The following is a 144,179-nucleotide window of genomic DNA, read 5'->3' as shown; positions in this document are numbered from 1 at the left end:
ATGAGCATATAATCAGTTGCACTTACAAGAGGGTAATATTAACAGCGCCTTTTGACAACACACAGTCAGCAGTCTTCAATGTCCGGGTAGGTGCTCTCATGTGCAGCACTATATATCTCCATTCATGTGTGCGTAGTCCGTTAGTGATAGTATTTAGATCAATCTCTCCTCCTGCAGTGACAGTACCGTATGTAGACCGTCCCTGTCTACGCGTTTTGTCCGACTTCTGCGGACTTTGTTAAGACACTGGACGTGAATTCCTTCAGATAGCGGGTTTCCTCTCTTAAGAACTCTCTCGGCTCCACCTTCTTACTGTGACTCGTACCAATCAAATTCCAGGTTTCACACACGCCCCCTGTCCATGTGTTTCTGGCGTGGGTGTTGTTATAACTTGGCTTGTAGTCCACAACAAATGGTGTGTATTTTAACTTATGCTAAATTTAAGCGTCTATTAGCGACATCTTCCTAAAAACAAACTTGCAACTATTCATTAACTTTATTGTTAAAACATATCCTCTTGTAAGTGCAACTGATTATATGCTCATAGTAAAGTTTTGAAATCTTTTACCTTGAGTCGTGGTTGCACTCATTTTTTCTTGTGTTTCTAGTATTTCGTAGCCTGAACACTCCTTAGGACTTGATTTATCATGCCTCTATGGCAGCAAGTTCTCTCAAGAACTTGCTCGCCGTGATTTATCAAGCAGCGGTCACCAGACCGCTGCTTCCCTAACATCTATGCCACCTCTATTGTGGCAAAATTCAATCTCCTCGGTCGAGTCCGACCGAGGAGATTGACAGCTCCTGCCCGCGCGTGATTGGCTGTGCGTGGGCAGGGGGTGGGATTGCACGCGAGTGCAAAATTGCGCTTGTGTGCAATGGCGAATACCTGCGGGTAATTTCGCCCCGCCACAGGCGAGCTGAAGCATACAGGGGCGCGTATACGCGCCCCTGTACGCCTCAGCGTTAATAAATCTAGCCCTTAGTGTTCAGTGAATGGAGAAGCTGCACCATTGACCACACAGAGCGGGAGTGTTTTTAACTGCTAGAAGTCAAGATCTTACAAGCATATCTATTAAGCAAATCTATCATACTTCAGGAGTCACAGAAGCTAACTACGGTCAGTGTATGTTTTGGGTTATATCCCCAATATAAACCATAAATAGTAATTACTAGTACTGTATATAATAAGCATTGTCATTATTATTATTATTTTTATATACTCATGATTACCATATCTTGAACATTTCAGAATATCAGTAAATTTGAATTAATGTATGGTTGTATACTACTCTTTTAATTTATTATAATATACTTTTTAACTATACATACATAGCATTTTCTAGTTAGCGCAGCTTGTTTTTGTTTTTGGTAGTAAAAATATCAAATTTACAAGTGAGTGTAGTAAAGAAAAAAATCTATTTTTTTTACCTAGAAATCTATATTACAAATGGAAAAATAAACACAAAAACCTACTTCAAACCCATAGACGCCAAAAACTATATACATCAAAACAGTTGTCACTATTCAAAATGAAAAAAAAAAATACCCAAAAGTCAAATACTTAGAATTGAAAAAAAATGCAGTAATGAAGAAGATTTTGTAATTCAAACAAAAATACTAAAACAAAAATGTATAGAAAAGGGTTACGATGGAGATGAAATAGACAAAATAACAAATACTGTGAAAAACATGAATAAAGAGGGATTGAAACACCAAAAACAAAAAAAGAACAAACACAATTTGGCAGATAATAAACTAATTGTGTCCTTTATTACGAAATACCACCAAAATAATTACATTTTAGAAAAAAATCATACAAAAACATTGGCCTATATTAAAATAGGAAATATATTACCGAAATTTCCAAATATAGTATATTAAAAAGCAAAAAATTTTAAATCTATATTGGCACCCACTGAAATAAAAAAGAAAAAAACATCAGACAAAGACCTGTTAGGAAAAAAATTAGAAGGTTTCTATCCGTGCCACACATGAAAAGCTTGCAACCATGCAAAAAATTAAAAAGTAGTACAATCAACAGTTACGAAGAAAAAATACAAAATATATGACACCATAAGGTGCACAGATAGAAATGTAGTCTATTTACTTGAATGTAAATGTGGGAAACAGTACCTAGGGGAATTGGAGAGACCCGTATGTGACAGGATAAGAGAGCACCTCTGGTCCATAGAAAACTGCGAATCAGATAGAAATAAAGGGGTCGATCCGATATAAAGCGTCGCCCGCAAAAGCCGGCGACGCCAATATTTACGCTGATTTGGTATCCTATATACGGCATAACCTAGAAGTTACGCGCGTATATTTCTGCCGTCGCCCGTAGTTTTTTGGGCCATAGGCAGGTATACCAAACCAGCGCAGTTTGGTATCCAATATGCAGCGTAAGGACTTACGTGGCGAAAATGGAGAAAACTTACTCCATTTTCACCTCGCCACAAAAAGCAGCCGTAAGAAGCCTTACGCTGACTATTGGAGCCCCGTAACTCCTTAAACTGGCTGCTAAAATAAACCTAACACCTAACGCATGCGCAATGTCTATCTCCCTGTCAACCGCGATCTGCTAAAATAAACCTAACACCTAACGCATGCGCAATGTCTATCTCCCTGTCAACCGCGATCCCCCCCCCCCGAAATCCCTAATAAAGTTATTACCCCCTAAACCGCCGCCATCTACATAAACTAACCCCCTACTGTGAGCCTCTAAAACCGCCGCCATCTACCTTATCTATCCCCTAATCTGACCCCTTACACCGCCGCCACCTATATAAAAATTATTAACCCCTAATCTAATCCCCCTATACCACCGCCAGCTATATTAATAGTATCAACCCCTAATGTAAGCCCCTTACACCGCCGCCATCTCTATTAAAATGATTAACCCCTAATTTAATCTACCTACCCCGCCGCCAGCTATATTATCTATATTAACCCTAAGTATATTATAGTTAATATAGTTATTACATTATATATATTAACTATATTAACCCTAATTATATTAGGGTTAATATAGTTACTATAGTATTTATATTAACTATATTAACTCTATCTAACCCTAACACCCCTAACTAAATTTATATTAAATTAATCTAATTCTTTTATAAACTAAAATATTCCTATTTAAATCTAAATACTTACCTATAAAACAAACCCTAAGATAGCTACAATATAATTAATAATTACATTGTAGCTATGTTAGGGTTAATATTTATTTTACAGGTAAATTGTTAATTATTTTAACTAGGTATAATAGATATTAAATAGTTATTAACTATTTAATATCTACCTAGTTAAAATAATTACCCAATTACCTGTAAAATAAATCCTAACCTAAGTTACAAATACACCTACACTATCAATAAATTTAATAAACTACAAACATCTATCTAAAAATACTATTAAATTAACTAAACTAAATTACAAAAAAAAACAAACACTAAATTACAAAAAATAAAAAAAAGATTACAAGATATTTAAGCTAATTACACCTATTCTAAGCCCCCTAATAAAATAATAAACCCCCAAAATAAAAAAAATTCCCTGCCCTATTCTAAATTAAACAAATTTCAAAGCTCTTTACCTTACCAGCCCTTAAAAGGGCCTTTTGTGGGGCATGCCCCAAAGAATTCAGCTCTTTTGCATACAACAAATACAATCCCCCCCCCATTACAACCCACCACCCACATACCCCTATTCTAAAACCACCCAAACCCCCCTTAAAAAAGCCTAACACTACCCCCCTGAAGATCTCCCTACCTTGTCTTCACCACACCGGGCCGAACTCCTGATCCGATCCGGGCGATGTCTTCCTCCAAGCGGCAAAGAAGAATTCTTCCTCCGGCGACGTCTTCCTTCAAGCGGCAGCAAAGTCTTCATTCTTCCGGCGGCATCTTCAATCTTCTTTCTTCGCTCCGCCGCCGCGGAGCATCCATCCTGGCCGACTGCTGTACTTGGAATGAGGTACCTTTAAATGACGTCATCCAAGATGGCGTCCGCCGAATTCCGATTGGCTGATAGGATTCTATCAGCCAATCGGAATTAAGTTAGAAAAATCTGATTGGCTGATTGAATCAGCCAATCAGATTCAAGTTCAATCCGATTGGCTGATCCAATCAGCCAATCAGATTGAGCTCGCATTCTATTGGCTGTTCCGATCAGCCAATAGAATGCGAGCTCAATCTGATTGGCTGTTCGGATTAGCCAATCGGATTGAACTTGAATCTGATTGGCTGATTCAATCAGCCAATCAGATTTTTCTAACTTAATTCCGATTGGCTGATAGAATCCTATCAGCCAATCGGAATTCGGCGGACGCCATCTTGGATGACGTCATTTAAAGGTACCTCATTCCAAGTACAGCAGTCGGCCAGGATGGATGCTCCGCGGCGGCGGAGCGAAGAAAGAAGATTGAAGATGCCGAAGATTGAAGATTGAAGACTTTGTTGCCGCTTGAAGGAAGACGTCGCCGGAGGAAGAATTCTTCTTTGCCGCTTGGAGGAAGACATCGCCCGGATCGGATCAGGAGTTCGGCCCGGTGTGGTGAAGACAAGGTAGGGAGATCTTCAGGGGGGTAGTGTTAGGCTTTTTTAAGGGGGGTTTGGGTGGTTTTAGAATAGGGGTATGTGGGTGGTGGGTTGTAATGGGGGGGGGGATTGTATTTGTTGTATGCAAAAGAGCTGAATTCTTTGGGGCATGCCCCACAAAAGGCCCTTTTAAGGGCTGGTAAGGTAAAGAGCTTTGAAATTTGTTTAATTTAGAATAGGGCAGGGAATTTTTTTTATTTTGGGGGTTTATTATTTTATTAGGGGGCTTAGAATAGGTGTAATTAGCTTAAATATCTTGAAATCTTTTTTTTATTTTTTGTAATTTAGTGTTTGTTTTTTTTTGTAATTTAGTTTAGTTAATTTAATTGTATTTTTAGATAGATGTTTGTAGTTTATTAAATTTATTGATAGTGTAGGTGTATTTGTAACTTAGGTTAGGATTTATTTTACAGGTAATTGGGTAATTATTTTAACTAGGTAGATATTAAATAGTTAATAACTATTTAATATCTATTATACCTAGTTAAAATAATTAACAATTTACCTGTAAAATAAATATTAACCCTAACATAGCTACAATGTAATTATTAATTATATTGTAGCTATCTTAGGGTTTGTTTTATAGGTAAGTATTTAGATTTAAATAGGAATATTTTAGTTTATAAATGAATTAGATTAATTTAATATAAATTTAGTTAGGGGTGTTAGGGTTAGATAGAGTTAATATAGTTAATATAAATACTATAGTAACTATATTAACTATATTAACCCTAATATAATTAGGGTTAATATAGTTAATATATATAATGTAATAACTATATTAACTATAATATACTTAGGGTTAATATAGATAATATAGCTGGCGGCGGGGTAGGTAGATTAAATTAGGGGTTAATCATTTTAATAGAGATGGCGGCGATGTAAGGGGCTTACATTAGGGGTTAATAATTTTAATATAGATGGCGGCGGTGTTAGGGGCTCACTTTAGGGGGTTATAGATATAATATAGCTGGCGGCGGGGTACGGGAGCGGCGGTTTAGGGGTTAATAACTTTATTAGGTTGCGGCGGGGTACGGGAGCGGCGGTTTAGGGGTTAATAGCTTTTTTATTGTTAGGCTAGTGAGGGGGGATAGCGGATAGAGGGTTAGACAGTGCGGTCTATGTTAGGGAGGCGTGTTAGACTTGTCGGGCTATGTTAGGGAGGCGTGTTAGACAGTGCGGGTGTTTTAGACTTTAGTCAGGTTTTATAGGCGCCGGCAGTTTCTAACGTGCCGCAAGTCACTGGCGACGCCAGAAATTTGTACTTGCGCAGATTTCTGGACATCGCTGGTTTGTCAGACTTACGGCACGTTAGCATCTGACGGCGACTTATATGGGATAGCTCGAGTTGCGAGCTGAAACTGCGGGCGACGCCGGTTCCCTCGGTTGCGCCGCAAACTGCAATCTATATCGGATCGCGCCCAAGGTCCTGCCAATCCCCAAACATTTCAAAATGTGTAATAAAGCAAATGTTAACCATCTTTCATGCACAGGACTAGCCAAACTAAAGAAAAATTGGAGAGGCACAAACACAAATAAAGAGCTATTAAAACTAGAGACAAAATGGATATATGAATTTAAAACTCTCACTCCCAGAGGACTAAATCAAGAAATAGAAATAGGTTGCTTTTTAAATGATTAAATATCACAAGCACATTTAATAAATACCAAATAAATACTAAAACTACCAAAAATATAAATAAATAAGAATTATTAATATTAATAATTATAAAAATATTGAAATATTTTTTGGAAAAAATTTCACAAATATTCAAAACACTAATTTAAAAAAACTAGTACACCTATTAAATTAGAGTAAATCTAAAATAATTTCACAAGAGTATTCACAAATTAATTTAGACACACAAAAATAAATACACCTAATATAATTAGTCTATTTTCTTCAGATAGACCATTCACAGATAGAATAAGGATAATAAGAATTATTAAATATTCTAAGTTCAGAAGTAGTCTATAATTGTTTAGAAATTGATATATATATATATATATATATATATATATATATATATATATATATATATATCACCATTGTTTATTTGTGTAAATAAAGCTCTCAATTGTAAACAGAATATCTGCAGCTGTATATGTCTCTCATTAATATGATTATAATGTAACTGACAAATTATAAACATTAAGATTAAACAATCACCAACTAAAAAAACTTTAAATATGTCCCTTTAAGCAATTGTATGAGTGCATATAAAGGCTACAGATACACTGGAAAGCAGAGCTTGAGAAAGGCTTGTAGCCGAAACGCATTGCTCTGTTTGGTTTGGTTTTCACCTCCTAAGGCTTCTGTGGTTTGACCACATTAATTCCAGGCGGCAGACTCACAAAAAGAAAGTGCTACATTTGTATCCTAAAGAGATCAGTAACTTAAAAAGTTACAATTGTGGTTCTCAGATGGAGAATGCAAGAAAGGACCAGGAGGATAAAGATCTCCTATACGGATCAACTGCAATTCATTTTCGGTGTAAGTAAAAAAGTGCACCTTTAGGTGAAAAACTTTGCCATACTCTTACAAGGACCTCTTCTCTTATTGGTGTATATTTATTAATGTGCGAGCGGACATGTTACGAAGTAGCGTATCATGTCCTCTGCACATCGCTGCACACTGATAAATGCAGACAGTATACGCCGTCGGCATTTATCATTGCACCAGCAGTTCTTGTGAACTTCTAGTGCAATGCCGCCCCCTGCAGATTCATGGCAGCTAGCGGCTGCTAGCAGGGGGTGTCAATCAACCCGATCGTATTCGATCAGGTTGATTTCTCTCCGCCGCCTCAGAGCAGGCAAACAAGTTATGGAGCAGCGGTCTTTAGACCGCTACTTCATAACTTCTGTTTCTGGTGAGCCGGAAGGCTTGCTGGAAACAAGGGGCCTCAAGCTCCATACGGAGCATGATAAATATGCCCCATTGTATCGTTGGATCATTGGATCGTTGGATTCAAACTTTCAGCATGGATTCCTTCTAATAAACTTTTTGTTTTTACTTTTTAATTTGAATTTGTTTTACGTTATACTTATATGCATATGTGATGTTTTATTTTTAATTTTGTTTTATTGTTGTAACGTTTTAATTGAGTTTTTTAGTAGTGCGATTCTATAGCACTTATTAAATATATATCCTACTGGATTCTGAAATTACTTTTTAAAGTCTCTATATCGTTTTCATCTGTAGCCTAATACCCCATATATATTCAGCCTTATTTGGCACCACAGAAACTGTTTGCTTTTTTTTGTCTTTTCACACATAAGGTTTCTACTTTTTCTTTGGCTAATTTTGGGTAATTTAGAGGAGGCATACCCCTTCTGTTGGCTTTATATAGGTATCATATTAGCTCTGTAACACACTTTGGAGCTGTCTGCCAGTACCCAGTTTACTTATAAATTTGCCTTTTTTTCCCTAAAAAAAATAAAAAAACACCCCATTTTCTGTAGTGTAGCTGCCCCCCCCTCAATAACCCCCCCCCCCGGATCCCTTTAAAAAAAAAATCCTCTCCCTTTCTCTTTCCCTCTCCCTCCTTCGGCAAATGTTGATGTCCGTGCACGTGTCAGTGTCTCTGCATCGGATGCTTAAAAAAGTTTATTGCAGGATGCCTCAATATTGAGGCATCACTGCAATAACCTGAAACTGTCTGGAAGCAATCATGATCACTTCCAGCGCTTGAAAACCCTGAGGACGTACGGGGTACGTCCTTGGTCATTAAGTGGCAGTTTTTGTAGGACGTACCCTGTACGTCCTTGGTCGTTAAGGGGTCAGTAAAAAAAATGCGTTTGATCCCCTTCTGATTTTGTATGTTTGCCCACTGACAAAGTAATGATCAGTCTATAATTTTAATGGTTTTAAAGTTTATTTTAACAGTGAGAGACAGAATAACAACAAAAAATCCAGAAAAACGCATTTCAAAAAAGTTATTTATTTGCATTTTAATGAGTGAAATAAGTATTTGACCCCTTAGTTAGTTCTTGGTGGCAAAACCCTTGTTGGCAATCACAGAGGTCAGACGTTTCTTGTAGTTGACCACCAGGTTTGCACACATCTAAGGAGGGATTTTGTCCAACACCTCTTTGCAGATCCTCTCCAAGTCATTAAGGTATCAAGGCAACACGAACTTTCAGCTCCCTCCACAGATTTTCTATTGGATTAAGGTCTGGAAACTGGCTAGGCTACTCCAGTACCTTACTATGCTTCTTCTTGAGCCACTCCTTTGGCCGTGTTTTTTGGGTCATTGTCATGTTGGAATACCCATCCACGACCCATTTTCAATGCCCTGGCTGAGGGAAGGAGGTTCCACCCAAGATTTGATGGTACATGGCCCCGTCCATCGTCCCTTTGATGCAGTAAAGTTGTCCTGTCCCCTTAGCAGAAAAAACACCCCCAAAGCATAATGTTTCCACCTCCATGTTTGACGGTGGGGATGGTGTTCTTGATGCCAAAGAGCTTAATTTTGGTCTCATCTGACCACAACAATTTCACCCAATTTCATTCAGATGTTCATTGGCAGTCTTCAGATGGGCCTGTACATGTGCTTTCTTGAGCAGGAGGACCTTGCGGGCGCTTCAGGATTTCAGTTTTTCACGGCGTAGTGTGTTACCAATTGTTTTCTTGGTGATTATGGTCCCATCTGCCTTGAGATCATTGACAAGATCCTACCTTGTAGTTCTGGGCTGATTCCTCACCGTTCTCATGATCATTGAAACTCCACGAGGTCAGATCTTGTATGAAGCCCCAGACCGAGGAAGATTGACAGTTATTTTGTGTTTCTTCAATTTGCGAATAATCGCACCAACTGTTGTCACCTTCTCACCAAGCTGCTTGGTGATGGTCTTGTAGCCCATTCCAGCCTTGTGTAGGTCTACAATCTTGTCCCTGAGATCCTTGGACAGCTCTTTGGTTTTAGCCATGGTGAAGAGTTTGGAACCTGATTGATTGATTGATTGCTTCTGTGGACAGGTGTCTTTTATACAGGTAACAAGCTTAGATTAGGAGCACTCCCTTGAAGAGAGTGCTCCTAATCTTAGCTTGTTACCTGTATAAAAGGTACCTGGTAGCCAGAAATCTTGCTAATTAATAGGGGATCAAATACTTATTTCACTCATTAAAATGCAAATCAATTTACTGGGAGTGCAGAATTATTAGGCAAATTAGTATTTTGACCACATCATCCTCTTTATGCATGTTGTCTTACTTCAAGCTGTATAGGCTCGAAAGCCTACTACCAATTAAGCATATTAGGTGATGTGCATCTCTGTATTGAGAAGGGGTGTGGTCTAATGACATCAACACCCTATATCAGGTGTGCATAATTATTAGGCAACTTCCTTTCCTTTGGCAAAATGGGTCAAAAGAAGGACTTGACAGGCTCAGAAAAGTAAAAAATAGTGAGATATCTTGCAGAGGGATGCAGCACTCTTAAAATTGCAAAGCTTCTGAAGCGTGATCATCGAACAATCAAGCGTTTCATTCAAAATAGTCAACAGGGTCGCAAGAAGCGTGTGGAAAAACCAAGGCGCAAAATAACTGCCCATGAACTGAGAAAAGTCAAGCGTGCAGCTGCCAAGATGCCACTTGCCACCAGTTTGGCCATATTTCAGAGCTGCAACATCACTGGAGTGCCCAAAAGCACAAGGTGTGCAATACTCAGAGACATGGCCAAGGTAAGAAAGGCTGAAAGACGACCACCACTGAACAAGACACACAAGCTGAAACATCAAGACTGGGCCAAGAAATATCTCAAGACTGATTTTTCTAAGGTTTTATGGACTGATGAAATGAGAGTGAGTCTTGATGAGCCAGATGGATGGGCCCGTGGCTGGATTGGTAAAGGGCAGAGAGCTCCAGTCCAACTCAGACGCCAGCAAGGTGGAGGTGGAGTACTGGTTTGGGCTGGTATCATCAAAGATGAGCTTGTGGGGCCTTTTCGGGTTGAGGATGGAGTCAAGCTCAACTCCCAGTCCTACTGCCAGTTTCTGGAAGACACCTTCTTCAAGCAGTGGTATAGGAAGAAGTCTGCATCCTTCAAGAAAAACATGATTTTCATGCAGGACAATGCTCCATCACACGAGTCCAAGTACTCCACAGCGTGGCTGGCAAGAAAGGGTATAAAAGAAGAAAATATAATGACATGGCCTCCTTGTTCACCTGATCTGAACCCCATTGAGAACCTGTGGTCCATCATCAAATGTGAGATTTACAAGGAGGGAAAACAGTACACCTCTCTGAACAGTGTCTGGGAGGCTGTGGTTGCTGTTGCACGCAATGTTGATGGTGAAGAGATCAAAACACTGACAGAATCCATGGATGGCAGGCTTTTGAGTGTCCTTGCAAAGAAAGGTGGCTATATTGGTCACTGATTTGTTTTTGTTATGTTTTTGAATGTCAGAAATGTATATTTGTGAATGTTGATATGTTATATTGGTTTCACTGGTAAAAATAAATAATTGAAATGGGTATATATTTGTTTTTTGTTAAGTTGCCTAATTATGCACAGTAATAGTCACCTGCACACACAGATATCCCCCTAAAATAGCTATAACTAAAAACAAACTAAAAACTACTTCCAAAACTATTCAGCTTTGATATTAATGAGTTTTTTTGGGAACATGGTTGTTGTTCAATAATAAAATTAATCCTCAAAAATACAACTTGCCTAATAATTCTGCACTCCCTGTATAACTTTTTTGAAACGCATTTTTTTCTGGATTTTGTTGTTGTTATTCTGTCTCTCACAGAAAATAAACCTACCATTAAAATTATAGACTGATAATTTCTTTGTCAGTGAGCAAATGTACAAAATCAGCAGGGGATCAAATCATTTTTCCCCTCACTGTATATATTTCTCATTATTAGTGCTTTTAAATCACGTCTTGAGCTACATAGATATAAAATTCTTCAAATTAAATTTTATACTAATTAGTCAAAAAATTATACAATAACAATTTATTCTTATATTTTAGATTATAACACAGGTCATTTTATAGTACAATTAAATCAATACATTTTTACATTTTATGTCCTATCATAAAACTTCCCCATTTATGCATTAAACACATAAATCCTCTTGCATAACTGGTATTAATTTCTATATAATTTATTTATTAGTACATAATATGGTACTAATTATATACTTAAAAAAACATTTATTTTGGTATCTTGTTGATGATTGAAAGAGAGTCATGATTTATTACGTTTAATTTTGTTAAATTGATTAAAGAGACAGTCAACACAAAAATTGTTATTGTTTAAAAAGATAGATATCGCCTTTACTACCCATTCCCCAGCTTTGCACCACCAACATGGTTATATTAACATACTTTATAACATTTAAACCTCTAAATGTATGTCTGTTTTTAAATCCCTAAAGACCGCCCCATGATCACATGCTTTTGTATTTGCTTTTCAAATTAGAGGAAGCAAGTTCATGTGAGCCATATAGATAACATTGTGCTGACGCCGATGTAGTCTAACAGCACAGCACTAATTGGCTTAAATGCAAGTCAATAGATAAAGTCATGTGATTAGGGGGCCGTCAGAAGATGCTTAGAAACAATGTAATCACAGAGGTAAAATTGTATTAATATAAGCATGTTTTTTGTGCAAAACTGGGGAATAGGTAATAAATAGGCTGACCATATTGCCGATATAAAAAGGGACACATATAAAAAATATATATATCAGGGCTGTTTTCAGGGCTGTTTAAAGAAATGGTTTTGTATAAGAACCCTCACATATGTATTTTTCATAAGTGTTCCTTCTTAAAGCGGCAATATGGTCAGCCTAGTAATAAAGGGATTATCTATCTTTTAAAGCAATAAAAAAATTGCTATTGCTATGTTTGCTATGTTTTAAACTGTTGTGTTAACACTTATTAAAAAATTCCATCCCCTGTCTGAATTACGACACTATTGGCTAGATTACAAGGGGAGCGCTAAATTATCACGCGCCCACCAACAGGCAAATTTGCCCGTTTGCGGGTGCATGATAATTAATCAGCCATTACAAGTGGCTGGTTATTGCTGGTTATTGCTACTGCAAGCTCAGATCTCTGGTTAATTTCATAAATTCGCCCCAAAATACTGTGTAGTGTACTTTATTAAAAAATAAATATTGTAGCACCTTTATTTTTTTAATAAAATTACTGCCCTAGGCAGTATTTTGGGGTTAAATATAGTGGGAGAGGGGTGTTAGGGAAAAAAAAAAAAAAAAAACGCACTGAAAAGTGTGTTCCCTGTAAATATATATGTATATGCTTATATACATATATATTTATGTGTTAATATGTGTATATACTAAATCTAAAAGAGAATCCCCATATAATACTAAACAAGGCCTATTTAAATAAGCAGTTAGAAGTTGAAGTGGCAGTACTGATCACTTGATAGCTTTATAGGTACCTTACCTACCATACAGGGACAAGCAACTTTATATTTGACAGTGATTATTCCCCTCTTTTAGATGATTGGTTCTGGGTTTATCCAGCTGCATGGTGTTGTAATTTTGTAGCATCTCAAACTGAAACCCTTATCACCTTCCTCACCATGGAAATATATAATAAGAACCCAAATTCAAACAAGAGTTTCATGTTCACATTCAGTAGCTGTCAAGTAATGTTCACAGCAATAGTGATCAACCGGCAGCAACCAATAGCCTCTCTTTCAGCTAGATTATGAGTTTTGCGTAAGGCTTAAAAAGCAGCGTTAGCCGGTCCTAACGCTGCTTTTTAACGCCCGCAGGTATTACGAGTCTTGCAGGTACAGATGTACTGCTCACTTTTTTGGCCAGACTTGGAAATACCGCAAATCCACTTACGTAAATTGCGTATCCTCTTTTTTCAATGGGACTTGCATAGCACCGGTATTATGAGTCTACCAAAAAGTGAGCGGTAGACCCTCTCCTGTCAAGACTGGTACCGCATTTTAAAGTCAGTATTTAAGAGGTTTACACTACAACGCCGTAGCATAAAACTCTTAACTAAAGTGATAAAAAGTACACTAACACCCATAAACTACCTATTAACCCCTAAACCGAGGCCCTCCCATATCACAAACACTAAAAGAAACATTTTAACCCCTAATCTGCCAAACTGGACATCGCCGCCACTATAATAAATATATTAACCCCTAAACCGCCGCACTCCCGCCTCGCAAACACTAGTTAAATATTATTAACCACTAATCTGCCGTCCCTAACATCGCCGCCACCTACCTACATTTATTAACCCCAAATTTGCCGCCCCCAAACGTCGCTGCCACTATATTAAAGTTATTAACCCCTAAATCTAAGTCTAACCCTAACCCTAACACCCCCTAACTTAAATATAATTAAAAGAAATCTAACTAAAAATTCCTATCATTAACTAAATAATTCCTATTTAATACTAAATACTTACCTATAAAATAAACCCTAAGATAGCTACAATATAACTAATAGTTACATTGTATCTAGCTTAGGATTTATTTTTATTTTACAGGCAAGTTTGTATTTATTTTTACTAGGTAGAATAGTTACTAAATAGTTATTAACTATTTAATAACTACCTAGCTTAAATAAATACAAAAGTACTTGTAAAATAAAACCTAACCTAAGTTACAATAACACCTAACACTACACTATAATTAAATAAATTAAATAAGTTAAATACAATTAAATAAATTACATACAATTACCTAAATTAAATTAAATTAGCTAAAGTACAAAAACAAACAAACACTAAATTACAGAAAATAATAAACAAATTACAGAAATTTAAACTAATTACACCTAATCTAATAGCCCTATTAAAATAAAAAAAGCCCCCCAAAATAAAAAAAACCCCTAGCCTAAACTAAACTACCAATAGCCCTTAAAAGGGTCTTTTGCGGGGCATTGCCCCAAAGTAATCAACTCTTTTACCTGAAAAAAATACAAACAACCGCCCCAACAGTAAAACCCACCACCCACACAACCAACCCCCCAAATAAAAACCTATCTAAAAAAACCTAAGCTCCCCATTGCCCTGAAAAGGGCATTTGGATGGGCATTGCCCTTTAAAGGGCAGTTAGCTCTTTTGCCGCCCAAAGTCCCTACGCTAAAAATAAAACCCACCCAATACACCCTTAAAAAAACCTAACACTAACCCCCTGAAGATCGACTTACCGGGAGAAGTCTTCATCCAAGCCGGGCGAAATGGTCACCTTCTTTCGATTATTATTATTATTATTTAAAAACTAGTTATTTTCCTATATTTTGTGGCCCACATTAAAGTTTTGTCAACTACATTTATGTTTCTCTTGTCTCAGTAGGTGATAAGGTGACAATGCGCTCAAGTTCAAACACCGGCAGAAGTAAACTTTTAACGCTTGCAGGTTAGTGCGTGTATTACAAGTGTACTACGTGCACTAAGTTCAGGACTTCGGATATTGTGACAATAGAAAGCACAAACTGGAAATAAAACAAAATAACACTTATTGCTCATTGGTTCACCTGACAGGAGTTAAACCTACAGCGATAACTAAAGAAAGTTATCAATATTTTACATTCCAGTGTCCTTCACAGAGAAGAAAATGTTCTTTTTATTAAAAAAATAAATAAATATATATATATATATATATATATATATATATATATATATGCATAAATATATGCATAAACATATATACTGTACACATATAAACATAAAAACACATATATACATATGTATACATACACATACTGATATGTATATGTATATATATATTTATATATATATATATATATATATATATATATATATATATATATATATATATATATATATTATAGCTCTTTAGATTCAACTAACTTACTAACCATATGCTTTTTAACCCTTATAACTTTTTTAATTTAAATATTTATATGAATCATTTTTATTAGACAGTGTATATATGAGTGTTACTGATAATTTTAATGTAAATAAAAAAAACCCGCAGAATGCTTATACATTTATATTTACAATCTGCATGACTTGCCCCTTCTCCATGCTAGTTCTCATACCGTGTCTCACAGCATGAGAACGAGGCTCCCATTGGAGCTTATGGAAGTGCACTCTATTGCGGGTCAATTCAAATACGAGTGAATCACAAATATCAAGCTCGCAAAAGCCCAATTTTGCGCTCAACTCGTAATCTGGCCCATTGTGTTTGATGCAACTTTTGTTTTTAGCCCTAACCTCTTACCCGAGGTCTTCAGTCGTACTAACCTGACAAGTGCAAATTTAGTTTGCACTTCTGCGGTCGAGTTTACTTTCAACTTCTAAAACTTGTAATCCAGCCCAATATGTTGTAGATTTATGTATTTTGTTTATGCGCTCCATACAGATGATTTTTTAATTATTTTTTTTTAATATCCTTTTTGAATTTTTGAATTTTTTTATTATTTTTTTTAGGAATATATTCATATTTAAAATAACTTATATGCAGTGCAAAATAAAAACCCCCCCACAAAAAGTTATGTTTTCAATACACTTAAGGAGTGTAGTATTAAAGGGATACTGAACCCAATTTTTTTGTTTCATGAGTCAGATAGAGCATGCAATTTTAATCAACTTTCTAATTTACTTCTATTATCAATTTTTCTTCGTTCTCTTGCTATATTTATTTGAAAAATAAGGCATCTATGCTAAGGAGCCAGCAAATTATTGGTTCAGAACCATGGACAGCACTTGTTTATTGGTGCTGTCCAATCAGCAATGACAACCCAGGTTGTTCGCCAAAAATGGGCCGGCATCTAAACTTACATTATTGCTTTTCAAATAAACATACCAAGAGAATGAAGAAAATTTGATAATAGGAGTAAATTAGAAAGTTGCTTAAAATGGCATGCTCTGGCCTCTGGCAAGACCTCGCTGAATGCGGAGAGCAATACGCTCACCGTATTCAGCATTGCACCAGCAGCTCACAAGAGCTGCTGGTGCAACCCTGCCCCCTGCTGACTCGCGGCCAATCAGCAGGGAGGTGTCAATCAACCCGATCGTATTCGATCGGGTTGAATTGCGGCGATCTCTGTCCGCCTGCTCAGAGCAGGCGGACAGGGTTATGGAGCAGCGGTCTTTAGACTGCTGTTTCATAACTGCTGTTTCTGGCAAGTCTTCAGACTCGCCAGAAACACGGGCCATCAAGCTCCATTCGGAGCTTGATAGATAGGCCCCTATGTCTGAATCACGAAAGAAAAAAATTGGATTCTGTCCCTTTAAAGTTTACTTTTGCCTTATAAATACTAGTGTTGTAGCACAAAAATCAGAAATAAAATAATTTTTCCATTAATACATTCAAATAAATTCCATTTAAGTGTTTTTATTAATAAATGAAATATTAATATGTTGTTTATGTTGTAGCTTAGCTTTACTTTTAGTCTATATTATGTAATGTTCTAAGCAATTATTTACTGTCATTTTTCCCATCTTCAATTTCTTTCTTTCACCTTTTTCTTTCTCTTATGATGGTTATGTTTGTTGTTTTTATTTGATAATCACTACCTTTATTGCAATTGCTTGTAATTATTTGAAACTGGCCAAATGAAATCTTAAATTTGTTATGTAGGCCACTAGACATTTTGTGCACAGAGAAATATCTAGCAATCAGTTAGAAATATATCAAGTGTTGATAAAATATTGCTCTTTGCCTTTATGATTTGAGATATGTATTAAGCAAGACTATTGCCTTTAGCAGATTAATATACATCTCCATGGGCCCACTGTTATTTAATCAACAGTTATCTCTTCATTTCATATTTACATTTTAGGAAGCCTTAAATTGTAAATAAGACCCACATGTGGTTGAAAGATTGCCATATCAGCCATGAGCTATATTAATCGCTTGAAAGTTTTGCTTCCACACAATAAAAACAACAACAACAATTTTTAACATAATTTATGTAAGAATTTATCTGATAAATTCATTTCTTTCATATTGGCAAGAGTCCATGAGCTAGTGACGTATGGGATATACAATCCTACCAGGAGGGACAAAGTTTCCCAAACCTCAAAATGCCTATAAACCTCAAAATGCCTATAAATACACCCCTCACCACACCCACAATTCAGTTTAATGAATAGCCAAGAAGTGGAGTGATAAAGAAAGGAGTAAAAAGCATCAACAAGGAATTGGAATAATTGTGCTTTATACAAAAAAAATCATAACCACCATAAAAAAAAGTCTCACGGACTCTTGCCAATATGAAAGAAATGAATTTATCAGGTAAATTATTACATAAATTATGTTTTCTTTCATGTAATTGGCAAGAGTCCATGAGCTAGTGACGTATGGGATAGCAAATACCCAAGATGTGGAACTCCACGCAAGAGTCACTAGAGAGGGAGGGATAAAAATAAAGACAGCCAATTCTGCTGAAAAAATTAATCCACAACCCAAATCAAAAGTTTTAATCTTTATAATGAAAAAAAAATGAAATTATAAGCAGAAGAATCAAACTGAAACAACTGCCTGAAGAAATTTTCTACCAAAAACTGCTTCTGAAGAAGAAAAAAACATAAAAATGGTAGAATTTAGAAAATGTATGCAAAGAAGACCAAATTGCTGCTTTGGAAATCTGATCAACAGAAGCTTCATTCTTAAAAACCCAGGAAGTGGAAACTGACTTAGTAGAATGAGCCGTAGTCATCTGAGGCGGGGCTTAACCCGACTCTAAATAAGCATGATGAATCAAAAGGCTTTAACCAAAATTGCAAAGAAATGGCAGAAGCCTTCTGACCTTTCCTAGAACCAAAAAAGATAACAAATAGACTATTTGTCTTCCTAAAATCTTTAGTAGCTGAACATAATATTTCAAAGCTCTTACCACATCCAAAGAATGTAAAGATCTCTCTAGAGAAATCTTAGGATTAGGACAAAAGAAGGAACAACAATTTCTCTACTAATGTTGTTGGAATTCACAACTTTAGGTAAAAAGTTAAATGAAGTCCGCAAAACTGCCTTATCCTGATAAAAAATCAGAAAAGGAGACTCAGTGCAATGAGCAGATAATTCAGAAACTCTTCTAGCAGAAGAGATGGCCAAAAGAAACAACACTTTCCATGAAAGAAATCTAATGACCAGAGAATGAATAGGCTCAAACGGAGGAGCCTGTAAAGCCTTCAAAACCAAATTAAGACTCCAGGGAGGAGAGATTGATCTAATGACAGTCTTGATATGAACCAAAGCCTGTACAAAACAATGAATATCAGGGAGTTCAGCCATTTTCTGTGGAATAGGACAGAAAGAGCAGAATTTTGTCCTTTCAAGGAACTTGCAGACAAACCCTTATCTAAACCATCCTGAAGAAACTGAAAAATTCTAGGAATTCTAAAAGAATACCAAGAGAATTTATGAGAAGAGCACCATGAAATGTAAATCTTCCAAACTCGATAATAGATCTTCTAGAAACAGATTTTCGAGCCTGCAACATAGTATTAAACACGGAATGAGAGAAACCTCTATGACTAAGCACTTAGAGTTTAATTTCCATACCTTCAAATGATTTGAGATCCTGATGGAAAAAAACAAACCTTGAAATATAAGGTCTGGCCTTAATGGAAGTGGCCAAGGTTGACAACTGGACATCCGAACAAGATCCACATACCAAAACCTGTGGGTCCATGCTGGAGCCACCAGCAGCACAAACGATTGCTCCATGATGATTTTAAAAATCACTCTTGGAAGAAGAACTAGAGGCAGAAAAATATAGGCAGGTTGAAAACTCCAAGGAAGTGTCAATGTATCCACTGTTTCCGCCTGAGGATCCTTGGACCTGGATAGTTACCTGGGAAGTTTCTTGTTTAGATGAGATGCCATCAGAACTATTTCTGGAAGCCCCTACATCTGAACAATTTGAAAATACACATCTGGGTGAAGAGACCTTTCTCCTGGATGAAAGGTCTGATGACTGAAATAATCCATTTCCCAATTGTCTATACCTGGGATATAGACCGCAGAAATTAGACAGGAGCTGGATTCTGACCAAGCAAGTATCCTAGATACTTCTTTCATAACCTAAGGACTGTGAGTCCTACCCTGATGATTGACATACGCCACAGTTGTGACATTGTCTGCCTGAAAACCAATAAACGGCTCTCTCTTCAATAGAAGCCGAAACTGAAAAGCTCTGAGAATCGCACGGAGTTCCAAAATATTAATTGGTAATCTCGGCTCTTGAGATTTTCAAACTCCTTATGCTGTCAGAGATCCCCAGACAGCTTCCCAACCTAAAAGACTTGCTTGTGATCACGATCCAGGTTGGATGAACCAAAAAGACCTGTAGAACTATACGATAGTGATCTAACCACCAAGTCAGGGATAGTTGAAAATTGAGATTCAAGGATATTAAATCTGATATCCTAGAATAATCCCTGCACCATGAATTCAGCATAAAAAACTGGAGATGTCTCATATGAAAACGAGCAAAGGGAAACGAGACTGATGCTGCAGTCATGAGACCTAAAACTTCCATGCAAATAGCTATTGAAGGAAATAATAGAGACTGAAGGTTCCAACAAGCTGAACCAAATAAAAATTGTCTCTTGTCTGTTAGAGACAAAGACATTGACACAATCTATCTGGAAACCTAAAAAAGGTGACCGTTATCTGAGGAATCAGAATCTTGATAAAATGAACCTCCAACCGTGTCTTTGAAAGAACAACAGAAGTTGAATCATATGAGATTCTGCAGAACGAAAAGACTGAGCAAGTACCAAGATATCGTCCAAAAAAAAGGAAACAATGAGAACCTTTGAAAAGATTCCTAGAGCTGTTGCTAGACCAGCAACAAAATGGTAATGCTTGTCTAAAAAAGAGAATCTCGAAAAATGAAAATAATCTGAATTGAACAGAATATGAAGATATGCATCCTGTAAGTCTATTGTGGGCAAATAATGCCCTTACTGAACAAAGGCAGAATAGACCTTATAATCCCCATTCTGAAAGAAGGTACTCTTATAAAAGATTTTCTTTCTTTGGGACAATGAATAGTTCTGAATTAAAACCCCAGACCCCGTTCCTGAAATGGAACTGGTATGAATACCCCAGTTAACTCCAAGTCTGAAACACACTTCAGGAAAGTCTGAGCCTTTACTGGGATTGCTGGAATATGCGAGAGAGAAAAAGACTTCTCACGTCACAGGCAGATTTACTCTGCATCCTATTCTGTATCCCTGAGAAACTTCTGAATCTAAGGAGTTTGGACCGAATTGAACCAAACAACTTTAGAAAAAAATCTTAATCTGCCCCCTACCAGCTAAGCTGAAATAAGGGCCGCACCTTCATGCAAATTTGGGCGCTGGCTTTGATCTCTTAAATGAATGAATTCATTCAATTTTTGAAGAAAGTTTCCAATAAGAAACATATTACTTGGGGAAGAATTAGGTTTCTGTTCCTTATTAAGAACAAAACATGGTTATAAGCTTAAGTTTTACCCTTAGAACTTAATCTTGAGGCAAAAAAACTCCCTTCCCCACAGTAACAGTTGAAAGTATTGAATCCAACTTAATCAAATAATTTATTACCTTGGAAGGAAAGAAAATAGAAATCTGGATTTAGAAATCAAATCAGCATTCCAAAATTGAAGCCACAAAGTTCTTCTAGCTAAAATAGCTAAAAACATAAATTTAATCTCAATTTTGATAATATAAAAAAAATGGCATATTGAATCAAGTTAGCAATGCTAAACAAATCATAATCCGATACTTGTTGCAGTAAAGATTCCAACCAAAAAAGAGGAAACAGCTGCAACATAAGCCAAAGAAATTGCAGGCCTAGGAAAAGGACCTGAAAATAAATAAATTTTCCTTAGGTAAAATACAAGTTTTTCATCTAAAGGATCTTTAAAATAAATACTATTTTCTATAGAAATAGTAGTACGTTAGCAAGAGTAGAGATAGCCCCAATAACTTTGGAGATCTTTTCCCAAAACTCCAAACTAACTGAAGAATACAATTTTTAAAACCTTTAAAAAAGGAATAAAAGAAGTACTAGGCCTATTCCATTCCCTAGTATTAGGAACTGGAAAAAACCTCTGAAGCAACCACAGGAGGTTAACAAATGTACTCCAATAAAATAAAAAAGTAGATTTGTTAGTGTCAATATCTGAAGAAGGATCTTCTGAATCAGATAAATCCTCATCAGAGAAGCATAATTCAGTATGTTGTCGGTCATTAGAAAATTTATCAACTAAATGAGAAGTATAAAATAGATATGTGCAATTCGTTTTGGATCGATTCGGAAATTCGGAAAATTCGGAAAATTCGGAGATTCGGATCGAACCATATTTCCGAATTAAAATACTGCCAAATTTACCGAATAAATCCAAATTAGTTCGGATTTATTCGGTAATTTCGGATGGCCATGGATTACACTAGTATTGTACAGTATATTAGGTTATATCACTCTGATATGGGTTACACCTAATATACAGTACATAATACTAGTCTAATCCCACCTAACACTTACCGAAATTCCGAATTTCCAAACCGAACCGAATCCAGCCGAATTTCTTCGAATCCGAATTAATCCAAAACGAATCCGAACTGAATCGATTCAAAATTTTCCGAATTCGAATCGATCCGAACCGAAATTCGAAAAATTCCGAATCGATCCGAACCGAATTTTGTCGCCATGCACATATCTAGTATAAAAAAGACCTTTACATTTTATTAGAAGGCGGAATGGCAGAAAAAGCCTTCAGAATAGAATCAGAAAAATATTCTTATAAATTCCCAGGTATTTCTTGTACATTTAGATGTTAAAAGAATAGCAATAGACAATGCATTAATACTGAAGAACATTTTCTTTTCTCTGCATGTAAAAGTTTATCATGATAACTTATTACAAACCACAGCTAAAGATAAAATTCATAACATTAAAATTAACTTAGCTTTGGTAGGACTGATATCAGTCAGCAGGAATCCAACAGTGTTTTCTGATACAGGAACAGTTTTGAGACATCTTTCAAATGTAATAGAAAAAACAACATATAAGCAAAATATCAATTTCCTTATATGACAGTTTCAGGAATGGGAAAGAAATGCAAACAAAATAGGCCTCTGGAAACCAGAAGCAAAAAGAAATGAATTCTTAAATAATGTCAAAAAGTTTGGCGCCAAGTACGATGCCCACAACTGACAAAATATTTTTTGGTGCTAAAAACGTCTGCAACAAACACGAGCGTCATAGATGACGCAACCTTGTGAAAAAATTCAGCGCCAACTAAGGCCTCGCTTCCATTGAGTCATTAAAAATGGAGCCGTAAGCTACCGAAGCGGCCGACAGCTAAAAGTAATTTACGGCTCCATTTTAGTACCAGGTTTCCATTGAAATATTTTGCGGATAGCGTGCAGTCGCTCTTTTCATATAGCTGTAAGTTAACGTTGTGTTAATGCTTCCATCTGATGTCGGATTTCTTGAAAATCAATTAGTTGCTAAGGTAACCCGACCTTACGCTATAGAATTTACGTTTAACGTCCGTGCTCCTTACCGGTGATCACCTCTCAAGAAAAATAAAAATACACTTATCCATATTTTTAATAATCAAATACTATTTTTTAATATAATTATATTTACCACTTCATAAATATAAGTAATATGTATTGCTGCCCTAGGCATAGGTCTAGTTTGCATTCTGTAGATATGTTCTTGCATATATTATTATATTTAAATATATACTGATATTTCTATTAGAATATAAGTTCAACTATTTCTATACATGAGACAACAATAAATATTACTTATAACAATTTATTTCTACATTAAAACACTTGCATTATTTGCAAGTTTTATAATTTCAATAGAAAATAGGTCTCAAAAAGCACAATTTTCCTCTTTTACACCTAGTTGAGCTGGGTGTAATATTTATCACTGTATTGACAGCCTCCGACAGTATATTAACGGTTTGCGCTTTCATTGGAAACCTGGTATAATTTATCGATTAACGGTTTCTATTACTTTCTATGGGACGCAAAGATTTTTTCGGCAGCCGGAGTCCAGCTGCCGATATTGAGGTATAACGCGCCATTGGAAACAGTCGATAAACGATATTGCTTTCGACAGCATATTTAACGGTTTGCGAGTGCACGCAAACTGAATTACGACTCAATGGAAGCGAGCCCTAAGATGCTGGAAATGACTTAATGACGTCAACAAACGTAATTCTCACGCCAAAAAAGTCTTGCGCCAAGAATGACGCAATAAATTATAGCATTTTGTGCTCTCATGAGCCTAATACAGCCAGCAATTTAGAAAAAAGAGTCAATTTTGAAAAAAAAACTTCAGGTAAGAAAACAAGTTTTTTTTTTTTTTTTTTTTTTTTTTTTTTTAAATTCATTTCCCAAATATGAAACTGGCAGTCTGCAAAAAGGAAATATACTGATAAACCTGAATCATGGCAAATATAAGTGGAAACATATATTTAGAACTAAACATAAAGTGCCAAACCATAGCTGTGAGTATCTTAAATAAAAGAAACATACTTACCAAAAGACACTAATCTACATAAAGTAGATAGCCAAACCAGTACTGAAATGAGAATCAGCAGAGGTAATGGTATATAAGAGTATATCGTCGATCTGAAAAGGGAGGTAGGAGATGCTTCTCTACGACCGATAACAGAGAACCTATGAAATAGATCTCCGTTAGGATGACCATTGTATTCAATAGGTAATACTCCCTTCACATCCCTCAGTCATTCACTGCACTCTGAGAGGAACCGGGCTTCAACATGCTGAGAAGTGCATATCAATGTAGAAATCTAGCACAAACTTACTTCACCACCTCCTTAGGAGGCAAAGTTTGTAAATCTGAACTGTGGGTGTGGTGAGGGGTGTATTTATAGGCATTTTGAGGTTTGGGAAACTTTGCCCCTCTTGGTAGGATTGTATATCCCATACGTCACTAGCTCATGGACTCTTGCCAATTACATGAAAGAAAATGGCATTTGAGGAACTTAAACTTGATACAGATTTAGATAGTAAGATATATGGAAACCATTAATGCATTGCTTTAAGCTTAACCCCTTTGCCCAATCCAGCGCATATCTACTGTACATCATGCGGTGCAAGTCCCAGCATACTGCAAAATGTAGATCTATGTTGCACCTGTCTGCAGCCCTTGCAGTCTCGTTTGTCATGTGACAGCCATGAATTGCTGTTTGTGAGCTGCCAGCATCTGCCTTCATATGGTAAGGGATAACTGATCATGCACCCTTACCATATGAAACCAGATTGCCCGATCATTGCAGACAGTGGCACTGTCTGTCTGTGTCACTGTCTGTAAAGATCATCCATTGGTGCCAGTGGGAGGTGTGGGAGGGAAGGAGGCAGGTGGGTGGACAGCCTAGAGCATAAGGGGGGAATGAGGGATGGAGTTCTCTACACTGTGGCAAAAAAAGTATTTTGAAGGGAGAGGGAGGAAGGGTCTCTATGCTACAAAAAAATATATAGGTTGGAGGGGGAGCTGGGTCCCTTCATTACAGAAAACAAATAATCACTTAGAGGGGGAGCTGGGGAGGGGGAGGTGTATCCTTCCACTACAATAGCTGCTGGTAACATAGATGGCAGGAAACAGTGGGAGGGGGAGGGTTAAAGAGCTGTGTGAGGGGGATAAGGGAGGGTGAGGAAGGAACCCTACATTACAAAAAATAAAAATAAGCTACCTAAATATTAAACAATAAACAAAAAAGCCCTAAACTGCATTTTGGTAGTCTGAGGGGGGAGGAAGGAACAGAGCTGTTTGGGAAGGATCAAGGGGTGCGATTGTAAATCTCTACACTACATCAAATATTACCCTTAACAGCTAATTAATTAATCCCATCAGTCGGGAATCCTAGACGTGTGGTGAGCAGCTACAATTAGCGGCCTTTAAATTACTAAAAAACAATGGCAAAGCTATTTATGAACCCTATCCTGCCGCTCCCGGAGGCCGCCGCAACGAAATAAAGTGTTTAACCCCTAAATCGCTGCTCCCGGAGCCCGCCGCAACCAAATAAAGTGTTTAACCCCTAAACCGCCGCTCCCGAAGCCCACCGCCACCTACACTATATTTATTAACCCCTAATCAGCCCCCCCCACACCGCCGCCACCTACATTAAATTTATTAACCCCTAATCTGCCCCCCCTACACCGCCGCCACTATATTAAATGTATTAACCCCTAAAACTAAGTCTAACACTTTTCCTACCTTAATTCCGATTGGCTGATAGAATTCTATTAGCCAATCGGAATTCAAGGGATGCCATCTTGGATGACATCACTTAAAGGGCCCATCATTGTTCAAGAAGACTAAAGAGGATAAAGAGGATGCTCCGCGTCGGATGTCTTGAAGATGGAGCCGCTCCACGCTGGATGGATGAAGATAGAAGATGCCGCCTGGATGAAGACATCTGCCCATCTGGAGGACCTCTTCTGGCCAGCTTCGATGAAGACTTCTGCCCGTCTGGGGGACCACTTCTGCCGGCTTCTTGGAGGACTTTGGCCCAGCTGGGTGAAGACTTCTCAAGGTAGTGTGATCTTAAAGGGGTTAGTGTTAGTTTTTTTAAGGGGGATTGGGTGGGTTTTAGAGTAGGGTTGGGTGTGTGGGTGGTGGGTTTTAATGTTGGGGGGTATTGTACTTTTTTTTACAGGTAATAGAGCTGATTACTTTGGGGCAATGCCCCACAAAAGGCCCTTTTAAGGGCTATTTGTAATTTAGTATAGGGTAGGGCTTTTTTATTATTTTGGGGGGCTTTTTTTATTTTATTAGGGGGATTAGATTAGGTTTAATTAGTTTAAAAAACTTGTAATTATTTTATTATTTTCTGTAATTTAGTGTTTGTTTTTTTTGTTCTTTAGATAATTGTTTTTAATTGTATTTAATTGTATTTAGTTTAGGTAATTTATTTAATTATAGTGTAGTATTAGGTGTAATTGTAACTTAGGTTAGGTTTTATTTTACAGGTATATTTGTATTTATTTTAACTAGGAAGTTATTAAATAGTTAATAACTATTTAATAACTATTGTACCTAGTTAAAATAAATACAAAGTTGCCTGTAAAATAAAAATAAACCTAAGCTAGCTACAATGTAACTATTAGTTATATTGTAGCTAGCTTAGGGTTTATTTTATAGGTAAGTATTTAGTTTTAAATAAGAATAATTGATTTAATTATAGTAATTTTATTTAGATTTATTTAAATTATATTTATGTTAGTGGGTGTTAGGGTTAGACTTAGGTTTAGGGGTTAATAAATTAAATATAGTATCAGCGACATTGGGGGTGGCAGATTAGGGGTTAATAAATGTAGGTAGGTGGCAGCGGTGTAAAGGGGTCTTATTAGGGGTTAATAAATATAAGGTAGGTGACGGCTGTGTAGGGGGCGGCAGATTAGGGGTTAAACACTTTATTAGAGTTGCGGTGGGCTCCGGAAGCAGCGGTTTAGGGGTTAATACATTTATTAGAGTTGCGGCGGTATAGGGGGGGCAGATTAGGGGTTAATACGTATAATGTAAGTGATGGCGGGCTCCGGGAGCGGCAGTTTAGGGGTTAAACACTATATTTAGTTGCAGCGGTGGAGGGGGGGCAGATTTGGGGTGTTTAGGCTCGGGGTACATGTTAGGGTGTTAGGTGTAGACATTTACCATAGGAATCAATGGGATATCGGGCAGAAGCGATTATGAGCTTTCGCTGCTTTCCAACTCCCATTGATTCCTATGGCATCCGCCACCTCCAGGGCAGCGGATTGAAAACCAGGTACGCTGGGCCGGAATAGTGGCGAGCGTACCTGGTAGGAATTTGACAATTTCCAAAAGTAGTCAGATTGTGCCGAACTTGCATTCGGAACATCTGTAGTGATGTAAGCATCGATTTGTGTCGGACTGAGTCCTGCGGATCGTATGTTACATCACTAAATTCTACTTTTGCTGCTCTGTAGGGTTTGATAACTAAGACGAATAAGGCTCGCCACAAATACGCTGTGGAATTCCAGCGTATTTGCGGTTGACAGCTTGATAAATAGAGGCCAAAGGCTTTAAAGTAATTTGAAATAATAAAAAATATTAATGTGGGGATGTCGACCACGAATGTGCAGGGGGTGGCATTGAAAAGCATTTCACCAGAAATGCTTGTGCAATGTTAAATGCAGGGCAGACATGATTCACTATAGCGAATTATGTCCGTCCGGGGTATGATAAATCTACCCCATGGTATATGTTAAGGTGTTGGACTGGGAAGAGCTCCAATTTACACATATACAGTATGTCTAAAAGTGTGTATGTGTGTATGTATATGTTATGAGTAAAGTCACATATCCGGGTAATTCTAGGATTACCCGGGTACAACTGACATTACCCAGCGACTGTGGGTAAAGCGCCTGATGTAAAATCATACATCAAGCTTTACCCGGGTAATCCTAGGATTACCCAAACGCTTCTAGATAAAGCTACCTGCTTAAACGCTTCTGGATAAAGCTAGCTACCTGCTTAAAGTTAATCACAGTGCTCAGCTGATCACAGCGCTCATAACAGCTACAGAACCTAATCTCTAACCACTCATATACGGTGCACTGTTATTCCCTCATCTTCACTATTTTTTTGCCTCTGTCTGGCATAAGATTACCCAATATCGGACTTTAACCCTAACATATACATGTCTATATATGTGTATTTATGTGCATAAAGGTCTACCTCACTTTACAGTGCTTCACTTAACAGAGCTTTGCTGATACAGTGATTTGTGGAGTTTAAGTTCAACCTCCAGGAAAATTGAAACAGTGCTGTACTCATCGTGAGATTGCGAGAAAAGTGACTGGCACCATTTGTTATGTGCAGTTCACTCTGTTTACAGCATTACAGTGCAATCTGTGTCTCAGTGTTATAGTCTGGCAAACTTTACTACAGTTATTGTACCTGTAAAATAGTGACAGTTTTTATTGAATACTATGCTAGTTTTAAACTAAACATAGAGCTATTACACCCTTAATTTATATTACTTCCATCATGTTTTCAAGTTTTTAAACAGACTGGCAAGTGAAAAGAAAGCTAAAATTGCCTTGTTTCACTTTAAGGCTGTTATCACTTTACAGCGGTACTGAGTGAGGTATACCTATACATGTGTATTTATGACTTTATTTATCATTATTCTACAATTTGCAAAAATCTTACTATACAGTATAACAAACCTTGAGTAAAATACTCTATTACTTAAGGCTTATATTTCCTGATTACATATATATGTATATTTATGAATTGGATCAGAGACACTCAATAATAATAATGTATGACAATTTTTAGTTGACTGATATATCAGATATAATTTCAAGACTGGTAGTTCAACAATTAGGAGGAGGAGAATATAACAGCAGTTTATGCTGAAACTCTTACTTGTCGGTATAAAGATATCCGTTGCAGAGAAAAAATCAGCAGAGTGGGCTGAGACACGATCTTCACTGGAAACAGCTGATCAGAACGAAACTGCTATGGGTTGAAATACTTTTCCTTCGGCTGAGCAGATGAGGTGAACGGCTCAGCAGTGCTGAGGCTTTGCATAGATGTCAGCTTCACTGGAAATGAGGCTGTGACGTCACAGGTGCACGGAAACAAACCGCAACAAAGTTTCCAAAACAAAATATAGGAAAATTAAGCAGCTGCACAAAAATACAATTTTCTCAATTGAGGTAGTATCCCATAAAGTTTCCAGGAAATAGAATTCTGATAATAAAGAGACAAAACTCCAGAGGACATGAAGTGAGCTAGGAAATTCAGGGAAAAACACATTTCCAAGCAATTTGGGAAGGAAACCCTGTGTCTATTTAAAGGCACAGAGGATCATAGATAAATCACTGTTCTTAAAGAGGCAGTACATGACACCATGGCCTCTAGTTATCAAGCCGTCAACCGCAAATACGCTGGAATTCCGCAGTGTATTTGTGGCAAGGCTGATTCGCCTAAGTTATCAAGCTCTACACACCGGCAAAAGTAGAATTTTGTGATGTAAGCAACGATCCGCCGGACTCAGTCCGACACAGATTGATGCTTACGTCACTCCAGATGTTCCAAACGCAAGTTCTGCACAATCTGACTGCTTTTGGTAGTTATCAAACTACTACCAGGTACGCTCGCCACTATTACGGGCCAGCATACCTGGATTTCAATCCGCCGCCCTGGAGGCGGCGGATCCCATAGGAATCGATGGGAGTCTGACCATAGCGAAAGCTCATGTTCGCTGCTGCCCAATATCCCATTGATTCCTATGGGAGAAGTCTGCACCTAACACCCTAACATGTACCCCAAGTCTAAACACCCCTAATCTGCCCCCCCCTACACAGCCGCAACTAAATAAAGTTATTACCCCCTAAACCGCCGCTCCCGGAGCCCACCGCAACTATAATAAATATGTTAACCCCTAAATCGCCGCTCCCGGACCCTGCCGCCACCTACATAATACCTATTAACCCCTATCCTGCCCCCCTATACCGCCTCCACCTATAATAACTTTATTAACCCCTATCCTGCCCCCCCTACACCGCTGCCATTATAATAAAATTATTAACCCCTAAACCTAAGTCTAACACTAAACCTAACACCCCCCTAACTTAAATATTAATTAAATAAATCTAAATAATATTACTCTTATTAACTAAATTAATCCTATTTAAAACTAAATACTTACCTATAAAATAAACCCTAATATAGCTACAATATAACTAATAGTTACATTGTAGCTATTTAAGGATTTATATTTATTTTACAGGTAACTTTGTATTTATTTTTGCTAGGTATAATAGTTATTAAATAGTTATTAACTATTTAATAACTACCTAGCTAATAAAAAAATACAAATTTACCTGTAAAATAAATCCTAACCTAAGTTACAATTAAACCTAACACTACACTATCATTAAATTAATTAAATAAATTAGCTACCGATACCTACAATTAAATACAATTAAATAAACTAAACTAAATTACAAAAAAAAAAAACACTAAATTACAGAAAATAAAAAAAATTACAAGAATTTTAAACTAATTACATATAATCTAAGCCCCCTAATAAAATAAAAAAAAACAAAATAATAAAAGTCCCTACCCTATTCTACATTAAAAAGTAATCAGCTCTTTTACCAGCCCTTAAAAGGGCTTTTTGCGGGGCATGCCCCAAAGTAATCAGCTCTTTTGCCTGTAAAAAAAATAACCCCCCCCAACATTAAAACCCACCACTCACATACCCCTACTCTAACCCACCCAAACCCCCCTTAAATAAACCTAACACTAACCCCCTGAAGATCTCCCTACCTTAAGTCGTCTTCACTCAGCCGGGCCGAAGTCTTCATCCGATGGGGCAGAAGAGGACATCCAGACCGGCAGAAGTCTTCATCCTATCCGGGCAGAAGAGGACAACCGGACCGGCAGACATCTTCATCCAAGCGGCATCTTCTATCTTCATCCATCCGACGAGGAGCGGCTCCATCTTCAAGACCTCCGGCGCGGAACATCCTTCTTCACCGACGACTACCCGACGAATGAAGGTTCCTTTAAGTTACGTCATCCAAAATGGCGTCCCTCGAATTCCGATTGGCTGATAGGATTCAATCGAAATTAAGGTAGGAAAAATCTGATTGGCTGATGCTATCAGCCAATCAGTTAAGTTCACTTAAAGGAACCTTCATTCGTCGGGTAGTCATCGGTGAAGAAGGATGTTCCGCGTCGGAGGTCTTGAAGATGGAGCCGCTCCTCGTCAGATGGATGAAGATAGAAGATGCCGCTTGGATGAAGATGTCTGCCGGTCCAGATGTCCTCTTCTGCCCGGATAGGATGAAGACTTCTGCCAGTCTGGATGTCCTCTTCTGCCCCATCGGATGAAGACTTCGGCCCGGCTGGGTGAAGACGACTCAAGGTAGGTAGATCTTCAGGGGGTTAGTGTTAGGTTTATTTAAGGGGGGTTTGGGTGGGTTACAGTATGGGTATGTGAGTGGTGGGTTTTAATGTTGGGGGTTGTACGTTTTTTTTACAGGCAAAAGAGCTGATTACTTTGGGGCATGCCCCGCAAAAAGCCCTTTTAAGGGCTGGTAAAAGAGCTGATTACTTTTTAATGTAGAATAGGATAGGGACTTTTATTATTTTTATTTTATTTTATTAGGGGGCTTAGATTAGGTGTAATTAGTTTAAAATTCTTGTAATATTTTTTATTTTCTGTAATTTAGTGTTTGTTTGTTTTTGTAATTTAGTTTAGTTTATTTAATTGTATTTAATTGTAGGTATTGGTAGCTAATTTATTTAATTAATTTAATGATAGTGTAGTGTTAGGTTTAATTGTAACTTAGGTTAGGATTTATTTTACAGGTAATTTTGTATTTTTTTAGCTAGGTAGTTATTAAATAATACCTATTTAATAACTATTGTACCTAGTTAAAATAAATACAAAGTTACCTGTAAAATAAATATAAATCCTAAAATAGCTACAATGTAATTACATTGTATCTATCTTAGGGTTTATTTTACAGGTAAGTATTTAGTTTTAAATAGGAATAATTTATTTAATGATAGTGTAGTGTTAGGTGTAATTGTAACTTAGGTTAGTTTTTATTTTACAGGTAAATTTGTCTTTATTTTAACTAGGTAGCTATTAAATAGTTAATAACTATTTAATAGCTATTGTACCTAGTTCAAATAAATTTAAATTTGCCTGTAAAATAAAAATAAATCCTAAAATAGCTACAATATAATTATTAGTAATATTGTAGCTATCTTAGGGTTTATTTTATAGGTAAGTATTTAGTTTCAAATAGGATTAATTTAGTTAACCCCTTAATGACAAGTGACGTACCAGGTACGTCCTGCAAAAACTTGCAGTTAGTGACAATGGACGTACCTGGTACGTCACTTGTCTAAGAGAGTGCTGGAAGCGATCGCAATCGCTTCCAGCAGCTCTCAGGGTATTGCAGTGATGCCTCGATATTGAGGCATCCTGCAATACCCTTAGAAAGCATCCGATGCAGAGAGAGCCACTCTGTGGCCCTCTCTGCACCGGTAGCGATGCGGCCGGTTCGTTGGTGGGTGGGAGCGCAACTGGGAGGCGGGTGGGCGGCCCATCGCTACCCGGCATCCGGCTCCTGTAAGTGCAATGTGCACGCCGGGTGCCGGGAGCGTGCGGGGGCGCGCATGCGCGTGCGCGTGCGCGCGCGGGTGCGCGCGCACGCGCGCGATTACCTACCCACACTGACACCAATGAGTGGGAAGAGGGGGGAAAATATATATATATGAGGATCTGGGAGGGGGAGGGGGTTGGGGTATTGTGGGGGGCTGCTACACTACAGAAAAAAATAAATTGGTAATAAAAAATAATAATAAAAACACTTTTTTGGGGGGCAAATTGGGTACTGGCAGACAGCTGCCAGTACCCAAGATGGCGGCAATTAGGTAGGGGAGAGCTTTAGATTGCTGGGGGGGGGATCATGGAGGTTGGGGCTAAGGCAGGAGTCCATCACAGCTAAAACATTTTATTTTTTTTTATTAAAAAAAATAAAAACTCCTTTTATTTAGTACTGGCAGACTTTCTGCCAGTACTTAAGATGGCGGGGACAATTGTGGGGTGGGGGAGGGAAGAGAACTGTTTGGGAGGGATCAGGGGGTGGGATGTGTCAGGTGGGAGGCTGATCTCTACCCTAAAGCTAAAATTAACCCTGCAAGCTCCCTACAAGCTACCTAATTTAACCCCTTAACTGCTGGGCATAATTTACGTGTGGTGCGCAGCAGCATTTAGCGGCCTTCTACTTACCAAAAAGCAACCCCAAAGCCATATAAGTCTGCTATTTCTGAACAAAGGGGATCTCAAAGAAGCATTTACAACCATTTGTGCCTTAATTGCAGAAGCTGTTTGTAAATAATTTCAGTGGGAAACCTAAAGTTTGTGACAAAATTTGTGAAAAAGTGAACTTTTTTTTTTATTTGATGACATTTGGCGGTGAAATGGTGGCATGAAATATACCAAAATGGGCCTAGATCAATACTTTGGGTTGTCTTCTAAAAAAAAATATATACATGTCAAGGGATATTCAGGTATTCCTGACAGATATCAGGGTTCCAATGTAACTAGCGCTAATTTTGAAAAAAAGTTGTTTGGAAATAGCAAAGTGCTACTTGTATTTATGGCCCTATAACTTGCAAAAAAAGTAAAGAACATGTAAACATTGGGTATTTCTAAACTCAGGACAAAATTTAGAAACTATTTAGCATAGGTGTTTTTTGGTGATTGTAGATGTGTAACAGATTTTGGGGGTCAAAGTTAGAAAAAGTGTGTTTTTTTCAATTTTTTCCTCATATTTTATATTTTTTTTATAGGAAATTATAAGATATGATGAAAATAATGGTATCCTTAGAAAGTCCATTTAATGGCGAGAAAAACGGTATATAATATGTATGGGTACAGTAAATGAGTAAGAGGAAAATTACAGCTAAACACAAACACTGCAGAAATGTAAAAATAGCCATTGTCATTAAGGGTAAGAAAATTGAAAAACGGTCCGGTCATTAAGGGGTTAATAAGAGTAATTTTTATTTAGATTTAGGTTAGGGGGGTGTTAGGGTTAGTGTTAGACTTAGGTTTAGGGGTTAATTAGTTTAATATAGATGGCAGCGGTATAGGGGGGGCAGGATAGGGGTTAATAAATTTATTATAGGTGGCAACGGTGTAGGGGGGGCAGATTAGGGGTTAATAAGTTTAATATAGGTGGCGGCGGGGTCCAGGAGCGGCGGTTAAGGGGTTAAACAATTTATTTAGTTGTGGCGGGGTCCGGGATCCGCAGGATAGGGGTTGATAACTTTATTATAGGTGGCGGCGGTATAGGGGGGGCAGGATAGGGGTTAATAGGTATTATGTAGGTGGCGGAGGGGTCCGGGAGCGGCGGTTTAGGGGTTAATACATTTATTATACTTGCGGGGAGCTCCGGGAGTGCCGATATAGGGGGTAGAACAGTATAGTATTGTGTGATTGCTTAGTGACAGCTTATCAATAAAGCTGTAAAAAAGCCGAAGAGCAGCGAGATCTGATGAGTGATAACTATCACAGTCCACTGCTCATCGCCCCGTACTTGGTGTGCGGCTTTTTGACAGATTTTTTGATAACTTTGGCGAACGTATTCAGGTCCGCGGTGGCGATGTGAGGCGAGCTTAGGCGAGAGTATTGGGCCGGCGAATGCAAGAATATTAAGGAGCTTGATAACTAGAGGCCCATATCTGTATATATTTATATTGATATATAGGTATAGTCATATATTTTACAAAAAAAAACATATGCATAGAAATATATTTTTAAAAATAAAAATAATACTTTCGTCTAATTAAAGAACATAGGAATTTAAAGTATTTCTAATGCACCTCCGGCTTTAGTGTCGGGTTAGCACACAAGCAATAACTGAAAGGCTTTTTTTAGTTTACAATCAAAACACAAAAGGATAATGGGGTGGACTCCAAGCTAATTATTCCAAACATATAATACACTGACCAAAAATAATTACCATCCTTCCGTGTCACACTAGGACCATAGCCTCCTCAGCTTGACTTAAAGTGCTTACTGCTGTGCTCCTCAGTATCCGGCTGACCCACCTAAAGTAAAAGGTATCCATACACTTTCCACAACCACTAACAGATTGTGACCTCAATGCTTGTGCTCTACTGGCACCTCCTGCATCGGCATCAGAACTCAGCATACCACCGCATCCAACCGTGTCACACCGTCAACTGCTCCAGCCACAGCATCCTCGTAGGTGATGTTGTCATCAAACAGTAAGGGCTCACCCGCTCCAATAGTAATGTTGGTAATGCGGCAAGAAATGAGGTGAGTATAATAAGGATCAAAGAAGAAAGTATCTTCATAAAATCCAATCTTTATTTCCAAACTTAAAAGGTTACGATTCACAGCAAAACATCAAAATATCAAGGGGAGCGCAGCACAGACAGGCTTACGCTTTTCGACTTGAAGCCTTATTTATAGCGTAATACATACAATCTGACATTCATTTAAAAAAGGTAACGTAACGTTCCTATAGGTTGCAAGAAAGCACATTCCTCCCCTGGACAAGTAGTTAATCATTTGCATACACTGAGGCAGTTAACTCTGGATAATTCAAATACTTAATATCCCAGAACAATAGAAATTACTTACCGCTTATACATTGTATACAAAATAATAACATTTAGTACTTAATAATAATAACAAATCTGAAAAGGAAAATGATATACAAAATCAATACAAAATAAAGTAAAATAAATTCAAAGTCATATTTTTATTTACAATTAATTAAATCCATACGGACAACCGAAAAAAGGGAGAGACCAATGTAATTGGATTTGAATATTAATATATGAAGGGATATATATATACATGTACCCCCCCAAGTCTGCATAAATAGTATGAAGACTTGTGAAAATGTAGCAATATAGAGTAAGGCAGACCAACCTATCCCCAATAATTCAGAATATCATATCTGGAGCTTAACCCAGACGGGACCCGGATCTTCAAAGTGAATATCCAGTATACCTCACGCTTCACCAAAAGTGAATGCAGATAACCCCCTTTCCTTGGTTTGTGGACCTTCTCAATGGCACACCATCTAATAGTGTTTAATTCGCCATTATGTTCCATTACAAAATGTTTAACCAAGGGAGTGGAGGATCTTCTTACACTAATGCATGAAAAGTGTTCCGTAATCCTAGTATTTACATCCCTACTCCTGAGTCCTACATACTGGATCTCACACTGTGTACAACAAATCAAATAAATTACATTCGCTGTCTGTTCTGCGCTCCCCTTGATGTTTTGCTGTGAATCGTAACTTTTAAAGTTTGGAAATAAAGATTGGATTTTATGCGCAAGATACTTTCTTCTTTGATCCTTTCTTTAGTTTACCCCATAGAAGGGACGCAAAAACTATTACCAAGGTCCATATGTAATCTTTGGGCAGCCAGTTGGCCATCCCTGTTTTAAAGTAAATGTTATTTTATGTGCAATATAGATAATTTCAGGTTTTGTTGCTTTAAATGGATGTAAACACAAAATTGTCAATCTGTTTACTAATGCTTAGTAAATAATGAAATGCACTTTAATTATATTTGGTGGCTGCTTTACCATTAACATTTTACCATTTTTCTATGTGATTTCTCCTCTGAGAGACTGTTGTAGTGTTTCCTACATGATCCCTACCATATATTATTTTGTACAGTGATTGTTTGATCTAGCTGGTCAAGGCCAAGGAGATTAGATAAACATACTGAAGAGTGTTGTTTTCAATGGGTGTGTTCCAAATATATTACAACAATGGCTTTAAAATGTTTATTTTGGGTGCACAAAGCTTGCCATGCAGAACTTAAAGTGAAATAAAGGTACAAAAAGAACATTCTCTATTGTTTTAGAGCATTATTTTATTGCACTGTTGCTTAAATATAAAACTACGTTTAACCTCTGCAAAGGGGTCAAGCTTACCTCTCAACCAATCCCGGATATTGTGAGTTTGTCTCAGCTAACCTCTTCAGGACAAAAGTCCATATTGCTATGCACTGCCCTAGCTCATCCAGTGACAATTCATAACCCCCCAACCCTGGCAATAGCACAATTCCCATATGCCTCTTGTGGTTGGCTCCCCAGATGTGTTTAGCTAGGTTGCAGCAGTGCATTGCTACTCTGAAACCGGCTTTAAATAGTTCACTAATTCCTGCAAAGGGTTTAAACACTAACGCCTAGATTTAGAGTTCTGCGTTAGCCGTCCAAACCAGCGTTAAGGGCTCCTAACGCTGGTTTTGGCTGCCCGCTGGAATTTAGAGTCAGTCAGGAAAGGGTCTAACGCTCACTTTCCAGCCGCGACTTTTCCATACCGCAGATCCCCTTATGTCAATTGCGTATCCTATCTTTTCAATGGGATCTTTTTAACGCTGGTATTTAGAGTCTTGGTTGAAGTGAGCGTTAGAACTCTAACGACAAAACTCCAGCCGCAGAAAAAAGTCAGGAGTTAAGTACAATAACACCCATAAACTACCTATGTACCCCTTAGGATTCTATCAGTCAATTGGAATTAAGGTAGGAAATATCTGATTGGCTGATTGAATCAGCCAATCAGATTCAAGTTCAATCCGATTGGCTGATTGGATCAGCCAATCAGATTGAGCTTGCATTCTATTGGCTGATCGGAACAGCCAATAGAATGCGAGCTCAATCTGATTGGCTGATTGGATCAGCCAATCGGATTGAACTTGAATCTGATTTTTAGAATCCTATCAGCCAATCGGAATTCGAGGGACGCCATCTTGGATGACATCACTTAAAGGAACCTTCATTTGTCGGGAGTCGCCGGAAGAAAAGGATGGATCCACGTCGGCTGCTTCAAGATGGTCCCGCTCTGCACCGGATAGATGAAGATAGAAGACGCCGCCTGGATGAACATGTCTACCGGTCCGGATGTCCTCTTCTTGCCGGATAGGATGAAGACTTCGGAGCCTCTTCTGGACGGATCGGTGATACCCAGCGTGGTGAAGATAAGGTAGGGAGATCTTCAGGGGCTTAGTGTTAGGTTTTTTAAGGGGTGTTTGGGTTAGATTAGGGGTATGTGGGTGGTGGGTTGAAATGTTGGGGGGGTATTGTATGTTTTTTTTAAATGCAAAAGAGCTGTTTTCTTTGGGGCATGCCCCGCAAAAGGCCCTTTTAAGGGCTGGTAAGGTAAAAGAGCTGTTAACTTTTTATTTTAGAATAGGGAAGGGCATTTTTTATTTTGGGGGGCTTTGTTATTTTTTTAGGGGGCTTAGAGTAGGTGTAATTAGTTTAAAATTCTTGTAATCTTTTTTTATTTTTGTAATTTAGTGTTTGTTTTTTTTGTAATTTAGTTTAGTTGATTTAATTGTAGATAATTGTAGGTAGTTTAGTTAATTAATTTATTGATAGTGTAGTGTTAGGTTTAATTGTAACTTAGGTTAGGATTTATTTTCCAAATAATTTTGTACTTATTTTAACTAGGTAGCTATTAAATAGTTATTAACTATTTAATAGCTATTGTACCGAGTTAAAATAAATACAAAGTTGCCTGTAAAATAAATATAAATGCTAAAATAGCTACAATATAATTATTCGTTATATTGTAGCTATATTAGGGTTTATTTTACAGGTAAGTATTTAGCTTTAAAAAGGATTAATTTATTTAATAAGATTTATTTTATTTTGTTAGATTTAACTTAAATTTAACTTAGGGGGGTGTTAGTGTTAGGGTTAGACTTAGCTTTAGGGGTTAAAACATTTATTAGAGTAGCAGCGGGGTCCGGTCGGCAGATTAGGGGTTAATACTTGAAGTTAGGTGTCGGTGATGTTAGGGAGGGCAGATTAGGGGTTAATACTATTTATTATAGGGTTTTTGAGTCGGGAGTGAGGCGGTTTAGGGGTTAATACATTTATTATAGTGGCGGCGAGGTCCGGTCGGCAGATTAGGGGTTAATAAGTGTAGTTAGGTAGCGGCGATGTTGGGGGGGGCAGATTAGGGGTTAATAAATATAATATAGGGGTCGGCGATGTTAGGGGCAGCAGATTAGGGGTACATAGCTATAATGTAGGTTGCGGCGGTGTACGGAGCGGCAGATTAGGGGTTAATAATAATATGCAGGGGTCAGCGATAGCGGGGACGGCAGATTAGGGGTTAATAAGTGTAAGGTTAGGGGTGTTTAGACTCGGGGTTCATGTTAGGGTGTTAGGTGCAGACTTAGGAAGTGTTTCCCCATAGGAAACAATGGGGCTGCGTTAGGAGCTGAACGCTGCTTTTTTGCAGGGGTTAGGTTTTTTTTCGGCTCAAACTGCCCCATTGTTTCCTATGGGGATATCGTGCACGAGCACGTTTTTTAAGCTGGCCGCGTCCGTAAGCAACGCTGGTATTTAGAGTTGCAGTGGCGGTTAATTATGCTCTACGCTCCCTTTTTGGAGCCTAACACAGCCCTTCAGAGAACTCTAAATACCAGCATTGTTTAAAAGGTGCGGGGAAAAAAAACACGTGTAGCTAACGCACCCCTTCTAATGCAAAACTCAAAATCTAGGTGTAAGTTAAATGCAAGCAACAGTGCAACAATATAATGCTCTAACAAATTAAAAAAATATTTTTGCACTTTTATGTCTCTTTGGTTGTTAATATAGGATATGCGTATGCATAAAGGACTTGAGCGCTTACTCCACTAGAAGTAAGGTTTTTGCGCGCTTTTTATAAAATAATTTTTTATTAGATAATGTTATTATTAGTGTAACTATACTTTTAAATGTATTTGTGATGTGTTTTGTGCATGGTTTTTGTTTCTTGAAACAGTTAACCAGAGCTCTGAGGTCACAGTACTTATTATAGCATAAATCGTGATTGCGCTCATACGTTTGCGTTTACTTTCAACTTGTAATATGAGTAGCAAATCCAACGTGCTCAAATAGGGGCGAATAACCCTTTTTCGCTCACACAGAACTGTTAGTGTGCCACTTGTAATCTGTCCCAAAATATTTTAATGTCTTTTTTAAGCTTTATACAAGGTTCAGAAGGCTGATTATAAATGATACATGAAGAAAGGTTAACTGCTTGCTTAGATAAATACAAGAGAATGTTATATTCTACATTGTTCCCTGGAACAGACAATCTAAGCCCGATAACATATTACAATAATAGGTATTACTGTTATAAAATAACACCAACAGATTACAATAATAGGTATTATTGTTGTAAAATAACAGTAACAGATTACAATAATAGGTATTGTTTTACAAGAGCTCAAAATTACATACTACTAAATGTCACACTTTTTGTGATTTAACGGCATTGTTCAGTTTTCTATAGAATACTCCACTACATGATTAGTGTTAGATTATTTGTAAAAAATAAATAAATACATACATATTTACGTAAATCAAATAAAAAAAAACTCAAATTCAAGTTTAATTTTTATCAGATTCTCTGTATTGCAAAGCTTTTAAATCAGAAGAATTCATATGAATGGAAAATTGGTGTTGTAAGAGTTAACAGTACAAAACCTAATTCAAATATCTTTGATGACTGATCAATAGAGGCCTAAACCACACTGACATAACCTTGTCATGATTTAGCAAGGGCACTCTGGCTACAAAAATGCACTGACTGAGAAAAATAAGATACCATATCATGTGCTAGTCCCTTCTTAGACAGAGTATATAGCAAGTGTCCGGTAATGGTACCTTGCCCCTGTTCAGCTTTTAAAATCCATCAACAGAAGCTGTTTGGCTCAATTGCCAGCATTGCTTAAGCACCCTTGAGACCCAGATGAAGATAATCAGCATCCACTCATGACATGAAGCAGAGCTGTGTAGAATGCTGTCGGGCACTGGGGTGCCATCTTATACCAATTTAAGCAGCAGCTACAGTGTACACAGATATATATACATTTGCTGTTTTTTTTCTTTCTCAATGGGGGTCCTTTCCAATGCTGTTGTCACTAGAGTACCTGCCTCTCAAAATTGAATTCCACATCAAACCTTGTTATAAAGAGAAAATGACTTTAATTTGTATTAAAAAGGTTTTTCTTTTCTTTGAAGAGGGGGCTCTCCTCCTCTTAAAGAGAGAAAAGGCAGATTTCAGATGACTGATCATATACAGAAAGAATGGCAAGCCCAAAGCATCACAGCTTTCACAAACTACCATTTTGTTCTGTCATGTGACAGCATTATGTTTAATAGTATTTCATTATATATACAATACCCAGTGGAGTGTGCAGCTGCATAGGACTGTTCTCTTAAGATTTAGGTAATGAGAATGATGAGCCGTTTCACAGTAGGGAGTGGAATGCACTAGAAAAATCTTATTTAAAAATTGATATGGTCACATATTTTCAGATCTACAAACCCTATTCTTTGTGACTTATATGTATAATAAATATGCTTACTATTTGTGTTATATAGTCTTGAGCAGCTAAAATGCCAGTACTTGTTGCCATAGGGTGTACATTTTGAAAGCTATGCAGGCACAAATATAAGGGGTAAATATTATTTTTCTATACCACAAAAATTTACATTTTATTTTTTTTGCACAGTGCCTTTTTTAGGTAAACTTAAAAGTTTCATGATTTAGATGAACAATATATATACAATAAAAAAACATTCTATTATCAAATTTACTTTTTTTCTATTAATTAATTAATTAATTAACCTTCCGATTTACTTCCAATCTTCCATTATGAAATTGCATGCAGTCTTTATATAGGCACACTTTCTGAGACCTCAGCTCCTACTGAGCATGTGCAAGAGTTCACAGTGTATATGTTTCTGAGTCTGTGATTGTCTGATGGCTGTCACATGATGCAGTGGCCTGGAAATTAAAGTAAATTTGAAAAAAAAATCTATTGCTCATTTAAAACTCAGACTAAGGACCCGAGGATCTCTGCTCAGGCAGTATGACGAGGTCCCTGAAGGAATTTTAGAAATGCAAAATTTGCATTGAGATATATTTATCTAACTATGCAGCAATCTGTAAAGGAGAGACTCATACATTACAATATAAGATCTAAAAAAATCCCAAAGCCTTTGCATGATTGTTCTCCTTGCCTGAAAATTTTTGATCATTGGGCCCCAAGTGTTATTGCATTGTCTTTTTCTTATGCACTTGTTCTGTAACCCCTTAAGGACCAACAACGTACAGGGTACGTCCTATAAAAAAATGTCCTTAACAACCAAGGACGTACCCTGTACGTCATTGGTGTTTCCAAGCGGTAGAAGCGATCCTGATTGCTTCCAGTCGCTTTCATGTTATTTCAGTGATGCCTCGATATTGAGGCATCCTGCAATAACATTTGCTAGCCATCCGATGCAGAGAGAGCTACTCTGTGGCCTTCTCTGCATCGGCCATCGATGCCACGATTGTTGGTGGGTGGGAGCCGATGTAGGTGGGCAGCCATCAATGGTAGGATCTGAGTCAGAGGGGGGCGGGATCGCGTGCTTGTGCATGGGGGCGGGAGCGGTTGGGAACGCTACACTATGAAACAATTAATTTCTAGCATATGGTGGGGGAAAGGACTGGGGAGGGTGAGAATTTTTGGCTAAGGCATCTGGAAGGGTGTGGAGGTGGATATTGAGGGGGGGCAGCTACACTACAAAATAATTTATTTTAAAAATACCATATTTTATTGCAAACTGGGTATTCGCAGACAGCTGCCAGTACCCAAGATGGCTCGTAATAAGGTAGAGGGGGAGGGTTAGAGAGCTGTTTGTGGGGGTGATCCTACACAGCAGAATAAGTTAAACTTTTATTTTAGTACTGGCAGACTTTCTGCCAGTACGTAAGATGCTGGGGATAATTGTATGGTGGGGGAGGGAAGAGAGCTGTTTGGGAGGGATCAGGGGTGGTATGTGTCAGGTGGGAGGCTGATCTCTACACTTAAGCCTGCAAGCTCCCTACAAGCTCCCTACAAGCTACCTAATTAACCCCTGGGCATAATACACGTGTGGTGTGCAGCGACAGTTAGCGCCTTCTAATTACCAAAAAGCAAAAAGTTTGTGAAAAAACTTGTGAAAAAGTGACCGATTTTTTTTTTTTTTTATCGCATTTGGCGGTGAAATGGTTGCATGAAATATACCAAAATGGACCTAGATCAATGCTTCGGGTTGTCTACTACACTAAAGCTAAACTTAACCATACACGCTCCCTAATTAACCCCTTCACTGCTGGGCATAATACACGTGTGGTGTGCAGCGGCATTTAGCGGCCTTCTAATTACCAAAAAGCAACGCCAAAGCTATATATGTCTGCTATTTCTGAACAAAGGGGATCCCAGAGAAGCATTTACAACCATTTGTGCCATAATTGCACAAGCTGTTTGTAAATAATATCAGTGAGAAAACAAAAGTTTGTGAAAAAACTTGTGAAAAAGTGACTGATTTTTTTTTTTATCGCATTTGGCGGTGAAATGGTGGCATGAAATATACCAAAATGGGCCTAGATCAATACTTTAGGTTGGGGTTTTCTTCTAAATATATATATATATATATATATATATATATATATATATATATATATATATATACATGTCAAGGGATAGTCAGGGATTCCTGACAGATATCAGTGTCCCAATGTAACTATCGCTAATTTTGAAAAAAGTGGTTTGGAAATAGCAAAGTGCTACTTGTATTTATTGCCCTAAAACTTGCAAGAAAATCAAAGAAGATGTAAACATTGGGTATTTCTAAACTCAGGACAAAATTTTGAAACTATTTGGCATAAGTGCTTTTTGGTGGTTGTAGAGGTGTAACAGATTTTGGGGGTCAAAGTTAGAAAAAGTGTGTTTTTTTCCATTTTTCCTCATATTTTATAAAGAAATGTTATAGTAAATTATAAGATATGATGAAAATAATGGTATCTTTAGAAAGTCCATTTAATGGCTAGAAAAACGGTATATAATATGTGTGGGTACAGTAAATGAGTAAAAGGTAAATTACAGCTAAACACAAACACAGAAATGTAAAAATAGCCCTGGTCCCAAACGGTCAAAAAATGGAAAAGTGCTGTGGTCTTTAAGGGGTTAATCCTTTAATCTTGGTCCTTTAGTAGTGCAATATTGCTGGTTTTGATGTGATTTAATTTATTTCCTTTAATAATCTAACACCATGTTTACATGAATATAAAACCCTGCATCAAAAGAAGCCTAAGATGATTTGGTTAATGAACTTAACTATGCTTATTACTTTTTTTGAAGAATCTCTAGATGCTAAAATACTTTTTTTTAAATGATTTATTTCTGTTGTAAGTTATCTGAGCTTCTGTCAGTCAGTTATATATTGTGCTAATGTGTTAATAGTTGGTCTGTTTTAAATGGATAGTCTAGTGAAAATTAAAATTTCATGATTTAGATAGAGCATGCAATTTAAAGCAACTTTCTAATTTACTCCTATTAGCAATTTTTCTTCATTCTCCTGGTATCTTTATTTGAAAAAGGAAGAATTTTAGCTTAATTTAAAAAGGACGAATGTAAGCTTAAGAGCCGGCCTATTTTTGATTCAGCACCTGGGTAACGCTTGCTGATTGGTGTCTAAATGTAAGCTCTACCCAGGTGCTGAAAAAAGATAGCAAGAGAATGAAGAAAAATTGATAACAGTAGTAAATTAGAAAGTTGCTTAAAATGGCATGCTCTATCTAAATCATGAAAGTTTAATTGAGACTAAATAATCCCTTTAAGAACATGTAATCTTTGTGGCCATAGAGTCATTTTGATATTTCAGACTGTCAGCAATGGTTCAACATTAAAACACTAGTTCCCCCAAACAACAACAGAATAGGCTCCTTAGAAAAAGGCACAAAGAGAAAGCAGGTGAAGGAAAAGTGTGCATAGATAATATTATTGGTGGCTGCTGTACTCTGTGGCATCAGATCCCTAGAGGTACCTTGAGTCGTGACACAGTTAGTAGCAGGAAACGTCCTCCCTTTCATACAATAACACACCATGAAGCCTATCTATCAAGCTCCGAATGGAGCTAAAGGCCGCTGCTCCATAACCCTGTTCGCCTGCTCTGATGAGGCGGACAGGAATCGCCGGAATTCAACCCGATCGAGTTCAATCGGGTTGATTGACACCTCCCTGCTGGCGGCCCATTGGCCGCGAGTCAGCAGGGGGCGGCGTTGCACCAGCAGCTCTTGTGAGCTGCTGGTGCAATGCTGAATACGGAGAGCGTATTGCTCTCCGCATTCAGCAAGGTCTTGCGGACCTGATCCACACTGTCGGATCAGGTCCGCAAGACCTTTAATAAATTGGCCTCCATGGGTTCAGTGATTACCCTTCTTCTTGTAGTACAACATTAGTGAACCATTTTGGGATGTTATTCTTTCCTTTTTAAAAGATAGCATTTTCTTGTTATTGTCTTGTTTTGAAAGTGAAAACCAGAATTCAAAGAATTAAGTATTTTTATTTACATTTAATTGGACAGAACCATATAATTATATAATCTAGATATGACATTTTTACTTTCTGTTTCCTATCATATTATGACTCTATGTAACCCCTGTACTAAGTCATTTTTTTTTTCTTATTCATATTGGGAGAGACATAAACAGGAACTTTAATGCATAATATAGACCAATCAATAATTTGCTAAAATTTATATCCATATCTGAATGAATTAGGTATTTGGAAGTTCTCTCTTGGATATCATTGTATAATTCAGTGATGATCAACCTCCTAACATATCAGAGCTGCATATCAATATTAGCCTTATGGGCCACATATAAATATATTGCTATTAAACAAACAAATAATAGACACAGGGCTAGATTTTGGGAGGACAAGGCTTGCTATCATGAACTTGTCCAGCCAGCCTTGTGGCGAGCCGCTGCTTCTGCAATGTAACCCCCTGCTCAGGTTTGATCAATCATGAGTGAGCAGGGGCTGTCACCATCCCAATTGGATCGAGATGATTGATATCCGCCACACTTTAAGTGGCAGGGAGGTTAAGTAGCAGTGGTCTGAAAGCTAAAGCTACTTTAGCTGGTCTCCTAAGCTGCATTTGCAGCTTAATAAATTGAGTCCCATGTCTACTATTCTTCCTTCCAAAGTACACATTTTTATTTCCCACCCTTTTCCTGGTGCCACAAAAAAAAAAAAAAAACACTTATGGCACATACTGTTACTTCTGTTTTTTTACCCAGGGACCACAAAAACTAGAACAGAGGACTGAATATAGCCCTCAGGCCACCAGATATCCACATATTCCCTGAGTTATCTTATATAGCATTTAGGGAAGGGTGTATTATTTTAATCAGTTTTAAGAACCTTAGGGGGGCACCAAGCTTCTCATTGGTAAATTTATTACACATTATGGGCAAGATTACAAGTTTTGCGGTATGGTGTGGTACGGCTATACCGCTGAAAAATTAGCAATTGCACGTGGAATGGCAGGTCTCCCGTATTACAAGTCAAGGCGGTATAGCTATAACGCAAGTGTTTTAGCCTGAATGGCAACAATACAATACATTCCACACTCAAAACATGACGTTTTAGTGCAGGATTTTCCATATCGCTGTATTACAGGTTGTACTTCCAGCTAAAATGCTTGCGTTATAGCCTATACCGCCGTGATCCATTCAGTGATCTGAGACCAGTAGTTATGGATTTTGCGAAACAAAAATGTTTCACAAAACTCATAACTAAAATGTTACAAAGTACACCAACGCCCATAAACTACCTATTAACCCCTAAACCGCCACCCTCCCGCATCGCAAATACTCTATTAAACTTAATAACCCCTAATCCACTGCCCACCCACATAGCCAACATTAAATAAACCTATTAGCACCTAAACCCCCGGCCCCCCACATTGCTACTACTATAATAAACCTATTAACCCCTAAACTGCAGCCCCCCACATCGCTACTACTATAATAAACCTATGAACCCCTATACCGCCGCCCCCCCCCACATCGCAACTACAAAACTAACCCCTAAACCACCGGCCCCCTACATCGCAACACACTAAATTAAACTATTAACCCCTAAACCTAACACCCCCCTCATTTTAAATTAAATTTACAATATAACTATCTTTAAATAAATTAAAACTAACCTGTGAAATAAAAAAACCTAGGTTTAAACTATAAAGTAACCTTACATTACTATTTTAAAAGAATAAAATTGATGAAAAATAAAAAAGACTAAATTACAAATTAAAATCAGCCAATAGGATGAGAGCTACTGAAATCCTATTGGCTATTCAAGTCAGCCAATAGGATTTCAGTAGATCTCATCCTATTGTTTTAGGATTTTTTTAATTTGTAATTTAGGTTTTCTTATTTTTCGTTAATTTTATTGTTTTAAAATAATAATGTTAGGTTACTTTATAGTTTAAACTTAGGCTTTTTTTATTTCACAGGTGCGATGTGGGGGGCTGGCTATTTAGGGTTTAATAGGTTTATTTTAGTAGTTGCGATGTGGGGGGCCAGCTGTTTAGGGGTTAATAGGTTTGTTTTATTAGGAGAGATGTGGGGACTGGTGGTTTAGGGGTTAATAGATTTATTTAGTGTCTGCGATTTCGGTCGGCGGTGGATTAGGGGTGTTTAGACTAATGGGCCCATTTATCAAGCTCCGACCGGAGCTTGTGGGCCCGTGTTTCTGGCGAGTCTTCAGACTGGCCAGAAACAGCAGTTATGAAGCAGAGGTGCTGCTCCATAACCCTGTCTGCCTGCTCTGAGCAGGCGGACAGGAATCGCCGGAATTCAACCTGATTGAGTACGATCGGGTTGATTGACACCTCCCTGCTGGCGGCCCATTGGCCGCGAGTCAGCAGGGGGTGGCGTTGCTGCTGGTGCAATGCTGAATACGGAGAGTGTATTGCTCTCCGCATTCAACGAGGTCTTGCAGACCTGATCCGCACGGTCCGCAAGACCTTTGATAAATAGGCCCCTAGGGGTTTATGTTAGGGTGTTAGGTTTTAATATAGTTTTCTTTTTCCCATAGACATCAATGGGGTTGCTTTACAGTGATCGCCATTCCGCGATCTCGGGTGTTCGCTTTTTCTAAAACTTTTTCTCCATTGATGTCCAAGGGGGAAAGTGTGCACGAGCACGTAAAGTCCGGCCTTGGGTTTCGTGCGGTATGTAGCTTAACGCACCATACCGCACAACAAAAGAAGGTTTTGGCTTAACTTGTAATGACAGCGCTATGGAAAGTGCAATAACGCTATTTTTTTTGCGTTATTTACGCACCCCGTATAGCGCAAAACTTGTAATCTTGGTTAGCTTCCACTAAAAAACAAAACAAAAAACAAAACAAAGCATGGACATAATATCAAAACTCTCTAGGAAAACTATTGGCGGTGCACCTGTTTAAATGTATTTCAATGAATGGGAAAAAAATAATTTTACTTCTGTTTTATACTTTTCTTTACAGGTAAAAATATCTAAATGTTTTTTGTTTTGCTTATAATTCTTTTTTATGCATTCAAGATAATGTACTCCATATCCCATCCAAGCAGTTGTCTGCAAGACAGAAAGTGCGCTCACCTTAGTAGTATTTGACCATAACAACAACGTAATGAAGGGAAATCATACTTTGAAAAGTATTGTCGTACATAAGTGGACTTCTTATTTTCCTCTTACCAAGGTGTGACTCCAGTTAACTATTTTGCACGCAACCTAATACAGCCTGGAATATCAAAGTAGAGTCTATGGGGCTGATTTATCAATGTCTGGAGGACATGATACACTGTCGGCATTTATCATTGCACAAGCAGTTCTGGTGAACTGCTTGTGCAATGCCACTAGCAGGGGTTGTCAATCAACCGGAGCAGCGATCTTAAGACTGCTGCTTCCCAACTCCTGTTTCCGGCGAGCCTGAAGGCTCGCACGGAAACAGGGGTATTTGGCCCCATTCGGGCCATGATAAATCGGCCCCTATATGTGATATGTCTATATTTAATTTGTCACTCCATCTGTCTATATAATATGGTTCAACCCGCTGTAATAATGAGCAAGTAAAAGGGTATGTCTCAGGGAGTGTTTACTCTGACATAGAGTTTCAAATAGCGTTAATGGCCTAAACATGTTTTTATTTTGAGGGCGCAATACAGTGTACGTATAGCATTGGTAGTATAAAAACCAATTGAGGAAAAATAATAAGCCATTTTCTACTAGCTCTTCTCTGTTTCTCAATTTATGTTCATCTCCTAAGTGGTATACCATTAACACTCTATTAGTCGTTGGTAGCAAGTGTGTTGGAATGCCTGAAACTGGGGTAATCTCTTTATTATGCATTAGCGATGTTAGAGGTGAAAATTGGAAGTAAATATTTGTGTTCTCTACTATTATTCTACTATTATTCTCTTCCAAATTATGTAGGTTTCTTGTGTGATTTTAGCATGGGTGTCCAGCAAGGAATCCATTCCCCAAATGGAGTGAGTCTGCTATGTCATGTTCTAGTTTTACCCAACGTTTAGAGTCGTAATTCTTAAACCAATCTATTATTCGTTGCATGTGCACCGCCTGTCTATATTTAATTAGATAGGGACACAGAGACCTCCATTGTTTAGTGACTGGCACATAATCTTTTTATTGATCCAGGCATGGTGTTTATTCCAAATAAAGTCAAAGATATTAATTTGTAGGGATAGTAGGTAAGAGTTCGGTAATGGGATTGGCAATGTTTGCAGTATGTAAAGGATTCTCGGTAGGATAGTCATTTTACATGCATTTATCCTCCCTAACCAAGAGAGTGGTTTGCTTCTCCAGGATGATAGGATTGCTATTGTAGAGGACTGTAAGGGCTTTATAATTGGCGGTAAACATTTCTTAAATCTTGGGAAAAGGAAGATGCCTAAGTATTTTAATGAGTGGTTTTGCCATTTGAAGGGGCAGATTTTCTTAATGTACTGTTCTTCAATTTCAGGTATGGAAAGGTTCAACTCTGTCTTGTGTTTATTAACTAGGAAGTTGGATGCCCTTCCAAACTCCTCTAGTTCTTGTAATAATGGGGGAATAGATTGTGCAGGAGTAGATAAATATAGGAGGACGTTGTCCACATAGACCGAAATCTTATGGTGCGAATCTTTGATCTTAATTCCCGTTATGGATGGGTGTGGACGTATCTTAAGGGCTAGTATTTCTACTGTACAAGAAAATAAGAGTGGTGATAAAAAGGCAGCCTTGTCTGGACCCATTTGTTATGTTGAATGTAGTGGACAGGGAGCCAATTACTCTGACTCTTGTTGTTGGGAATACATACATGACAAATATTTTAGAAATAAATTTAGTCCCCAGTCCCATTCTATCTAATACTATCTTAAAAAATTGCAAGTGGACGCGGTCTAAAGCTTTCTCCATGTCCACTGAAATGATTGCCAAGGGGATGTGACGTCAGGTGACAAAGTCTATTGAACAGCACGCACTTTGTTCAACAGCGAGATTGGTCTGTAGTTCTCTACTTCGGTTGTATCGTTGCCTTATTTAGAAATTTAGGAATTACAGAGATATACGCTAATAGAGATTGATGTCTAACTTTTTTTTAGTAAAAAACTAATGTCAGAGCTCATATATATATATATATATATATATATATATATATATATATATATATATATATATATATATATATATATATATATATATATATACAGGGAGTGCAGAATTATTAGGCAAATGAGTATTTTGACCACATCATCCTCTTTATGCATGTTGTCTTACTCCAAGCTGTATAGGCTCGAAAGCCTACTACCAATTAAGCATATTAGGTGATGTGCATCTCTGTAATGAGAAGGGGTGTGGTCTAATGACATCAACACCCTATATCAGGTGTGCATAATTATTAGGCAACTTCCTTTCCTTTTGCAAAAAGAAGGACTTTACAGGCTCAGAAAAGTCAAAAATAGTGAGATATCTTGCAGAGGGATGCAGCACTCTTAAAATTGCAAAGCTTCTGAAGCGTGATTATCGAACAATCAAGCGTTTCATTCAAAATAGTCAACAGGGTCGCAAGAAGCGTGTGGAAAAACCAAGGCGCAAAATAACTGCCCATGAACTGAGAAAAGTCAAGCGTGCAGCTGCCAAGATGCCACTTGCCACCAGTTTGGCCATATTTCAGAGCTGCAACATCACTGGAGTGCCCAAAAGCACAAGGTGTGCAATACTCAGAGACATGGCCAAGGTAAGAAAGGCTGAAAGACGACCACCACTGAACAAGACACACAAGCTGAAACGTCAAGACTGGGCCAAGAAATATCTCAAGACTGATTTTTCTAAGGTTTTATGGACTGATGAAATGAGAGTGAGTCTTGATGGGCCAGATGGATGGGCCCGTGGCTGGATTGGTAAAGGGCAGAGAGCTCCAGTCCGACTCAGACGCCAGCAAGGTGGAGGTGGAGTACTGGTTTGGGCTGGTATCATCAAAGATGAGCTTGTGGGGCCTTTTCGGGTTGAGGATGGAGTCAAGCTCAACTCCCAGTCCTACTGCCAGTTTCTGGAAGACACCTTCTTCAAGCAGTGGTACAGGAAGAAGTCTGCATCCTTCAAGAAAAACATGATTTTCATGCAGGACAATGCTCCATCACACGCGTCCAAGTACTCCACAGCGTGGCTGGCAAGAAAGGGTATAAAAGAAGAAAATCTAATGACATGGCCTCCTTGTTCACCTGATCTGAACCCCATTGAGAACCTGTGGTCCATCATCAAATGTGAGATTTACAAGGAGGGAAAACAGTACACCTCTCTGAACAGTGTCTGGGTGGCTGTGGTTGCTGCTGCACGCAATGTTGATGGTGAACAGATCAAAACACTGACAGAATCCATGGATGGCAGGCTTTTGAGTGTCCTTGCAAAGAAAGGTGGCTATATTGGTCACTGATTTGTTTTTGTTTTGTTTTTGAATGTCAGAAATGTATATTTGTGAATGTTGAGATGTTATATTGGTTTCACTGGTAAAAATAAATAATTGAAATGGGTATATATTTGTTTTTTGTTAAGTTGCCTAATAATTATGCACAGTAATAGTCATCTGCACACACAGATATCCCCCTAAAATAGCTATAACTAAAAACAAACTAAAAACTACTTCCAAAACTATTCAGCTTTGATATTAATGAGTTTTTTGGGTTCATTGAGAACATGGTTGTTGTTCAATAATAAAATTAATCCTCAAAAATACAACTTGCCTAATAATTCTGCACTCCCTGTATATATATATATATATATATATATATATATATATATATATATATATATATATATATATATATATATATATAATTATTATTTTTTTTTAGCTAATAAAACATTGCTTGTATTAATGTAATTGTAAGATCTGGGTGACTGGACAAGGAGACATAATTTTTTGACGTTCCATTTAAGACTTTTTTTATTTGGTGTTTTTTTTTATTTGGTGTTTTTTTTAAATATTTTTACAGCTGAGTTTGGATAGGGATAAGAGCATGCATACATTATTTATTTATTTTATTTTATTTTTTTCAAATTTTTATTTAAATAAAGTTGTCATCTGATATAATAAGTCAGGAAACATACATAGAAAGGGACTTGCAGGTCCCAGAACATAAATACTTAATAGTTACAGTTTTAAGTGAGGTGTTTAACATATTTTATTCACATTCATGACAATATCCATGAAATCTGGTATATAGGAAGAGTGGATGAAAAGGAATGGGGGAGGGATGGGACAGGGCGGGAGGGGGGGGGGGAAGAGGACGGGAGTATGATATTTTTGAGAGGTTTAAGTTCAGCCTGTAGTCATGACATTAGGAGTCCATGTAATATGAAATCTTGTTCCCCAATCTGCCCAAAGGTGTTCAAAGAGGTCTGATTTGTTTAGTGAGTAGAAGATGCTTTTTTAAGTAATGGATTATGTACAGAGCGCCTACCTAGATGGAGGCTATGGTTTAAAGGATATTAAGAATTGTTGTATAGAACACAATTTAATAAAACAAAACATCAATGTCATAAAAATCAATCTGTCAGGATAAGCATGGATCCATGCACCTTAACACAACATTTATTTATTTATAAAATATTTTACCAGGAAGGATACATTGAGTTTTCTCTCATTTTCAAGTATGTCCTGGGTCCACAAAACATTGTATTGATACAATAGGGTACAATAAAATACAAAACAATATTAATACATAATATATGCATAATTTAACATAGAAAAGGTAGGAAATATATAATCAACCATGACAGGTGCATTCTGTTTTGAGATATGCTAAGAGGGATCTCTTAAAGAATTTTAGGCTTGGGGAAGGTTTTAAAGTGTGCGGGAGGTCGTTCCATAATTGTGGTGCACTGTAGGAAAAGGAGGATCAAGCTGCTTTCTTTTTGTATGGAGGCAGACTAAATATGGGAGGTGGGAAGAGCCAGAGAGAGCAGTCTGCTCAGGTTGGGTGGGAGCTTTCCAGAAAAGCTCTTAAACACAAGGCTGGAAATATTGAGGGTGCGTCTGGATTCCAGCGACAGACAGTTTAGTACTTTTAGCATGTCACAATGATGAGTCCTGTAGTTACATTGTAGCACAAAGTGGCAGAATGAGTTATACAGTGTATTAAGTTTATTTAGGTGAGTTTGCGGTGCAGGTGCATATACTACATCCCCATAATCCATGATTGGCATCAGCATTTGCTGTACAATCTTTTCCTTTACTGTAGGGCTGAGGCAGGATTTGATTCTGTACAATTTTCTACCTCTGTGAACTGGTCTTGGAGCACTGCCTCAAGCTGTGGCAGATCGGATTTTTTTGCATAGATTACCGTGTTGTCTGCGTACATGTGTACAGTTGAGGATTTGCAGACATTTTGCAGATCTTTTATAAATAATGTGAATTGTAGGGGGCCCGAGAATGGAACCTTGGGGAACACCACATGTGACTGGGAGAGGGAGGGAGTCGCTGTCAGAAATGGAGACATACTGTGATTGATCTGATACATATGATCAAAACCAGGTTAGCAGACGGTCACCAATACCTAAGTTTTTTAGTTTGAACAGTATTATGTCGTGGTCTACTGTGTCAAAGGCCTTTGCAAAATCAAGGAAAATAGCTCCAGTTAGGTCTCCTTGTTCCATGCCAGTTTGGATGTCGTTGCAAACTTTTAGGAGGGCAGTTGTAGTGGAGTGATTCCGGCTAAAACCTGATTGAACAGGGGTCAGATAGTTAGTTTGTTGGTAATACTCACATAGTTGCGTATGGACGCATTTTTCTAAGATTTTTGACTATACTGGGACCAATGATATTGGGCGATAGTTAGTAACCAAGGTTAACTCACCACTTTTATGGATAGGCACTACTCTTGCAGTCTTCCAAAGTTTGGGTATGTATCCAGACACCAATGATTCGTTAGTTAGGGTTGTGACAGATTTAGCAATTGCCAGCACTCTAAGCTTCAACAGCATTGTTGGGATTTGATAAGGTCCAGACTGGTTTTTCATTTTTAGATTATTAAGGTGTTTCTTAATGACATTGATGGGTAAGGGTCTAAAATTGATCTTCTCTATATTGGGTCTTTGTAGATATAGCGGGGCCTGATCCTCATTTGTAGTTCCAGGATGCGTGTCATTTATTAGTTTGTCAATCAGGGTGGTGGAGCATCTGACAAAATAATTGTAAAAAGCATTTGCTACTTCTAAGGGAAGTTGCAGAGTTTGGTTTTCCACTTTGACAGTGGAGGGTTGGGAATGGATTGGGGGAGTGTGTACGTTATTTATTTACTTTCCAAAACTTTCGAGGGTTTGATATGTTATTGTTCAGATTTTCACAGAAATATTGGGCCTTGGCCAATTTTGTTTGTTTAGTGCATATATTTCACCATTGTCTATATACACAGTGATCGTTCATAGAGCCAGTATGCTTGAACTTAGACCACAATGAATCCCGAAACTGGTACATTTGAATGAGATCAGCTATGATCCAATTCATATGCGCTCCTTTTACTCTCACCTTACGCAGCGGGGCATGCAAATTACAAACTTGTAGGAGTTCGGACTAAAAGATTTCAACTGGCTTAATCTGGAATTAGGTTTAATCTGTGCCAGGGGAGGTTCTTGATGTAATTTAGAAATGATTGAAAAATAAATTTTTTTTGAAGGACCTGGTGATTTTAACCTTGGGAGGGGATTTAGTAGCTTTTATTTTGCGCACACAGTACACTAAGCAGTGGTCACTGAAACTGTTAGGGAGAACACCTGCCTCCTGAATTCGGTCAGGAGAAGTGGAAAGAATCCAATCGGGCAGGGTGTGGTTATGGCTTTTAATGTTTATGCGAGTTGGGGAGGAGATTAATTGCGTTAGCTACAAAGTCTTAAACAGTGAGCAAGAACTATTGATTTTAGGATTCATCCAATCAATATTAAAATCTGCAAAGACCAAAATTTCACTTTTTGGGTTTTGAGCTATGGTTTCACTAAGGAGATGGGCTATGTCAGAAAGGGAATGCACAGGGGAGCTAGGTGGGCAGTAGAGTTCTGCAACAATGATTGATTTACTGCACAGGATCTCAATTGTGCCAGAAAGGAAATCAAAGGTGGCAGGAGAGCTAAATTGTTGTAAGGGGGAGAACTTTATGAAATTTTCAACATAAATTACAATGCTGTCTCCTCTTTTTGCTCTATCATTTCTATGGCATGAATACCCATGTATTGCAATGGTAGAGTAAGGTATTTTTGCGGTTAGCCCTGATTCAGAGATCACAATGATTTTGGGGTTGTAATGTGAACACAATGCTGCAGTGCATCAATTTTTGGTAGTAAGCTGAGGATAGGACTGTTTTTATAACTCTCCACCAGCACTCAGCAGATAAGTTACGGCAACAGAGCAGGCCATGGTGTATAATAATTTGTTTTCCAGTTTGAGGTGTGTGCTTATGGTGGTAGTGATGTGAACAAAATTGGAGTGAGAAAAGGGTTATCACGAATAACAGTATGGTCATATTTGGATTCATGTTAGTGGTATGAGGTGTGTAGATGAAAATAAAACACAGATAGTAAAAATTAAAAAAGAAATAAAAAGTATATAATATTGATGTGTGATATATAGCTACTTGTAGGGAGAGAGGGTATGTATTCTATAAGGTTAAGTGAATGGAAGGAAGTGCTGATTAGTGTTTACAGCCGTCATTTCAGGAGAATGAAAGTTGTGGGGGAGACTGTCTATAAATTATACAATAATAGATACAATTCCTTAAAATTCTTAAAAACAATATAATTACAATATAATAGCAATCTAGCTGGTTCAATTCTATTGCGAATACAAACAGTGGCAATGTTAACAAGTCTTGATAAAGGCCTAGAGGAAAGGCCGAAATGCATTGACTGACTTCTAACTGGTAAGCTTGATTCTTATATACTCAAAGTTGGAAAACAATCTACACTATTATAATTATTTTTCACAGAAGGAAGAAACAGACCAATTCTCACCACTAAGAAGGGATACTCTCATCACCAGGATTTATAATCTTGCTCACATAAAGGCATAGCACTTATCTGGTGTTTGAACAATGTTTTCAAAATATTTCAAAATTTATTTCAATTTATTTTGATATTATTATTATTATTTTGATATTTATTTCTCAAATTTTTGCTCAATATTTTAATTTTTAATTTTTACTATTAATTTTTGTTTGTATTTTTTGCAGATTAGGCCACATGCACCACTTGTGAGCTGAAGATATTGTCTATTTTTGTCCTTGTTTGTTTTAAATGCACTATTTTTTCACTATTTTATCACCCTTTTTCATAATTTTATTGTACCAACTCTTAATTCATCCCCTCATTCCGGATATCATCTTATTGCATAACATATTACTGCATATCATCTTACTGCATATCATCTTATTACAATTAATCAACCTAAGTGTCATCTGACGTCCCTCCCAATATTGTGATATCACTTAAATTCTGCATGTACAATTTTGGAACATCAGGCAAGTTGTAACTTTAAAATTAGAAGTGAACTTCCCCATCTCACTGGACATTAAGAGCTCCCCCCCTTTGTGGGACTATCTAGGATATAATTTTAAGAATCATAGATCATTAGGCTAGGATACATGGTTATATATCCTTGTTAACATTGACACTGTTTGTATTCGCAATAGGATTGAACCAGCTAGATTGTTATTATATTGTTATTATATTGTTTTTAAGAATTTTAAGACATTGTATCTATTATGTTGTGTTAAGGTGCATGGATCCATGCTTTTCCTAACAGATTGATTTTTATGACATTGATTTTTTGTTTTCTTAAATTGTGTTCTAAACAACAATTCTTAATATTCTTTAAACCATAGCCTCCATCTAGGCAGGCGCTCTGTACATAATCCATTAGGTTTCCCAACATTTTAAAGAAGATGCTTTTTTCCATTGTGTAGACATATGCCATAGAGTTGAGAATTATAGGCCAGTTTGGAGGGGATAGGTTTTTCCAAGATTTGTCAATGGCCGCTTTAACCGTGATAAAAAGAGAGATGCACAGGGGCGTATTTAGGTTTTGTGCTGCCCTAGGCACTCAAAACTCTGCTGCCCCCCCACCCCCACCCCACCCCAGGTTTAAGGCCTTTTTTTAGACATAATATTTTTGGGGCAGGGTGTAAAAAATTAAAAAAAAAAAAAATGTCTTTTTAAGTAGATGTTCACCAGGGCTTGCATTCACTCTGGTCACACACACACACGCGGTGGATCCAGGAAGAATACCACATTCCCTCTCAGTCCAGGCCAGGCTGCGCAAGTGAGCTCCGCCTCTGTCACCACGTCATGCGCACCCACATACAATCCCATAGGATAGCAATAGCCGGGCCAGCCATTTAAGTAATTTGTAATTGGTTGATTTAGCCACCCAGCCCTGAGTTCAGTAGAGTGGCCCTAGGGACTCAAAATTATGCTGCCCCTTAAAAATCTGCTGCCCTAGGCACCGGCCTCGTTGGCCTATGCCTTAATACGCCCCTGGAGATGCATAAATAGGAGTGGTGTTTAGGGAGAGTATGAGTCCCAATATGGAGAAGGCCAATAGCAGGGAATCTAGGTAGGGGTTTACCCATTCTGGTAAATGTTTGGAAACATGTATTCCATAAGGGTCTAAGTTTGGGACATTCCCAACAGATATGCATTGAGTTCCCGATATGCCCACAGTTATGCCAACACATAGGGGAGGTAGTACCGTACATTATGGCAAGTTGTGTAGGAATGTAGTATCATGTGTGTAAGCAATTTATAATAGGTCCCAAACAATGTGACACAATGTATGGCTTTTTTTGTCAGGATTAAAGTGTGCTGCCAAGTTTGCAAGGGGACAGTTATATTTAGATAAGTTTCCTACTTTTGAAGACGATATGGTTTATCTTCTTGGTTTGTGTTCCCTATAAGAGAGTAGTGTAGGGATAGCAACCTGTGTAGCCTATTATTCTGGCTCCAAATGGTTTCCCATAGTGTGCGAAGGCAAGATAGTTCGGGCTTAAAGCTTTTCAGTCTAGTGTATTCAAAAATCATGTATTGCTGTATTGGGGTGCTATCCCCTATTTTGTGTAATGTGCGAAAAAGGGATTGTGGGGGGTGGCCAAAGGTCTGAGACAGTTTGTACCCCCAATTGTGTCCACCTATGGACGTGAGTCTCTGAGAGACCTGTGAGTAGTCCTGCAAGGGAGGTGATCGGTAAGGGGTGTGGGGCTATGTGAGGGTAATGTCTAATTTTATCCCACATTGCGAGGCATTCCTGAATTATAGGGTTAGTGATATCTAGAGTTCTTCTGCAATGGGGGGGTCCAGACTAGATCTGGTAAGTGGATATGGTGGGGGAGAGACGCTTGCTCAATAACCTTCCATTTACTAAGTGATTTCACTGCTCCACATTGTGACACATGTGTTAGCATGGCTCCCTCATAGTAACGGACAATGGAGGGTGAAGCTATGCCACCCCGGTGTACAGAATACTGCAAGATTTTGTGTGCCACCCTAGGTGGTTTATGTTGCTAAATATATTTGGTAAACTCACTCTGGAATTGATGTAATAAGTGTCTAGGGATTCTAACTGGGAGGCATCTAAAGAGGTAGGTTATTTTAGGTAAAAAGGACATTTTAAGGGCCTTTAGTCGTCCTATCCAGGATATGTCAGTGTAATTCCTTTTAAGGTTTGTAACTCAGATAAAAGAGGGAGATAGTTATCCTTAATTATCTGGCCTATGTTATTCGAGAGCTTAACTCCAAGATGTGTAACATAATTATCAACCCAGGTAGCCTGGTGTTGAGTTTGAAGAAGCTGGACTTGGCTTTGGGAGATACCCCATGTGAAAAGTTCAGTTTTGGATAAGTTTAATTTGTAAAAGGACAGTTTCCAAAGGATTCTAAAATGTAAGTAAGTTTAGGGATTGAGGTCGCTGGGTCTGACGAGAAAACCGTCACATCATCTGCAAAAAGAGTTATTTTGTGTGTTGTGCCATGTAGCGTAATTCCATCTAAATGTTTGTCAGACCTAATTTTTTCTGCAAGAGGTTTAATTGCTATGGCAAACAGGAGGGGCGAGAGGGGGCAGCCCTGTCTAGTGCCATTAGAAATTAAAAAAGGTGGAGAATGGTATCCTAATCCTTTAACTGTTGCAGTAGGGGTAGAGTATAAAGCTTGGATAGCTGTCAGGGTCTCCTCAGGAAATCTAAAGACCTTAAGGACCTCCCATAAATAATTCCAACGGACACTTTCTGAGTCCAGTGATATGACCGAGAAAAGTCTGTTTAATCTAGGGGATTCAGTGAGGATATTGAGCAAGCATCTAGTGTTGTCAGGTCCTTTGTGATTGGGTATGAAGCCTACTTGATCTAGATTAATAAGATGAGGGAGCAATTTAGAAATGTGAGTTGGAGTACATTTTGACATCTAAATAGATAAGGGATATGGGCCTATAACTAGAGCAAAGGGACGGGTCTTTTAAGGGTTTTGGGATAGTGACAATTGTGGCCTCAATAAATTCTCTGGTGAAGTTTCCTTCCTCCTTAGCTAGATTGAAGAATCTGAGGAGTAAAGGGGAGAGTTCATTTATAAAAGTCTTATAAAAGATTGCTGGGTATCCATCTGGGCCTGGAGTCTTGAAAGCTTTTAGATTTTTGATAACTTGTTTGACATCTCTGAGTGTGAAAGGAGCAGTAAGGGAGTCATGATGTTCATCTAGGAGGGTGGGTAGTTTTAGGGTCTTTAGAAAAGCATGGATACCCGATTGGGGGGTTGCTGTATGACCTTCAGTCCTTTCTATGTTGTATAATTCTGAATAATAATTCACAAAACATGGACCTATTTGTGAGGTTAAGAATTTGATTACCGTGATGGATTTGGTGTATGCGGGTAGTACTTGTCCTATGTCTTAGTTTGTTTGCTAGAAGGGTATTGGCTTTATTGCTCTTGTAATAAATTGGAATAGTTAGCAAGATTAATTGAGTACGTCGCAATTTGAGCTGGTATATATGTTTTTTGAGGTTCATAATTTGGTCTGTGATGGATGTTGAAGGGGTGGAGCGGTTAGCGGTTTCTAGCATTTGTAGTTTAAGATGGGACTGAGCAAGGACTAGACCAGCTTGTTTTTTGAGATAGGCCTGTCTCCTAATAAGGTGACCTCTAATTGTGGCTTTAGCTGCTGCCTATAGGGTGTCATCATGGACTAGCTTATTGTCATTAGTCTGGGTGAAGAATGTAATGTCTTTTCGAAGTTCCTCATGAAAGGGAACATCGGAGAGGATATGGTGGGGGAGATACCAAGAACATTTTGTATGGAGGTTATCTGTTGAATGAAGGTCTGTAATTACAAAGTCATGATCAGACCAGGGGCATAAGGACATTTTTGTTTGCTTGATTAGGTCTAGGGTATCTGCTGAGCAGAAGAAGTAATCTAGCATGGAGTACATTTTATATGGGTGGGAAAAGTGTGTATAGTCATTATCCCTAGGGTGCAAGGACCTCAAGATGTCGTAGTAGTAAAATTGGGATATGATACTTCTAAATTTGACGGCAAGTTGTTCGGAGTGGAAGTTATGTTTATTTAATTTTCTGGTTTTCCTATCTAATTTGGAGTCCCAAACCATTTTAAAGTCACTCACAAGGATAACACTCCCAATTTTACTGCAGCCAGTGTTCACTGCAGGCACATGGGTTGGTGAGTATAAGGGAGGTAGATAGATACTAAGGTATAGTTAACATGGTTTAGTTTGCAGACCAATATCAGGAATCTAGCTTGGGGATCCTTAATGACCTGGATTTGCTCATAGGCAATTATCTTATGTATTAATATGGCTGTACCTCTGGCTTTTTTGGAAAATGGGGCATATGCTAATGTTGTATAGTCCTTAGAGACTATCTGATGGGGGCTGTCAGATGTCCAATGTGTTTTTTGCAAGAAGACCACATTGGGATTGTGGAATTTACATGATCTCAATAAGCTATGTTTATGTGGCGAGTTTAAACGTCTTACATTATGACGGCAGTTTACTACCTGTTACTCCCCCTATCGGGGGAGGTCTATATGGCCTGCATTTTTGGAACAGGGAGATGGAAGAAGATGATTGGTCTGTCCTCCTACTTCAAATTTCACCGAAATACAAGTGGCTGTCTCAAATCAGTCCGGCCACGAGATAGATAGATTTGATAGATAGATATACATAGATTGATAGAAAGATAGAATCGATAGAAGATAAATAGATCGATTTGATAGATATATAATTACCCTGACAAAGTATAATAATAAAACATGCGGTTTGGGACCCATGGTAACTAGGTTGTGTTAAGTAGGACTATTCTTAGCACTTTAATCCCTGTAACTACCCCTATCGGGGAAAGTCTATATGGCCTGCATGATTACCCTGACAAATTATAACAACAAGACATGCGGTCTGGGACCCATGGTAACTAGGTTGTGTTTATATTAGTACTATTCTTAGCACTTTAATCCATGTTACTCCCCCTATCTGTATAGGTCTATATGGCCTGCATGATTACCCTGAGAAAGTATAACAACAAGACATGTGGTCTGGGACTCATGGTAACTAGGTTGTGTTAAGTAGTACTATTCTTAGCACTTTAATACCTGTTACTCCCCCTATCGGAGGAGGTCTATATGGCCTGCATGATTACCCTGACAAAGTATAACAACAAAACATGTGGTCTGGGACTCATGGTAACTAGGTTGTGTTAAGTAGTACTATTCTTAGCACTTTAATACCAGTTACTCCCACTATCGGGGGAGGTCTATATGGCCTGCATGATTACCCTGACAAAGTATAACAACAAAACATGCGGTCTGGGACCCATGGTAACTAGGTTGTGTAAAGTAGTACTGTTCTTAGCACTTTAATCCCTTTTACTCCCCCTATTGGGGGAGGTCTATATGGCCTGCATGATTACACTTACAAAGTATAACAACAAAACATGTAGTCTGGGACCCATGGTAACTAGGTTGTGTTAAGTAGTACTATTCTTAGCACTTTAATACCTGTTACTCCCCCTATCTGGGGAGGTCTATATGGCCTGCATGATTACCCTGACAAAGTATCACAACAAGACATGCGGTCTGGGACCCATGGTAACTAGGTTGTGTTAAGTAGTACTGTTCTTAGCAGTTTAATACCTGTTACTCCCCATATTGGGGGAGGTCTATATGGCCTGCATGATTACCCTGACAAAGTATAATAATAAAACATGCAGTCTGGGACCAATCATAATTAGGTTGTGATTAGTATTACTATTCTTAGCACTTTAATCCCTTTAACTCCCCCTATCGGGGGAGGTCTATATGGCCTGCATGATTACCCTGACAAAATATAACAACAAGACATGCGGTCTGGTACCCATGGTAACTAGGTTGTGCTAAGTAGTACTATTCTTAGCACTTTAATACCTGTTACTCCACCTATCTGGGGAGGTCTATATGGCCTGCCCGATTACCCTGACAAAATATAACAACAAGACATGCGATCAGGGACCCATGGTAACTAGGTTGTGTTAAGTAATACTATTCTTAGCACTTTAATCCATGTTACTCCCCCTATCTGTATAGGTCTATATGGCCTGCATGATTACCCTGAGAAAGTATAACAACAAGACATGCGGTCTGGGAGCCATGGTAATTAGATTGTGTTTAGTAGTACTATTCTTAGCACTTTAATCCCTTTTACTCCCCCTATCGGGGGAGGTCTATATGGCCTGCATGATTACCCTGACAAAGTATAACAACAAAACATGTGGTCTGGGACTCATGGTAACTAGGTTGTGTTAAGTAGTACTATTCTTAGCACTTTAATACCTGTTACTCCCCCTATCGGGGGAGGTCTATATGGCCTGCATGATTACCCTGACAAAGTATAACAACAAAACATGCGGTCTGGGACCCATGGTAACTAGGTTGTGGTAAGTAGTACTGTTCTTAGCACTTTAATCCCTTTTACTCCCCCTATCGGGGGAGGTCTATATGGCCTGCATGATTACCCTTACAAAGTATAACAACAAAACATGTAGTCTGGGACCCATGGTAACTAGGTTGTGTTAAGTAGTACTATTCCTAGCACTTTAATACCTGTTACTCCCCCTATCTGGGGAGGTCTATATGGCCTGCATGAGTACCCTGACAAAGTATCACTACAAGACATGCGGTCTAGGACCCATGGTAACTAGGTTGTGTTAAGTAGTACTGTTCTTAGCAGTTTAATATCTGTTACTCCCCATATCGGGGGAAGTCTATATGGCCTGCATGATTACCCTGACAAAGTATAATAATAAAACATGCGGTCTGGGACCAATCATAATTAGGTTGTGTTTAGTAGTACTATTCTTAGCACTTTAATCCCTTTTACTCCCCCTATCGGGGGAGGTCTATATGTCCTGCATGATTACCCTGACAAAATATAACAACAAGACATGTGGTCTGGTACCCATGGTAACTAGGTTGTGTTAAGTAGTAATATTCTTAGCACTTTAATACATGTTACTCCACCTATCTGGAGTCTGGTTTTAAGCCATAAAGGGCCTTAATCACCTAACATTCCAAATTTTTTTTTGAATAACGTGCTTTAAAACATCAGGTATGATGTTGTATCGATCAGGTAGTGTAAGGGTTACGCCGGCTTCACAGTGACAGACCAAACTCCCCGTGTAACGCACCGCAAACAACTGCAAACAGTCCATTTGCACAACCACGAGTTAGATAGATTTGATAGTTAGATACATACATTACATAGATCAATAGATGCAATATACATATGATTGATACAAATTACATAGATCAATAGATGCAATATACATTTGATGATAGATACAAATTGCATAGATCAATCGATGCAATATACATTTGATAGATACGAATTACATAGATCAAAAGATGCAATATACATTTGATAGATACGAATTACATAGATCAATAGATGCAATTTATATTTGATAGATACGATTGATAGATAGATTTGATAGATAAATAGATAGATTTGATAGATATATGATTTCTCTGACAGAGTATAACAATAAGACATGCGGTCTGGGACCCGTGGTGTGTTAAGTAGTATTATTCTTAGCAGTTTACTACCTGTTACTCCCCCTATCGGGAAAGGTCTATATGGCCTGCATTTTTGGCACAGGGAGATGGAAGAAGATGATTGGTCTGTCCTCCTACTTCAAATTTCGCCGAAACACAAGTGGCTGTCTCAAATTAGTCCGGCCACAAGATAGATTGATTTGATAGATAGATAAACATAGATTGATAGAAAGATAGAATCGATAGAAGATAAATAGATCGATTTGATAGATATATAATTACCCTGACAAAGTATAATAATAAAACATGCGGTTTGGGACCCATGGTAACTAGGTTGTGTTAAGTAGTACTATTCTTATCACTTTAATGCCTGTAACTCCCCCTATCGGGGGAGGTCTATATGGCCTGCATGATTAACCTGACAAATTATAACAACAAGACATGCGGTCTGGGACCCATGGTAACTAGGTTGTGTTTATATTAGTACTATTCTTAGCACTTTAATCCATGTTACTCCCCCTATCTGTATAGGTCTATATGGCCTGCATGATTACCCTGAGAAAGTATAACAACAAGACATGCGGTCTGGGAGCCATGGTAATTAGGTTGTGTTTAGTAGTACTATTCTTAGCACTTTAATACCTGTTACTCCCACTATCGGGGGAGGTCTATATGGCCTGCATGGTTACCCTTACAAAGTATAACAACAAAACATGTAGTCTGGGACCCATGGTAACTAGGTTGTGTTAAGTAGTACTATTCTTGGCACTTTAATACCTGTTACTCCCCCTATCTGGGGAGGTCTATATGGCCTGCATGATTACCCTGACAAAGTATCACAACAAGACATGCGTCTGGGACCCATGGTAACTAGGTAGTGTTTATATTAGTACTATTCTTAGCACTTTAATCCCTTTTACTCCCCCTATCGGGGGAGGTCTTTATGGCCTGCATGATTACCCTGACAAAATGTAACAAGACATGCGGTCTGGTACCCATGGTAACTAGGTTGTGTTAAGTAGTACTATTCTTAGCACTTTAATACCTGTTACTCCACCTATCTGGGGAGGTCTATATGGCCTGCCAGATTACCCTGACAAAATATAACAATAAGACATGGGGGCTGGGACCCATGGTAAGGTTATGTTAAGTAGTACTATTCTTAGCACTTTAATCCCTGTAACTCCCCCTATCGGGGGAGGTCTATATGGCCTGCCTGATTACCCTGACAAAATATAACAATAAGACATGCGTCTGTGACCCATGGTAAGGTTGTGTTAAGTAGTACTATTCTTAGCACTTTAATACCTGTTACTCCCCCTATCTGGGGAGGTCTATATGGCCTGCATGAGTACCCTGACAAAGTATCACTACAAGACATGCGGTCTGGGACCCATGGTAACTAGGTTGTGTTAAGTAGTACTGTTCTTAGCAGTTTAATACCTGTTACTCCCCATATCGGGGGAGGTCTATATGGCCTGCATGATTACCCTGACAAAGTATAATAATAAAACATGCGGTCTGGGACCAATCATAATTAGGTTGTGTTTAGTAGTACTATTCTTAGCACTTTAATCCATTTTAATCCCCCTATCGGGGGAGGTCTATATGTCCTGCATGATTACCCTGACAAAATATAACAACAAGACATGCGGTCTGGTACCCATGGTAACTAGGTTGTGTTAAGTAGTAATATTCTTAGCACTTTAATACATGTTACTCCACCTATCTGGAGTCTGGTTTTAAGCCATAAAGGGCCTTAATCACCTAACATTCCAAAAATTTTTTTGAATGACGTGCTTTAAAACATCAGGTATGATGTTGTATCGATCAGGTAGTGTAAGGGTTACGCCCGCTTCACAGTGACAGACCAAACTCCCTGTGTAACGCATCGCAAACAACTGCAAACATTCCATTTGCACAACCACGAGTTAGATAGATTTGATAGTTAGATACATACATTACATAGATCAATAGATGCAATATACATATGATAGATACAAATTACATAGATCAATAGATGCAATATACATTTGATGATAGATACAAATTACATAGATCAATCGATGCAATATACATTTGATAGATACGAATTACATAGATCAAAAGATGCAATATACATTTGATAGATACGAATTACATAGATCAATAGATGCAATTTATATTTGATAGATACGATTGATAGATAGATTTGATAGATAAATAGATAGATTTGATAGATATATGATTTCCCTGACAGAGTATAACAATAAGACATGCGGTCTGGGACCCGTGGCGTGTTAAGTAGTATTATTCTTAGCAGTTTACTACCTGTTACTCCCCCTATCGGGGGAGGTCTATATGGCCTGCATTTTTGGCACAGGGAGATGGAAGAAGATGATTGGTCTGTCCTCCTACTTCAAATTTCTCCGAAACACAAGTGGCTGTCTCAAATCAGTCCTGCCACGAGATAGATTGATTTGATAGATAGATATACATAGATTGATAGAAAGATAGAATCGATAGAAGATAAATAGATTGATTTGATAGATATATAATTACCCTGACAAAGTATAATAATAAAACATGCGGTTTGGGACCCATGGTAACTAGGTTGTGTTAAGTAGTACTATTCTTATCACTTTAATGCCTGTAACTCCCCCTATCGGGGGAGGTCTATATGGCCTGCATGATTAACCTGACAAAGTATCACAACAAGACATGCGGTCTGGGACCCATGGTAACTAGGTTGTGTTAAGTAGTACTGTTCTTAGCAGTTTAATACCTGTTACTCCCCATATCGGGGGAGGTCTATATGGCCTGCATGATTACCCTGACAAAGTATAATAATAAAACATGCGGTCTGGGACCAATCATAATTAGGTTGTGATTAGTATTACTATTCTTAGCACTTTAATCCCTTTTACTCCCCCTATCGGGGGAGGTCTATATGGCCTGCATGATTACCCTGACAAAATATAACAACAAGACATGCGGTCTGGTACCCATGGTAACTAGGTTGTGTTAAGTAGTACTATTCTTAGCACTTTAATACCTGTTACTCCACCTATCTGGGGAGGTCTATATGGCCTGCCCGATTACCCTGAGAAAATATAACAAGACATGCGGTCAGATACCCATGGTAACTAGGTTGTGTTAAGTAATACCATTCTTAGCACTTTAATCCCTTTTACTCCCCTATCGGGAGAGGTCTATATGGCCTGCCTGATTACCCTGACAAAATATAACAATAAGACATGGGGGCTGGGACCCATGGTAAGGTTATGTTAAGTAGTACTATTCTTAGCACTTTAATCCCTGTAACTCCCCCTATCGGGGGAGGTCTATATGGCCTGCCTGATTACCCTGACAAAATATAACAATAAGACATGCGGTCTGTTACCCATGGTAAGGTTGTGTTAAGTAGTACTATTCTTAGCAGTTTAATCCATTTTACTCCCCCTATCGGGGGAGGTCTATATGGCCTGCCTGATTACCCTGACAAAATATAACAATAAGACATGCGGTCTGTGACCCATGGTAAGGTTGTGTTAAGTAGTACTATTCTTAGCACTTTAATACCTGTTACTCCCCCTATCTGGGGAGGTCTATATGGCCTGCATGAGTACCCTGACAAAGTATCACTACAAGACATGCGGTCTGGGACCCATGGTAACTAGGTTGTGTTAAGTAGTACTGTTCTTAGCAGTTTAATACCTGTTACTCCCCATATCGGGGGAGGTCTATATGGCCTGCATGATTACCCTGACAAAGTATAATAATAAAACATGCGGTCTGGGACCAATCATAATTAGGTTGTGTTTAGTAGTACTATTCTTAGCACTTTAATCCATTTTAATCCCCCTATCGGGGGAGATCTATATGTCCTGCATGATTACCCTGACAAAATATAACAACAAGACATGCGGTCTGGTACCCATGGTAACTAGGTTGTGTTAAGTAGTAATATTCTTAGCACTTTAATACATGTTACTCCACCTATCTGGAGTCTGGTTTTAAGCCATAAAGGGCCTTAATCACCTAACATTCCAAAAAAATTTTTGAATGACGTGCTTTAAAACATCAGGTATGATGTTGTATCGATCAGGTAGTGTAAGGGTTACGCCCGCTTCACAGTGACAGACCAAACTCCCCGTGTAACGCACCGCAAACAACTGCAAACATTCCATTTGCACAACCACGAGTTAGATAGATTTGATAGTTAGATACATACATTACATAGATCAATAGATGCAATATACATATGATAGATACAAATTACATAGATCAATAGATGCAATATACATTTGATGATAGATACAAATTACATAGATCAATCGATGCAATATACATTTGATAGATACGAATTACATAGATCAAAAGATGCAATATACATTTGATAGATACGAATTACATAGATCAATAGATGCAATTTATATTTGATAGATACGATTGATAGATAGATTTGATAGATAAATAGATAGATTTGATAGATATATGATTTCCCTGACAGAGTATAACAATAAGACATACGGTCTGGGACCCGTGACGTGTTAAGTAGTATTATTCTTAGCAGTTTACTACCTGTTACTCCCCCTATCGGGGGAGGTCTATATGGCCTGCATTTTTGGCACAGGGAGATGGAAGAAGATGATTGGTCTGTCCTCCTACTTCAAATTTCTCCGAAACACAAGTGGCTGTCTCAAATCAGTCCTGCCACGAGATAGATTGATTTGATAGATAGATATACATAGATTGATAGAAAGATAGAATCGATAGAAGATAAATAGATTGATTTGATAGATATATAATTACCCTGACAAAGTATAATAATAAAACATGCGGTTTGGGACCCATGGTAACTAGGTTGTGTTAAGTAGTACTATTCTTATCACTTTAATGCCTGTAACTCCCCCTATCGGGGGAGGTCTATATGGCCTGCATGATTAACCTGACAAAGTATCACAACAAGACATGCGGTCTGGGACCCATGGTAACTAGGTTGTGTTAAGTAGTACTGTTCTTAGCAGTTTAATACCTGTTACTCCCCATATCGGGGGAGGTCTATATGGCCTGCATGATTACCCTGACAAAGTATAATAATAAAACATGCAGTCTGGGACCAATCATAATTAGGTTGTGATTAGTATTACTATTCTTAGCACTTTAATCCCTTTTACTCCCCCTATCGGGGGAGGTCTATATGGCCTGCATGATTACCCTGACAAAATATAACAACAAGACATGCGGTCTGGTACCCATGGTAACTAGGTTGTGTTAAGTAGTACTATTCTTAGCACTTTAATACCTGTTACTCCACCTATCTGGGGAGGTCTATATGGCCTGCCCGATTACCTTGAGAAAATATAACAAGACATGCGGTCAGATACCCATGGTAACTAGGTTGTGTTAAGTAATACCATTCTTAGCACTTTAATCCCTTTTACTCCCCTATCGGGAGAGGTCTATATGGCCTGCCTGATTACCCTGACAAAATATAACAATAAGACATGGGGGCTGGGACCCATGGTAAGGTTATGTTAAGTAGTACTATTCTTAGCACTTTAATCCCTGTAACTCCCCCTATCGGGGGAGGTCTATATGGCCTGCCTGATTACCCTGACAAAATATAACAATAAGACATGCGGTCTGTTACCCATGGTAAGGTTGTGTTAAGTAGTACTATTCTTAGCAGTTTAATCCATTTTACTCCCCCTATCGGGGGAGGTCTATATGGCCTGCCTGATTACCCTGACAAAATATAACAATAAGACATGCGGTCTGGGAGCCATGGTAACTAGGTTGTGTTAAGTAGTAGTATTCTTAGCACTTTAATCCCTTTTACTCCCCCTATCGGGGGAGGTCTATATGGCCTCCCTGATTAACCTGACAAAATATAACAACAAGACATGCGGGTTGGGACCCATGGTAACTAGGTTGTGTTAAGTAGTACTATTCTTAGCACTTTAATACGCGTTACTCCACCTATTCGGGGAGTTCTATATGGCCTGCCTGAGTACCCTGACAAAATATAACAACAAGACATGCGGTCTGGGACCCATGGTAACTAGGTTGTGTTAAGTAGTACTATTCTTAGCACTTTAATACGCGTTACTCCACCTATTCGGGGAGTTCTATATGGCCTGCCTGAGTACCCTGACAAAATATAACAATAAGACATGCGGTCTGGGAGCCATGGTAACTAGGTTGTGTTAAGTATTACTATTCTTAGCACTTTAATACGCGTTACTCCCCCTATCGGGTGAGGTCTATATGGCCTGCCCGATTACCCTGACAAAATGTAACAACAAGACATGCGGTCTGAGACCCATGGTAAGGTTACTTCCTTTGGCAAAATAGAGTAAAGGTGTGGCATCGATTTTAGGAACCCAGAGATAATTTTTAGGAACCGGGAGATGGAAAAAAATGCTTGGACAACCAGTACACTTCGTTCTCCTTCAGCCTTTTTATAAGAGGGTCCAGGACCCTCAATAGAAACAACAGCATGAAACACCACATATGCCATCCTTTTGCACAATAGAGTACAGGTATTGCATCGATTTTAGGAACCCGGAGATAATTTTTAGGAACCGGGAAATTGAACAAAAAACGTGCTTGGACACCCAGTACAGGTCGTTCTCCTTCAGCCTTTTTATACGATGGTCCACGACCCCCAACAGGCACAACAGCATGAAACACCACATATGCCATCCTTTTGCACAATAGAGTACAGGTATGGCATCGATTTTAGGAACCCGGAGATAATTTTTAGGAACCGGGAAATTGAACAAATACCGTGCTTGGACACACAGTACAGGTCGTTCTCCTTCAGCCTTTTTATACGATGGTCCACGACCCTCAACAGGCACAACAGCATGAAACACCACATATGCCATCCTTTTGCACAATAGAGTACAGGTATGGCATCGATTTTAGGAACCCCGAGATAATTTTTAGGAACTGGGAAATTGAACAAAAAACGTGCTTGGACACCCAGTACAGGTCGTTCTCCTTCAGCCTTTTTATACGATGGTCCACGACCCTCAACAGGCACAACAGCATGAAACACCACATATGCCATCCTTTTGCACAATAGATTACAGATATGGCATTGATTTTAGGAACCCAGAGATAATTTTTAGGAACCGGGAAATTGAACAAAAAACGTGCTTGCACACCCAGTACAGGTCGTTCTCCTTCAGCCTTTTTATACGATGGTCCACGACCCTCAACAGGCACAACAGCATGAAACACCACATATGCCATCCTTTTGCACAATAGAGTACAGGTATGGATTCGATTTTAGGAACCCGGAGATAATTTTTAGGAACCGGGAAATTGAACAAAAACGTGCTTTGACACCCAGTACAGGTCGTTCTCCTTCAGCCTTTTTATTCGATGGTCCACGACCCTCAACAGGCACAACAGCATGAAACACCAGATATGCCATCCTTTTACACAATAGAGTACAGGTATGGCATCGATTTTAGGAACCCGGAGATAATTTTTAGGAACTGGGAAATTGAACAAAAAACGTGCTTGGACACCCAGTACAGGTCGTTCTCCTTCAGCCTTTTTATTCGATGGTCCACAACCCTCAACAGGCACAACAGCATGAAACACCACATATGCCATCCTTTTTCACAATAGAGTACAGGTATGGCATCGATTTTAGGAACCCGGAGATAATTTTTAGGAACTGGGATATTGAACAAAAAACGTGCTTGGACACCCAGTACAGGTCGTTTTCCTTCAGCCTTTTTATACGATGGTCCACGACCCCCAACAGGCACAACAGCATGAAACACCACATATGCCATCCTTTTGCACAATAGAGTACAGGTATGGCATCGATTTTAGGAACCCAGAGATAATTTTTAGGAACCCGGGAAATTGAACAAAAACCTTGCTTGGACACCCAGTACAGGTCGTTCTCCTTCAGCCTTTTTATATGATGGTCCATGACCCTCAACAGGCACAACAGCATGAAACACCACATATGCCATCCTTTTGCACAATAGAATACAGGTATGGCATCGATTTTAGGAACCCGGAGATAATTTTTAGGAACCGGGAAATTGAACAAAAAACGTGCTTGGACACCCAGTACAGGTCGTTCTCCTTCAGCCTTTTTATACGATGGTCCACGAACCTCAACAGGCACAACAGCATGAAACACCACATATGCCATCCTTTTGCCCAATAGATTACAGATATGGCATTGATTTTAGGAACCCAGAGATAATTTTTAGGAACTGGGAAATTGAACAAAAAACATGCTTGGACACCCAGTACAGGTCATTCTCCTTCAGCCTTTTTATGCGATGGTCCACGACTATCATGAACTGCTGTTCTTTTAAATGGTAATTTGGTTTGTAGCTGTTCACTTGAGTTCATCTCATATAGGTTTAATGAGTGAAACAACCGGAATAGCAGATTTATATAAGTAACAGAGTGAATGTGTGGTTCACTTAATTTATATTTACAGAATTTAGATATAGATACAATAAATGAAACTCCTCTTGTATTTCAGAATAAACTCATCAGGAGTATGTGACAAGAGATAATGCAGATCAATGAAATAAACACTTAGCTCAGGTTTATAAAGGGTTAATAAGAGAGTGTTCCTTTTCCTCTGAGAATAATGGATAACAAATAGTAATTGCAGATTAGTTAGTTTCACTTGCGGAGTTCAGAAGCAACAAAGTATCAGTTTGCTTAAACACAGATGCTACCTAGTTAATGGCAGAATAAATAGTTTGTGCAGAAAGGATTATTATCAAGCGGTTCACTTAATGAACTTACTTGGTTTGGAAGTCCGATGAAATACCATCAGTGTTGATGTACTGAGGGAGAAGTGGTCTTGTCAGCACGGGAGCGTGAGCGTCACTGATACCAGATCGGCGTCTGGCGGTTAGGAAGAGACTCAGCTGAGAGTCGGTTGCGGATGACGTCAGGAGTTCCAGCGTATGGGTTAGCAGAGGAGACGAACAGGTAGGCTGATTCCATTATAGATGACTGCTGACAGGATCAGGAACACGGATAGGCATAATTTGGAAATATAAGCAGTTTGGCTCAAAGTGGCTTGAGTAGTTAGAGAACGTAATATGAAGGTTTCAGCTTCAGGTACACGATTTCAATAATCAAGCAACTAACAGGTGTTGCTAATAGCCATTTATAGGGAAGGGAAATAAGGCGGATACAATAGATTTAAAGTGGTATCATGACAACAACCCTCAACAGGCACAACAGCATGAAACACCACATATGACATCCTTTTGCACAATCGAGTACAGGTATGGCATCGTTTTAGGAACCCATAGATAATTTTTCGGAACCGTGAGATGGAAAAAGATGCTTGGTCGGTCCTCCTACTTCAAATTGGGGGCACTGCGCGTGCAATCTACTGTGCCACCAGATATGAGTGGTGTGTTAATGAGTACTATTCTTAAAAGTTTCATCACTGTTATGTGCCTTTTTTTTGGTTTGGGTTTTGTAGCCACAGTGCAGCACCATAGGCCAGAAAAATTAGGCATGTCCAAATGCCTGAAAAATTAGGTATTGTTGCAGCCGCTGCTGTAGCAGTGGCCAGAAAAATTGATGTTTGTAAAACAGTTAGAAAGTGCCCTAAAACCTTGTGGCTTGAACACTAGTTGTTGGCGGATAAGTCACGCAAGTCATCCGGCATTCGAAGAAAAAATACGGCAGCATGGGTACCATTTGTAGCCCAAGGCAGCTCATCATCACTCCTTTTTTACTCAAATGTATCGTCCAATGTCAGTCCCTTCGGGATCCATCCCTCATTCATTTTAATAAAGGTGAGATAATCAAGACTTTTTTGACCTAGGCGACTTCTCTTCTCAGTGACAAAACCTCCTGCTGCACTGAAGGTCCTTTCTGACAGGACACTTGAAGCGGGGCAGGCCAGAAGTTCGATTGCAAATTGGGATAGCTCAGGCCACAGGTCAAGCCTGCACACCCAGTAGTCAAGGGGTCTATCGCTCCTCAGAGTGTCGAGATCCGCAGTTAATGCTAGGTAGTCTGCTACCTGTCAGTTGAGTCTTTCTCTGAGGCTGGATCCCGAAAGGCTCTGTTGATGCATAGGAGTTAAAAAGGTCTGCATGTCCTCCATCAACAACACGTCAGGAAAGTGTCCTGTCCTTGCCGCTGTGGTCGTGGGAGGAGGAGGAGGATTACTTTCATCTCTTCCCCTGTTAGATTCCCGTTGTGCTGTGACATCACCCTTATACGCTGTGTAAAGCATAGTTTTTAATTTATTTTTGAACTGCTCTATCCTTTCCGACTTGCGGGAATTTGGTAACATTTCAGTAACTTTATGCTTATACCGGGGGTCTAGTAGCGTGGACACCCAGTACAGGTCATTCTCCTTCAGCTTTTTTATACGAGGGTCCCTTAACAGGCACGACAGCATGAAAGACCCCATTTGCACAAGGTTGGATGCCGAGCTAATCCTGTCCCGTTCCTCGTCCTCACTGATGTCACTGAAGGTATCTTCTTACCCCCAGCCACGTACAGCACCACGGGTACCAGATAGGTGACAACAACGAGCACTCTGGGATGCCTGTTGTGCTTGGTCTTCCTCCTCAAAGCCACATTCCTCCTCTGACTCCTCTTCCTCACAATCCTCTTCCTGCGTTGCCGCAGGTCCAGCAAGTGATGCTGATAAGGTTGTTTCTGGTGGTGATGGACACCACAACTCTTCCTCTTCCTCTTCACGCTCATCTATGGCCTGATCCAGCACTCTTCGCAGGGCACGCTCCAGGAAGAAAACAAATGGTATGATGTCGCTGATGGTGCCTTCGGTGCGACTGACAAGGTTTGTCACCTCCTCAAAAGGACGCATGAGCCTACAGGCATTGCGCATGAGCGTCCAGTAATTTGGCAAAAAAATCCCCAGCTCCCCAGAGGCTGTCCTAGCACACCAGTCATACAAATACTCGTTAACAGCTTTTTCTTGTTGGAGCAGGCAGTCGAACATTAGGAGTGTTGAATTCCAACGTGTCGGGCTGTCGCAAATCAAGCGCCTCACTGGCAGGTTGTTTCGACGCTGGATATCGGACAAGTGCGCCATGGCCGTGTAGGAACGCCTTAAATGGCCACACACCTTCCTGGCCTGCTTCAGGACTTCCTGTAAGCCTGGGTACTTATGCACAAAGCGTTGTACAATCAGACATGTGCCATGCACGGCACATGTGTCAACTTGCCCAATTTCAATGCCGCCACCAAATTACTTCCATTGTCAGAAACAACCTTGCCAATCTCCAGTTGGTGCGGAGTCAGTCACTGATCCACCTGTGCGTTCAGGGCGGACAGGAGTGCTGGTGCGGTGTGACTCTCTGCTTTCAGGCAAGTCAACCCCAAGACGGCGTGACACTGCCGTATCCAGGATGTTGAATAGTACCTGGGGAGCTGGTGGGGTGCCGTTGATGTGGAGCAAGACGCAGCAGCAGAAGAGGACTCAGCCGAGGAAGAGGTTATGGAAGAGGATGGAGTAGGAGGAGTAGAGGAGGTAGCAGCAGGCCTGCCTGCAAGTCGTGGCGGTGTCACCAACTCCTCTGCAGAGCCACGCATTCCATGCATGGCAGACGTCAGCAGGTTTACCCAATGCGCAGTGTAGGTGATATACCTGCCCTGACCATGCTTTGCAGACCAGCTATCAGTGGTCATATGGACCCTTGCCCCAACGCTGTGTGCCAGACATGCCATTACTTCCTTTTGCACAATCGAGTACAGGTTTGGGATTGCCTTTTGTGAAAAGAAATTTCGGCCAGGTACCTTCCACTGCGGTGTCCCAATAGATACACATTTTTTGAACGCCTCAGACTCCACCAGCTTGTATGGTAAAAGCTGGCGGGCTAAGAGTTCAGACAAGCCAGATGTCAGACGCCGGGCAAGTGGGTGACTTTGGGAAATTGGCTTCTTACACTCAAACATGTCGTTGACAGACACCTGACTGTGGGCAGATGACCAGGAACTGCTACGTAAGAGAGACTGAGTGGAGGATGGTTGAGAGGGGGCAAGGAGGACAGCAGTGGTTGACGTGGCTGAAGATGCTGGAGCAGGAGGAGGATGGCGGCTTTGAGTTTGTGTGCTGCTTCTACTCATGTGTTCTTCCCATCGGCGTTTGTGATGTGAGACCATGTGCCTTCACAAAGCAGTTGTAACTAGGTGGGTGTTGGACTTCCCACGACTCAGTTTCTTTTGGCACAGGTTGCAAATGGCATCGCTGTTGTCAGAGGCAGACACACACAAAAAATGTCACACTGCTGAGCTCTGCAATGACAGCATTCTGGTGGTGTCAACAGCATGCGTTGATTGGCGTGCTGTCTGGCTGACCCCGGGTGCCGATGCATGCTGTCTGACTGTGCCACTAGCTCCTTGCGACAACTTCCCCCTGCTTCCAACTCGTCTCCTCCTCTCTGTCTCCCCATCTCAACTTTCCCCCCCTTCTTCTTCTCTTCTAGCGGGCACCCATGTGACATCCACGGACACATCATCATCAACCGCTTCACTTGTATCTGACACATCAACAAAGGAAGCAGCAGCGGGTACAACATCATCATCACACCGTACGTCCATGTCTGTAATGCTGCCTGACTGAGACATATCACTGTTATCTACATCCTCTGTCAATGATGGTTGCGCATCACTCATTTCTTCCAAATGATGTGTCAATAACTCCTCTGACAGATCAAGTGAAGCGGCTGTGGTGCTAGTGTTGGTGGTGGCGACAGGCGGGCGAGTGGCACTGGTCACTTGAGAGGTGCCCGAAGCACATCTGGAGGTGGATGGTGCGTCAAGGTTAGGACTAGGAGTGGAAGCTGTAGAAGATTGGGTTTCCTGTGTTAGCCATTCAACTAGGTCCTCCTCAGAACTTTTCGGGTCCCTGGCACCTGGCCTCTGAACACTGTGCATAGTTGTAGGGTCTAAGTGAATCACAGCACCACGACCACGATGGCACCTGCGGGGTGGCCTGCCTCTGCCTGTCATTTTTTTTTAAATGTACACTTACAATACTATTAAACAAATTATGAGTGGTGGCACTGCGCAAGTGGGCACAGTATACGCTGTGAGCCTGACACAAAAAAGCAGACTGATGTTTCAAAGTCAAAAATGTTTATTTTTTAAATATTAAAAAGGACTGTTACAACAAATATGAGTGCTGCCACTAACTTGGCAAGTGGGCCTGGCACACATGCTGGCAGGCAGGCAACTTCAATTAGATTACTATAGTAGACTGATGTTTCACAGTCAAAAAAGTTTTTTTATTAAATATTTACAATACTGTTATAACAAATATGAGTGGTGGCACTAGTTGGCAAGTGGGCCTGGCACACACGCTGGCAGGCAGGCAACTGCAATTAGATTACTATAGTGGACTGATGTTTCACAGTCAAAAAAGTTTTTTTTATTTTAAATATTTACAATACTGTTATAACAAATATGAGTGGTGGCACTATTTGGCAAGTGGGCCTGGCACATACGCTGGCAGGCAGGCAACTGCAATTCAATTGCACTAGCAGACTGATGATTCACAGTCAAAAAAGTGTTTATTTTAAATATTTACACTACTGTTATAACAAATATGATTGGTGGCACTAGTTGGCAAGTGGGCCTGGCACACACGGTGGGAGGAAGGCAACTGCAATTAGATTACACTAGCTGACTGATGTTTCACAGTCAAAAAAGTTTTTATTTTAAATATTTACAATACTGTGATAACAAATATGATTGGTGGCACTAGTTGGCAAGTGGGCCTGGCACACACGCTGGCAGGCAGGCAACTGCAATTCAATTGCACTAGCAAACTGATGATTCACAGTCAAAAAAGTTTTTATTTTAAATATTTACAATACTAATATAACAAATATGATTGGTGGCACTAGTTGGCAAGTGGGCCTGACACACACGGTGGGAGGAAGGCAACTGCAATTAGATTACACTAGCTGACTGATGTTTCACAGTCAAAAAAGTTTTTTTGTAAAATATTTACACTACTGTTATAACAAATATAATTGGTGGCACTAATTGGCAAGTGGGCCTGGTACACACGCTGGCAGGCAGGCAACTGCAATTCAATTGCACTATCAGACTGATGATTCACAGTCAAAAAAAGTGTTTATTTTAAATATTTGCACTACTGTTATAACAAATATGATTGGTGGCACTAGTTGTCAAGTGGGCCTGGCACACACGCTGGCAGGCAGGAAACTGCAATTCAATAACACTAGCAGACTTATTATTCACAGTCAAAAAAGGTTTTATTTTAAAAATTTACAATACTGTTATAACAAATATGATTGGTGGCACTAGTTGGCAAGTGGGCCTGGGACACATGCTGGCAGGCAGGCAGGCAACTGCAATTCAATTGCACTAGCAGACTGATGATTCACAGTCAAAAAAGTTTTTATTTAAAATATTTTCAAAACTGTTATAACAAATATGATTGGTGGCAATAGTTGGCAAGTGGGCCTGGCACACACGCTGGCAGGCAGGCAACTTCAATTAGATTACACTAGCAGACTGATGTTTCACAGTCAAAGAATATTTTTTTTTAAATATTTACACTACTGTTATAACAAATATGATTGGTGGCACTAGTTGGCAAGTGGGCCTGACACACACGCTGGGAGGAAGGCAACTGCAATTAGATTACACTAGCTGACTGATGTTTCACAGTCAAAAAAGTTTTTATTTTAAATATTTACAATACTGTTATAACAAATATGATTGGTGTCACTAGTTGGCAAGTGGGTCTGGCACACACGCTGGCAGGCAACTGCAATACAATTGCACTAGCAGACTGATGATTCACAGTCAAAAAAGTTTTTATTTTAAATATTTACAATACTGTTATAACAAATATGATTGGTGGCACTAGTTGGCAAGTGGGCCTGGCACACACGCTTTCAGGCAAGCGACTGCAATTCAATTGCACTAGCAGACTGATGATTCACAGTCAAAAAAGGTTTTATTTTAAATATTTACAATACTGTTATAACAAATATGATTGGTGGCACTAGTTGGCTAGTGGGCCTGGCGCACACGCTGGCAGGCAGGAAACTGAAATTCAATTGCACTAGCAGACTGATGATTCACAGTCAAAAAAGTTTTTATTTTAAATATTTACACTACTGTTATAACAAATATGATTCATGGCACTAGCTGGAAAGTGGGCCTGGCACACACGCTGGCAGACAGGCAACTGCAATTAAATAACACTAGCAGACTGATGTAAAAGTTTTTTTTTTTTAAAAGTTACACTAATGTTACAACAGATAGGAGTGGTGGCACTGAGGATAGAAGTAGGCACAGTATGTGCTGGCAGCCTGACACACAATCTGGCACTAGTGACAGGCTGGCCTGGCAACTAAAATTAAATAACACTAGAAGACTGATGTAAAAGTTTTTTACCAAATTTAAACTAATGTTACACCAGATAGGAGTGGTGGCACAGAGGATGTAAGTAGGCACAGTATATGCTGGCAGCCTGACACACAGGCTGGCACTAGTGGCAGCCAGGCTGGCCTGGCAACTAAAATTAAATAACACTAGAAGAGGACTGATGTAAAAGTTTTTTTTTTTTAAATTTACACTAATGTTACACCAGATATAAGTGGTGGAAAACAGAGCTATTAATCACAGTATATGATGTGGGCCTGACACACAGGCCTGTTGGAAAATGAAATTAGATTACACTAGCAAAATGATGTAAAAGTTTTTTTTTTTTAATTTAAAATAATGTTTACCAGATATCAGTGGTGGCACAGAAGAATTAATCACAGTATATGATGTGGGCCTGACACACAGGCCTGATAGAAAATGAAATTAGATTACACTAACAAAATGATGTAAACGTTTTTATTTTTTTTATTTTACACTAATGTTACAACACATATCAGTGGTGGCACAGAGCAATTAATCACAGTATATGATGAGAGCCTGACACACAGGCCGGATAGAAAATGAAATTATATTACACTAGCAAAATGATATAAAAGTATTTTTTTTTAAATTTACACTAATGTAAAGCAGATATCAGTGGTGGCACAGAGCAATTAACCACAGTATATGCTATGAGCCTGACACACAGGCCTGATAGAAAATGAAATTAGATTACACTAGCAAAATGATGTAAAAGTTTTTTTTTTTAATTTTACACTAATGTTACACCAGATATCTGTGGTACTGGTGGCACAGAGCAATTTATCACAGTATATGATGTGGGCCTGACACACAGTCCTGATAGAAAATGAAATTAGATTACACTAGCAAAATGATGTAAAAGTTTTTTTCTTTAATTTACACTAATGATTGTTAAGCAGATATCAGTGGTGGCACAGACAAATTAACCACAGTATATGCTGTGAGCCTGACACACAGGCCTGATAGAAAATGAAATTAGATTACACTAGCAAAATGATGTAAAAGTTTTTGTTTTTTTAAAATTTACACTAATGTTAAGCAGATATCAGTGGTGGCACTAATCACAGTATATGCTGTGAGCCTCACACACAGGCTGACAGCCAGACAAATGCAAATAAAATTACAAATTAAAAAAAAAAACGACTGAAGCTCTAGCCCTAAAAAGGGCTTTTGGGGCTGAAGTTCTAGCCCTAAAAAGGGTTTTTTGGGGTGCTCTCCTTACAGCAGAGATTAGATGAGTCCTTCAGGACTGTAGTGGACACTAAATACACTAGCCTAGCTATCTATTTCCCTATAAAATCACGAGCAGCAGCACTAACCCTCCTCTCACTAAGAAAGCAGGATCGTAATGAATCTAAAATGGCTGCTGCCCAGGAGCTGGGAGGGTCTGTGAGGGAGTGTCTGCTGCTGATTGGCTCAAATGTGTCTGCAGACTGTGAGATACAGGGTCAAAGTTTCCTCAATGATGATGAATAGGGGGCGGATCGAACATCGCATATGTTCGCCCGCCGCGGCGAACGCGAACAAGCTATGTTCGCCGTGAACTGTTCTCCGGCGAACTGTTTGCAACATCACTACTAACGGGTTCAAAAGTGGCTCACCAGACCGTAGAAGCGTCCCTTCCAGAAAAAGTTCAAAAGTGCGAGTCAAGTCAGCCCAGGAACACTGGACTCGCAGTTGGACTCACTCATTCGAGTTAGAGTAACTTTGTGCCAGTTTGTGGCTTAACTGTCTGAAGAAAATATAATAATTGTTGTTGGTAAATGCGGAGCTCCTTACTAGTGCAACCACTCTGTATGGCGGATAGCTACGCCGCCAGTATACATTATTTTTATTAACGTTTATTTGTATAGCACTGCAAATTCCATAGGGCTACATGGGTTAACTAATCGGGCTAGATTTAACAAGTGTTGAGTGGACATGATTTGGTATAGTGGAAAGACCGCTGCTCCATAACTTGTACGCTCCCTCTGAGCCTGCGGTCTTCAATCCGCCCGATCCTATACAATCGGGCTGATTGACACCCCCTGCTAGTGGCCGATCGTCCGTGAATTTGCATGGGAGGGCATTGCACAAGCACTTCTGGTAAACTGCTTGTGCAATGATAAATGCTGACAGCGTATGCTTTTGGCATTTAGCCACGTCTGTCGGACATGATATGCTACAGTGTATCATTTCGGACAGACATTGGTAAATCTACCCCTCTGTCTGAATCATCTGAGTCCTTTTAAGGTCTGAACTGACAAAACTCTGTGTATGAAAATACATTTTTTTATTTTTTTTTTAAATGCTATTTTGTTAGTAATATTTACATGGATTTGCGATATTACAATATTATTTTGAAAAAGCCTGCCGACATTTGTTTTCCTAATTTCCTTTGGTATGACTAATCAGCAATGCTAAGTTGAAGCATGATACTCTATAATCATGATGTAGCGAATCGAAACGCAACCCCTTTGGCATCCAGCAAACGGGGAGCGTTACGATTGGCTACAGCGTGATTTGTCATTTTACACTGAAATAGACTATGCGCTGCGGGCGCAGGAACGGTGGAATGTACATGAAAATTAAACAGTGACTATTATTTTAGCGTCTACATTGATTTTAATCAATGAAAGTGCCCTTCATTTACTTTTTTTTTACTAATATTGTTGAGCATAGAGCTTAAGTTTTAAATCACACTCGGCTAGATTACGAGTCTTGCGTTATAAGTAAAAAAGCAGCGTTAAGCCTTATTACGCTGCTTTTTTACTACCGCTGGTATTACGAGTCTTGCAGATTTAGGGGCACCACACACTTTTTTGACCTTACCGCAAATTAACTTACGCATTTTGTGTATAGTCTATTTTCAATGGGACTTCCATAGCGCTGGTTTTACAAGTTTGTCCTGGGAGGCCAAAAAGTGAGCGGTACAGCCTATCCCGTCAAGATTCATGCCGCATTTTAAAGCCATTAGTTATGAGTTTTACACTACAAAGTTGTACTATAAAACTCATAACTAAAGTGCTAAAAAGAACACTAACACCCATAAACTACCTATTAACCCCTAAAACGAGGCCCTCCCGCATCGCAAACACTAAAATAAAATTATTAACCCCTAATCTGCTGCTCCAGACATCACCCCCACTAGAATAAACATATTAACCCCTAAACCACCGCACTCCCGTCTCGCCAACATTAGTTAAATGTTTAACCCGAATCTGCTGCCGCCCCCAACGTCACTGCCACTATATTAAATTTATTCACCCCTAAATCTAAGTCTAACCCTAACCTTAACATCCCCTAGCTTAAATATAATTCAAATAAATCTAAATAAAACCTACAATTATTACCTAAACTAATAGTTACATTGTAGCTAGCTTAGGGTTTATTTTTATTTTACAGGCAAGTTTGTATTTATTTTAAATAGGTAGAATAGTTACTAAATAGTTATTAACTATTTAATAACTACCTAGCTAAAATAAATACAAATTAACCTGTAAAATAAAACCTAACCTAAGTTACACTAACACCTAACCTAAACCTACAATTTAATAAATTCCCTGAATGAAATACAATTAACTAAATTCAAAACAATTAGCTAAATTACAAAAAAAAACAAACACTAAATTACAGAAAATAAAAAGCAAATTACAAGATCTTTAAACTAATTACACCTAATCTAATAGCCCTATCAAAATAAGAAAAAAACACCCAAAATAAAAAAACTAAATTACCAATAGCTCTTAAAAGGGCCTTTTGAGGGGCATTGCCCCAAAGAAATTAGCTCTTTTACCTGTAAAACAATACAAACAACCACCCCAACAGTAAAACCCACCACCCACACAACCAACCCCCCAAATAAAACCCTAACTAAAAAAACTAAGCTCCCCATTGCCCTGAAAAGAGAATTGGATGGGCATTGCCCTTAAAAGGGCATTTAGCTCTATTGCGGCCCAAAGCCCTAATCTAAAAATAAAACTCACCCAATACACCCTTAAAAAATCCTAACACTAACCCCCGAAGATCCACTTACCGGGAGAAGTCTTCATCCAAGCGGCAAGATGTCCTCAACGAAGCCGGTAGAAGTTTTCCTCCAGATGGGCAGAAGTGGTCCTCCAGACGGGCAGAAGTCTTCACCCAGATGGCATCTTCTTTCTTCATCTTTCCGACGTGGAGCGAGTCCATCTTCAAGACATCCGGCGCGGAGCATCCTCTTCCAACGACGACTACCCAACGAATGAAGGTACCTTTAAGTGACGTCATCCAAGATGGCGTCCCTTAGATTCTGATTGACTGATAAAATTGGAAATTAGAAGCCAGTCGTAACAGCCAATAGAATGCAAGCTCAATCCTATTGGCTGATTGGATCAGCCAATAGGATTGAACTTCAATCCGATTGGCTGATTTCATCAGCCAAAAGTATTTTTTCAACCTTAATTCCGATTGTTTGATAGAATTCTATCAGCCAATCTGAATCTAAGGGACGCCATCTTGGATGACGTCACTTAAAGGTACCTTCATTCGTTGGGTAGTCGTTGTTGGAAGAGGATGCTCCTCGCCAGATGTCTTGAAGATGGAGCCGCTCTGCGTTTAAAGGATGGAGATAGAAGATGCCGTCTGGGTGATGACTTCTGCCCATCTGGAGGACCACTTCTGCCCATCTGGAGGACCACTCCTGCCAGCTTCATTGAGAACATCTTGCCGTTTGGATGAAGACTTCTCCCAGTTAGTGTTAGGATTTTTAAGGGTGTATTGGGTGTTTTTTTTTTTTTAGGTTAGGGCTTTGGCCGCAATAGAGCTAAATGCCCTTTTAATGGCAATGGCCATCCAAATGCCCTTTTCAGGGCAATGGGGAGCTTAGGTTTTTTTAGTTAGGGTTTTATTTGGGGGGTTGGTTGTGTCGGTGGTGGGTTTTACTGTTGGGGTGGTTGTTTGTATTTTTTTTACAGGCAAAAGAACTGATTTCTTTGGGGCAATGCCCCGCAAAAGGCCCTTTAAAGGGCTATTGGTAGTTTATTTTAGGCTAGGGTTTTTTTTATTTTGGGTGGGCTTTTTTTATTTTGATAGGGCTATTAGACTAGGTGTAATTAGTTTAAAGATCTTGTAATTTGTTTTTTATTTTCTATAATTTAATGTTTTTTTTGTAATTTAGCTAATTGTTTTGAATTTAGTTAATTGTATTTAATTTATGGAATTTATTTAATTGTAGTATAGTGTTAGGTGTTAGTGTAACTTAGGTTATGTTTTATTTTACAGGTAAATTTGGATTTATTTTCGCTAGGTAGTTAGTAAATAGTTAATAACTATTTAGTAAATATTCTACCTAGTTTAAATAAATACAAACTTGCCTGTGAAATAAAAATAAAACCTAAGCTAGCTACAATGTAACTATTAGTTATATTGTAGCTAGCTTAGGGTTTATTTTACAGGTAAGTATTTAGTTTTAAATAGGAATAATTTAGGTAATAATTGTAGGTTTTATTTAGATTTATTTTAATTATACTTAAGTTAGGGGGTGTTAGGGTTAGGGTTAGACTTATGTTTAGGGGTTAATAAATATAATACAGTGGCAGCGACTTTGGGGGCAGCAGATTAGGGTTTAATAAATGTAGGTAGGTGGCGGCGATGTTAGGGGTGTCAGATTAGGGGTTAATAATATTATGTAGGTGTCGGCAATGTTGTGGGAAGCAGTGTAGGGGTTAATAAATATAATGTAGGTGTCTGCGATGTTGGGGGCAGCAGATTAGGGGTTCATAAGTATAATGTAGGTGTCGGCGATGTCCGGAACGGCAGATTAAGAGTTAATAAATATTTTAGGTGTTGGCCATGTCGGGGGCGGCAGATTAGGGGTTAATAAGTCTAAGATTAGGGGTGTTTAGACTCAGGGTTCATGTTAGGGTGTTAGATGTAAACATAAATTACGTTTCCCCATAGGAATCAATGGGGCTGCATTAGTGAGCTTTACGTTGCTTTATTGCAGGTGTTAGACTTTTTTTCAGCTGGCTCTCCCCATTGCCTATCTATGGGAAAATCGTGCACAAGCACGTACAACCAGCTCACCGCTGATTTAAGCAGCGATGATATTTGAGTGCGGTATGGAGCACAATTTTGCTCTACGCTCACTTCTTGCCTTTTAATTCCGGGTTTGTAAAAACCTGTAATACCAGCGCTGTATGTAAGTGAGCGGTAAGAATAAAGTGCAAGTTAGTACCGCACCCCTCATAACGCAAAACTCGTAATCTAGCCGTTTAATAGTTAGGCAAAACTTTATTCCTGTGTTCATAACATACAATGACCTTAGGGAAGTATCTTATAGCAGTTGTTTAATTTGTATTTAAAGGGACGTGAAAACAATTTTTTTTCTTTCATGATTCGGAAATAGCATGCAATTTTAAACAAATTTCCATCTTACTTTTATTATCTAATTTGCTTTTTTCTCTTGACATAATTTGTTAAAAACATACACAGATAGGCTCAAAAGCATCAAGGCACTACTGGGAGCTAGCTACTGATTGGTGGCTGCACATGCATGCCTCTTGTTTTGGCTCACCCAATGTGCTCAGCTAGCTCCTAGAAAGGCAATGATGCTCACTCAACAAAGGATACCAAGAGAATTAAGTACATTTTATAAAAGAAGTAAATTGCAAAGTTGTTTTAAATTGTATGCTCTATATGAATCATAAATAAATGTTGTTTCACATCCCTTTAAGCGTGTGTGACACAATCAGTGATGGTATTAATGTTGTAATGTATGATATCATCACTAAAGCCCAGCTTGGTCTTGCATTTTAAAGTAATTAAACCTAAGTATATATATTTTTCTGGCTTATATAATTAACATTCAGCAAAATAAAATAAACGTTGCACACAGAAGTCACATTTATTTTCTTCAGGCAATTTAGGATTCTTTTAATTACTTTTAACATATCAGTCAGTCTGCTAAAACATGAAAAGAATGAACCATAGCTTTATTGAAATTCATGGACAATTGTTAAAGAGTCAGATAATTGAAAGAGCATTGTGCATTAATATAGATGTGTGAACAGCTATTTCAAGACAATTTGCTTTTAATTGGTTTTCATTTCTCATATTTACTGCAGTGTTTGCTGCCCTAGCACAGGCCACTCCCTTCTCCAGCAGTTTATTGTAGAAGAGGAAGTGATGGCTCGTTTCATTGAAACAACATCCCAAACTTGCACAGATTTGCATCAAGTTCTAACTAGCACTAGAAATATAATTATCTTCAAAAGTTTCTGATCTCTATTGCAAACAAGCTATGCAGTGAGTAGGGCAGGGCTAGGAATAAAAATCTGCAATGGAAAAAGTTGCAGACCAGCCCTATAATCCTTTGAGACGGCAGTGTGTGTATATTTATTTATACAAATATATATATATATTGTGTTAAGTAGATTAAAACATATTAAAGCATGCAATTTATTTACAATATATTTACATGTATATATATATATATATATATATATATATATATATATATATATATATATATATATATATATATATATATATATATATATATTTACAGACATATATACACATATAAACACATAAATACATATATATACACATATAAACACATAAATACATATATATATATTTTTTTATATATATATATATATATATATATATATTTTTATATATATATATATATATATATATATATATATATATATATATATATATATATATATATATATATACATTAATATTAACTTGTAATATGCAGGCTACCCAACGCATGCACAAAGCTTACTTCTGGCACAGTTAAAACAAGAGTTGGGAGCACAAAATACTTCTCCTCACATAATCTAACCCATATGTGTGTGTGTGTGTGGGCTTATGTTATAAAATTATTTAACAAATGAATAGAAGCTATTTTGGGCATCCATTACATATGCAGCGTCGCCCGCAAAATCTTCCGCCGCCAGTTATTACTCGATTTTGGTATTACATATACGGCGTAGCATACAAGTTAAGCACGTATATTTCACCCTTCGCTCGCAATTATTACTCCCATAGGCTAACATAAGACCGGTATCCAATATCCAGCGCAAGGCCTTACGTGGCGAAAATGGAGAAATCTTACTCCATTTTTACCTCGCCATTAAAGGCAGCCGTAGCAGGCCTTGCGCTGAGTATGGGCGCACCGTAACTCCTGAAAATTCCTGCAAAAATAAACTAACACCTAACGCATGCACAATGTCTATCTACCTGTCAACCGCAATCCCCCTCCGCAATAACTAATAAACGGCTAGATTTAGAGTTTTGTCTGTAACGACCCGCGTAGCTAACGCTGGCTTTTTTTTCCCGCACCTTTTAAATACCGCTGGTATTGAGAGTTCACAGAAGGGCTGCGTTAGGCTCCAAAAAGGGAGCGTACAGGCATATTTACCGCCACTGCAAGTCTCAATACCAGCGATGCTTACGGACGCGGCCAGCTTCAAAAACGTGCTCGTGCACGATTCCCCCATAGGAAAAAATGGGGCAGTTTGAGCTGAAAAAAAGTCTAACATCTGCAAAAAAGCAGCGTTAAGCTCCTAACGCAGCCCCATTGTTTCCTATGGGGAAACACTTCCTAAGTCTGCACCTAACACCCTAACATGAACCCCGAGTCTAAACACCCCTAACCTTACACTTATTAACCCCTAATCTGCCGCCCCTGCTATCGCTGACCCCTGCATATTTTTTTAACCCCTAATCTGCTGCCCCTAACACCGCCGATCCCTATATTATATTTATTAACCCCTAATCTGCCGCCCCCAACGTCGCCTCCACCTACCTACAATTATTAACCCCTAATCTGCCGACCGGACCTCACCGCTACTATAATAAAGTTATTAACCCCTAATCCGCCTCCCGCCTCAATAACCCTATAATAAATAGTATTAACCCCTAATCTGCTCTCCCTAACATCACGACACCTAACTTCAAGTATTAACCCCTAATCTGCCGACCGGACCTCACCGCTACTATAATAAATTTATTAACCCCTAAAGCTAAGTCTAACACTAACACCCCCTAAGTTAAATATAATTTTTATCTAACAAAATAAATTAACTCTTATTAAATAAATTTATCCTATTTAAAACTAAATACTTACCTGTAAAATAAACCCTAATATAGCTACAATATAACGAATAATTATATTGTAGCTATTTTAGGATTTATATTTATTTTACAGGCAACTTTCTATTTATTTTAACCAGGTACTATAGCTATTAAATAGTTAAGAACTATTTAATAGCTACCTAGATAAAATAATTACAAAATTACCTGTAAAATAAATCCTAACCTAAGTTACAATTAAACCTAACACTACACTATCAATAAATTAATTAAATAAAATACCTACAATTATCTACAATTAAACCTAACACTACACTATCAATAAATTAATTACATACAATACCTACAAATAAATACAATTAAATAAACTAACTAAAGTACAAAAAATAAAAAAAGAACTGTTACAAAAAATAAAAAAATATTTACAAACATTATAAAAGTATTACAACAAACATTATAAAAGTATTACAACAATTTTAAGCTAACTACACCTACTCTAAGCCCCCTAATAAAATAACAAAGTCCCCCAAAATAAAAATAAATGCCCTACCCTATTCTAAAATAAAAATAGAAAAGCTCTTTTACCTTACCAGCCCTTAAAAGGGTCTTTTGCAAAGAATTCTGTTCTTTTGCCTGTAAAAAAAACATACAATACCCCCCCCAACATTATAATCCACCACCCACAAACCCCTAATCTAACCCAAACCCCCCTTAAATAAACCTAACACTAAGCCCCTGAAGATCTTCCTACCTTATCTTCACCACGCCGGGTATCACCGATCGGTCCAGAAGATCCTCCAAAGTCCTCATCCAAGCCCAAGCGGGGGCTGAAGTCTTGATCCATCATCGGGCTGAAGAGGTCCATCATTGGGCTGAAGTCTTGATCCAAGCGGCGGCTGAAGAAGTCCATCATCGGGCTGAAGTCTTGATCCAAGCGGCATCTTCAATCTTCAGCCAATCGGAATTCGAGGGACGCCATCTTGGATGACGTCATTTAAAGGAACCGTCATTCGTCGGGAAGTCGTCGGGCAAGATGGATGTTCCGCGTCGGCCGGATGAACATGGATCCGGAAGAAAGAAGATTGAAGATGCTGCTTGGATCAAGACTTCAGCCTGATGATGGACTTCTTCAGCCGCTGCTTGGATCAAGACTTCAGCCCGATGATGGACCTCTTCAGCCCGATGATAGATCAAGACTTCAGCCTCCGCATGGGCTAGGATGAAGACTTCGGAGGATCTTCTGGACTGATCGGTGATACCCGGCGTGGTGAAGATAAGGTAGGAAGATCTTCAGGGGCCTTAGTGTTAGGTTTATTTAAGGGGGGTTTGGGTTAGATTAGGGGTATGTGGGTGGTGGGTTGTAATGTTGGGGGGGTATTGTATGTTTTTTTACAGGCAAAAGAGCAGAATTCTTTGGGGCATGCCCTGCAAAAGGCCCTTTTAAGGGCTGGTAAGGTAAAAGAGCTTTTCTATTTTTATTTTAGAATAGGGTAGAGCATTTTTTTTTATTTTGGGGGCTTTGTTATTTTATTAGGGGGCTTAGAGTAGGTGTAATTAGCTTAAAATTGTTGTAATATTTTTATAATGTTTGTAAATATTTTTTTATTTTTGTAACTTAGTTCTTTTTTAATTTTTTGTACTTTAGTTAGTTTATTTAATTGTATTTATTTGTAGGTATTTGTATGTAATTGTCACGCTCAGCTGCTGGGAAGCTCTGCAGTCCTCTCTGTGTGCTTGATTGACAGGTGTCTGAGCCACCCCTTCCTGATGATGTCACAACCAGGCTTTTTATTCTGGCTTCCTGTTTCTCCAGTGTCCGTTTGTTTGTTAACTTTGAGGCTTCTGTTAGGATTTCGCTGAGGAATCTCTCTAACTGCTGCTTTTCTGTTGCCAATCTCTTCAAGGACTTACTATGCTGGATTAACCTTCAACCTCCTGAATACCTGTCTCCAAAAAATGCAAGTACTGTTTGTTTTGTGAAACTTTCAAACTTCCTGTTTACCTGCTGCAAACCCTGCATATTCAGACTACTCTGTGTAGTGCAAACTATTCAAATACTGTTATTTCTGTGAATCCTTCAATCTGCATGTTAACCTGTTTCCAAACTCTGCAAATACTATTATTCAGTGTAAACCTTCAAACTGCTGGATATCCTGTTGCCAATCTCCACAAGTACTGATTATCTGTGTTAACCTTCAAACTACCAGCTTACCTGTTGCTATCACTGCAAGTTCTGACTACACAGTGTTTACCCTCAAACTGCCTGATTACCTGTTGCATACTCTGTAAAGACTGTCTACACAGTGTTAACTCTCAAACTGCCTGATTACCTGTTGCATACTCTGCAAAGACTGTCTACACAGTGTTAACTCTCAAACTGCCTGATTACCTGTTGCATACTCTGCAAAGTCTGTCTACTCAGTGTTAACCCTCAAACTGCCTGATTACCTGTTGCATATTCTGCAAAGACCTACACAGTGTTAACCTTCAGACTGCCTGATAACAAATGACCTACTCCTGCATTATTAACTGTTTCCTGTTTTACCCTTCTTCTGTCTGAGTATAAGTGACTATCCCTGCTCTCCTGATTCTGTGGAAGGCATTTCCTTAAACCAGTTCCTTATTCAGAAGTCTATCTGGCTGATTTCATTAATTACTTTGGCACAGGCTAACCCTGCTCCATATCGTGAGAACTTTGTTTTTTGGAGGTTGTCGTGGGGTCACGTCCTGGATTAAACTCAGAGTGCAAGGGTGTTGTTTAAGTTCGCCCTTGCATTTGGGTCTACTTCTGGATATTTCCTAACCTGACAGTACAAACGGACCATAATATGGACCCTGCCGAGTTATCCAGGGCTGTGGTTCTACAAGGGCAACTTCTAGGAAATCATTCTGCTCATTTGCAATCTTTGGATTCCAAGCTTGACCAGATTACTGCTCTGCTACATAACCTCTCCGCTCCTTCTCAAGCGACGGTGACTCCTGCTGCCACTGCTACTAGCACCAATGCTGTCTTTAATCCACCTCAAACTGTTGGACAGAATATACCACGAATCCCACTTCCAGATAAATATGACGGTAATCCTGAAGAATGCAGTGGATTCCTTAATCAGTGTCGTTTATACTTCAGAAACAATCCTCAAGTTTTTTCCAATTCTACTTCCAAAATCACCTTTATTATTTCTCTCTTGAAGGGTAAGGCTCTAGCCTGGGTGTCCCCTCTTTTAGAGAAGAATGATCCGTTACTACAGGATGTGGAATTATTTGTGTCCATTTTTTCTTCTGTTTTTGACAAGCCTGGGAGGTCTGCAGCTGCTGAGGCATGATTGTTGGATCTGAGACAGGGATCCCTTTCGGTAGCTCAATATGCTATTGAATTCAGGACTTTAGCCGCAGAAACTGATTGGAACCATGGAGCCTTACGGGCAGCCTTTTGCAAAGGACTTTGCGAACGCCTTAAGGATGAACTAGTATTTCGGGAACTCCCCGATTCATTGGAGGGTCTTATCAATTTATGTATTACTCTTGACGCCCGGCATTCTGAACGTCTTCAGGATAGAGATAGGAATCGGAGATCCTTTGTTAAATCTTCATTTCGTCCTCCTATTCAAACCTCAAGTCTTTCTAATAATAATTCCCAATCTCCTGAGTCTGTGGAACCCATGGAAGTAGGAGCTATTAAATTGTCAGAAGCTGAACGCCATAGAAGGCGTACTCTTGGGTTATGTCTGTATTGTGGTACCAAAGGACATTTATTTGTGGATTCCCTATGGCCTCTAGGCAGAGAGGGGGGGAAAGTGGGATTGACACTAAATAACCTATTGATACAAACCTAAGTGTGGACAATAGGTAGTGCCTTATGCCAGATAATGCAAATTATTTTTAGGAAGAAGGACAGAGAAAGTGAAGCATATTGGGCACACTTTATTGGGGGTCAAAACCAATGCTATGAGTAGTGTGGTGTGTCGTGTATTGGTTTAAAACTTAACTTTTACTTCAAGTATATTTAATAAAAAAGGGAGTGGAGTTATCCACCAGTGAGAATAAAATGACAAACAAATAAAAGATGTGTCCGAGTGATACTCGGTACACAGGAGCTCCTCTCAGGTGTGATACAGTGATCAGTCTGTATCACAAAGTCCGGTGTCAAGCTTAGACAATAATTATCAATGTCCTCACCTATATGATAAGACTTATATTTGGGGTACCATCATCATCAGTGGTATTATTAAATATATTACTCCAATTATGTTAGTAGATTTTCTATACGATCAATGGAGTGTTATATCTGTGGGTTTATAAGGCAATATAAGAAACGGTGATCCTGCCTGTAGTATTCCACTGTCCTAAGACTTTCCGTAGTCTAAATCATTCAAATAATATTATGCTACAAATAGGGGAATATAAGCAACGGTAATCCTGCCTGTTGTATACCACTATTATAAGACTATCCGTGGTCTAAATCATTCAAATAATATTATGCTAACATTCGCTTTTTCAGACATACACTGATAATATCGTAATGGAATAGTTTCCAGATTAAATGGTACCACGAGAGTTAAAACTATAATAATAGCCTAAGTCTGAGCATGTCGCTCCAACAAAGTGGGGCTGAGAACAGCCTGAGTAAATAGTTTTCTAGGCTAAAATTGTTTAAGTTTTAACAATTGTTTAAATTTCTAAGTTTTTAAGGTGAAGAATAAGGTGCCTAAAAGAGGCCAACAATTAAAGCTATAAACAACCGGACTTGTGAGAGAGGAGCAGTGCGAACGCCTGACGCGCGTTTCGCAACTGCTTTTTCAGAGGCGTCCGGTCCGACCGCCACACACGGCTTATAAAGGATCATCAGCCAATCACATGGCTGATTCCATTTTTCCAATGGTTGTCAACCTATCAGCAGTCATCTTACATTTTTCAATGCGGTGATGACTAGAGGGCGTCATAGTCAGCTGTGACCTATTGGGTACGGAGGTGTGTCTGCTCAGTAGCCAATAGATTTCCTGTGTAATGTTTACAATTACTGGATCGTTCCTTTCTTTCTTGTATTTATTGGCGCTCATGTCCGGTCATTTTTGGTCATATATATTGTGTTATGAAAAGCTATATCTAAATTAAAACACAAAGGTTTCCATATATGGTTCTTTGTTAATATTTGTGCTATAGTTCTCACTACAGCCAAATAAATGATTATTGTATACTTATTTCCGCAGATGGTATTATGCGGTTTTGCTTATTCTGGTTGCGGTTTAGATTTTAGTTCTGATAAGGATTTTCAGCTGGTAATTTAATATTTGCGAACAAAGTGTATCTGCTCACTAGGCCAGTGGATTCATTGTGTGCTATTTCTACCATTCTGTCGATCATTTATATCTTGTATATTCAGCGTTTGACATGGTTATATTTGTCACACATATACTACATAGGGCTTCGTTCTCTCTGTATTGCATAGCTAGTAATTCTTCTGTATGATTGTTTGTATTTTGTTTCCCATTATCTAAGGTTTATTATGTTATCACTTTTAAAAAGGATTTTGATGGGTTTAGGTCTAGTATTATTAAACCTCTTGATTTATTATCTGAGAATTATATAAGTAGATAATTGGGAAAACATAGGGTGATTACTCATAGTGCTGATGCTATTGGTGTCCCTTAGATACTACTAACTGAAGTGTGAGTCATTTCAGATTAAGTTTTTTTTATTTCACATATATAGTGGATTTCCATTCAGTTTTCTATATACTTATATGTGTTACATAAAACTAAATGACTTTTTAAAGTTCTTGTCTAATCAGAGCGCCTCTAGTTTATAGTGTTTTAAATCTTGGTAGGACACCCAATGAATATTGGTTATCAGTAAATTATTCCATTGGTAAGTTGTCATCTTGTGTATTAAGAGAGTGAAAAAGAATGTGTAATCAATAGGTCAGTTCAGAAAGGCACTATATTGTATAATTTCGTTTAGTCCGTTAGGTGTCATACTCTGTAACCAAAAAATCCATTTTGATTCTGCCTTTAATAGGGTATTTTCCATATTACCTCCTCTAATACCCAGGTTGAGTTTCTGTAGGACCCAGCATTTCAAATCTGGTTTACTATTATGGCAGTCTAGAAAGTGTTTTGCAACTGATGTCAGTTTTTTTCCTTTCTCTAGATCTTTTTTGGCATGTTTTATATTTCCCAGGTGTTCACCTAGTCTTCTCCTGAGTTCCCTAGTGGACATTCCCACATATTTTTTGTTGCAACTGCATTCCAAGCAGTATATTATGTTGTATGTCTTGCAGTTGAATAAACCATTAATTCTTTTCACCCCTTCTGGGAAAATGGATATTTCTTTGATATTCTTCATATAGATGCAGAATTTGCAGGTACCACACGGATATGTGCCATTTAGACCATCTTTTCTGACACTAGGTCTTCTTGAAAAGTGACTCTTCATGACTTTGTCTCTGATGGTTGGAGCCCTTTTCCAGCTGATTGCAACTTTGTTTCCCACATTTTTGGCTAGGTCTCCATCAGTATGTAGCATATGAACATGTTTGTTCAGAATGCTAGTTATTTCTTTGTGTGCTATGTTATATGTGCCCACAAAACGGATTCTAGTATCCTTAGTCTGTTTTTGTTTTGGGAAAAGCAGATCATTTCTGTTCATATGAAGCGCTTTGTGGTATGCCTTTTTGAGAATGCTGTTGGGATATCCTCTACTTTTTAGTCTGGTTTTTAATTCCTTTGATTCTTTTTTAAAAATATCAATCTCTGAGCAATTTCTGCGTATTCTCAAAAATTCGCCATATGGGATGGCTTTTTTCGTGGATGGGTGATGTGCACTGTCGAAAGATAGTATAGAATTCGTAGCTGTTTTCTTTCTATGCATGCTGGATTGTACCTGTCCAAACATGTCCTTTGATATCGTTAGGTCAAGGAAGGTTACTGTTGAGTTGCTGATTTCATAGGTTAATTTCAGATTAAGATCATTGCAGTTCAGTTCCTGTATGAATTGTTTGAATCTCAATTCGTCCCCTTTCCATAGAATGAAGATATCATCTATGTACCTGAGCCATAACAGTATGTTGTCCGTATATTGTTCCATTCTCTCCCAAAATACGTGTTCACGTTCCCACCATCCAAGATAGATATTTGCATATGTAGGGGCACATGCTGTGCCCATGGCGGTGCCACGTACCTGGAGAAAGAATTTGTCGTTGAACACAAAATAATTATGGCTCAGGACGAATTTCAGAAGTTTCAGTATAAATTCGTTTTTAAGTGTATTTGCACTTGGTTCCATATCTAGGAAATAACCCACGGCATGACATCCCCACTTGTGTTCTATTGATGTGTATAGGGACTCGACATCGCATGTTGCCAGCCAGGTGTTTGAGTCTAGGGTCATACCTTCAATTTTGTTTAAGACATCCATAGTGTCCCTGATGTATGAGGGGAGGGAAAGAACTATATCTCTTAGTCTTAGATCGATATATCGTGATGCCTGCTCGCATAGACTTCCAATACCTGACACAATTGGTCTGCCAGGTGGTATTTTTTGGTTTTTGTGTACTTTTGGTAACAGATAAAGTGTAGCTACTTTCGGATTGTTAACACTTAGAAATTTGTATTCTCTTGTATCTATCAGTTCATCCTTTTTTGCTGTTTCAATGAGGGTATTGTAGTTGGTTAGGAATTCTTGAGTAGGGTTTCCCCAGAGTGGTTTATAACAATTTTTGTCTCCTAGTTGTTTTTTTGCTTCTATTAAGTATAGTTCAGTAGGCCAGATCACAATATTTCCTCCCTTGTCAGAGGATTTAATTACCACATCCTCCCACTTCTGGATTTCTTTTAAAGCTCGTGATTCCCTCTCACTTATATTACTTGATTTGCCCTCTCGAAGTTTCAGGATATCTCTGATCACTACTTTTTGATAGGTGTCTATTTCAGAGAACTGACAAATTTGGGGCATATAAGTCGATTTTTTTACCAGTTCCTTTCTCCAATCATTGTTATTAGTGTCTTCATTTTCGTTATCTTCCAACAGGGATATCAAATCCATAATTGCTTGTGTGTCACAATCAGTGTCTTCATGTTTGGCAAATATTTTGTTTAATGCCATTTTTCTAGTAAAAAGATGTATGTCTTTTATGATTTCAAAGTAGTCTATATTGTTTGTTGGGGAAAAGGAAAGGCCCTTTTTCAGGACATTGATATGTTCTTGGGATAGTACTTTATTAGATAGATTTATAATTTGTAGGTCTGTGGTTTTTACCACCTCGGTCTCTTCGACCAATCCTCCTTGTTCCGATCGTTCCCATACCCCCATCTCGACCTGTTCCTGAGGTTGCGCTCTTGTTTTCCCTCCCCTCCTTTTTCTTTTGCTTTTGGTTTGGTACTTGTCTCGTTTTTTGACTCTGTTTGTGATAATATAGCCAGTCTTTCATTGGCACTGGAGACTAATAATCTTCTGTTAGAGGTTAGTTCTTCTGCATCTTCAGCTGCTGATGATTCATATTCAGAAGTGGAGACATCATCTTTATCTCCTTTGGGTGGAAGAAAATTCCTCCTCCGTCTTGGGTTCTGTCCGTCCCATGTAAATACTCTCCCTTTTTCGAAGTCTTTTATATCTCTGCTTAGTTTGTCACATTTTGTTTTTATTATTTCTTTTTCCTTTGAGTCTAGATCTTCCCTTAGGCTTTTATATGCCTTTTTGAAATTGTCTAATGATTTTGAAGAATATCAAAGAAATATCCATTTTCCCAGAAGGGGTGAAAAGAATTAATGGTTTATTCAACTGCAAGACATACAACATAATATACTGCTTGGAATGCAGTTGCAACAAAAAATATGTGGGAATGTCCACTAGGGAACTCAGGAGAAGACTAGGTGAACACCTGGGAAATATAAAACATGCCAAAAAAGATCTAGAGAAAGGAAAAAAACTGACATCAGTTGCAAAACACTTTCTAGACTGCCATAATAGTAAACCAGATTTGAAATGCTGGGTCCTACAGAAACTCAACCTGGGTATTAGAGGAGGTAATATGGAAAATACCCTATTAAAGGCAGAATCAAAATGGATTTTTTGGTTACAGAGTATGACACCTAACGGACTAAACGAAATGATACAATATAGTGCCTTTCTGAACTGACCTATTGATTACACATTCTTTTTCACTCTCTTAATACACAAGATGACAACTTACCAATGGAATAATTTACTGATAACCAATATTCATTGGGTGTCCTACCAAGATTTAAAACACTATAAACTAGAGGCGCTCTGATTAGACAAGAACTTTAAAAAGTCATTTAGTTTTATGTAACACATATAAGTATATAGAAAACTGAATGGAAATCCACTATATATGTGAAATAAAAAAAACTTAATCTGAAATGACTCACACTTCAGTTAGTAGTATCTAAGGGACACCAATAGCATCAGCACTATGAGTAATCACCCTATGTTTTCCCAATTATCTACTTATATAATTCTCAGATAATAAATCAAGAGGTTTAATAATACTAGACCTAAACCCATCAAAATCCTTTTTAAAAGTGATAACATAATAAACCTTAGATAATGGGAAACAAAATACAAACAATCATACAGAAGAATTACTAGCTATGCAATACAGAGAGAACGAAGCCCTATGTAGTATATGTGTGACAAATATAACCATGTCAAACGCTGAATATACAAGATATAAATGATCGACAGAATGGTAGAAATAGCACACAATGAATCCACTGGCCTAGTGAGCAGATACACTTTGTTCGCAAATATTAAATTACCAGCTGAAAATCCTTATCAGAACTAAAATCTAAACCGCAACCAGAATAAGCAAAACCGCATAATACCATCTGCGGAAATAAGTATACAATAATCATTTATTTGGCTGTAGTGAGAACTATAGCACAAATATTAACAAAGAACCATATATGGAAACCTTTGTGTTTTAATTTAGATATAGCTTTTCATAACACAATATATATGACCAAAAATGACCGGACATGAGCGTCAATAAATACAAGAAAGAAAGGAACGATCCAGTAATTGTAAACATTACACAGGAAATCTATTGGCTACTGAGCAGACACACCTCCGTACCCAATAGGTCACAGCTGACTATGACGCCCTCTAGTCATCACCGCATTGAAAAATGTAAGATGACTGCTGATAGGTTGACAACCATTGGAAAAATGGAATCAGCCATGTGATTGGCTGATGATCCTTTATAAGCCGTGTGTGGCGGTCGGACCGGACGCCTCTGAAAAAGCAGTTGCGAAACGCGCGTCAGGCGTTCGCACTGCTCCTCTCTCACAAGTCCGGTTGTTTATAGCTTTAATTGTTGGCCTCTTTTAGGCACCTTATTCTTCACCTTAAAAACTTAGAAATTTAAACAATTGTTAAAACTTAAACAATTTTAGCCTAGAAAACTACTTACTCAGGCTGTTCTCAGCCCCACTTTGTTGGAGCGACATGCTCAGACTTAGGCTATTATTATAGTTTTAACTCTCGTGGTACCATTTAATCTGGAAACTATTCCATTACGATATTATCAGTGTATGTCTGAAAAAGCGAATGTTAGCATAATATTATTTGAATGATTTAGACCACGGATAGTCTTATAATAGTGGTATACAACAGGCAGGATTACCGTTGCTTATATTCCCCTATTTGTAGCATAATATTATTTGAATGATTTAGACTACGGAAAGTCTTAGGACAGTGGAATACTACAGGCAGGATCACCGTTTCTTATATTGCCTTATAAACCCACAGATATAACACTCCATTGATCGTATAGAAAATCTACTAACATAATTGGAGTAATATATTTAATGATACCACTGATGATGATGGTACCCCAAATATAAGTCTTATCATATAGGTGAGGACATTGATAATTATTGTCTAAGCTTGACACCGGACTTTGTGATACAGACTGATCACTGTATCACACCTGAGAGGAGCTCCTGTGTACCGAGTATCACTCGGACACATCTTTTATTTGTTTGTCATTTTATTCTCACTGGTGGATAACTCCACTCCCTTTTTTATTAAATATACTTGAAGTAAAAGTTAAGTTTTAAACCAATACACGACACACCACACTACTCATAGCATTGGTTTTGACCCCCAATAAAGTGTGCCCAATATGCTTCACTTTCTCTGTCCTGCTTCCTAAAAACCAAAGGACATTTACTGAAGGACTGTCCTATCCGGCCAGTAAAAGCCAAGGCTTAACTTTTGATAGAGGGACAGAGTTAAGCCAGAATCCCATGTCTTCCCTCAATTCTAAACTTTTTGTTCCTGTAACTATCTCTTTTGGAAACACCAAGTTTCGAGCTCAAGCTCTCATCGATTCTGGAGCTGCTGGAGTATTCATTGATTCAAACTTTGCTGACTCTCTCAGGATTCCTCTTCAAGCCAAGAAACAGTTAATTAAGGTAACTACTGTCAGTGGACAGCCTCTAGGTACTGGTATCATAAAACATTCTACCATTCCTCTTATTTTGACTGTGGGCATACTTCATTCTGAAATTATTCGTTTTGATGTCATCTCTTCTCCCCACATACCATTGATTCTGGGGTTACCTTGGTTGCAGCTTCATGATCCAGTTTTCTCATGGTCTAAAAGAGAACTTATTTCCTGGGGAACTACCTGTTTCAAACATTGCCTGCAAAATCCCTCTAAACCATCCTGTCCTGTCGTAGCTATGGTGGAATTTCCTGAATCATTACCCAAATACTATCATGCCTTTAGTGATGTGTTTTCTAAAAAAGAGGCTGAGACGTTACCTCCACACCGGATATTTGACTGTCCTATCGAATTGTATTCAGGGGCTCCTCTACCTAAGGGAGGGACCTATCCCCTCTCTCGTCAAGAAAATGTCTCTCTTGAGGAATACATAAAGGACAACTTAGCCAGAGGATTCATTCGGCCTTCCTCTTCACCTGTGGGTGCAGGTTTTTTCTTCATTGGGAAAAAAGATGGAGGTCTTCGTCCCTGTATTGATTATCGAGCCTTGAATCAGATTACTGTCAAAAAACAGCTATCCTTTGCCGCTCATTTCTGAGTTATTTGATCGTCTTCAAGGTGCTTCTATTTTTTCCAAGTTAGATCTCCGTGGGGCCTACAATCTGGTCAGAATCCGTAAAGGAGATTAATGGAAGACGGCATTTAACACTAGATTTGGTCACTATGAGTATCTAGTAATGCCATTTGGATTGTGCAATGCACCAGCAGTATTTCAGCACTTTGTTAACGAAATCTTCAGAGATTATCTAAATCAATTTGTTATCATTTACCTCGATGACATTCTAATCTATTCAAAAACATTACAGGAACATGTACATCATGTAAGACTGGTTTTTCAGAGGTTACGAGACAATTCCCTGTTCGCTAAATTGGAGAAATGCTCTTTTCATCAGAGTTCCATCCCCTTTTTGGGGTATATCATTTCTGAATCAGGTTTCGAGATGGATACTGCTAAACTGTCGGCTATCAAGGACTGGCCCAGACCAACTACTCTCAAATCCCTGCAGAGGTTTCTTGGCTTTGCCAATTACTATAGAAAGTTTATAAAGAACTTTGCTGACATCACGTCTCCACTAACTTCTCTTACTAAGAAAGGGCAAAATTGTAAGAACTGGTCCTCTTCGGCAGTACAGGCTTTTGAAACGCTAAAATCAGCATTTTCTTCTGCACCTCTTCTCAGTCATCCAATTCCTGATTTCCAGTTTATTTTGGAGGTTGACGCTTCCTCTATAGCAGCTGGAGCTGTTCTCTCCCAACGTGATCCGACTACCAGCAAGATACATCCTGTGGCGTTCTTTTAAAAAAAATTCAATCCTGCCGAGTTAAATTATGATGTGGGCAATAAGGAGCTTTTGGCTATAAAATTAGCTTTGGATGAATGGAGGCATTGGTTAGAGGGTACCAGTCAACCTTTTTTCATTCTGACAGATCACAAGAATCTTTTATACCTCCAAACAGCTACACGTCTCAATCCTCGTCAGGCTCGGAGGGCCTTGTTCTTCTCCAGGTTTAATTTTGTACTTTCCTATGTTCCTGGTTCAAAAAATTCCAAGGCAGATGCTTTATCTAGGCAGTTCCAATCTTCTGAACCTTCTCCGTTGGATTCAGAACCTATACTATGCCCAGTCAAAGTTTTGGCTCAAGTATCCTCTTTTCCAGTACAGGCTTTACATGCTGCTCAAGACCGTGTACCATCTTCTTGCAAACTACCTTGTGGTATCCTGTATGTACCCAAAGGATTACGTCTTCAGCTTCTACGTTGGGCTCATGACAACATTTCAGCAGGTCATCCGGGAATAACCAATACATTGTGGAAACTGAAGCAGCATGTTTGGTGGTCCACTATGAGGAGGGATGTTAAGGATTATATTGCTGCTTGTAGTTCTTGTGCTTTGAACAAACAATCTTCTCATCGACCGTTTGGTCTATTACACCCTCTTCTTATTCCTCATTACCCTTGGTCTCACTTATCCATGGACTTTGTTACAGATCTTCCTGTTTCTGCTGGAAATACGACCATTTGGGTAGTGGTGGATCGGTTCTCCAAGTCTGCTCACTTCATACCTCTTCCAGGCTTGCCTACAGCTCAAAGACTTTCTGAACTCTTTGTTCTACATATATCTCGTTTACATGGTTTTCCCACTGACATAGTCTCAGATCGTGGAGTCCAATTTGTTTCCAAATTTTGGAGGTCTTTTTGTAAACACTTCAGAATCAACATATCACTTTCTACTGCACACCATCCTCAATCCAACGGACAGACTGAGCGTGTAAATCAAGCCTTGGAGTCTTTTCTAAGACATTATGTAGACCATCACCACTCCAACTGGTCTCAGTTATTGCCTTTGGCGGAATTAGCTCACAACTCACATTATAACGCCTCATTACAGACCTCTCCCTTTAAGGCAGCTTATAGATTTGAACCTAGAACCTTTCCTATGATTACCAGTTCTACTGAAGTCCCTGGAGCAGATCGTATAGTGAAAAATCTCAGTAATCACTGGCAACTCATTCGTCAAAATCTACTCTCTTCTTCCTTAAGACATAAGAAATATGCTGATCGCAGAAGGTGCAAGGCTCCTTTACTTCGTACTGGAGACAGAATATTTTTATCCACCAGATTCATACGTCTAAAACAACCTTGTACCAAGTTGGGTCCTAAGTACATTGGACCTTTTCAAATTGTTTCCAGAGTTTGTTCTTCTGCATACCGCCTGGCCTTACCCAAGACTCTCAAGATCCATCCAGTGTTTCATGTCTCCCTACTCAAGCCAGTCATCTACAATCGGTACTCTATCAAGAGTAAACCACCTCCTCCACTTTCCGTAGAGGGAACTTCTGAGTTTGAAGTCAGCCAGATTCTCGATTCCAAGCTACGGGGCAATCGGCTGTACTACCTGGTCCATTGGAAGGGTTATCCTATCTCTGAACGATCTTGGGAACCGGCCTCTCATGTTCATGCTCCAGCTCTTGTCAAGTCTTTTCACAAGAAATACCCTGCCAGGCCCGGTTGGGTCCCCCGGAGGGGTCCTTGAGGAGGGGGCACTGTCACGCTCAGCTGCTGGGAAGCTCTGCAGTCCTCTCTGTGTGCTTGATTGACAGGTGTCTGAGCCACCCCTTCCTGATGATGTCACAACCAGGCTTTTTATTCTGGCTTTCTGTTTCTCCAGTGTCCGTTTGTTTGTTAACTTTGAGGCTTCTGTTAGGATTTCGCTGAGGAATCTCTCTAACTGCTGCTTTTCTGTTGCCAATCTCTTCAAGGATTTACTATGCTGGATTAACCTTCAACCTCCTGAATACCTGTCTCCAAACAATGCAAGTACTGTTTGTTTTGTGAAACTTTCAAACTTTCTGTTTACCTGCTGCAAACCCTGCATATTCAGACTACTTTGTGTAGTGCAAACTATTCAAATACTGTTATTTCTGTGAATCCTTCAATCTGCATGTTAACCTGTTTCCAAACTCTGCAAATACTATTATTCAGTGTAAACCTTCAAACTGCTGGATATCCTGTTGCCAATCTCCACAAGTACTGATTATCTGTGTTAACCTTCAAACTACCAGCTTACCTGTTGCTATCACTGCAAGTTCTGACTACACAGTGTTTACCCTCAAACTGCCTGATTACCTGTTGCATACTCTGCAAAGACTGTCTACACAGTGTTAACTCTCAAACTGCCTGATTACCTGTTGCATACTCTGCAAAGACTGTCTACTCAGTGTTAACCCTCAAACTGCCTGATTACCTGTTGCATATTCTGCAAAGACTGTCTACACAGTGTTAACCTTCAGACTGCCTGATAACAAATGACCTACTCCTGCATTATTAACTGTTTCCTGTTTTACCCTTCTTATGTCTGAGTATAAGTGACTATCCCTGCTCTCCTGATTCTGTGGAAGGCATTTCCTGAAACCAGTTCCTTATTCAGAAATCTATCTGGCTGATATCATGAATTACTTTGGCACAGGCTAAACCTGCTCCATATCGTGAGTACTTTGTTTTTTGGAGGTTGTCATGGGGTCACGTCCTGGATTAAACTCAGAGTGCAAGGGTGTTGTTTAAGTTCGCCCTTGCATTTGGGTCTACTTCTGGATATTTCCTAACCTGACAGTAATTAATTTATTGATAGTGTAGTGTTAGGTTTAATTGTAGATAATTGTAGGTATTTTATTTAATTAATTTATTGATAGTGTAGTGTTAGGTTTAATTGTAACTTAGGTTAGGATTTATTTTACAGGTAATTTTGTTAATTATTTATCTAGGTAGCTAGGTTGCCTGTAAAATAAATATAAATCCTAAAATAGCTACAATATAATTATTATTTGTATTGTAGCTATATTAGGGTTTATTTTACAGGTAAGTATTTAGCTTTAAATAGGATTAATTTATTTAATAAGAGTTAATTTATTTAGTTAGATAAAAATTATATTTAACTTAGGGGGGTGTTAGTGTTAGGGTTAGACTTAGCTTTAGGGGTTAATAAATTTATTATAGTAGCAGTGAGGTCCGGTCGGCAGATTAGGGGTTAATACTTGAAGTTAGGTGTCGGCGATGTTAGGGAGGGCAGATTAGGGGTTAATAAAATTTATTATAGGGTTATTGAGGCGGGAGTGAGTCGGATTAAGGGTTAATAACTTTATTATAGTAGCGGTGAGGTCCAGTTGGCAGATTAGGGGTTAATAATTGTAGGTAGGTAGCGGCGACGTTGGGGGCGGCAGATTAGGGGTTAATAAATATTATGTAGGGGTCGACGATGTTAGGGGCAGCAGATTAGAGGTACATAGGGATAATGTAGGTTGCGGCGGCGATGTGGGGGGGTCCTCGGTTTAGGAGTATATAGGTAGTTTATGGGTGTTAGTGTACTTTAGAGCACAGTAGTTAAGAGCTTTATGAACCGGCGTTAGCCCAGAAAGCTCTTAACTCTTGGCTTTTTGCTGCGGCTGGAGTTTTGTCATTAGATTTCTAACGCTCACTTCAGCCAAGACTCTAAATACCTGCGTTAGAAAGATCCCATTGAAAAGATAGGATACGCAATTGACGTAAGGGGATCTGCTGTATGGAAAAGTCGCGGCTGCAAAGTGAGCGTTAGACCCTTTCCTGACTGACTCTAAATACCAGCGGTAGCCCAAAACCAGCGTTAGGAGCCCCTAACGCTGGTTTTGACGGCTAACGCCAAACTCTAAATCTAGCCAAAAGTCTATTAACCCCTAAACCGCCATAGCCCACACCGCAAGTAATAACTAAATTTTTAACCCCTAAATCTGCCAACCCCAACATCGCAAACTTCCTCTTAAAATGATTAACCCCTAAACCACCATTAACCCACAGCGCAATAAACCTATTCAAGTATTAACCCCTAAACCACCATAGCCCACATAGCCTATTAAATGTATTAACCCCTAATCTGCCGCCACCACTATAATAAAGTTATTAACCCCTAAACCTAAGTCTAACCCTAACACCCCCTAACTTAATTATTATTTAAATAAATCTAAATAAATTTACTATTATTAACTAAATTATTCCTATTTAAAACTAAATACTTACCTATAAAATAAACCCTAAGATAGCTACAATATAATTAATAATTGATTTTTTTGTATTTTACAGGCAACTTTGTATTTATTTTAACTAGGTATAATAGTTATTAAATAGTTATTAACTATTTAATAGCTACCTAGTTAAAATAAATACAAAATTACCTGTAAAATAAATCCTAACCGAAGTTACAATTACACCTAACACTACACTATCATTAAATAAATTAAATGAATTAACTACAATTACCTAAAATTAAATACAATTAAATAAAATAAACTACAAAAACAAACGAACACTAAATTACAGAAAATAAAAAAAAATTACAAGAAATTTAAACTAATTACACCTAATCTAAGCCCCCTAATAAAATTAATTAATTAATGAATTAAATTAATAACTATTTAATAATTATTGTACTTAGTTAAAATAAATACAAAGTTGCCTGTAAAATACAAATAAATCCTAAAATAGCTACAATGTAATTATTAATTATATTGTAGCTATCTTAGGGTTTATTTTATAGGTAAGTATTTAGTTTTAAATAGGAATAATTTAGTTAATAATAGTAAATTTATTTAGATTTATTTAAATAATATTTAAATTGGGGGGGGTGTTAGGGTTAGACTTAGGTTTAGGGGTTAATAACTTTATTATAGTGGCGGGCTGGCGGCGATGTTGGCGGCGGCAGATTAGGGGTTAATACATTTAATAGGCTATGTGGACTGTGGCGGTTTAGGGGTTAATACTTGATTAGGTTTGTTGCGTTGTGGGTTAATGGCGGATTAAGGGTTAATAGTTTTAACAGGTAGTTTGCGATGTTGGGGTTAGCGGATTTAGGGGTTTTACGTTTCGGCTTATTTTTGGGAGGTGTGTTAGACTTTTACGGGAGATTTGTTATTTTCTGTACTTTTCTTAGGCGCCGGCAGTTTCTAAAGTGCCGTAAGTCACTAGCGACTCCAGAAATTTGTATTTACGCTCATTTCTGGACATCGCTAGTTTATCCGACTTACGGCACTTTAGGAACTGCCGGCGGGGTATATGTAATACCTCGATGTGCGAGGTGAAATTATGGGCGGCGCAGGTTCCCACACTTGCTCCGAAACCGGCGCTGCATATTTGATCACGCCCTTGTTGTTTCCACATATTGTTACATATTAATACTACATGAATAGTTTCTAAATTTATTTCAGTTTTCGTAAATTATAATATGCAAGAATTCCAAATTTCGGTTCATTATTATTTCTTTTAATAATTAGAACTGAATCTTTCTCAAGAATTTTTCTTTTAAGTTTACCATTTTATACATGACCTGATTTTCAAACTGGCAGTAAAAAAAGATCACTCTGCCAAACTAGTTTGACTCTACTACTTAGCCCATAATAGCAGCCATGTATGAAATAGGTATGGCAGGAAATAATGAACTCTCCTGCTTCTCACTTAATATCATTGTTATCATATGGAGAAGTGGTAAATGTAGTAGCTATAAAGTGTTTTGTTATTACATGGTTATTCCAGGATATGGAAGTGCCCTTTAGCTTATCAGATTAGTTCACTAGCTGGGAACTACATGCTGATTGGTGGCTACAAATATATGCCTATTTTCACTTGTTTACCAGTGTGTTGAGCTAGCTCCCAGTAGTGCATTGCTGCTCCTTCAACAAAGGATACAAAGAAAATGAAGCAACTTTGATAATAACAGTAAATTGAAAAGTTGTTTAAAATTGTATGTTTTGTCTGAATCATGAAAGAAAAAATTTGGGTTTCCTGCCCTTTGAGTAATATGTGTTTTGTCATTACTCCCCCCCCCCTTATACAGAAAAAGAAGCAGTCTACTATGAACAAACAACAGCTCGGTAGTCAAGTATGCATGGGAATGGAGTTCCTGCACTATTTTTGCAGGAGGAACTAAGTTCCCTCTGGACAGAAAACAGAAATGCTTCACTAAACACTGCTGCTGCTTTGGGAGGAGCTGAAGCACAGTCTGGTTAGAGAGATTGTGAGATTATCTAGTAATGGGCAGTAACACTTCCTACAATACACTAAATGCAAGCCTGTCAGCGGTCCAGCTGTGTGATCACCCCACACTGTGGAACACATGGTGCTTACATTTGTGTGTGCCTTGATTGGGGTAATTTAGCTACCCTCAGCAGAAATAGGACTATTGCACCTTAAGTGGGTTAGACTCTGTGGCAGAGGAGGAGTCTCAGGCCCAAAACCAACCATTCAACCCCTCATTGGATTTAATTTTCTTTCATTAACCAAAGCTTATAGATTATATACATATAATTACAGTGTGTATATATACATTTATATAAAACAATATTATTTGTGAGGGGGTGAAAGTATTGGTGAGTTCCCACACTTTTTTTTGTAGGACTTAACCCCTGTCAGTAGTTTGTTCTACAGTCTGGTGCCTACTTAGTAGTAGCTTCTTTTAATCCAATTGTGCTTTTCACAGAAGAAAACTTTAATGAAGTATAATCAGTCTGATGCTGCCTTGCAAGGTCAGTCCAGCCCTGAAATACCAGGCAATTTTCCTCTGAACAAGGAAAATGGAAGGGTCATAATATAAATACATACATAAAGAGATGCAGTCTGCCAGGAACAAACAACAGCTCAGTGGCTTGTTCTATGGCCCAGTTACTCCCTAGGAGTAGTTTCTTTTAGCCCAATTGTGCTTTTCACAGACAAGAACTTTTCTAATGTATATAAGTCTGATCCTGCCTAATAAGGTCAGTCCAGACTCTCGTGAGCCCAATGCTTCCTAACAATGCGAACTCAAGCTCATTTTCACATTGCGATTTACTTGTAATACCAGCGCTTATTATCATGAGCTGGTATTACAAAGAGGAGCGCTAATATGGCTTGAACGCAACACATACATATGTCCCTGCTTTTAAACAAATGATACCAAGAGAATGAAGAAAAATTGATAGAAGTAAAAGAGAGTTGTTTAAAATCACATGTTCTATCTGAATCATGAAATAAAATAAATTGTTCTTCATATCCCTTTAATGAGGCTAAAACTATTAAAGCATGCCCTACACTTTTAATGAATAGCACAGGCAGAGCAATTAGCACAGAGTTAAAGGACCAGTCAACACAGTAGATTTGCATAATCAACAAATGCAAGATAACAAGACAATGCAATAGCACTTAGTCTGAACTTCACATGAGTAGCAGATTTTTTTCTGACAATTTTAAAAGTTATGTCTTTTTCCACTCCCCCTGTACCATGTGACAGCCATCAGCCATTCACAAATGCATACACGTACCATGTGACAGCCATCAGCCATTCACAAATGCATAAATATACCATGTGACAGCCATCAGCCATTCACAAATGCAAACACACTTATTCTTCCACATGCTCATTAGGAGTTGGTGACTCAAAAAGTTTAAATATAAAAAGACTGTGCAAATTTAGTTAATGGAAATAAATTGGAAAGTTGTTTAAAATGGCATGCTCTATCTGAATAATGAAAGTTTCATTTTGATTGAGTGTCCCTTTAAGCATTGGAAAGCACAATGCAAAATACTACTGTAAAATGTAGTGATTTGTAAGACCTAAGTAAACAATTATTATTTACTAGTCCTAAACATGGGCCATTTTTTGCAGTACAGCGGTCCCACCCCTTGCTCTCTTTCTCTGTCCCCCTCTCTTTTGAGCTCTTTCTGTCTGTCCCCCTCTCTTTTATGCTCGCTCTCTCTGTCCCCCTCTCCTTTGTGCTCTCTCTCTGTCCCCTTCTCTTTTGTGCTCTCTGTCTCCCCCTCTCTTTTGTGCTCTCTCTCTCTCTGCCCCCTCTCTTTTGTGCTCTCTCTCTTTTTTGTGCTCTCTCCCTCTACCCCCTCTCTTTTGTGCTCTCTCTCTCCAACCCTCTATTTTGTGCTCTCTCTCTCTTCCCTCCTCTCTTTTTTGCTTTCTCTCTCCCCCTCTCTCTCCCCCCATCTTTGGTGCTCTCTCTCCCCCTCTCTTTTGTGCTCTCTCTCCCTCTCTCTATTGTGCTCTCTCTCCCCCTCTCTTTTGTGCTCTTTCTCCCCCCTCTCTTTTGTGCTCTTTCTGCCCCCTCTCTTTTGTGCTCTTTCTCCCCCCCCTCTTTTGTGCTCTTTCTCCCCCTCTCTTTTCTGCTCTTTCTCCCCCTCTCTTTTATGCTCTTTCTCCCCCTCTCTTTTCTGCTCTTTCTCCCCCTCTCTTTTCTGCTCTTTCTCCCCCCTCTTTTTATGCTCTTTCTTCCCCCTATTTTTTGTGCTCCTTCTCCCCTGTCTTTTGTGACCCTTCTCCCCCCTCTCTTTTGTGCTCTTTCTCCCCCCTCTCTTTTGTTCTCTTTCTCCCCCCTCTCTTTTGTGCTTTTTCTCCCCTGCTCTCTTTTGTGCTCTTTCTCCCTCTCTTTTTTGTGCTCTTTCTGCCCCCTCTCTGTTGTGCTCTTTCTGCCCCCTCTCTGTTGTGCTCTTTCTGCTCCTTCTCTGTTGTGGTAGGGGTGTTTAGACTCGGGGTTCATGTTAGGGTGTTAGGTATAGACATAAATGTATTTTCCCCATAGGAATCAATGGGGCTGCGTTAGGAGCTAAACATTGCTTTTTTGCAGGTGTTAGACTTTTTTTCAGCCGGCTCTCCCCCATTGATTCCTATAAGGAAATCGTGCACGAGCACGTTCAGCCAGCTCACCGCTAACGTAAGCAGCGCTGGTATTGAGGTGAGATGTGGAGCAAAATTTTGCTCTACGATCAGTTTTTTGCGGTTAACGATGGGTTTGTAAAAACCCGTAATACCAGCGCTGTCTGTAAGTGAGCAGTGAGTATAAACTGCTCATTAGCACCGCACAGCTTCTAACGCCAAACTTGTAATCTAGTATGTATTTTTTTAGCAAGCTGCGCAGTTAGTGTTAGAAATAAATATATATTTGCAGCCACCTATCAGCAGCTCCTGAGCCTACATAGATATGCTTTTCAACAACGGATACCAAGAGAGCGAAACAAATGATATAATATAAGTAAATTAGAAAGTTGTTTAAAATTGCATGTTCTGTCTGAATCGTGAAAGGAAAAAAATTGGGTTTCATGTCTGTTTAAAGAACAATATAAATATTATTTTAGACCCTAGTGGCTCCTTTTACTTTTCTTACATACCCAGCTGGCTGTCCCCAAAGCCATCCATTTTTTCCCCAAAGACCCTCAAAGGTCTGAACAATATATTAGTTTTTATTAATCACTACTTATATTTATAGGCACTAAGTGCATTGCTTCATCATATTCTTTGTTTTTTATTTTTCACTAGTGCCTCTTAAACTGTAAAACCCTTTCTCTTAACATATTTGTTTCATACAAATATGCTTAGAGACAATCAACTCAAAATGTAATTAACCATGAAGTATTTGATTACTCATGATTAAAAAAATATTCCCAGTGCACATTATTTTTTTTAATTTGCCTGCTTTTTCTTTACATTAACTCTGCAGTGTGTCCACTCCTCCCAAGAAGTGCTGAAGTACATTCTTTGGAATGCAGAATACTGAGATTCCTACATTTTGATTGGTTGATATGAGCAGGAGTTCATGTATATATGTTCCTAATTGGCTGAAGCAAAGGAAATATGATAAACAACATTCAGGAGCATTTTAAGGGATGTCTCACAGAACTGGATATTTTTCTAACATAATGGCAGTTTTTAAATGTATTTTGTGTGCAGCTCTTTTGTAATTCTGTGAATAAATTCTGATGCATAAAAAAAAAAAATTACTTTAATTAATTTCCCTTTAACCTCTGCTCATTCTCATTTTGACTATCAGTACTCTTTAAACATTAGGGGCGCGATCCGATATACGGCGCAGGTTTCGGCGCAAGCATGGAAACCTGCGCCACCCGTAGTTTCAGCTCGCAACTCGAGCTATCACATATATGGTGCCGTCAGAAGCTAAAGTGCCGTAAGTCTGACAAACTAGCGATGTCCAGAATCTGCGTAAGTACAAATTTCTGGAGTCGCCAGTGACTTACGGCACTTTAGAAACTGCAGCCGCCTACAAAAACTGACTAAATTATAAAATCACCCGTAACTGTCTAACACGCCTCCCAAACATAGCCCGACATGTATACCCCTCTATCCGCAATCCCCCCTCTCACTCCTAACAATAAATATATTATCCCCTAAACCGCCGCTCCCGGACCCCGCCGCCAGCTACATTAACTATATTACTCCCTAATATGATCCCCCTACACCACCGCAACCTATTTTAACTATATTACCCCCTAATGTGAGCCCCCTACCCCGCCGCCACCTACATTATATGTACTACCCCCTTATCTGACCCCCTTACACCGCCACCACCTATATTAAATGTCTAACCCCCTAATGTGATCCCCCTACAACGCCGCCACCTACATTAAAATTATTAACCCCTAATGTAATCCCCCTATACCGCCGCCATCTATATTAAAATTATTACCCCCTAATGTGAGCCCCCTACCCCGCCGCCACCTATTTTAACTACATTACCCCCTAATCTAATCCCCCTGCCACCTATTTTAAAATGATTACCCCTAATCTAATCCCCCTACACCGCCGCCACCTATAATAAATGTATTACCCCCTAAAATACTAAAATGTCCCTACCCTAAACTAAATTACAAATAGCCCTGAAAAGGGCCTTTGCGGGACATTGCCCCAAAGTAACCAGCTCTATTACCAGCCCTTAAAAGGGCCTTTTGCGGGGCATTGTCCCAAAGTAATCAGCTCTTTTACCTGTAATCTAATCCCCCTACACCGCCGCCACCTATATTAAATATATTAACCCCTAATCTAATCCCCCTACACCGCCGCCACCTATATTAAATATATTAACCCCTAATCTGACCCCCCTACACCGCTGCCACCTATATTAACTATATTAACCCTAATTATATTAGGGTTTATATAGTTATTATATTATATATATTAACTATATTAACCCTATCTAACCCTAACACCCCTAACTTAATTATTATTGCAATAAATCTAAATAATATTAATCTTATTAACTAAAATATTCCTATTTAAAACTAAATACTTACCTATAAAATAAACCTTAAGATATCTACAATATAATTCATAACTACATTGTAGCTATTGTAGGGTTTATATTTATTTTACAGGTAACTTGGTATTTATTTTAACTAGGTACAATAGCTATTAAATAGTTAATAACTTTTTAATAGCTACCTAGTTAAAATAATTACCAATTTACCTGTAAAATAAATCCTAACCTAAGTTACAAATACACCTACACTATCAATAAATTAATTAAATGAACTACAATTATCTAAACTAAAATATAATTAAATACACTAAACTAAATTACAAAAAAAAAACACACTAAATTAAAAAAAAAAAAAAGATTACAAGAATTTTAAGCTAATTACACGTAATCTAAGCCCCCTAATAAAATAACAAAGCCCCCCCAAAATAAAAAAAATGTCCCTACCCTAAACTAAATTACAAAAAGTAATCAGCTATATTACCAGCCCTTAAAAGGGCCTTTTGTGGGGCATTGCCCCAAAGTAATCAGATCTTTTACCTGTGAAAAAAAAGAACAACCCCCCCATTACAACCCACCACCCACACACCCCTACTCTAAAACCCACCCTATCCCCCCTTAAAAAACCTAAGTCTAACCCCAAAGTGCTCCTTACCTGTCCGGAAGACCGGTGGAGAAGGTCCTGTTCCAGGCGGAGAAGTCTTCTTCCAGGTGGCGACCTCTTCTTCTTCCAGGAACCAGCCGGCGCGGGACGGAGGAGTTGAAGACCGATGACGGCGGAGCTGAAGACCGTTCTCTCTGGAACTGAAGACTGGCGATGCAGGAAATGAAGATCGGCGACGCTGGAACTGAAGACCGGAGCCATGGATTGTGGAGAATCATCTTCATACGATCGCTGCAGTACATTGAATCGGAATTCAAGGTACGCGATTAAAAATGGCGTCCCTTGAATTCCTATTAGCTGATTTGAGCCTTCAAATTCAAATCAGCCAATCGGATGAGAGCTACTTTAATTCTATTGGATGATTTGATTAGCCAATAGAATAAGAGCTACTGTAATTCTATTGGCTATTCTAATCAGCCAATAGAATTACAGTAGCTCTTATTCTATTGGCTATTCAAATCAGCCAATAGAATTAAAGCAGCTTTCATCCGATTGGCTGATTTGAATTTGAAGGCTCAAATCAGCCAAAAGGAATTCAAGGGACGCCATTTTTAATCGCGTACCTTGAATTCCAATTCAGTGTATGGCGGCGATCGTATGAAGAGGATCCTCCACGCTCCATGGCTCCGGTCTTCAGTTCCAGCGTCGCCGATCTTCGGTTGCTGCATCGCCAGTCTTCAGTTCGAGAGAGGACGGTCTTCAGCTCCATGGTCATCGGTCTTCAACTCCTCCGCTCTGCTCCGGCTGGTTCCTGGAAGAAGAAGAGGTCACCGCCTGGAAGAAGACTTCTCCGCCTGGAATAGGACCTTCTCCGCCGGTCTTCAGGACAGGTAAGGAGCACTTGGGGGTTAGACTTAGGTTTTTTAAGGGGGGATAGGGTGGGTTTTAGAGTAGGGGTGTGTGGGTGGTTGGTGGTAATGGGGGGGTGTTCTTTTTTTCCACAGGTTAAAGAGCTGATTACTTTGGGGCAATGCCCCACAAAAGGCCCTTTTAAGGGCTGGAAATAGAGCTGATTACTTTTTGTAATTTAGCTTAGGGTAGGGACATTTTTTTATTTTGGGGGGCTTTGTTATTTTATTAGGGGGCTTAGATTAGGTGTAATTAGCTTAGCTTAAAATTCTTGTAATCTTTTTTTATTTTTTGTAATTTAGTGTTTGTTTTTGCAATTTAGTTTAGTGTATTTAATTATATTTTAGTTTAGATGATTGTAGTTTATTTAATTAATTTATTGATAGTGTAGGTGTATTTGTAATTTAGGTTAGGATTTATTTTACAGGTAAATTGGTAATTATTTTAACTAGGTAGCTATTAAATAGTTATTAACTATTTAATAGCTATTGTACCCAGTTAAAATAAATACCAAGTTACCTGTAAAATAAATATAAACCCTAAAATAGCTACAATATAATTATGAATTATATTGTAGCTATCTTAAGGTTTATTTTATAGGTAAGTATTTAGTTTTAAATAGGAATATTTTAGTTAATAAGATTAATATTATTTAGATTTATTGCAATAATAATTAAGTTAGGGATGTTAGGGTTAGATATGGTTAATATAGTTAATATATATAATATAATAACTATATTAACTATATTAACCCTAATATAATTAGGGTTAATATAGTTAAAATAGGTGGCAGCGTAAGGCTCCTGGACCCGATGGGTACTCAGGGAGCTTCTATAAAAAATTCACAGGGGAGCTTGTCCCTCACTTAGTAGAGTCATTTAACTATATCCTAGAGGGTGGTGTGATCCCAGAGGAATTATTAATGGCGCAAATATGTGTGGTCCCAAAACCTGGTAGGGACAAATTCCATTGCAAAAATTATAGGCCAATTTCGCTCATAAATTTAGATCTCAAGCTCCTTACTAAAATAATGGCCACTAGGTTAAATCTACATATACCCAAATTGATTTCGAATGACCAGGTGGGGTTTATTACAGGGAGAGAGGCCCCAGACAATGTACGCAGGGTCATCGACTTGATTGACTTTGCAACAAAAGAAAGAGTGCCTTCTCTGTTCCTATCTTTGGACGCAGAGAAGGCATTAGACAGAATCCATTGGGATTACATGAATGAAACTCTATCACAGTTTGGAATCTCAGGTTCCTTTAGTAAAGCGATTCAGGCCATCTATAGTAAGCCATCAGCTTATCTTAGAGTAGCAGGTTATCAATCCAAAAGAATCTATATCAATAATGGTACCAGACAGGGGTGCCCATTGTCGCCCCTGCTATTTGCCATGTGCATTGAGCCCTTAGCCGCTAGCATAAGAAACCACAGAGATATCTCCGGTATAACAGTAGGTAAAAAGGATCAAAAACTTTCCCTATTCGCTGACGATATCATCCTAACAATTAGAAAACCACTACTATCTCTACCAATTTTATATGAGCTTCTATCAACCTTTGGCACCCTTTCGGGTTACAAGGTTAATAATGACAAGTGTGAAGCCATTGAGGTTCATCTCCCCAGTCATACCAAAAAACTGTTGGAAATTAATTTTGATTTTAAGTGGGCTACTAGGGCGATCAAATATCTCGGAGTTTTCCTCCCTTCCAACCTAAAAGAGTTATATAAACTAAATTATCCTCCGCTATACAAACACCTCCATAAAGAAATGAAGTCCTAGAGCACATATAAAATTTTGTTTTATGGCAAAATGGTGGTCAGTAAGATGGTGATACTTCCAAAATTGCTGTATCTATTTAGAGCACTGCCTGTAGATATCCCCACAAAAGATCTTAGAATCGTCCAAAAAAACGTTTTTGAATTCATTTGGGCTAATAAGAAAGCGAGAATAAATAGGCGTACCCTTTTGCAACCTAAAACTGAAGGGGGACTGGGAGTACCTGATCTCCAAGTATATTACAATGCTGCTAGGTTAGCTCAAACAGCACTCCTGCATAATTCTAATAGTGAACTAGCCTGGGTTCAGCTAGAGGGAGATATATTAAACCTTAACCCAGTCTATCAGATGTTCTGGACACCTAAAAAAGATAGACCAGACTCCTGGACAAATTGTACCTCGCTAGGACACACCCTGAGACTATGGGATAAGCTACAAAAAAGATATAATTTGATTCCGGAGGGCTCCCCTCTTACACCGCTGTCCATATATTCGGACCACCATAATACCCAAACTAACACAATATGGGTCAACAAAAGTTTGTATAGAATTGCTGATGCACTACAAAATTTTGAGATTATCTCGTTCCAGCAATATCACGACCTCCAACCTTCCACACCGCATTCCTGGTTCCACTATTTCCAACTCAAAAATAGGATAGATAAGATCCGCAGACTGAGAACCTCGAACACTCCCACACTATATGAGAAATTTTGTCAATCCGATTCCAGAATCAGGGGTACAATTTCTAGTCTTTATAGGTTGTTGTCTGTTGGCAGACACCCTGAGAAGTTATACTTTATCAAAAAGTGGGAAGACGAGGTTAACCTTGTTAGAGACTCAACAGAATGGGCAACCACGATCCAGAACGGCCTAGTGTGTTCTGTTAGCGCAAACCTAAAGGAAAATTATATTAAAGTTATATATAGATGGTATAATTACCCCAGTAGATTTAAATACTATCAGCTGGAATCTAACATGGCTAGGTCATCTCAGTGCTACCGGGGTTGTCAGATAGAGGGTACATAGAATCATATGTGGTGGGAATGTCCTGAAAGTAAAAAAAGTTTGGGACGCCACCTCTGAACTCCTAAGAAATATCTTTAATAGACGGATTAAACTAAGTATGGAACAGGCCCTACTACACTTCCATATTGAGGGATTACACAGACAATCATTAAAACTAGTAGGTATAATATGTACTGCAACTAGGACAGTGATAGCTAAATATTGGAAAACATCAGTCCCCCACTACGATGTTATCCTAAACAAAATTAGATATTATTATCAAATCGAGAACATTGTATCGTCCCTATTAGACAAAAGACAGGAGTTCCTAAAAGTTTGGGAAGAATAGATAGTTTGGGAAGACTCTGTTAGGATGCAAACAAGAAGAGCCGTTGAAACAAGGGCCAAATAGGAGGTTGGAATTAATTAATAGAAAGTTCTGCGAGCACTCAATCTTTACTTCATTATTTACTTCTCCTCTTCTGTCCCTCTCTTTCTTTCCTTCTTCTCTAAGATAGGTACTCTTATTACTCCTTCTTTCTTTTCGGGTGTAATGAGTCCTATCTGTATTATAAGAGGTCGTTCTTTACTCTACCATAAGGAGATAAAAAGATTAAAACTATGTTGTTCTTGTATGCGAACTAGATATCCTTTATAGCTACCTTACACACTGTGTTCCATGCGCTATTATTTTGTATTGATATGAGATGTGATGTATACATTGTTGTTATTTTGCTGGTGGAGTTGGGAGGCTTCAATTAAAAAAAAAAAAAATTTCACATAAAAATAGGTGGCGGTGGTGTAGGGGGGTCAGATTAGGGGTTAATATATTTAATATAGGTGGCGGCGGTGTAGGGGGATTAGATTAGGGGTTATTATATTTAATATAGGTGGCAGCGGTGTAGGGGGATTAGATTACAGGTAAAAGAGCTGATTACTTTGGGACAATGCCCCGCCAAAGGCCCTTTTAAGGGCTGGTAATAGAGCTGGTTACTTTGGGGCAATGCCCCGCAGAAGGCCCTTTTAAGGGCTGGTAATAGAGCTGGTTACTTTGGGGCAATGCCCCGCAAAAGGCCCTTTTCAGGGCTATTTGTAATTTTTATAATGTTTAGGGTAGGGACATTTTAGTTTTTTAGGGGGTAATACATTTATTATAGGTGGCGGTGGTGTAGGGGGATTAGATTAGGGGTTAATCATTTTAAAATAGGTGGCGGCGGGGTAGGGGATTAGATTAGGGGTTAATCATTTTAAAATAGGTGGCGGCGGGGTAGGGGGATTAGATTGGGGGTAATGTAGTTAAAATAGGTGGTGGCGGTGTAGGGGGCTCACATTAGGGGGTAATATAGTTAAAATAGGTGGCGGCGGGGTAGGGGGCTCACATTAGGGGGTAATAATTTTAATATAGATGGCGGCGGTGTAGGGGGATTACATTAGGGGTCAATAATTTTAATGTAGGTGGCGGTGGTGTAGGGGGATCACATTAGGGGGTTAGACATTTAATATAGGTGGCAGCGGGGTCAAGGAGCGGCGGTTTAGGGTTAAACACTTTATTAGGGATTGCGGCGGGGGATTGTGGTTGACAGGTAGATAGACATTGCGCATGCGTTAGGTGTTAGGTTTTATTTTGCAGCCAGTTTAGGGAGCTACGGGGCTCCAATACTCAGCGTAAGGCTTACTACGCCTGCATCTTGTGGCGAGGTGAAAATGGGGTAAGATTTCTCAATTTTTGCCACGTAAGTCCTTACGCTGTATATTGGATACCAAACTGCGCGGGTTTGGTATACCTGTCTATGGGCCAAAAAACTATGGCAGAAGGCAGAAATATACGAGCGTAACTTCTATGTTACGCCGTATATGTGATACCAAACCAGCGCAAAATTTGGTGTCGCCGGCTTTTGCGGGCGACGCTGCATATTGGATCGGGGCCTAGGAATGGAGGGCAAGCTGATTGGCTGTGGTTGAAAACATCAATAGAAATAAATGTTATTATTATGAGAATAGTGTGCACTTATTATAAGACACAAACTAAGACTCTATAAACCTGGATTCCAGCCATTAAACACATATGAATTATACCACATTAATGAGTCCCAAGAGTAATAGGTTAAACTTCCTCATAATAAAAAAAAAAAACCTTGAATTTCAGGTCTGAATAAAGGGAAATATACATGGTAGGTCCAATCCACCTGACTAACCTGGGGCTAGTTGAAATTTTATAGTAATGAATCTTGCAACACATTTATATTTGGATTTGCCTGCTATGACAATCTTTCTGCTTAGAAAAAAATATTCCCAGAACAAAGGTAGTGTTCAGGTCTTAAAAAAAGTTTGTATAATATTTTAAAGAAGCATTCCTGTGATAGATTTAAACAAAAACAAATTTTCATTTTCTCACAGAAAACCCCCCCTCATATCTTTGAACTAAGCAGCAGATGTTAAAATGAAATGTAAGGAAGGAGATCATGTCACTAGATTACAAAATGGGAGACCTGTTGCATAAACTGTTCCAAATAATTATTTCTTTGCCTATGGGTAAATGCAGCCAAATATTTCAGTTCATTTTTTTCACTTTTTAAGAACATAATGAACAAACTATACAGTGTATTTTATTATTGAATTATATTATTATTATTATGTGGAATTAAAATTAGCTGTTATTCTACTATTTAGTTTAGTTACTTGGAAAGTCAATGATATACTGGGATTATAAAGTATCAGCATACTATTACAAGGTCTTTCTCAATGCAAAATGTGTCAAAGAAGGTTGTTTCAGCCTTTTAAATAATTGATTGGTACCTCAAAAAGTTCAGGTGTTGGTCAGTAATACTATTATACTATACTATTAGTATAAATATGTTTATGTGTGTGCCTGGGTGTCTATGAGCTTCCTTCCATTGAGCCGTTATAAATGGAGCCATAAGCTACCGAAGTGGCCGACAGCTAAATGTAATTTACGGCTCCATTTTAGTACCAGGTTTCATTTGAAATAATTTCCGCTTTGCGTGCAGTCGCTCTTTTTTGTATAGTTGTAAGTTAGCGTTGTGTTAAAGCTTTTACCCGATGACAGATTTCTAAAACATTAATAGGTTACTATGGTAACTCGTCCTTACACTACACTCGATCACATATATGGCGATCAGTAGCTCTCATCCTATTGGCTGATTTAAAATTGAAGATCAAAATCATCCAATAGGAATGCAAGTGACACCATTTTTAAAAGCGTACCTTACATTCAATTCTCAGTGTGCAGCGGTGATCGTAAGAAGAGGATCCTCCACGCTCCATGGCTCCGTGGTCCAAGGTCTTTAGTTACGCAGTCATCTCCGCTCCACGCCGGCTTGGTCGTGGATGAGAATGGAAGATGTCGCGGGGCCAAGAAGACTTCACTGCTGCCTGGAAGAGGACTTTTTCCTCTGGACTTCAGGAATGGTGAGAACCTATTTGGGGCTTAAAGTTAGGTGTCTTTTTTTTTGTTTTGTTTTTTAGATTAGGGATTTTGGGCACTGAAAAAGAGCTGAATGCCCATACAATTGGTAGTTTAGGATTTTTTAGTGTTAGATTTTTTTATTTTGGGGGGATTTGGTGGGTGGGGGGTTTTACTGTTAGAGGAGGGACTTAGTATTTTTTTAAGGTAAAAGAGCAGTTAAACTTATAGGCTATTGATAGTTTAGTTTAGATTAGGGGGTGTTTTTTTGTTTGTTTTTTTTTTCATAGAGATTTGGTTTATTTTTTTTATTTTGGATAATTTGGTTTATTTTTTTCTGTAATTTTAGCCTTTTTTATTTTTTGTAATTTTAGATTTAATCATTTTAATTTAATCTTAGGTTTAATTTTTAAATTAATGTTAGGATTTTTATTTTAATTTTAATTTAGGATTTTTTAAATTAATGTAATGGGGTTAATTTAGAGAATGTTTGGTTAGCAGGCTAATTGATTAGCTATTTGCATTGTGGGGCATGGCGGATTAGGAGTTAATAGTTTTAATAGCTGGTTTGCGTTGTGGGGGCATGGCAGATTTGTGGTTATTTGTTTTAATAGCTAGTTTGCGTTGTTGGGCATGGCGGTTAAGAGGTTAATACATTTATTATGAGTTGCGATGTGGGGGGATGGCGGATAAATGTCGGGTTAAATGTCAATGGGAAAAAGGTCTCATAAAGCACATTTTTCCTGTTTTACATCTAGTTGAGCTGGGTGTATTAATGGTTTGTGTGGGCTCTGGAAACCGGGTATAATTTAAAGATTAGCCGCTTCTGATACTTTGTATGGGAGACGATAATGTTTTCGGCAGCCGGAGTCCAGTTGCCAAAATTAAGTTATAACGTGCCGTTGGAAGTAGTCGGTGAACGATATTGCTTCCGACAGCTTATTTAATGGTTTGCGAGCACATGCAAACCTATTTACGGCTCAATGGAAACTAGCTCATATGTGTGTATATCTCTGAGTGTGTGTGTTTGTGTGTGTGTGTAAGATGTGTCATTCAATCATAACTCAATTGTGAGTTGCACTAGTGTGAGCTACTACTGCTACCCCAGACTATAATTACAGACTTATCCAAAACAAATCAGAGGATATGGTTGTACCGTTTGTAAGTTTTTTTTTTAATGATATTTTATGTTTGTTAATATAATATGTTTTTTAACTAGTGTGGTTATAGCAGACTGGATGCTTTTTCTATTGATTGTTGTCAATCCATGAAGGACGCTTTCTGACCCATAGGGCTCCCCGGAATGGTTGCTCTTTACAATGCGGGACCACCCCATTAGCTGCGTAACAAACTATGGCCTAGATTTTGAGTTTTGTCGGTAATGACCCGCGTAGCTAACGCCGGCTTTTTTCTGGCCACACCATAAAAATAACTCTGGTATTGAGAGTCCACATAAAGGCTGCGTTAGGCTCCAAAAAAGGAGCGTAGAGCATTTTTAACGCAGCTTCAACTCTCGATACCAGAGTTGCTTACGCAAGCGGCCAGCCTCAAAAACGTGCTCGTGCACGATTCTCCCATAGAAAACAATGGGGCTGTTTGAGCTGAAAAAAAAACTAACACCTGCAAAAAAGCCGCGTTCAGCTCCTAACGCAGCCCCATTGTTTGCTATGGGGAAACACTTCCTACGTCTGCACCTAACACCCTAACATGTCCCCCGAGTCTAAACACCCCTAACCTTACACTTATTAACCCCTAATCTGCCGCCCCCGCTATCGCTGACCCCTGCATATTATTATTAACCCCTAATCTGCCGCTCCGTAAACCGCCGCTACTTACATTATCCCTATGTACCCCTAATCTGCTGCCCTAACATCGCCGACCCCTATATTATATTTATTAACCCCTAATCTGCCCCCCACAACGTCGCCTCCACCTGCCTACACTTATTAACCCCTAATCTGCCGACTGGACCTGAGCGCTACTATAATAAAGTTATTAACCCCTAATCCGCCTCACTAACCCTATAATAAATAGTATTAACCCCTAATCTGCCCTCCCTAACATCGCCGACACCTAACTTCAATTATTAACCCCTAATCTGCCGACTGGAGCTCACCGCTATTCTAATAAATGTATTAACCCCTAAAGCTAAGTCTAACCCTAACACTAAAACCCCCTAAGTTAAATATAATTTACATCTAACGAAATTAATTATCTCTTATTAAATAAATTATTCCTATTTAAAGCTAAATACTTACCTGTAAAATAAATCCTAATATAGCTACAATATAAATTATAATTATATTATAGCTATTTTAGGATTAATATTTATTTGACAGGCAACTTTGTAATTATTTTAACCAGGTACAATAGCTATTAAATAGTTAAGAACTATTTAATAGCTACCTAGTTAAAATAATTACAAAATTACCTGTAAAATAAATCCTAAACTAAGTTACAATTAAACCTAACACTATACTATCATTAAATTAATGAAATAAAATACCTACAATTACCTACAATTAAACCTAACACTACACTATCAATAAATAAATTAAATACAATTCCTACAAATAACTACAATGAAATAAACTAACTAAAGTACAAAAAATAAAAACAGAATTTATGCTTACCTGATAAATTACTTTCTCCAACGGTGTGTCCGGTCCACGGCGTCATCCTTAATTGTGGGAATATCTCTTCCCCAACAGGAAATGGCAAAGAGTCCCAGCAAAGCTGTCCATATAGTCCCTCCTAGGCTCCGCCCACCCCAGTCATTCGACCGACTGACAGGAGGAAAAAAACAGGAGAAACTATAGGGTGCCGTGGTGACTGTAGTTAGAGAAAATAATTCATCAAACCTGATTAAAAAACCAGGGCGGACACACCGTTGGAGAAAGTAATTTATCAGGTAAGCATAAATTCTGTTTTCTCCAACATTGGTGTGTCCGGTCCACGGCGTCATCCTTACTTGTGGGAACCAATACCAAAGCTTTAGGACACGGATGAAGGGAGGGAGCAAATCAGGTTACCTAAACAGAAGGCACCACGGCTTGCAAAACCTTTCTCCCAAAAATAGCCTCTGAAGAAGCAAAAGTATCAAATTTGTAAAATTTGGCAAAAGTGTGCAGTGAAGACCAAGTCGCTGCCTTACATATCTGATCAACAGAAGCCTTGTTCTTGAAGGCCCATGTGGAAGCCACAGCCCTAGTGGAGTGAGCTGTGATTATTTCTGGAGGCTGCCGTCCGGCAGTCTCGTAAGCCAATCGGATGATGCTTTTAAGCCAAAAGGAAAGAGAGGTAGAAGTCGCTTTTTGACCTCTACTTTTACCAGAATAGACAACAAACAGAGAAGAAGTTTGTCTGAACTCTTTTGTAGCTTCTAAATAGAATTTTAGAGCACGGACTACGTCTAAATTGTGTAACAAACGTTCCTTCTTTGAAACTGGATTCGGACACAAAGAAGGAACAACTATCTCCTGGTTAATATTTTTGTTAGAAACAACCTTTGGAAGAAAACCAGGCTTAGTACGCAAAACAACCTAATCTTCATGGAACACCAGATAGGGCGGAGAACACTGCAGAGCAGATAACTCAGAAACTCTTCTAGCAGAAGAAATAGCAACCAAAAACAAAACTTTCCAAGATAACAACTTAATATCTATGGAATGTAGAGGTTCAAACGGAACCCCTTGAAGAACTGAAAGAACTAGATTTAAACTCCAGGGAGGAGTCAAAGGTCTGTAAACAGGCTTGATCCTAACCAGAGCCTGAACAAATGCTTGAACATCTGGCACAGCTGCCAGTCGTTTGTGTAATAAGACAGATAAAGCAGAAATCTGTCCCTTTAGAGAACTCGCTGATAATCCTTTATCCAAACCCTCTTGTAGAAAGGAAAGGATCTTAGGTATTTTGACTTTATTCCATAAGAATCCCTTGGATTCACACCAGCAGATATATCTTTTCCATATTTTATGGTAAATTTTTCTAGTTACCGGTTTTCTGGCTTGAACTAGAGTATCTATCACAGAATCTGAAAACCCACGCTTTGATAGAATCAAGCGTTCAATTTCCAAGCCGTCAGCTGGAGGGAGACCAGATTTGGATGTTCGAATGGACCCTGTACAAGAAGATCCTGTCTCAAAGGTAGCTTCCATGGTGGCACCGATGACATATTCACCAGGTCTGCATACCAAGTCCTGCGTGGCCACGCAGGAGCTATCAAGATCACCGAGGCCCTCTCCTGCTTGATCCTGGCTACCAGCCTGGGAATGAGAGGAAATGGTGGAAACACATAGGCTAGGTTGAAGGTCCAAGGCGCTACTAGTGCATCCACTAGAGTCGCCTTGGGATCCCTGGATCTGGACCCGTAGCAAGGAACCTTGAAGTTCTGATGAAACGCCATCAGATCCATATCTGGAATGCCCCATAATTGAGTCAACTGGGCAAAGATCTCCGGGTGGAGTTCCCACTCCCCCAGATGGAATGTCTGACGACTCAGATAATCCGCCTCCCAGTTTTCCACACCTGGGATGTGGATCGCAGATAGGTGGCAGGAGTGATCCTCTGCCCATTTTATTATTTTGGTCACTTCTTTCATCGCCAGGGAACTCCTTGTTCCCCCCTGATGATTGATATAAGCAACAGTCGTCATGTTGTCTGATTGGAATCTTATGAATCTGGCCTTTGCTAGTTCAGGCCAAGGCCTGAGAGCATTGAATATCGCTCTCAGTTCCAGAATGTTTATCGGGAGAAGAGACTCTTCCCGAGACCATAGTCCCTGAGCTTTCAGGGATTCCCAGACCACGCCCCAGCCGACTAGACTGGCGTCGGTCGTGATGATGACCCACTCTGGTCTGCGGAAGCTCATTCTCTGGGACAGGTGGTCCAGGGTTAGCCACCAACGGAGTGAGTCTCTGGTCTTCGGATCTACTTGAATCACTGGAGACAAGTCTGTATAGTCCCCATTCCACTGTTTCAGCATGCACAGTTGTAATGGTCTTAGATGAATTCGCGCAAAAGGAACTATGTCCATTGCTGCAACCATCAATCCTACTACTTCCATGCACTGAGCTACGGAAGGACGAGGAATAGAATGAAGAACTTGACAAGCGTTTAGAAGTTTTGACTTTCTGACTTCTGTCAGGAAAATTCTCATTTCTAAAGAATCTATTATTGTTCCCAAGAAGGGAACTCTTGTCGACGGAGACAGGGAACATTTTTCTATGTTCACCTTCCATCCGTGAGATCTGAGAAAGGCCAGAACGATGTCTGTGTGAGCCTTTGCCTTTGAAAGAGAAGACGCTTGTATTAGAATGTCATCCAAGTACGGTACTACTGCAATGCCCCTTGGTCTTAGAACCGCTAGAAGGGATCCGAGTACCTTTGTGAAAATCCTTGGAGCAGTGGCTAACCCGAATGGGAGGGCCACAAACTGGTAATGTTTGTCCAGAAAGGCGAACCTTAGGAACTGATGATGTTCTTTGTGGATAGGAATATGTAGATACGCATCCTTTAGATCCACGGTAGTCATAAATTGACCTTCCTGGATTGTGGGTAGAATCGTTCGAATGGTTTCCATTTTGAACGATGGTACTCTGAGAAATTTGTTTAGGATCTTTAAATCCAGAATTGGTCTGAAAGTTCCCTCTTTTTTGGGAACTACAAACAGATTTGAGTAAAATCCCATTCCTTGTTCCGCCGTTGGAACTGGGTGTATCACTCCCATCTTTAACAGGTCTTCTACACAATGTAAGAATGCCTGTCTCTTTATTTGGTTTGAGGATAAGTGAGACATGTGGAACCTTCCCCTTGGGGGTAGTTCCTTGAATTCCAGAAGATAACCCTGAGAAACTATTTCTAGTGTCCAGGGATCCTGAACATCTCTTGCCCAAGCCTGAGCAAAGAGAGAGAGTCTGCCCCCTACTAGATCCGGTCTCGGATCGGGGGCTACTCCTTCATGCTGTTTTGTTAGCAGCAGCAGGCTTCTTGGCCTGCTTACCCTTGTTCCAGCCTTGCGTCGGTTTCCAGGCTGGTTTGGTTTGAGAGGCATTACCCTCTTGTTTAGAGGATGCAGAGTTAGAGGCCGGTCCGTTCCTGAAATTGCGAAAGGAACGAAAATTAGACTTATTCTTGGCTTTGAAAGGCCTATCTTGTGGGAGGGCATGGCCCTTTCCCCCAGTGATGTCTGAAATAATGTCTTTCTGGCCCAAAGAGAGTCTGGCCCAAAAGAGAGTCTTACCCTTGAAGGGGATATTAAGCAATTTTAGAAGATACATCCGCTGACCAAGACTTTAGCCAAAGCGCTCTGCGCGCCACAATTGCAAACCCTGAATTTTTTGCCGCTAATCTAGCTAGTTGCAAAGCGGCATCTAAAATAAAAGAATTAGCCAACTTGAGTGCGTGAACTCTGTCCATAACCTCCTTATACGGAGTCTCTCTACTGAGCGACTTTTCTAGTTCCTCGAACCAGAACCACGCTGCTGTAGTGACAGGAACAATGCACGAAATGGGTTGCAGGAGGTAACCTTGCTGTACAAAAATCTTTTTAAGCAAACCCTCCAATTTTTTATCCATAGGATCTTTGAAAGCACAATTATCCTCGATAGGAATAGTAGTGCGCTTGTTTAAAGTAGAAACTGCCCCCTCGACCTTAGGGACTGTCTGCCATAAGTCCTTTCTGGGGTCGACCATAGGAAATAATTTCTTAAATATAGGAGGGGGGACAAAAGGTATGCCGGGCTTCTCCCACTCCTTATTCACTATATCCGCCACCCGCTTGGGTATAGGAAAAGCGTCAGGGTGCACCGGAACCTCTAGGAACTTTTCCATCTTGCATAATTTTTCTGGAATGACCAGGTTGTCACAATCATCCAGAGTAGATAACACCTCCTTAAGCAGTGCGCGGAGATGCTCTAATTTAAATTTAAATGTCACCACATCAGGTTCTGCCTGTTGAGAAATTTTACCTGAATCTGAAATTTCCCCATCCGACAAAACCTCCCTCATGACCCCTTCAGATTGGTGTGAGGGTATGACAGAGCAATTATCATCAGCGCCCTCCTGCTCTACAGTGTTTAAAACAGAGCAATCACGCTTTCTCTGATATGCAGGCATTTTGGATAAAATATTTGCTATGGAGTTATCCATTACTGCCGTTAATTGTTGCATAGTAACAAGCATTGGCGCGCTAGAAGTACTAGGGGCCTCCTGCGTGGGCAAAACTGGTGTAGACACAGAAGGAGATGGTGTAGAACTATGTCTACTCCCTTCATCTGATGAATCATCTTGGGCAACTTTACTATCTGTGGCAATACTGTCCTTACTTTGTTTGGACGCTATGGCACAATTATCACACAATTTTGAAGGGGGACACACATTGATCTTCAAACATATAGAACATAGCTTATCTGAAGGTGCAGACATGTTAAACAGGCTTAAACTTGTCAGAAAAGTACACAAACCGTTTTAAAACAAAACCGTTACTGTCTCTTTAAATTTTAAACAGTGCACACTTTATTACTGAATATGTGAAAAAGTATGAAGGAATTGTTCAAAATTTACCAAATTTTCACCACAGTGTCTTAAAGCATTCAAAGTATTGCACACCAATTTTCAGAGCTTTAACCCTTAAAATAAAGAAACCGGAGCCGGTTACAGTTTTAACCCCTCTACAGTCCCAGCTACAGCCTTTGCTGCGACTTTACCAAACCCAGGGGGGAATACGATACCAGATGAAGCCTTCTAGGAACTTTTCCAACTACTTTCAGATCCTCACACATGCATCTGCATGTCTTGCTCAAAAGTAACTGCGCAGTAATGGCGCGAAAATGATGCTCAGCCTACAACTGGGAAGGCCCTTCCTGACTGGAAAGGTGTCTAACACAGTGCCTGACGTTAAAAAACGTTCCCCAAGCTTATAAGTGTGAATTACAAGCATAAGCATGTATAAAATGCCCAAATAAAGCAATCGATTTTGCCCATAAAAGTGTCTACCAGTTTTATAGCCCATATTAAGCCCTTTATTCTGTTTGAGACTAAGAAAATGGCTTACCTGTCCCCATGAGGGGAAATGACAGCCTTCCAGCATTACACAGTCTTGTTAGAAATATGGCTAGTCATACCTTAAGCAGAAAAGTCTGCTAACTGTTTCCCCCAACTGAAGTTACTTCATCTCAACAGTCCTATGTGGAAACAGCAAACGATTTTAGTTACTGTCTGCTAAAATCATCTTCCTCACACAAACAGAACTCTTCATCTTTTTCTGTTTCAGAGTAAATAGTACATACCAGCACTATTTTAAAATAACAAACTCTTGATAGTAGAATTAAAAAACTACAACTAAACACCACATACTCTTAACCATCTCTGTGGAGATGTTGCCTGTGCAACGGCAAAGAGAATGACTGGGGTGGGCGGAGCCTAGGAGGGACTATATGAACAGCTTTGCTGGGACTCTTTGCCATTTCCTGTTGGGGAAGAGATATTCCCACAAGTAAGGATGACGCCGTGGACCGGACACACCAATGTTGGAGAAAAAGAACTAAGTTACAAAAAATAAAAAAATATTTACAAACATAAGAAAAATATTACAACAATTTTAAACTGATTACACCTACTCTAAGCCCCCTAATAAAAAAACAAAGACCCCCAAAATAAAAAATGCCCTACCCTATTCTAAATGACTAAAGTTCAAAGCTCTTTTACCTTACCAGCCCTGAACAGCCAATCAGCCAATCAGAATCAAGTTCAATCCGATTGGCTGATCCAATCAGCCAATCGGATTGAACTTGATTCTGATTGGCTGATTCCATCAGCCAATCAGAATATTCCTACCTTAATTCCGATTGGCTGATAGAATCCTATCAGCCAATCGGAATTCGAGGGACGCCATTTTGGATGACGTCCCTTAAAGGAACCGTCATTCAGCTAGAAGGCGTCGGGAGAAGAGGATGTTCCGCGTCGGATGGAAGATGATGGCTCCCGAAGAAAGAAGATTGAAGATGCCGTTGATAGAAGACTTCATCCGGATCATGGACCTCTTCAGCTCCCGCTTGGATGAAGACTTCATCCGGATCATGGACCTCTTCAGCTCCCGCTTGGATGAAGACTTCAGTCGGATCATGGACCTCTTCAGCCCCCTGCTTGGGCTTGGATCAGGACATCAGAGGAGCTCTTCAGGACGGATCGGTGAACCTGGTATGGTGAAGATAAGGTAGGAAGATCTTCAGGGGCTTAGTGTTAGGTTTATTTAAGGGGGGTTTGGGTTAGATTAGGGGTATGTGGGTGGTGGGTTGTAATGTTTGGGGGGTATTGTATGTTTTTTTTTTTACAGGCAAAAGAGCTGAACTTCTTGGGGCATGCCCCGCAAAGGGCCCTGTTCAGGGCTGGTAAGGTAAAAGAGCTTTGAACTTTAGTAATTTAGAATAGGGTAGGGCATTTTTTATTTTGGGGGTCTTTGTATTTTATTAGGGGGCTTAGAGTAGGTGTAATTAGTTTAAAATTGTTGTAATATTTTTCTTATGTTTGTAGATATTTTTTTATTTTTTGTAACTTAGTTCTTTTTTATTTTTTGTACTTTAGTTAGTTTATTTCATTGTAGTTATTTGTAGGAATTGTATTTAATTTATTTATTGATAGTGTAGTGTTAGGTTTAATTGTAGGTAATTGTAGGTATTTTATTTAATTAATTTATTGATAGTATAGTGTTAGGTTTAATTGTAACTTAGGTTAGGATTTATTTTACAGGTAATTTTGTAATTATTTTAACTAGGTAGCTATTATATCGTTCTTAACTATTTAACAGCTATTGTACCTGGTTAAAATAATTACAAAGTTGAATGTCAAATAAATATTAATCCTAAAAAGGCTACAATGTAATTATAATTTATATTGTAGCTATATTAGGATTTATTTTACAGGTAAGTATTTATGTTTAAATAGGAATAATTTATTTAATAAGAGTTAATTAATTTCGTTAGATTAAAATTATATTTAATTTAGGGGGGTGTTAGTGTTAGGGTTAGACTTAGCTTTAGGGGTTAATACATTTATTAGAATAGCGGTGAGCTCCGGTCGGCAGATTAGGGGTTAATAAGTGTAGGCAGGTGGAGGCGACGTTGAGGGGGGCAGATTAGAGGTTAATAAATATAATATAGGGGTCGGCGGTGTTAGTGGCAGCAGATTAGGGGTACATAAGGATAACGTAGGTGGCGGCGCTTTGCGGTCGGCAGATTAGGGGTTAATTATTGTAGGTAGCTGGCTGCGATGTTGTGGGGGGCAGATTAGGGGTTAATAAATATAATATTGGGGTCGGTGGTGTTAGGGGCAGCAGATTAGGGGTACATAAGGATAACGTAGGTGGCGGCGCTTTGCGGTCGGCAGATTAGGGGTTAATAAGTGTAGGTAGGTGGAGGCGACGTTGTGGGGGGCAGGTTAGGGGTTAATAAATATAATACAGGGGTCGGCGGTGTTAGGGGCAGCAGATTAGGGGTACATAAGTATAACGTAGGTGGCGGTCGGCAGATTAGGGGTTAAAAAAATTTAATCGAGTGGCGGCGATGTGGGGGGACCTCGGTTTAGGGGTACATAGGTAGTTTATGGGTGTTAGTGTACTTTAGAGCACAGTAGTTAAGAGCTTTATAAACCGGCGTTAGCCCAGAAAGCTCTTAACTACTGACTTTTTTCCTGCGGCTGGAGTTTTGTCGTTAGATGTCTAACGCTCACTTCAGCCACGACTCTAAATACCGGAGTTAGAAAGATCCCATTGAAAAGATAGGATACACAATTTACGTAAGGGGATCTGCGGTATGGAAAAGTCGCGGCTGAAAAGTGAGCGTTAGACCCTATTTTGAGTGACTCCAAATACCGGAGGTAGCCTAAAACCAGCGTTAGGAGCCTCTAACGCTGGTTTTCACGGCTAACGCCAAACTCCAAATCTAGGCCTATGGTTGTAATGGAATAGGGAGAATAATAGTTATATAAAGATAAAACTCTGCTCAGAACAATAAAGGTTAGACTATAGGTATATGGTAATACCAGTGCCAGGGTCTTAATATAAGATAATGTAAATGGAAAAGGAAAAACAGAGACCCCACAACAGCACTCTAGCCTGATCAAATCTGATTTTATCACATAGGGAAATACCCCTAATAACAGTGAATACAGACACTATCAAATTATAAGTAAGATAAGTAGAATTAACAAAATGAATAAGCAAGCATGTGACAATACTAAAATACATAAAGAACATCAAAACATCAGATAGAGCTCAAAAAAGGCAGACATTCTAATGAAAGGGCACTAAAGTGCAAATATAAAGGATGGGGCCTACAAAGGACGATAATACTTATCCAGGATATCCAAGAAACTCCCGTTAACACAGGGATATTACACTTTTCCAAAGTTGTGTGGCCACAGTCCTTGAAGTTAAACCTTTAGAAATAATCTGTCTGACTTGATTGAAGAAGGTCCATCCGACGCCAAAAAGACAAGCATGTGAGTAGTTGTAATGTACTTTTGCTACCAAGAGCTGAAGTCTATCGTGATCACTGATCTAGTACCCGCTTGTGTAAGTTGTACAGAGAGGAGTGTGCAGATCTCATACGCAGTCGGTAGCCAAGTCACCTCGGTCAATACTAGCCGCAGAGAAATCGGGAAGTCTTGCCCAATGCCTGCTCCTTAAAGTACTAAACACAAATAGCGGTACGTCTTATCAACCAGTGAAAAATAGACAAATACTTCCCTTCGGCACTATGGAGGTAGGAGGTTTAGTCCTTATAGAGACTCTTGTCTGAAGTCAGTGTTCTCAAAAGTGAGAAAAGCCAACATACATTTCACCAAAAATTGGCTTCATCCGGGCATATATTTAACTAGTGTGGTTAGAGCAGTCTGGATGCTTTTTCTATTGATTGTTGTCAGTCCATGAAGGATGCTTTCTGACCCATAGGGCTTCTCGGAATAGTTGCTCTTTACAATGCGGGACCACCCCAATAGCTGTGTAACAAACTATGTTTGTGATGGAATAGGAAGAATAATAGTTACCCGGTCCAGAGTATATATTTTTATATGTTTTTTCTCTTGTATATAACTACTGTAATATATATGATGACAGAAAGGAGCTCTCACAATGGCCTAAATTAAAAGTGGAGCCCAGAAATATTGCAAGTTAACATCGCTCATTCATCAATAGTGCTTCTATTTTTGTGCCCATAGTATGTCTAAAGTAATTGTTTATTGCTCAAGCAATAGTTTAGGACTCACAAGCATCTGTATGTTGGCTAGTGCGGGTGCGCTAAATATCTCCTTTGAGTCATTGAGTAGTAAAATTAATGTTGGATATTGCTCGAGCTCTAACTCATGGTGCACTAAGCCAATAGTAATTAGTGGAGTTCTTGATGAATTTCAGTGCTATACTATTACTAATAATGGTTTACTTCAGTCTTAAAATGTGCTAGATATTACAGAGAAATTTCGTATTGTGCTGGAGCACACTGCTAAACTTAATACTTGCAATACAAGCATGACGAGGGCAAGGGCGGATTGGCCTACCAGGCTACCAGGAGATTTCCCTGTGGGCTGCAGATGCTGGTGCTGGAAAGCTACAATTTAAAAGGGTGATGCAACTAATTTGTAGGGTGTTTATATAACCACAACATGCACTTTTTAAATATAAACTAATATAACATAATAATATGGATGAAGGAGTATTCCAGTTATCCCCTTTGCGAAAAATAAGGTGTGCTCATTATACTGAGTCAATTGAAAATAGAGCTGGTCTCCAAATTTTCCAGGGCTGCTTTTTATTCCCAGTCCGACTCTGGGAGGGTGTTTATAACTATATCTACGCTATCCATTAAAACTATAGGGTGTGCTTAAAATGAATTAGCTATATTAAGATGCTTTGATTAAATATATAACCATCCACTTTTAATACCAGATAGTGCTTCACTATATTTAGAATACATAATAAAGTTAATTATGTATATGTAGATAGACCTTTATTTACTATAAGCAACATAAAATATTATATATATATATATATATATATATATATATATATATATATATATATATATATATATATATATATATCAATAAATAAAAAATGAATGGCTTTATTGTCATTGATTGCATACTGCATCTACCCTAAATTAAAAATTTAAATGACAATTGGTGATAATTTAATAATAAAGTTATAAAGATTGCACTATATTTTTAGGCAGTCAAAACATCTGTGTTTCAGTTGTTAACATGCTTTGTTACAAAGCAAATGAGACAGTTCTAAATGTTAACATACTGATTCTCTGCGGAACTGAAACAATAATTCTAGGGGAAGGATGTGCAGGTGGCTTTGATCAAGAGAACATCATACTATAATTGCTTAGAATTTAAAATATGTTGGTCACTAAAGAACTGTGTGTTTTAGAGATGACCAGCCTATTTAAATGTGCAGGAATATTTAAATGCCTAAAGGCCCAGTGAACACACGTTTATAAATTCTGTTAACGGAAACAAAAATAAATATTTCTTTTTAAACATATAAACTATTTTGACATAATTAATTAAAATATTATTAAGTAAGTAATATGAGAACTATGTCTATTGAGTTTTTACAGAATAGAAGTTATTGCGTGTGGTAAATGGAGAGAGGAAGAATATAGTACTAGATTGCATTTAAATGCGTCCATGTGCTTCCCACATGCATATGTTCACCTATACTTGTGTACAGTTCCAACGAAAAGCTTAAATATTTGCCTGTGTTATAGACACAAATACATTGTATTATTTGTAAAATAGAGGAGATAAAAAACAGTGGTAAGGTCAGATTTAACACCAGGCAAATTAGACAGCTGCCTTTGGGCACATGGCCTACAGGGGCTCATCTTGTGATCATTTAAAATGCTTGAACCACACAGATGGATGTCATTAACTGCTTTAGATGAAAACATTCAGGAAGTCTGAAGGTTTAAAAGGTAGGATTTAAGAAACTGTACTCTGGTGGACTGTCATTTTTTTGCCAGTCTTCACTTTAATTCTCTGTTGAATTCTGGGAGTCATAGTCCTGTTTTGCATTGATATCAAACTTTTTACACCCAGAAGAACCATGAATCTGTGTGATCAGGTGACACATACACGGGAAGAGCAGTCAATGCATTTATGATGAGTACTGCACTGCATTAATAATAATAATAATAATAATAATAATAATTATAATAATAGTAATAATAATAGTAATAGTAATATATATATATACACAGTTGTGCTCATAAGTTTACATACCCTGGCAGAATTTATGATTTCTTGGCCATTTTTCAGTAAATATGAATGATAACACAAAAGCTTTTCTTTCACTCATGGTTAGTGTTTGGCTGAAGCCATTTATTATCAATCAACGGTATTTACTCTTTTAAAATCATAATGACAACAGAAACTACTCAAATGACCCTGATCAAAAGTTTACATACCCTAGTTCTTAATACGGTGTATTGCCCCTTTAACATCAATCACAGCTTGAAGTCTTTTGTGGTATTTGTGAATGAGGTTCTTTATCTTCTCAGATGGTAAAGCTGCCCATTCTTCCAGGCATAAAGCCTCCAGTTCATGTAAATTCTTGGGCTGTCTTGCATGAACTGTACATTTGAGATCTCCCCAGAGTGATCAATGATATTGAGGTCAGGAGACTGAGATGGCCACTACAGAACCTTCACTTTATTCTGCGGTAGCCAATGACGGGTCAACTTGGCCTTGTGTTTAAGATCATTGCCATGTTGGAATTTCCAAGTATGTCCCATGCGCAGCTTCCTTGCTGATGAATGCAAATTTTCCTCCAGTATTTTTTGATAACATACTGCATTCATCTTGCCATCAATTCTGACCAAATTTCCTGTGCCTTTGTACCTCACACATCCCCAAAACATCAGCGATCCACCTCCGTGTTTCACAGTAGGAATGGTGTACCTTTCATCATAGGCCTTGTTGACTCCTCTCCAAATGTAGCATTTATTGTTGTGGCCAAAAAGCTAAGTTTTGGTCTCATCACTCCAAATAACTTTATGCCAGAAGGTTTGAGGCTTGTCTCTGTGCTGTTTTGCGTATTGTAAGTGGGATACTTTGTGGCATTTGCGTAGTAATGGCTTTCATCTGGCGACTCGACCATGCAGCCCATCTTTCTTCAAGTGCCTCCTTATTGTGCATCTTGAAACAGCTACACCACATGTTTTCAGAGAGTCCTGTATTTCACCTGAAGTTATTTGTGTGTTTTTCTTTGCATCCTGAACAATTTTCCTGGCAGTTGTGTGACCGTGGTTTGGTTTCAACAGAACGCCTCATTTTCCACTTCTTGATTAGAGTTTGAACACTGCTGATTGGCATTCTCAATTCCTTGAATATCTTTTTATATCCCTTTCCTGTTATACAGTTCAACTACCTTTTCCCTCAAATCCTTTGACAATTCTTTTGCTTTCCCCATGATTTAGAATCCAGAAACATCAGTGCAGCACTGGATGAAAGATGCAAGGGTCCGTCAGGAGTCCAGAAACTCATTGATCTTTTATACACAGACACTAATTAAAAGCAAACAGATCACAGGTGAGGATGGTTACCTTTAATAGCCATTCAAACCCCTTTGTGTCAACTTGTGTGCATGTTATCAGGCCAAAATCACCAGGGTATGTAAACTTTTGATCAGGGTCATTTGGATAGTTTCTGTTGTCATTATGATTTAAAAAGAGTAAACACAGTTGATTGATAATAAATGGCTTCAGCCAAACACTAACCATAAGAGAAAGAAAAGTTTTTGTGTTATCATTCATATTCTCTGACAAATTGCCAAGAAAATATAAATTCTGCCAGGGTATGTAAACTTATGAGCACAAATATATATATATATATATATATATATATATATATATATATATATATATATATATATATATATATATATATATATATATATATATATATATATATATATATATATATATATATATATATAAATAAAGGAAATGAGAAGGCACTCACTGGTCTTTTACAAATGTAGTTTAAAGGGACACTGAACCCAATTTTTTTATTTCGTGATTCAGATAGAGCATGTAATTTTAAGCAACTTTCTGATTTACTCCTATTATAATTTTTTCTTTGTTCTCTTGCTATCTTTATTTGAAAAAGAAGACACCTAAGCTAAGGAGCCAGCCAATTTTTGGTTCAGACTCTGGACAGCACTTGTTGTAGGAATTTATCCACCAATCAGCAAGAACAACCCAGGTTGTTCACCAAAAATGGGACAGCATCTAAACTTACATTCTTGCTTTTCAAATAAAGATATCAAGAGAATGAAGACAATTTGATAATAGGAGTCAAATAGAAAGTTGCTTAAAATTGCATGCTCTATCTGAATCACAAAAGAAAAAAATTGGGTTCAGTGTCCCTTTAATAGAACAAGCGTGACGTTTTGGGAATACATTCCCCTTCCTCAGACAACCAAACACAAACCATCAGTGACTTTTTATACAAAATAAACCCCACCCACAGTGAAGTGAAATTGAGTCAAAAGTAAATCGTAGTCCTGGCAACCATCAAGCAATAACAATAACAATGGCCTTAGTGAATCCATATTATATAAAAAGGATGTATCCATAACAGACAAAGTAAACAAATCATATAGTGCACATAAATTATTACATAGTTCAAAGCTACTGAAGCCTGTATAATGTGTATATAATAACGTATACAGGTTAAAAGTATCATATGTATTAGTGAAAACGTGGTTAGGAACTGTGAAGATATGTCTAATCAGCAGTGTTATGCTCTGTCACTAGAAACAGATGATCACAGATACTCACAGATAATATCCCAAAAAATATATTAAACAGACATATTTACCTGACATATTAAATCTGCGAATGGATAGGCATTTATACTTTCATTTATGTATCAATTGTGTAACCGACTATGAGATTGCTACTGGATAGCTGTGAGGCATAGGACAATGTAAGAATGATTGCCTTGTAGGGAATCTAGAACGCTGCTACAGATTCAAACATCCCATGTCAGCAGCATGTAACAACGGTGTACTGTATCTCAAGCTCAGACTGTTCACGTCATACTTGCGAGACCTTCCTTTGTAGTTAACAAGCCGTTGTTCAATTACAAATTTTCTTGTGACAGAAGAAAGTGAGGAATGGGTTAATAGCTGGTCTAATTATACTGGTCTTTATACCAGTTTCTCTCCTCCATTGCTATCCCCTGAACCCCCTTAGCATGTATGCCTAAGAGTCCAGCTGTTTGTAGATCACCTTCTTAAGAGATGACTACAACAATGTGACTCTTGGCAGGGCCCTCTACCCATTTGATCCCTATAATTGTTTTGTTGTACTCTGCCTTTGCCGGAATCTGTTGGGGCTCTACAAATAACTAATAATAATAATAATAATAAGATTGGAGTGCTTCCTACAGCATCTAGCGCCCGGACCCCAAAGCAGTCTACTACACAGTGATTGCTGGTTCAGGGTAGTAACTCATTTATACTGTAAGTGTCTGTAACTGGCCAGAGCATAGGAGAAAAGACAAAAGACTTTTCAAAAAGGGAGAAATCTGATTGCCTGAGAGGTGCTGACGTAGTCAGAGATGCTCTGAGGGAAAAAATGTGACTACTGGAGAGGTGCTGGCGCAGTCCAAGATGTAGTCCAAGCCGCTGACATACACAGGACTTTAATTAGAAGCCAGCAAGCAATCCTGCATAATCCTTACCTCATATGATTGGGGTAGTAGCGAGTAAGTAGATCCCCTGGAGGAAATCTCTGTGGGACCTCTGCTATTTTGTATATACGGATTTCGTATCCGCTACTATACTTGTTTTATGAACTCTTTGAACTTTATGAATTCCATTATTTACTTGCCACTAGTATCATTTGAGGACTAGCTTCAGATATTCATGAATATTCAGTTTTGTGCGCAAATGCACATTTAATAATACATAGGGGCCATGAGAGACATACCCATTTTCTCATTACCCCCTTATGTACTATATTTAATTTGCTAGTTTGTTCCTCTGTATGAAGTGATTCTCTCTTCCTTCCATAGTGTTTTAAATTCCCCTTTTCTATCATTTATGAACTAAAAATATACTGACTTAGCGCTGGATCCAGTCCAGTTTTTCTTTCTTTCTCATAAAACCACTTATTAGGGATTTCTAGGAAAAAGGATTTCCCGCACACTAGTACATGTACCCGATAACTGGAAATTTAAAAATAACAAGAGAGGGGCCTGTGTGTATCGGTAATAATATAATATGTTCACCATCAATGATCCCTAATCAGGGTACTCACATTTGTAAAGAGCACTCAGACAGTGCTATTAGGTACTGACTGGATATTTAACAGAGAACCAGCTCACTGATTAACCTAGATACAGGAACGAGATGTCATCAGAGTCTGGAGAGAGAAAACAGACAGGGTGCCTGTGTGTACCAGTAGTAAACCCAGGTAGGGTCAGTGTATATATCCCTAGTCAGGGTACTCACATTTATAAAGAACACTCAGACAGTGCTATCAGAGGCAGACTGGATATTCAACAGTGACCCAGTTCACTAGACCAATCGATAGCAGGAACATTCACATAAAATAAAAGTTAGAATCTCATATTAGACCCAAACAGTTCACCCAGTTCACTCCTGAACACTTCCCTTCTTGGGTGGATGGTATATCCTGGACGCTGTCAAATGCAGGCCGGTTGTGCATTCACTCCAAGTCCAAGTTCTAGGAACCAATTTTGGCAAATAAAAGGGGCAACTATTATTCCACCAATAACAAAAGAACAAACTGTGCCTTCACTTCAGCGGATGAAGAGAGGAGCAAACCCCGTTCGTGATGTTTAGGATATGTGGTGGGCGTAATTTACCCTTAGCAGCCAGTGTAGATAGTTCATTTTGCCACTTATTATACACTTACGTATTCTATTTATAATATATTCTATAGAAGAAGTGGTCTGCTTAAGCTATTTACCACTACCTCTAGTTTTGCACACCTGGACCAAAAGCGTATACCTCTGCCAGTTCTCATATATATATATATATATATATATATATATATATATATATATATATATATATACAAACCATTTCCAGCTCAGCCCTCCAAGTGTCAATTGCAGAAATAAGCAATATAAATAATCCAGTCAAATGCACTCTCAGGTCTTTTCAATGGGTTCTTTAATGGAACGTTTTCGGGGTTCACAACCCCTTCATCAGCATATATATATATATACAGACTATTGGCAAGATTACAACTGGCATGTCAAGTCTATATTTTTAGCTAGCAAAAACACAACTAGCGAAATGCTTTTTGCCCTTCTCGGGATCCGCTCCTCGTATTACAAGTTGAAAAAAATATGTTTTTTCCCTAGTGGTAGCCCGAGAAGCGCAAACATCGCCAGCAGAATTTTTGTGTCCGCGCGCATGTGTTCCCCCATAGAAATTTGTGAAAATGACAAAAAAACACCTAGCCTAAAAAACCCTTATCCCCCATCCCCCCACATCATAAACACTAAAAAAAACTGTGAACCCCTAAACTGCCAGTCCTCACAAATCAAGTAATAAACTAACAACTAAACCCCCTAACCTAACACCCCCTAACCTAACACCCCCTAACGTAACTAAAATACCCATTTATTAAATAACAACTATACTTACTAGCTTAAAATAAATAAAAACGTACCTGTTAAATTAAGTTTAAACCTATGCTTACCCTAAAAAAAAACCTAACATTTACAAAAAACAACCTAACATTTACAAAATAAACAAAACCCTAACATTTACAAAAAAAACCCTACTATTATAAAAAGTAACAAAACCTACCCTTACAAAAAATAACAAACAAACGGCTAGATTACAAGTCTTGCGTTAGCCTTTAAAAGCAGCGTTGAGGGGTCCCAACGCTGCTTTTTAATGCCAGCTAGTATTACTAGTCAAGCAGGAGAGGGTCTACCGCTCACTTTTTTTCCCCGCGATTTTAGCATACCGAAAATCTCCTTACGTCAATTGCGTATCCTATTTTTTAAATGGGATTTTCCTAATGCTGGTATTACGATCGCCTGAAAAAGTAAGCGGTAGACCTTCTCCTGTCAAGACTGCTACCACATTTAAAAGTCAGTAGTTAAGAGTTTTATGGGCTAATGCCGTAACATAAAACTCTTAACTAAAGTGCTAAAAAGTACACTAACACCCCTAAACTGAGGCCCCCCCAAAATCGAAAACAATTAACTAAAATGTTTAACCCCTAATCTGCCGACCGGACATCGCCGACACTTTAATACATTTATTAACCCCTAAACCGCCGCACTCCCCCCTCGCAAACACTAGTTAAATTTTATTAACCCCTAATCTGCCGTCTCTAACATCGTCGACACCTACCTACATTTATTAACCCCTAATCTGCCGCCCCCAACGTTACAGCTACTATATTAAATTTATTAACCCCTAAACCTAAGTCTAACCCTAACCCTAACACCCCCTAACAAATATAATTTAAATAAAACAAAATAAATGTACTACTATTAAATAAATTAATCTTATTTAAAACGAAATACTTACCGATAAAATAAACCCTAAGCTAGCTACAATATAACTAATAGTTACATTGTAGCTAGCTTAGGATGCATATTTATTTTACAGGCAACTTTGTATTTATTTTATCTAGGTACAATAGTTATATTTAATAACTTCCTAGTTAAAATAAGTACAAATTTACCTGTAAAATAAATCCTAACCTAAATTACAATTACACCTAACACTACACTATCATTAAATTCATTAAATAAATTACCTACAATTAACTACAATTAAATAAACTAAAGTACAAAAAACCCACTAAATTACAGAAAATAAAAAAAGAATTACAATTTTTTTAAACTAATTACACCTAATCTAATCCCCCTAATAAAATAAAAAAGCCCCCCAAAATAATAAAAAGCCCTACCCTATACTAAATTACAAATAGCCTTTAAAAGGGCCTTTTGCCAACATTAAAACCCATCATCCACACACCCAACCGTACTCTAAAACCCACCCAATCCCCCCTTTAAAAACCTAACACTACCCCCTTGAAGATCACCCTACCTTGAGCCATCTTCACCCAGCCGGGCACAAGTGGATGTCCAGAGGGGCAGAAGTCTTCATCCGATCTGGCCAGAAGAGGACATCCAGACCGGCAGAAGTCTTCATCCAGGCGGCATCTTCTATCTTCTTCCATCTGGAGCGGAGCGGGTCCATCTTGAAGACATCCGACGTGGAGCATCCTCTTCCATCCAACAGCGACTGAAGAATGAAGGTTCCTTTAAGTGACGTCATCCAAGATGGCATCCCTTCAATTCCGATTGGCTGATAGAATCATATCAGCCAATCGGAATTAAGGTAGGAAAAATCAAATTGGCTGATGCAATCAGCCAATAGGATTGAAGTTCAATCCTATTGGCTGATCTAATAAATAATACATTTAATAAATAAATATAATGTAGGGTTCGGTGATGTTGGGGGCAGTAGATTAGGGGTTCATGAGTATAATGTAGGTGGCGGAGGTGTCCGGAGCGGCAGATTAGGGGTTAATAATATAATGTAGGTGGCGACGATGTCAGGGGCGACGATGTCAGGGGTGGCAGATTAGGGGTTAATAAGTGTAAGATTAGGGGTGTTTAGACTCAGGGTTCATGTTAGGGTGTTAGGTGCAGACATAAAATTAATTTCCCCATAGGAAACAATGGGGCTGCATTAGGAGCTGAATGCTGCTTTTTTGCAGGTGTTAGGTTTTTCTTCAGCCAGCTCAGCCCCATTGTTTCCTATGGGGAAATCGTGCACGAGCACGTTTTGCCAGTTTACCGCTACCGTAAGCAGCGCTGGTATTACAGTGAGATGTGGAGCTAAATTTTGCTCAACGCTCACTTTTCTGAGGCTAACGCCGGCTTGCAGAAAACTGGTAATACCAGCGTTGGCTTAAGTGAGCGGTAAAAAAAAAGGCTCATTAGCACCGCACAGCCTTACCGAAAAAAACTTGTAATCTAGGCGAAAATTACCAAAAATAAAATAAAAACCCCAGTCTACAAATAAACTACCATTTATTTAGTTTAAATCAGACATCTTTAAAAAAAAATCCTTAATCTTAAAAAAAAACACACTAAAAATAAAAATAAATCTAAAAAAGTTTTTGGGTTTTTTAAGTTTAGGGATTTTTTAATTTTATTTGGGCAGAAAAAGAGCTGAATGCACATCCAAAAGCCCTTTTCGGGGCATTGGGTAGTTTAGTTTTTTTTAGTTAGGATTTTTTTATTTTGGGAGTTGGGTGGGGGGGTTGTAATGTTAGGGGGTAATTTTGTTAATGCAAAGGAGCTTTTTGCTTTAGGGCAATGCCCTTCAAAAGGCCCTTTTAAGGGCTATTAGTAGTTTACTTGTAGAAAAGGGTTTTTGTATTTTGGGGTGTTTTTTTTTTTTTTTAAAAAGTATTAGAATAGGAATATTTATTTTTTATTTTTGCTAATTTCATTATTTTTGTAAGGGTAGGTTTGTTATTGTTTTTTAATGGTAGTCTTTTTGTGTGTATAAATATATATATATATATACATATACAATAATCGCGTTTGTAACACGTCTGTCGCCATCGTAAGTTGTGCACGCAGCCAAAAGAATGTAGGCTGCTCGCACAGCCAATTAACAAAAAACACCTAACAACTCGCACAAAATATTAACAAAAAAGCACCTAACCATCCGCATGAAATAATAAAAAAATAAACCTGCCCGCATGAAATAATAACAAAACACCTAACCACCCGCACGAAGTATTAACAAAAAAAACATAAATGCCTGCACAAAGTATTAACAAAAAAACACCTAACCGTCCGAATGAAGTATTAAAAAAACAAACATAATTGCCTGCACAAAGTATTAACAATAAAAAAAACGAACCGCCCGCACGAGTATTAACAAAAAAAATAACCGCTTGATTGAAGTATTAACAAACAAAAAAATAACCGCCTGCTAGAAGTATTAACAAAAAACACCTAACCGCCCGCACAAAGTATTAACATAAAACACCTAACTGCCCGCAAGAAATATTAACAAACACCTAGCGCATGTGCAAAATGTACCTCTAAACTTCCAACCCCCATATTGCAAAATAATAGTGATTAACCCCTAATCAGAAATTAAACAATGCAAATAACTAAAAATAAAAATAAATCTAAAAAAGTTTTTGGGTTTTTTAAGTTTAGGGATTTTTTTAATTTTATTTGGGCAGAAAAAGAGCTGAATGCACATCCAAAAGCCCTTTTCAGGGCATTGGGTAGTTTAGTTT

The sequence above is a fragment of the Bombina bombina genome, chromosome 4 (assembly GCF_027579735.1).
Source record: "Bombina bombina isolate aBomBom1 chromosome 4, aBomBom1.pri, whole genome shotgun sequence".
NCBI classification, from domain to species: Eukaryota; Metazoa; Chordata; class Amphibia; order Anura; family Bombinatoridae; genus Bombina; species Bombina bombina.
This window is presented reverse-complemented; position numbering follows the sequence as displayed.